Here is a 130809-nt window from a genome sequence, read left to right on the forward strand (position 1 = left end):
GTTTATTTCCTTATGATTAGGAAAGAATTTATTTTCTTATTATTACTTTTATCAAATGGTATGGCTATATTTATTAAGTATTTTGTTGAGATTTATTGATCTAGTTGCATTTCGTTAGAAGAATTTGATTATCTTTTCAGTATTGCTTTATTCTTCTGCCGAAAAATTTTATTGCAAGGGATATCTACTGATTTTTATTTATTCAAAGAGATTGGCATGATTTTATCATCGATCTTCTTGCGTCTTTCTTACGGTTACTCATAGATATAGTTATTGACAAGTGACTAAGAGTTTATTATGAATTATTACAGAAATGTGAGGTGCAAGATGCTCTGTTTATTAAACGATTTATTTTTATCATCAATAGACAATTGCCGCAACTTTTCGAAAGGAAGAAATCGTGCAGTCGCCAGGACATAACATGCATCTGGTTGTAAAAAAGAAAAAAAATTTATATCTCATCGAATACCGGTACTCTCCGTCCTTTGTCTAATTGTAAGCACACCTTGTCAGTACGCAAATATATCATAATGCAGGCTCTACATTTGTTTGCTGATTTGATTCATAATACCGGTTTGTTGCAGAAAATTCGTTCAGAGTATGTTCATCATCGCCTTAATTTGATTACTATTTGAATCACTGCTCGAAAACTCTAGTACGTCAGTTTTTGATCTCTTCAAAAACAAATTAGAGTAGCTGTACAGTTCAACTTACATCAATCTAAACTCGAATATATATAATACTTCTATACTCTCCACCGAGAGAATAACCGGATGAAAATTCGTCCGTTTCATGCAGGCCTCCGCCTAGAAAGCTTCCGAGCGTGCCGTATTTACAAATACGGTACCGTGTAGCGTGCCACGCTCTCCTCACTTTGCCCTGACTGGTTAATTTTTTTGCTGGACAAAGTATATATTACTAACGTCTTAATCTTCCCAATGATACAGATTGTTGCAAAAGGAGAGAGATAGATTCTAGAATGACACTTCTGCGCAAGCACTAGCGCAGTCGCAGTAAATTAGTAGTAGGAGATAGGGGCCGGTTCTAACCCAGGTCCTCTGAGAAAGATGCGAAGTGAGGGGAAACCGTGGGGGTATGATGTCATGCGGGGGGATCGCGATGCGACTGATTGGAAAGGGTTCCGCGGAAAGGGAGGGAGACCATGGCGCAACCGATAGGCGAGGGGTTAGCGGGGAACAGAGAGATAGCGCGAGGCGTTTGCATGCACGTGAGAGAGATAGCGCTAATGATCTCATGCATGTGGGAGAAGGATAGCGCGAGGCATTGGCAATGTGTTGGGAAAGGATAGCACTAATGATCTGCATGTGCGTGGATGATGCGACGGTCGCAAGACGAGAAGGATAGCGCACGGAAAAGGATGACGTTCGCATGCAAGTGGGAAAGAGAGAGAAAGATAGTGGAAAGTAGTACGTAAATAGTACGAAAAGGAAAAAAGGAGGCGCAGAAATAATTAACAATTTTAATATTAATAATAATAAAAATATTTATTCATATAAAAGTGTACGTGAGTAAAATCATATAAAATGTGTGTTAAAAAATAAAAATTAAAAATATATAAAAATAATAATAATAATAATAAGTATTATAATTATAGTAAATTGGCGCTCCATTTGAAACAGACAAAGAAATCAAATTTTATTATAATTATAATTATAAGTAAATTAAATATTATATAATTTTAAAAATAGATATTTACAATTAATTTTTCGACCTCTTGCTCGGAGGCTCGTCCCAAGGTTCTTCCACTTCGTTTTCTTCATAGAGTTCGAGACCAAACAAACGCCTCAAATTAAAATAGAAATCATCCGGACCGTTGTGCTCCCACATCCTCGCGCATGTCTCGTGCATGCCGCCGGCCTCTCCGAATATCTCGTCGGTATTCGATGTTAATAAAATCGGCAATCTTGATATTCCACGTATATTCATACTATAAATCAAATTATAATATGTATTATAAATAATTAATAAGAAATGATCAATATTCTCATGTTTAATAACACTCTTATTAGTCTCTGCACTAATTGTTCTGACCACCATGCTGCGTTCAACCGCCCGGGACACAAAACCAATTCTATTAGAGATGGCATGATTTTAATGTAGACGCACCACTTTAATTTGTCAGACTGTTGGGGCCGGTTCTAATTTAATTGTGTTCGCGATACCGTAAAGCGGTTAGTTGTTGCCGATACATCGTCGTGGTGATACGTGAAAAATCGACACTCTGTCGACATGGCTGTGAGCGAGGATATTCGCGAGCGTGAGAAAATTGCGAGGAAAATTGCGAAAACGAGCGAATCGATTCGCAAGAAACATCGCGCTTTAAAGACCGGTAAGATCGAGGATGATATCGTGTTAGACAGACATTTCAGACCTCTCATCGAACCGCTGCAAAAGATTGTCGACAACTCTAGTTCGATCGTGGTAATGAATGAGCCGGGCAGTAACGTCGCGGGGATAGAACTGTTATCCATCCAAGCGTGAGGAGGATGCGATCGAAAAAGAGAGAAAAACAATCTGACGTCTGGTCGAATTACTCAGCGACACCGCATAAATTGAAACGATTGGTCGCTTCACTGGGCGAACCGCCGATAACCTCTATACCGTCCGTAACAACGAGGTTATCAACGTTCTCGCGACAACGTTGTTCTTGACTCCTTTAATCTTTTTTGTATCTTTTTTATCATCTACTCACAACACGTACATTTTTGCTCTAAGTCCAACAAATTCGATTATGATCGCGCCATTATTTTTCCTCTTTCATTAAACTCGGCACTTTCTTGTTCTTGAGCAGTATACCGTACACATTGTTAGTCGGATAATCGCTCGTGTCGAATCTATCGATATCGCGTTTCATGTTTTCATATACATATTGTCGCATTTAATGTGATAAATTAAACTATCTATATCGATGTACATTATTTTACAATTTTTGTGATATAACGGTATCATGTATTCATGGTGAAATTCGTATAAACATTTTCGATATATCGAGTATACACATACCAACGTAAATTGATTTATTAAATTTCATTTCAAGTTTGCGTAATTCGATGGCGATCAAATTTTCCGAAAAGACGCTTCTACTATGGAAATTTCGTTTTGCGATCATTGCTTCTGCACCGTACCGTTCATTCCATTTTGTTAATAATTTTACATTAACATGATTGCGCACATTTTCCATCGTTTTGTCAAATACCGCGTTATTCATTAATTTATATAAATTTTTTTCGAAGTCATTTCTCGCGAGGAATTTTGTAATCGCGGAGCCATGGAGAAAATTGCAATACGCGATGAATCTTTGCGACGCGAAGACCGTGACGCGTACACTGCTGCAGTAGTGTTGCGGTAGTGTATCACATAACGCTTTTTATCGTATAATGTCGCGAGAAGCTTATCCTCCCGCTTACCGGGAGGTTTATCGCGTGTCGGGCAAATTCGGTCAGCGTGAGCATCGTGAAGATGTTGCGGATACTCGAGATCGACTTCGAGGATGTAGCCGATAGGCGAATCGAACGCGATCGATGATGTATCAAAACTGGATACATTGTCGACCCATCGAAAATCGGCATAAGGCAATGGTTGACACATTGCCCATCCGTACAAATTATTTACATCAAAGTACATTAGATACGATGAAGATTTCGATCGTATGACTGCATGTATTTGTTATTGATGCATGATGTATATGTATATTGAAAGACATCTTTTTGCGTTAATAACTCAAAATCATGATCAGATAATGCGGAAAATTTGGAACATAAAATTTTAAGTTTGTCCTTATTTAAAAAAGATGCCAATTTGTTGAGATTGGTTGAAAGAAATTTGTATGAATCGATGAAACACAATATAATATTGCTTCGCGAATCTGATCTTTCGGCGGTATCTTTAATGTGTTTCGTGAATGAAATATACTTTTCTTTTGTTATCGGTAGTACGTCGATTTTTCCTTCGAATGCGGTAGCTATTTCTTTTACAATAAAATGTGCGTCATAACCAGATAAATTATGAAAAACTATTGGAATGCAATAAGAGTCTTTATAATTTAAATTTGAATGCGTCGAACCTCTGCACCGCCCAGTCAGATGGCAATGATCGCGTACTCGTACGTCGTCCAGCGCGAACGATTTTTCGCAAATTTGGCATTGCGTCGCGCTGCGAAATGCCGCTCACTGTTCGTTCGAAAGAGTTAACATTCGTGGATATGATACCTTTTACGCGATGTGCTAAATTTTTAAGTTCTTCGACCATGGGATACAATCGGTATTACGGTGAGAATGATACGTGGACAATGTTTCGTCGTACGCGCAATATATATAATAAGCTATGCTAAATACTTGGTGATGTTGATAGTTCCTTTTTTCTTCTTCCATCTTCTTCAAAACGCACTCCAAGTCGGCGTATACAACAAAAGGAAGTCGCTCTTTCCTGTTGTAATTGCCAAAGTTGAGCTATTTATCGTTTTTGCTCGGTAAACAAATAGCGCACTCGTTCATTTGTCGACAATGAACCGTATGCAATTTATCTTTCAAAGTAGTGTAAACATCTGTAAAAGAAAAAAATAGAAATAATTAATTTTTCTTTCGTATATATTTAATAACAAGAAAATGCAATATAAAATATATAAAATAAACGTACTGATCGCAAATATATTTCCTGTGATCTTTCTTGCTCAATTGCAAGCTCACGAGGCGGGAAAGATTCTTAATCCATACAAAATGTCCGACTTGTAAATCTTGCATGTATAGCAAATTGACGTGTCTGTTTTTCTTTAACTCACTTAGTATTGGAACAATGTTTTTTTCCTCGATACTATATATATTTATTGAAATGTCATTACGAAGTTCAAATTTTTTAATTTGATTAAAGTCACTGGAAACTCAATGTCCTGAAGATTTAGCACTGTCGTGTAATGCGGGTACGAAGCTTCTCGATTCACTTTCAATTTAGCTGGATGACACAGCAGCGACCACTGACCAAAACACGCTTTGTCTTTAGACAAACATGTACATTAATTACCGCTCTTTTCATAATTATTTCTCGCGGTAATTTTATGTGACATCCCGCGCGCATTGGATTATATTTGTTTACATTTACAATCAAATCGAGTACAATTCGCGACAAAGCCCACCCGCTGTCACGTTCTTGAAATTCTTCAAGCGATGTAAGGGTGTTTATTATTTATATATTTAGGTTTTAAATAGACAATTAGGCGAGATAGAAGCCACAAAAGGATAAAATAAAATCGCGCGTCATTCTGCGAAATGCGAACGACCTTAGTGATTGATAGGAAATCACGGATAGCTCTGCGAAATGCGAAGAACCTTCGATGACTGATAGGAAATTACGGGTAGCTCTGCGAAATGTGAACGACCTTCGGTGAATGATAGGAAGTCACGGAAAGCTCTACGAAATGCGAACGACCCTCGGTGATTGATAGGAAGTCACGGGAAGCTCTGCGAAATGCGAACGATCCTCAGTGATGAATAGGAAGTCACGGGAAGCTCTGCGAAATGCGAACGATCCTCGGTGATGAATAGGAAGTCATGGGTAGCTCTGCGAAATGCGGACGATCCTCGGGAACTGATAGGAAGTCACGGGTAGCTCTGCAAAATGCAAACGACCTTCGGTGACTGATAGGAAGTCACGGGAAGTTCAGCGAAATGCAAACGATCCTCGATGACTGATAGGAAGTCACGGGTAGCTCTGCGAAATGCGAACGATCCTTAGTGATAAAGTAAAAGAAAGGAAAATTTGAAAGTAATATAGAATGTTATAGCCCAAATAGCTATAACCGAATTATTATTAATATTAAATAGCTTAAAAGGATATTTCTTAACACGAGTTAGCGAGATATTGTGAAAGGCGTATAACGTTACCAGCGCTACATGAAACGCTGACGAAGCAAGCCACGCGCCGAGGCTAAGCGATTGCGAAAAGGTTCGAACCACCCGGAAATGTAACGAATTTCGATCGAACGATCTCAATTTGCATTTCGACCTAACGATTCGAGCGACACAACCATATATGGTCATGTCGCCAAGGGATCTCCTTCAAAAATCAATCAAACAGGAGGCAATAAAAAGATACTATCGCGAATACGTGGCGGACAGTCATCACTATCAATGTATATCGGGCAGTCATTATCACCGATTGATATCGAACAGTTACCGAGATCAATTTAACTCAAGTCTAGCCGCGACACGAATTATTACGCGAAAGAAGCCACAACTGATTTTGCGACCGTGACGGCGATATCCGATTCGCGCCGACGTAACCCTATACCGTGATACGCACAACTGTGAAGAGGAACGATCAGCAAAAGAAAACGACTCAATATAGAAGAATAAAACTGATTTATTCAAACGAAAAAATATAGTTTTTTCAATAAACCGGCTCCTGACCCGGTCCTCGGCTCCTAAGCCTTTGGTGGCGAGATCCCAAAATTCCAGTGCCTCCCCGCGAGGCTCAACAAGTTGGTGGCAGCGGTGGGATCCCACAGGACCGTCAGGATCTGCCGAGAAGACCTGAAAAAAAACCCAAAGTAAAAGGGTAAAAACAGGCACATCAGTAAACAATAAATTAAAGCTGACGGACAACAGCGGAAGCAACATAAACGGACGATAAGCAGTCAGACGAAAGTCAAGCAGCTGAAACCCGAATAGGTCTCCAGCGTCCAAGGACCAGCGCAGATCCACGACACCTCAACAGACAACGCATCGTTCTCGAGCAACGACTCCATACAACGAGCTCCGAATCATCAGTCCTATCAGCCGCCGAGCGAAGGATATCAGTATCTGTGAGCGACCATGCGAGCCATCTTATTACTGTAAGTCCGTAAAACAATTATAATTGCGTGAATATCGGAAGGCTTTAACGTACCGAAGCGATCAATTGCGAAACGTGGTCGAAACCGATCGTGGTTACTTAGCGAACCGGCACGACGAGCAATTAATTTATGTTTATCGCCGCGAGACAATTTAGATAGCGAAAAAAATTTAGAAACACAATATTCGAACGAAAGCAAATCCGGACTAGCGGAAAACGTCGTCACCGAACGCGAATTTCCATTTAATAGTTTCGACGAAAGCGTATTCTCGAATAACACGACTGATCCCACTGACAATACTCAACGCGAGACTAGACGCATGAGACCATACATTAGCAGGACTCCGAGTAGAGTATCTTTACGACGCGAATTTTCGTTAACCTCATACGAAAGCGATCAATTTGATCCGGAAGAAATTTATAGTGCTCAGGCAAATAATATGGTCGATGCACGATTCCCGCAAGATCACACTCCCGCGAAAATATCGCAAGGCGCAGTAGACGCCGAGATCGAAAACATGCGTCGATCCATCCTACAGATGGGCCAAACTATAGCGGAGGCGGATAATTCACCTCCTGTAAATCGCGAAGAAAGAATGGAGTACGTGCACTTACTTGATATACTAAACGACCTACGCGCAAATATGAACTCTCTAAATCGGCGAATGACCGCGGTAGAAGACACAACGAGAGAAATACTCTGTCAAGATTATCGCAATAGAGAACGCGATAACCACACGTTTGATGAAACATACGGACGGACCAATCGCGACATTCGAAACAGGAGAAGCGTCGCAACGCATTACGTACCGCTAAAAAAAGCTAGAATGATGATTCCTGAATTTGAACGTCACGACATAAATTATAAGAATTTTTAAATGCCTGCACATACGCCATCCGTAAATCACGCAGACGAAGAATCATTAATGCAAGCAATTTTATATACCAAAAGGAAAAGCCATGCAGGATTTCGAGACGCGAGATATACAAACGTTCGAAGAATTAAAGCATCAACTCGAGACTTGTTATCAGATTAAAAAAAAGTACCACACATTTACAAATCGAATTTAATTTATTAAAGCAAAAATTAAATGAAACCGCGCACGCGTTTGGACAACGAGTTGATTTACTAGCAATGAAATTGTACGATTCTATGATCGAAGGAAAAGAACGTCACCCCGCACACTCAAAACGCACGATACATGAAATAATTAAGAAACAAGCGTTATTAAATATTCAAATCGGACTTCGTGACGAACTCAAGGTGCTCGTACGCGCTCAAAGATATACGACGCTTCAAGAGGCAATAACGGGCGCGAGCGCTGAAGAAAAATTACTTGGACCGACAAAACTTAACGGCTTTTAAGAATAAATTCGAATCAACCAATTCACGACAAACTCGAAGTTCGCCCCCTCAATGCTTCAAATGTGGAAAAAACGGACATTACGGACGCGACTGTCGAAGCCGATACGCGCTCCCAAAATCAGAGAGATCCTCACAAATAAACACAATAAATAAATATTGTAAATACTGCAAAAAATCCGGGCACAACTGTGAAGAATGTTGGAGCTTAAACGAACGACCGAGAAAACACGCGGATAAATCAAAGGAAAATAATAAAAAATCAAACGAAAACATTCCCGAGTCGAAAAGATTACCGCATCAATTTAAACGAAATTCGGAATCCGATGGTAGCAGCAGCGGAGAAGAAAAAAATAATTCTAGGAAGAAAACGCGACTCAGAATATCAGGTTACACACATAAAAGGAGCACCGCGTAATCGAGCAAAAAACGAATTATTATTAGTAACCATTACCATACGACAGATAAAAAATGAGAAAATACAAATGTTGTATGATTCAGGCTCTTCTATATCATTAATAAAATTAAAGCATTTGAAAGATGGCACACATCCAAGAAAAAATTACGCTCACCGGAGTAATCGGACACAAAATATACACATCGGAAAGATGTACGGTACAATTAAAATAAATAATCAAAAAGTAAAACATGCATTTTACGTGGTAAGAGACGATATTCCAATCGAATATGAAGGGATTTTAGGAATCGATTTCCTTCGTCAACATTCCGTAACCTGCGGCTATAAACACAACCAATTAAAAATAGGAAACGCCGTGCTAAACTTCCATTTAATAAATCCATTTAATAAAATAATTTTAAAGCCGCGCAGTGAAACGATAATAAAAGCAACAACGGATCAGAACCGAATAGGAATCGTTCGCGCAGAAGAAAAAGCACCCGGAGTATATATAGGGAACTGTATAGTAAACGCCGCGGATTACACGTACCCCGTTAGCCTCATTAATACTACAGACAGAGAAGTCAAGATGCAAACGCCTCTTATCGCACTCGAAGAAATAGAGAGCGACACGACGTCTGAAATGTATACGATACACACGAGAAAAAATTCAAAACCTAAAATCTCGCGAAACGTACATATCTGACAATTGTTGCGCACCCAGCAAATATCGAAGAAAAACAGGCACTCTTACGGATATGCGAAGATTTTTGTGATATATTTCATGTGGACGGAGAACCACTGACATGCACCGCGACGGTCGAGCACGAGATAAACATGCGCGCCGATACCTCGCCGGTGAACGTAAGACCGTATCGCCTTCCGGAGAAGCACAAGACGGAAGTAAACAAACAACTGCAATAAATGCTAAAGGATCGAATTATATGTTCCAGCACAAGTCAATGGAATGCACCATTATTAGTGGTACCTAAAAAGGCAGATCCATCGGGAAAACCTAAGCTCCGAGTAGTAATAGACTTCCGGAAGCTGAATGACCTGACAATAGGCGATTCATTCATTGCCCAACATTACGGATATATTGGACCAGTTAGGAAACGCTAAATATTTTACTATTCTAGATTTGGCATTAAGTTATCACCAGATACCGATGATCGAAAAAGATAAAAATAAAACTGTATTTTCAATACCCTACGGACATTATGAATAGAATGCCGTTTGGACTAAAAAATGCGCTAGCAACATTCCAACGTCTGATGAATTCAGTGCTAACAGAAATGCAAGGACTTAAATGTCTGGTTTATTTAGACGTGATTTGCGGATCAAGCCTAGAGGACCACAACAAACGATTCAAGGAAAAATTGCAGAGACTCCGAGAGAATAATTTAAAATTACAACTGGATAAATGCGAATTTTTGCGCAAAGAAGTAATTAGGTCATATTATTTCGGAGAACGGAATATCTCCGGACCCATCGAAGTTAACGGCAATAAAAGAATTTTCAACGCCCAAAAAAATAAAGGACGTACAATTATTCATAGGCTTAGCCGGATATTATAGGAAGTTTATTGAAGACTTTTCCAAAATAGCAAAACTGTTGACAAAACTACGAAGAAAATCGGAAAATTTGAATGAACAATGGAGCAACAAAACGCTTTTGAAATACTAAAAGAAAAATTAATGACGACGCCAATGCTAAGATCTCCAGATTTTAATCAAATATTTACAGTGACCAACGATGCATCCGACTATGCAATCGGAGCAGTGTTGTCACAAGGAAAAGTCGGCGATGACCGACCGATTGTTTACGCAAGCAGAGTATTATCTCGCGCGAAGCAAAACTATAATATGACAGAGAAAGAATTGCTAGCGATCGTATGGGCCGTAAAACATTTTAGGCCATATGTATACGGCACAAAATTTAAAATCGTAACCGACCATAAACCATTAATATGGCTTTTTAATGTCAATGATCCCGGATCAAGATTAATCCGCTGGAGACTTAAATTAGAAGAATATGATTATGAAATCATACATAAGGCCGGACGAGTGAACGCTAACGCCGATGCACTGAGTCGCAACATAATCTGAGATACGAATGAGGTAAAGGAGGAAGAACGAGAAATCCTAGCGATAGAAGAAGAGACACACTCCGACGAAGAAAAAACATATACGGAGGAAGAAAAGAAACAGATATCATACGAATATCATGATGCACCCACAGGAGAACATCAAGGAATCGAGCGAATTATACGAAGAATTCGCTTAATTCATAATTGGCCTGAATTAACAAAAGATGTTGAGAGATATATAGTCAAATGCGAATATTGCCAAAAAAATAAATTATCGCAAAAAAATAAAGTACCGTTAATAATTACGGATATGCCCATTAAACCGTTTGAAAAATGCGCCCTAGATATTGTAGGACCGTTAACCGTCACAACAAATGGAAATAAGTATTTATTAACCTTCCAAGATAATTTAACGAAATTTAGTAAAGCGATACCGATCCCTAACCTAGAAGCGAACACGATTAGCAAGAAATTTATTACAAAAATTGTATTAGAACACGGAATTCCGGAAAAAATCCGAACTGATCAAGACACAAACTTTTTAAGCGAAATATTTAAAAATATGTGCAAATTATTAAAAATAAATAAAATACAAACAACCGCCTATCACCCGGAAAGTAATGGCGCGTTAGAGAGATCGCATCAAACATTAGCCGAATATTTGCAACACTATATAAACGAAGATCAGACAGATTGGAACGAATGGATACCGTTCGTGATGTTTACATACAACACAACGCCACATACAGCCACAGGATACACTTTCGAACTAGTTTACGGACATCAAGCGGAGTTACCTACGTCACTAACGAGACCGCCGAAACCGACGTATAATTACGATGATTACGCGCAAAAACTAAAAGAACTATGAGCCACGAATCAGTTCGCAAAAGAATGTATAAAAGAAGAAAAAATAAAAGCCAAGAAACAGTATGATAAAAATACTAGAGAAATAAAATTTAAAGTAGGTGACAAGGTATTAATGTACGATGAAACACTCCGACGCGGACGATCCAAAAAACTCGAATCACTATGGACCGGACTGTATACAATAATTGAAAAGAATTCTGACGTAAATTATACGATAAAAAAGGGGAGAAAAACCATGCGCATGCATACCAATAGACTTAAACAATTTATTGAAAATTAGAACACTTACCTTAATTATTGCGGAAACGGCCAGGCGCTCGAAGCGGGATGCCGCTACTCCTCACCGGGTGATGCCCCCGGAAACCTTGGGACACACCACCTCGAGGCAGGGCCCAGTACTCCCGAAAACGGAGGCTATCCGAAGACATGGAAGATGAGAAAGAGGATGACACACACGCCGTATACATTTCGGCAAAACGCCGGACATCATACCAATTTTGCGCCCGCAACACGTCGTGCACACGTACCAAATCACACCGCGGATGTGGCACCACTTCCATCACTTCACGCGCACCTGTCACGCGATCGACAAAAACGCGAAGCGAAAAGGCTCCTGTACATGTTTTTCGGTTTTAATTAATTACTTTTAAATAGTTAGATATTTGTTCATATCTATTGTTTAATGTGGTTAGGTCCAATTTAATTACTAACTTCCATGTTTCCTTAATAAAATATAGTTCTCCGATTTTTTCAAAGTATCGGCCCGGATTGTGTTGGAATTCTTGAATTTCGCATGATGAATTTATTAGGCCGCACAGGCCCGCTCAAAGGAATCGAGCAACAGCGATGGGCCACCCAAAGGGTCGCTCCTGCAAGCCCGATACATAGCTAAGTTAGAGTTATCCAGTACCTCCGAACAACGCACACAATATGAAACCATGATTTATTAAAAAAAAAAAAAAATTTTTTTTTCGCTCAAAAAACCTAATTTGTCTTGAAAAAGCCAACTCTACGAGAAGACTGAGCGAAAACGTGACGACCCATCGGAAAGCGCACACGAGATCCATCCCGGAGAAGCGCGACTAACCGATAACAATGACACCATAGCGAAATATAATATTACAGGATACTCGTCAGTAGGTAATCTAGGCCGCTTCTAGTCCACTTCGCTCTTAAGAAACGCTGAAAGAGTAAGAGAGATAGGTATATAAAAAAGTAAGATAGAATGATATCTCGGAGGTGAGGAGACGGCACGGCGGTAGCAGAGGCGGGGTACGTATGGCGAGAGAGGCGTGGGGCGGGGGATTTCGCGCGCGCCGTCGTAAGCGAGGGGTGGAGGAGGGGCGAGGGGGGTTTGGTTTCGAAGGACGATTCGCGGTTTGCTTATCGGCGCGGCTTAGAGCGCGATGCATCTAATTAGAGGGGCGATGCGTCGATCGCGGTTTTACGGGCGCCGCTTCGAGCGCGCCGTTTATTAATAAGCGTAGAATGCTTTTTATATAATAATCTTTATTTAGGATAAAACGTGAGTCGAAGGACGATTCGCGGTTTGCTTATCGGCGCGGCTTAGAGCGCGATGCGTCTAATTAGAGGGGCGATGCGTCGATCGCGGTTTTACGGGCGCCGCTTCGAGCGCGCCGTTTATTAATAAGCGTAGAATGCTTTTTATATAATAATCTTTATTTAGGATAAAACGTGAGTCGAAGGACGATTCGCGGTTTGCTTATCGGCGCGGCTTAGAGCGCGATGCGTCTAATTAGAGGGCGATGCGTCGATCGCGGTTTTACGGGCGCCGCTTCGAGCGCGCCGTTTATTAGGCGTCGAATGCTTTTTATATAATAATCTTTATTTAGGATAAAACGCGAGTATAATATACAATGTGCGTTTGTGTACTATAGTGTAAATGTTACGGTTTAGTATATTAAACGATAAAGTATTATAAATATTTTTTAAATAAAATTTGAGCGAGGTGTGGCGCGGGACTAATTAGAGGAGGATAGATTATTCGCGGGAAAGGAAGAGAAGACGAGGGGAATTAAATAGCGTCGTTTCGAGTTATAAAAGATTTTATTTTGTATCATGATACATGTGCAATTTATGATAAACGTGCGTATAAGTATTTCGTAATATATTAATAATACAAAGGTGCGAATACGTAGATAGTGTTACGAATTTCCGAAGAACAGAGCCTGTAGCTCGCAGTCGATTAGTTCGTCGCGGTCGAAGCTCTCGCTGTCGCGTATCGTCGCGGGGATGAGCGCGGGGTCGCGAACACTCGCCGTGACGTCGAGGAAACGAGTCAGCTTGTTGTCGGTGTAGGCGGTTGAACAGTTCAAGAACGTAACGAGGAAGTTAACGCAATGTTCCAGATGTAATACGTATATGACGGTATTTCTCGATATAGTTAATCGAGTCTTGCGCGTTTCGAGACGGAGAATTCGAAGATTGTTTAGTCTACCGAATCGAAGCGTCAATTGCCCGATATATATCGGCGCCGGAGGGCGCGTCTCCTCGCGTTCGTCGGGATGAAAGTACGACGTGAGCGTGGATCGTAGATCGAGCAGCTTCTTCCACGTATCCGGCGTTAGCGAGATCTCTTTACCGTGGGTGTCTCCGAGAACGATTTCCACGAACGACGGTCGACTGACGTTGATGCAGACTTCCAGATGTTTGTATCCCGTTTTCGTTAATGGGTAGCGTCTTCCCAAGATTCTGAGAGGTCGCGCGATCGCGTCGCGTCTCTGCGTTCGGTCGCTGTTTTGTCTGAAAGAGGATAGAAGGCGGATAATTAGGGAGAGAGGAGATCGAAGTGATAAAAGATATTTATACGAGAGAAGTTTCTCGATGTTCTAACCCGTTATCTGTTCGAGCTATCTTGGAGTATCCCGCGTTATCCTCGCGGTTTCGTTCGGGGAATCTCGATCGATCCTTGAAGGAGTGTTGCTGTTGCGATGATCCCATTTCCGCGTACATCTTCGTTCGTTGTTTCGTTCGCGAGCTTTGCCGTTAATAATGAAGCGCTTAATGATAGGATGGTCTTTATATATCCGCGTCAAAATTGCCCCTTCTTCGCCCCTTCGTATTGTATTTTTAAAGATATTACGGGAAGTCGCTTTCGTCGTCCTCGTCGGCGTTCTCGATCGAGTCGTCGAGGCGATAGACGCGACTGAGGAGATCCCGTAATTTTTGTAATAGTCCGTCCATGGGGCACTCTATATCGAGAACGCGCAGGTCGAAGGGACCCGCCGAGGTAACGATGTTCTTAAATTCGTTAAACGCGTAAAATTGACGTTTAGCGAAGAAGTAAAGATTACCGTCGATGTATCGAAAGGCCGACGTTATCGCGGATGGTATTCCGGGAAATATATCTTTTAACGGAGCGTGTTTAACGACCAGCATGCGCCACTCGTCGATCTCCGCTACTTTGTCGTCGTCGTAGATAGCGTAGGTTCGTCCCGAGTGCGTGTTTATCGCGGCGTTAATTTTAGCGTTTCGAGGAAATCCGATACTGTGAAAGGATCTAGGCCAATTAGGTTTCAATTTAAAACTGGGATATTCCGCGAGATAGATCGCGTCGTTCGCGAATAGAGCGAGATCGCCCGAGTCTTTGATACGCGGCGGATAGACGCGTGAAGTTGTTCAGAAGAAACGTCGCGTATTCCGTTAGCGTCATGGGTCTACCGTAGCGTTTCTCGGTTAGGTCGATCGACCATACGTTGCGTCGATTAGATACGTATAAACGTCGATTCATTATTAAGGCCGCGTCTAGGCGCCGTAAAGCGCAAAGATCCGCGCGCGACGGATCGGTCGGCGCGACGCCGGTCGTCGGCGCTACGGTGGTAGCGGGTGTCGCGGTGGTCGCGGGAATCGCGGGCCGATCTCCGTCGTCGTGAGATCCGTACAAATTCTGTACAGCGAGGATATCCTCTACGCTTAGTTTAACCGGATATTGAAGCTCGTTTTCGGGTATATACGGAAACATCACCGGGTCCTTACGCATGCTGTGCTGTAGACCTAAGGTGTGGCCGATCTCGTGAGTTAGCGTTAGTAGCAGGTGATACTTGCCGGAGGGATTCTTGTTCAGAAGCACGTGCCACGGCTCCTCGTCGTCGACGTGTACCTCTGAAGCGAAGTCGACCGCTCCGGTGGGAAGGAACGCGTGAGCTAGGCTCCCGCCCGGACCTTCGAAGACCGCTGGGCAGACGTCGCCGTTTTCAACGTTCGCGTAGGTGTGAGCGCCCGTTCAATACGATATCAATATATCGGGACGTTGCGAGTCGCGCGCGAACCTCAACGACGAACTCGCCGCCCATAGCGCGAACGCCGCTTCGGTCGTCCGTAGGAGTTCCTCGCTAGCCACTTGAAAATTCCACGTGAGTCTCGTTTTCGACCATTTCTTCGCGAACGGGCTGTACGCGCGATCGGGAATGTCCGCTAGACCGCATCGCGATTTACACATGAGATTGAGCGTATCGGCGTTTAGCGCGCCATTACCAGGTAGTTGATAATATTCTTGAAACAGCGACAGCGCGCGACGCAGAGACGTCGCGTTATCGGATGATAGCGATCTTCCGCCGTCCCTCAGAAAACCGTACGTTCGCAGAAAGCGGAACGCCTCCGTCCTTTCCGGATCGACCGGCGTCGCGGACGTCGCAGCGACGAGCGTCGCCGCTAGAAAGAGAAGAGCGATTAAAACGCGATTGATTCGCGTTTTAAAGGACACGTCTATTTTTATCCTTTTCGAATTTGAATATGAGGTGGGGGGATATTAGAGCGAGAGAAAAGAGATAGACGCGAATGCGCCGATGATTCGATCGAGGAAGCGGGTTTTCCTCGACGGCGACGAAGATCGGTCGGGTATTCGAGATTTATGCGATAAATACGACTGGAATATATATCTAGTAAAAAAGTGTATATCTAATAAAAAATGTATATCTAGTAAAAAATGTATATCTAGTAAAAAATGTATATCTAGTAAAAAATGTATATTTATCTCGAAAATTCTTTTCTACGACGATTCGAATATTTAGAAGATTCTCGAGTTTTTCGCGATTTTCTATTTTCAGTATTATTATCTGCGGTTTGAGTCGTATCGCGATATCCGCATCAGCGTGCTCATCTTTATAAAATGCGCGACCGCTGTAGAGAACATCAATGTGTTATTGTTCGCGGAATAGTATAGTTCGCGAAATGGATTTGATAAATCGTATAGTAAAATCGTCGGAGTATGTAACTATTAACGGTGATTTTATAGCCATTAAGGCTAATATATTACAAGAAATCGTGACCGATTTGCAAGAAAGGGTAGCAAGAAATAGTTTTCAGCGCAAGGGGTGTTAGATGAGAGCCCCGAATTGTTTAAAATTGAGTTTAGAGTGGAGGGAAGCGACTAGATTTTGGAACTAATGTAAGTATTAAACGCGCGAGAACGTTTATCTTTTTATTCAATTTTTCCTATCTTTCTTTATATATTTATTTACTTTTTGTTCTTTTAGACGCAAAATAGAAGATTCGGTGAAGATCGCTCGAGAGACGCTATTTCAGCTTATAAATAAATCGAGAATAATCGCGGAGCAGGCTAAGAGAGTTTGCGAGGCGTTGCGCGACTCCCGGGATCGCGGCGACAAGGAGGGCGAACCGTCGGTGAGTCTCGAGGATATCAAGTCGTCCGCGAGCGAGAAGTAGCGCGGTGAGTATTTTGCGCGATCTTATAATTTAAATTATCTATAATGCAAAAAATGTATTTGTTAATAACGGTTGTTTTATTTGCAGATAAAATGGAGAGCTTCCCGCGCGTGTTCGCGCGTATTTTATATATAATTTTATATATAATTTTTATATAATTTTTTTACGCAATTTTTTATATAATATTTTATAAATTTTTATATATTTTATTATTACATTTATATTTTAATATTTATACACGTTTATTATACATTTTATTATAAATATATATTTTATTATGATGTAAAATAAAATCGTTTGTAATTATGAATGAACGATGTGATTTAACTCTTTCCGTTTTCGCTTCCTTTCTCTCATATAGCCTATCCTTTTCTAATTAGTCTCGCCTCGCGTCGCGCTTCGCTCTTATCGCGGTCGCGATATAATATTATGATATAGCGTAATAAGCATCGCGAAGATAGAGGATACGCGGTCAACAATTATCGTTGTATTAATATGTATATTTTTAAATAAAATATATAATTGAAAGATTTGTAATATATTATACAATTTATAATACATTATACAATTTATAATATTATGATATAATATTTAATATGATATAAAATATAATATACAATTTAATAGTATATTAATAATATGACATAAAATATAATATACAATTTAATTTATTAATAATATGATATAAAATATAATATACAATTTAATAGTATATTAATAATATATGTTAAAATTAAATATAATTCAAATCGTTATATAGCTTAAACTGTTATTTCGCTCCAACCACCAATCGCGCAATTTGCAAACATTCTCCAATGCGCAATTCTTCGCGTGATATCCGCAGCGAAGGGCCCGCGGAGCGTTCAGTATCTCTAGTCGACCGATGTCCTCGAAATCGGCGTCGATGGTCTCGACGGTTACGTCGCGATCCTCGACGCCTTCCAGGATCTCGGTGAGCCACTTCTTTTTTTCGTAGCCCTTGACGTATATGCGTACTGTAAAATCGGGACTAGTTCCACGACGAACGGCGTCTTGAACGAGTCTCTTCATCGACCCGTAATTAACGTGTCCGCTGTTCCACTTCAATTGATGATGATTGTTGATCAACCAACAAGCTTGCGTTTTCTCCGCTTTTGTTAATAAATTCCACGACATTGGCGAGCGAAAGATATGATGCGTTAATTCTTTGCCGTTTTTCAATATAGCTATCTCTTTCGCGACAAATTTTTCGTTAACGATAAAACCTTGAAGGTCGGCGAAGATCGGCATGTCCATCTTCGACGCGAGTCGAGGTTAGAATGCTCGCTTCTCTAAATTTCCTCTTTTTAAGCGTTTTATTCCCCCTTCATATTTTTATTTATCGCTACATTAGATTATTCTACACGATTCTGCGCACAACGTTAGTAAGCGGATTATACTCTACTACGCGATCGTGAATAATGAGGCAATAGGCTGTGGTGTTAGAGGGAAAGTTCTCCTTACAGTCGAACTCTATACGAACGTCCACGGTAGCGCTTTTAATGGATTCGTTCTGTCGAGAACAGTCGATAACTACTATCGGACCGAACGTTATAAATTTAGCTAAATTAAAGAGTGCTTCGTCTTTATCGCATCCGTAGTACGTTTTTCGAAATTTCGAGTACATGTCGTACAGCACCGCAATTTTATTTTTTTCGAAATTTAGATTCATATCGTCGTAGGGATAAAAATCCGAATTAAGATACAGTTTGACGTTAGTTAGTTTACAATCGTCAAACATAGAGGCATCTTGAAGCAGAACGTTCTTTCTTCCGGATTGCAGCGCGAAGATAACGTAACGCGGTTTCTCTAGTTGCGTTGCCGCTTTAACCGCCCACGAATGTTTGGTCGTGCTCTGCAGAAGCGGAAACTCGTAGAGATCCCACGAACGAAAAGCGACGCTCAGATATCTTCCGCTTTCCAATGTACGCAATAGCGCTAATTTATTAATATCATTTAACACTACGTGAGGCATTCGCGATTGTATCTTTAATAGAACGATCTTAGGTTCGTGCGATTCGCGCGATACGAGACAATTGTGATCGTTGCGCGCTCGTATCAAGATAAGTTCGTGTCGCGCGTTAATCACGACGCGCTTGTAATCTTCGCAGAAACCTAGCAACACGCTAAGAGGTACGCAGAAGTTAAAATCGTCGATAGCGTGACTCTTCACCGCGAAATCTCATCCGGCGTTTTGCAATATGCCGCTTTTCTCGACCATCAGCGACGCGTAATTTTTGATCGTGCTTGTTATCCCGACGTTTCTGCTTCGATCGATCTCTACCCCATCGAGCTCGTAGCGAATCTCCTCGAACATGAACGCGGCGCAATTGTTTACCAGTCTCGTCGAGCTTTCGCTCTCCGCGTCCGATGGTTTCTTCAACTCAAGTCTGCCCTCGATGTAGAGGAAACTCTCGCAGGGTAAGGTGTACAGATCTTGTTGTTGTATAGGAATTCGTATCTCGTCGCTATTTTCAAATGTGGTATTAGCGTAAGAATTGTACGTATGAGTCTCGATCTTGACGATGCGATCGTCGAAGATTGGTTCTCCGGTGATACTCAAGATGTCGCTCATTTCGCTCTTACGCGTAAGCAGTTTTCGGAACGACGAAACCCAAGGAGCGCAAAAAGGTCGCGTTGGCGACGGTTAATTTCCCGCTTCTCTTTCCTTTTCTTCTCTTCGCGTCTAGGGACGATGCTACGGTTACGATGGGCGCGCTTCTCGCGTTCGATTTGTTCACGACGAGCATCGCGCGCGTCCGTCTATCTTCTTCGTTGCTCGTGTAGACGAATCGTTATCTCCTCGCCTCGAAAGTCGATCGACTTTCCGTTCTGATCCACGACGCGCACGGTTATATCAGTTATGATTCGCGCGATGATCAGGAGGTAAATGATTCGCGCGGGAATCTCAGACAATTTATATCCGGGCGGAACGTTCGGCGCGAACTCGTGTATAGTGTGCGCGGATTTGTCGTTGTGATACGCTCCTGTCGTGACGTTGCACTCTACGCGAATAACGTTAACGGCCATAATATTTACCGGTTTATCGGAAGCGTACCATCTGTTCGGTTGTAGTACACGAGACGAGAAACCTAGTAACGAACCGATATTATCGGGTTTAGTAAAATTTACGCGATACGCGCACTTGATCTCGCTTCTCATGGTGTTATCGTTTCCGCGAAGCGCTATGGTGCGTTCGCTCCTCTCGCCGTTCTCGTCGTCGAAAACATCGTCGTCGTGGTCGTCGACGTTGTATATGTAATTGTCGTCCTCGCTTCTCGTTTTCGGTTCCTCGCTCTCGTCTCGCTTTCTAACCTCTTTTTTCGTCGGCCGTTTTCGACGAATCGCGGCTTTTAGATACGCGTTTATAGCGTCTAACTCGTAAGATCCGACGGGAATCGCGATAACCTCATCGTTATCGTCGAAGTAAAATGTATTGTTCGTGGAATTTACATTCGGTATCGTGTTGTAGGTTTCGAAAGTAGTGAGACCTAACTCGTAATCGCCATCGCTTAGATCCAGAGGCGGAAAATAACTCGCCGTGAGGTTGCTGCTTCGTCCGGATAGCGTGAGGGTCAGCGACATGATCGGCGAGCGAATTGTTCTCCGACGAACGATCCGATATTACGACCGAAAATTTTTCCAATCGATCTCACGAGGTTAGCTCAGCTCGAAAACGTTTTAAGCAAACGATTGAACGTCGCGGAGAGCTCCGTTTCGAAGATCCAGACGAGCGTCGACTCTTTGAAAAAACAGCGAAAATTCCGGCAAACGAAGCGACATCCTGAAAAATTCCGCGCAAATAAATAAGACCGAAAAATATTTAGACGCACGAGCAGATGCCGCGAGGGGAGACATTTCGAGAAATGAATCACATATTGACAAGATAAATGCAAAACTTAATAAAACGGTACAGGAACTAAACGAGAAAACACAGATCGCGACGAATTCCGCAGAGAAGATAAAAAGATTGGAGGAGTTAGCGTCGCGATTAACGAAAGAATCGAACGAGTTGGAAAAACGCATAAAAGATTTAGAGGAAACCGCGAGCTCAATCTCTAATAAAACGAGTCCGAATTCGCCAGTTTTGATAAAGGCTCCTTTGAGATCGTAAAAAGATGTCGCTTCGATAAGGATAGAATGAGCGTCGAAAAACGAAGACTGGTGGAGGAGTTGCACGCGCCCGCGAAAAGAAACTTCCCGCGTCGTCGCGTCGCGGATACGACGATCTGTGGCAGGCGGATGTGGTCGAGATGCGTCCTTACGCGAGACTCAACAAAGGCCACAACTACATACTCACCGTTATCGACGCGTTAAGCAAATACGCGTGGGTCGTACCGCTCAAGACCAAGAGCGCCGGCGAGGTCGCTCGAGCGTTATCTAAGATAACGCGAGAATCTAAATGGTGTCCGAAAAATCTGCAGACCGATAAAGGAAAAGAATTCTACAATGCCGAGATGCGAAAGTTCGCAGAGAAGCACGGGATGAATCATTACTCGACGTACTCGGAGATGAAGGCGTCGATCGTCGAGAGATTCAATCGCACGCTTAAGAACTCCATGTGGAAATATTTCACGTTAAACGGAACGTACAAGTGGATCGACGCGCTACCCCGTCTCGTGAAAGAGTACAACGCGCGAAAGCATCGCACTATCGATATGAGGCCCGTCGACATGACTCCCGCGATCGCCGATAAACTTTTAAACACGGTGTACAGCAATGTAAAGATAGCCGTTCCCGCTAAATTTAAGCTGAACGATCCGGTACGCGTTAGCAAATTTAAGACGATCTTCGAGAAAGGTTTCACGCCCAATTGGACCACCGAGATATTTCGAATAACCAAGGTGCAACGGACTAATCCCGTGACGTATCTATTGAAGGATTCGCGCGATGAGCCGATCGCCGGAAGATTCTATGAACACGAGTTGCTGCGCGTCTCCGATCCCGACGTTTATCTAATGGAGAAGGTGCTACGTCGAAGGGGTGACGAGGTTTACGTAAAATGGTTAGGAATGGACGAAACGCACAATTCATGGATAAACAAAGCGACTGTATTATAAAAATGTATTTATTTTAAATAGTTTATTAATAAAATAATTGTATTTTATTATACGTTATATATTTATTACATTGCAATAAAATTCTATTAACTAAAAATAAAGATTATTACAACGGTATTTTATAATGCCCCCACGGTAGAGTGTTCGTCGTTCCGGGTACGACGTACCGCTTGTCGTCGTACGGACTAAGCGCGATCTTCGACTCCGATATCGTGTATACCTCGTGTAACTTCGATCTTAAGCACGACTGTTCGCGCGTCATCTCGATATCTCGTCGCAGGCAACGCGTGTAATCGTCGAAGGTTATCGTTCTCGCGACAACGGCGCTCTTCACGCCTTTAATCTTCTTCGTTTCGTCTCTACCGTCTATTCGTAGCGCGTACATTTTCGCTTTAAGTCCGACAAATTCCGTCATAATTGCGCCATTATTTTCGTCTTTCATTAAACCCGGTACTTTCTTATTAACGAGAGGCATACCGTACGCATTGTCCGTCGCGTAATCGCTCGTGTCGAATCTATCGATATCGCGTTTCATATCCTCGTACACGTCTTCGCACTCGACGCGATAGATAAGACTGTCCGTGTCGGTGTACATTATTTCGCACTTATCTCGATACAACGATAACATATACTCGTAATGAAATTCGTACAAACGAATCTTCGATATATCGAGGATACACATTCCTACGTAAATCGGTTTGTAAAATTTAACTTCCAATTTGCGCAATTCTACGGCCATTAAATTCTCCGCGAAAACGCTTCTACTATGAAAGTTGGGTTTAGCCATCATCGCTTCCGCGCCGTATCGCCCGTCCCACCGAGTCACTAGTCGAACGTCCGAGTGATTACGCACGTTCTCCATAGTTTTACCGAACACGGCGTTGTTCATTAATTTGTACAGATTTTTCTCGAATTCATTTTTAGCGTTAATTCGCAATCGCGTATTCAGTTCGATGTATTCACGCAACCACGAAGATTGCGCGAATTGTAATATTCTATGTATTTTCGTAACTCGTAATCCGTGTTTAACGCATTGTTGCAAGTTACGATAGTGCGTTACGTAACGATGCTTATCGTACAGCGTGGCGAGAAGTTTGTCCTGCCGTTTTCCGGGCGGCTTATCGCGCGTCGGGCAAAACGGCAAGTCGGCGTGAGAGTCGTGAAGATTGGACGGATACGCGAGGTCGACTTCTATAATATAACCAGTAGGCGAATTGGCATTACGGACATTAAATCGATACTCGAAACGTCCTTGACCCATTGAAAATCCTCGTAAGGCAACGATTGACACATCGCCCATCCGTATAAATTATTCACGTCGAAGTACATAAGATACGACGATGGTTCCGAGGGATTATACGATTGTAAATATTTGTTATTAACGCGCGCGTATCTATTGGAACACTGACTCAGTCCGCCGCGTATTCCGCGTTCCACGAACATCACCATATCGATATCGGTTAAAAGCTCGAATCGAATTCCCGTATACTTTAACATAGCGTCCCACGTATATCCGGGTAACGTGTAATAATGCGCGGGATCTAAACCGTAGCTCTTCATACACGCGTCGCGAAAATTTTCGAAAATATCGGCTAATAGAAGAACGTCGGTTTTTAAATACAAATCGCTATATTCACCTAGCGTCCGAACGCGAAATCGCTCCCAGACTTTTATCGCGCGCTCATAATCGCTACCGGATACGGTATCGCCGGTTAGCGAACTACGAAACGCCTCGCGCGGCGGCAGACGAGTCTCGCGCAACTTATCGATATCGTTGACGTACTTGTACGGAAATACGCCTTTTCGCGTAAGAAGCTCGAAATCGGCGTCGTCGAGATCGGGAAATTCCGACCGCGCGATCTTCAATTCGCTCTTATCGAGATAAGACGCCAATTTTTCGAGACTTGCGCTAAGAAATTTAAAAGAATCCACGAAACGCAACTTCACGTGTTTTCCGCGCGCGAACTTTCCCTCTTCGTCTAACGCTTCGTCGACGCTCTTCGAAAAGGAGACGTACGTTTCCTTAGTTAACGGCAACAGCTCGACGCTTCCGGGAAAGGCGTTAGACACGTCTCTAATGATAAAATGCGCGTCGTAGCCCGATAAATTGTGAAAGAAAATAGGAATGATGTAAGTTTTCTTATAATTTAGATTGCAACTAAAATGCGCGAGACCTCTGTACCGTCCGGTCGAATGACAGTGATCGCGGACGCGAACGTCCTTCGACTCGAACGGTTTCTCGCACACGTGACAGCTCGTCGCGCTAAAGAATCTCTCCTGCTCGTTCGCCGTGAGAGGCGTCATAGGCGCGATGGTGTTCAGAAAGTCTCTTGCGCGAAACGCTAGATCTCGCAGTTCCCGAACGAACCACGATACGCAGTCGTCGCCGCGATACGATCTGTACATCGATCTAGCGTCATCGAACGCGCATCGCGCGTAATATCCCACGCTGTGAGCCTTATGATGCTGAACGATGGACGTGTTCGGCGTTTTCCTCTCCTCCTTCCTCTCCAGCACGCATTCCAGATCAGCGTATACCACGAACGGAACTCGCTCCTTCCTCACGTAATTGTTGAAATTTAACCACTTGTCCTCTTCGGTCGGAAGAAGGATAGCGCACTCGTTCATTTTCTCGCAAATTTCGCTGTGAGCCGATAACTTGTCGCTCGTTCGAAAATAGTGCATGCATCTGCGAAACGATATTTATTATATAGAACACGTTATTAAACAATTGTTCGTACTCATCGATCGCATATATGCGCCTTGTGTCGCCGAGCGCTCAATTGCGAGCCGACGAGACGGGACAGATTCGTGATCCACGCGAAATGCGTCGCTTTATCTTGCCGCTTCGCGTCGTTAAGATACAACAAATTAACGTGTCTCTCCCTCTTGCGATCGGCGAGGCGCAGAGGAACGATATCTCTCTTCTTATTCTTCTTATCTCGAATAGTATATACGTTGATAGATATATCGTTGAGACGCTCGAATCTAGCGATTCCGTTCAAATTCATAGGAAATTCGACATCCTCCAAATTTAACACCGCTGTATAGTGAGGATACCGCGAGCTTCTGTCCGCGTGCTTTTCGACCGGATATAAAGCGGCAACCACCGACCACGCGAGTAGATAGGATAGGCCGATTCTAACTCAGTTTGTTTTAAACGCGGTAGTAAGAGTGAGAGTGACAGCCATATAAAAAAGGGAGATAGAAAGATATCTCAGAAGGGAAGCGTCGGCACGGGGGAAAGCAGGGGGAGTAGGTAGGGTGAGACGGGTATGGGAGTGCGCGGGGTGGAGCGCGCTGGTGGGTTTGCCGCGCGGCTTCCCCTGGGCCCGCACCTCCCTGAGAGGATCTGGGTTAGAATTCTCGTATTATTGGAGCTGCGCGCGAGGACGCGCGTGGAGGACGAGTTCGCGGTTTCGGTATCGGCGCGGCTTAGAGCGCGCGATTTATTAGAGGAAACGTTACTTCCGGCGAGCGGGGAGCGGGAGAACGAGTTGGCGGGCGTCGCGGCGTCGGTTGAGTCGCGGTTGGAGAGTTACGGGGAGAATATGTTTCGCGAGGAGGTTGGTTGGAGAGGCGTCGGAGCGTTGACAGGGGCGATGGGGGAAACGGGGGAGAACGAGTTCGCGGTTAGAGCTCGCAAGGACGCGCGTGGAGGACGAGCTCGCGGTTTCGGTATCGGCGCGGCTTAGAGCGCGCGATTCGGAGAGAAGGTCGGGCGGAGGAACGGGACGACGCGTAGACAAGGGCGATCGAGAGATCGAGAGATCGAGAGATCGAATAAAGAGAGTCTTTATTTCTTCGCGATGCGTTAACGATACAGAGGCATGTTTGGTTTATGCGGTGTAATAATGGTACAAAGGCGTATTTAATTTTTGCGATATAATAATGGTACAAAGGCGTATTTAATTTTTGCGATATAATAATGGTACAAAGGCGTATTTAATTTTTGCGATATAATAATGGTACAAAGGCTTATTTAGTAACGAAGGTGCGAGCGCGTGGACAGACGTATCACGATTATCCGAAGAACAGAGTCTGTAGCTCGCAGTCTATCAGTTCGTCGCGGTCGAAGCTCTCGCTGTCGCGTATCGTCGCGGGAACGAGAGCGGGGTCGCGAACGCTCGCCGCGACATCGAGGAAACGAGCCAGCTTATTGTCGGTGTAGGTGGTCAAGCAGTTCAAGGACGTAACGAGGCAATTGACCCAATGTTCTAGATGCAATATGTATAGAACGGTGTTTCTCGACATAGCCAGTCGAGTCTTGGGCGTCTCGAGACGGAGAATTCGGAGATTGTTCAGTCTGCCGAATCGAAGCGTCAATTGACCGATGTATATCGGCGCCGGGGAACGAGTCTCGTCGCGCTCGTTGGATTGAAAGTACGACGCGAGCGTGGATCGTAGATCGAGCAGCTCCTTCCACGCGTTCGGCGTTAGCGAGATCTCCTTGCCGTGATTATCTCCGAGAACGATTTTCACGAACAAGGGTCGACTGACGTTAATGCAGATTTCCAGATGTTTATATCCTGTTTTCGTTAATGAGTAGCGTCTTCCCAAGATTCTGAGAGGTCGCGCGATCGCGTCGTTCGCGCAGTTTCTCGGTGTCCGATCGCGATCTAGCTTAAAAAGTAAACGCGAATAATTAGGGACGGAAGCGATAAGAGCGATAAAGGACGTTAGTTCGAGCGTTGTTACTTTCGATACCCTTACACGTTATCTGTTCGAGCTTTCTTAGAATATCCGGCGTTATCCTTGCGGTTTCGATCGGCGAGTCTCGATCGATCCTCGAAGGAGTGTTGCTGCGGCGGCGGTCCCATCGTCCCGTACATCTTCGTTCAATGTTTCGTTCGCGAACTTCGTCGTTGGTAATGAGACGCTTAACGGCGGAACGGCCTTTATATATTCGAGTCGAAATCGCCCCTTCTTTTTCGCGCCTTTGTACTCTATTCTTAAAGAGTTTGCGGGAAGTCGCTATCGTCGTCCTCGTCGGATCTATCGGTCGCGACGTCGAGGCGATAGACGCGGCTGAGAAGATCCCGCAATTGCCGCAGTAACCCGTTCGTGGGGCATTCGACGCCGAGAACGCGAAGGTCGAAGGGACCCGCCGAGGTCACGATGTTCGAGAATTCGTTGAACGCGTAGAATTGATGTTTAGCGAAGAAGTACAGATTACTGTCGGTGTATCGGAGGGCCGACTTTATCGTGGATGGTATTTCGGGAAATACGTCTTTTAACGGAACGTGCTTAACGACCGTCATGCGACATTCGTCGATCTCCGCTACTCTGTCGTCGTCGTAGATAGCGTAGGTTCGTCCCGAGTGCGTGTTTATCGCGGCGTTGATCTTAGCGTCTCGGGGAAATCCGATACTGTGAAGGGATTTAGGTCAACCCGGTTTCGATCTAAAACTGGGATATTCCGCGAGATAGATCTTATCGCCCGCGAATAGCGCGAGATCGCCCGAGGGTCTTCGATACGCGGCGAACAGACGCGTGAAGTTTTTCGGGAGAAACGTCGCGTTTTCCGTTATCGTCATGGGCCTACCGTAGCGTTTCTCGGTTAGATCGATTGACCTAACGTTGCGTCGGTCGGCTATGTACAAACGTCGATTCATTATTAAGGCCGCGTCTATGCGCCGCAAGGCGCAGAGATCGTCGCGCGACGGATCGGTCGGTGCGACGTCGGTCGTCGCGGGCGCTACGGTGGTGACGGGCGCCGCGGTGATCGCGGGAATCGCGGGGCGATCTCCGTCGTCGCGAGATCCGTACAAATTTTGTATAGCGAGGGTGTCCTCTACGCTTAATTTAACCGGATATTGAAGCTCGTTGTCGGGTATATACGGAAACATGACCGAGTCGTTGCGCATGCTGTGCTGCAGACCTAAGGCGTGGCCGATCTCGTGAGTTAGCGTTAGCAGCAGATGATACTTGTCGGAGGGATTCTTGTTCAGGCGCACATACCACGGCTCCTCGTCGTCGACGTGCACCTCCGAGGAGAAATCGGCCGCTCCGGTGGGGAAGAACGCGTGAGCGAGGGCCCCGCCTGGACCTTCGAAGACCGCCGGACAGACGTCGCCGTTTTCGACGTTCGCGTAGGTGTGAGCGCCCGTTCGATACGATATCAATATATCGGGACGTAGCGAGTCGCGCGCGAACCTTAACGACGAACTCGTCGCTCATAGCGCGAACGCCGCTTCGATCGTTCGTAAGAGTTCCTCGCTAGCCACTTGAAAATTCCACGTTAGGCGCATCTTCGGCCACTTTCTCGCGAACGGGCTGTACGCGCGATCGGGTATGTTCGCTAGACCACATCGCGGTTTGCGCATGAGATTGAGCGTATCGATGTTTAACGCTCCATTACCAGGTAATTGATAATATTCTTGAAACAGCGACAGCGCGCGACGCAGAGACGTCGCGTTCGCAGACGATAGCGATCCCCCGTTGTCCCTCAGAAAACCGTACGCTCGCAAAAAGCGGAGCGCCTCCATCTTCTCCGGGTCGACCGGCGTCGCGGCGACGAGCGTCGTCGCTAGAACGAGAAGAGCCGTCTTCGCGGCCATCGCGCGGATCGAGAGAGGCGCGAGGTATCGGACACGAGATACCGGACGCGAGATACCGGACGCGATTGATTCGCGCCTCGGAGGAAACGTCTATCTTTGTCCTCGTCGAATTTGATACGAGGTGGAAGGGGTATATTAGAGCGAGAAAGGAGAGAAGAACGGACGCGGATGCGTCGACGATTCGCTCGAGGGGGGGAAGTTTCCTCCGACGGCGGCGAAGGTCGGGGTATCCGGGATACGCCTTTTTCGAGGGATCCTCGAGTCTCTCCGTCCTCGCGATTTCTATTTTTATCCGCGAAAGAGGATATTGAGGGTTAAACGAGGAACGGTCGCAGTTAGCGATTATCCCGGAAGGAAGATGCGGCCGCGACGTCCGCGCGTCGATCTTTATAAGAAGAGCGATCGCTTCGAGAAACATCGAGAAGTGGTTTCGCGCGCGAGGTTAATAGATACTCGATATGGATCTGATCGAGCAGATGAGGAGGATCGAGGAGTCCGTGAAGGCCGCGCGGGAGGCGCTCGTGAGGCACTGTCGTTCGCCTAGGAGCGAACGAGACGACGAATCGTTCGACGCTAGTATGCTGAACAGACTGTTGGAGATGAACGTTGTCGTGGATAACGCCGAGAGACTGCTGTCGGATTACAATCGTTCGCTGGAGGAGAAGCGAGCGAGGGGACCGCTCGACGCGGAAGCGTTGAGGGAGATCGCGGAGATCGACGACTCCTTCAGATCCGCGAAGGCGACGTTCTCCAACTTCATGAGGAAGACGAGGATCGCGGTGACTCGAGCGGAACGCGCGAACGGAGTAGCCCGCGAATCGCCGAGGAGCGGCGAGGAGGAGTGACGTCGTGAGTATCGCGCGAGTCGCGCTTATATTTCATACGCGCGAAAATTAATTCTCTAATAACGATCGTCTTTCGATTTTCAGAGAGGCGGATCCTCGCGCTCGTCGAACGAGCACGTTCCGCGATACGAGCGAGATGTGTATCGAATCCGCAATAAATAAAATTGAAAATTATATCGAGTGCGATCTTTTTTATCGTTCGCTTTTAAAGCTTCCTCCTACGACGATTCGACGGATCTTTAGAGGATTCTCAAGTCTTCTTTGTCCCTTTATCTTCGCGCTGTTTTATTTTTAACGTCGTTATCCTAATAAAAAAAGGAAGATGCGGTTCGAGTCGTACCGCGATATCCGCGCGTTGATCCTTATAAGATGTGCGGTTGCCTTTGAGAGCGCCAAAGCGTCTCGATTCGCGAAGTAGCGCGAAACGATGGATCTCGTAAATCGTATGATTAAATCGTGCGAGTACGTCACGATTAACGGCGATTTAATAGCTCTTAAGGCGTGCGTTTTACAAGATGTGGCGACCGATTTAAAGGAGGAAACGGAGGGTATATTGAAAGAGTCCCGACTCCTTTCGGGTCGAGTTTCGAATAGAGGGAAGCGACGAGATCTTGAGGACGATGTGAGTGTTCGACGCGCGAAGACGCGTATCTTTTATTATTTTTAATTATTTCTAATTATTTTTTAGAAACAGGATAGAGGACTGTATGAAGAGCGCGCGAGAGGCGATCTTCGAACTCGTCGAAAAGACGAGAAAGATAACCGGGCATGCCACGAGGGTTCGCGCGGCGCTGCGCGATTGCAGCGATCGCGGCCACGAGGACGACGGACCCGCGCCGAAACGATCGCGGGACGAAGAAACCGGATCCCCGTCGAAACGATCGCGAGACGAGAGAACCGGATCGTCGAGCAGCGTCGAGAACGCGTAGAGCGGTGTAATTCGCGCGCTCGTATATTTTGTACATTTATATATTTTGCGCATCTATATATTCTATACTCTTATATTTTGTACATCTATATATTTTGCGCATCTATATATTTTGCGCATCTATATATTCTATACTCTTATATTTTAAATAAAATCGTTCGCTGTTTAAAGACTCGTCGATTCTCTCTCTCCTCTTCTCTTCCCACGACTATCCTTTCTTAATCGGTCTCGCCGTTATCGCGGTCGCGATAAGCGAGGAGAATTCGTTCGCGGAGCGTTTAAAGTATTTAGAGCACGCGGCGCGTCTAAAGTGTCCGCTCCGTCCTTCTCTCGCGCCTCGCTCCTATCGCGAGGTTGCGGTCGCGATAAGAGCGATGGGACTTCGTTCGCTCGACGGCGCGAATAAATCGTACCTCTCGCGAATATATCTTTATCGCGCGATGCGCGAAGAGTATAAGATATTTAATATATAAAAATATTTAGGATGTAAAATATTCGGGATATAAAGTACACGCTTCTCCTCGTCGAGAAAACCGTCTCGCTACGTGAGAATGGAGAGGGGATACGGAAATTGTCGTTATTATGTCATTGATACGTATATTTAAATATAACGAATACATTTTGACGTGACATATAAAATGTAGTTTATAATACGATTTATAATACGATGTAACGCAATATATAAAATGTGGTTTATAATACGATATAACGCAATATAAAATGTGGTTTATAATACGATATATTATATGGTTTATAATACGATATATTATATAAATGATTAATAATATAAATGATTAATAATATAAATGATTAATAATATAAATGATTAATAATATAAATGATTAATAATATAAATGATTAATAATATAAATGATTAATAATATAAATGATTAATAATATAAATGATTAATAATATAAATGATTAATAATATAAATGATTAATAATTATATATTACACATTGCTCAAATCATCGCGTCGCTGCAAACACCAATCGCGCAATTTACACACATTCTCCAACGCGCAATTCTTCGCGTGATATCCGCAGCGAAGAGCCCGCGAAACGTCCAGAGTTTCCAGTCGGCCGATATCCTCGTAATCGGCGTCGATGGTCTCCGCGGTGACGTCGCGATCCTCGGCGATGTTTCCCAGAATCTCGGCGAGCCACTTTTTCTTCTCATGTCCCTTAACGTATATACGAGTCGCGAAATCGGGACTAGTCCCGCGGCAGATAGCGTCTCGAACGAGTCTCCTCGCCGATCCGTAATCGATGTGTCCGTCGTTCCACTTTGGTTGATGGTGATTGGCGGTCAACCAACAAGCTCGCGTCTTCTCCGCCTTCGTTAACGAGTCCCACGACATCGGCGCGCGGAAAATGTGGTGCGTTAATTCCGCGCCGTTTCTTAGCACGGCTATCTCCTTCGCGACGAATTTTTCGCCGACGATAAAACCTTGAAGGTCGACGAAGATCGGCGAGTCCATCGTCGTCGCGAGTCGAGGTTAAAATGTTCGCTTCTTTAGATTTCCTTTTTTTAAGCGTTTCGTTCTCCCTCTATATTTTTTATTTATAGCTATAACTAGATTATTCTACACGATTCTGCGCACGACGTTGGTGAGCGGATTGTACTCGACCACACGATCGTGAATGATAAGACAGTAGGCTGTGGTATTAGAGGGAACGTTTTGTTTGCAATCGAACTCTATACAAACGTCCACGGTGGCGCTCTTGATCGATTCGTTCTGCCGAGAACAATCGATGACTACTATCGGACCGAACGTTTTAAATTTGACTAGATTGACTAGATTGACTAGATAGAAAGAGCGCCTCGTCTTTATCGCGTCCGTAGTACGTTTTTCGAAACTTCGAATATATGTCGTATAGCACGACAATTTTACTCTTCTCGAAATTCAGATTCATATCGTCGTAGGGATAAAAATCCGAATTAAGATACAGTTTGACGTTAGTTAGTTTGCAATCGTCGAATATAGAGGAATCCTGAGGCAGAACGTTCTTCCTTCCGGATTGCAGCGCGAAGATAACGTATCGTGGTTGCTCGAGCTGCGTAGCCGCTTTAACCGCCCATGAGTGATCGTGCTCTGCAAAAGCGGAAACTCGTAGAGATCCCACGAGCGAAAAGTGACGCTCAGGTATCTTCCGCTATCTAATGTACGCAATAGCGCTAATTTATTAATATCGTTTAACACTACATGAGGCATTCGCCATTGTATCTTCAGTAGAAGAATCTTAGGTTCGTACGATTCGAGCGATACGAGACAATTGTGATCGTTGCGCGCTCGTATTAAGATGAGTTCGTGTCGCGCGTTAATCACGACGCGCTTGTAATCTTCGCAGAAACCTAGCAACACGCTAAGAGGTACGCAGAAGTTAAAATCGTCGACCGAACGACTCCTCGCCGCGAAGTCCCATCCGGCGTTCTGCAATATGCTGCTTCTCTCGACCGTCAGCGATGCGTAATTTTTAATCGTGCTCGTTATCCCGACGTTTCTGTTTCGATCGATCTCCACTCCATCGAGCTCGTAGCGAATCTCCTCGAACATAAACGCGACGCAATTGTTCACTAGTCTCATCGAACTCTCCCCCTCCGCGTCCGACGATCCCTTCGACTCGAGTCTACCCTCGACGTAGAGGAAACTCTCGCACGGTAACGTGTACAAATCCTGCTGTTGTATGGGAATTCGTATCTCGTCGCTGTATTCAAACGTGGTATTGGCGTAAGGATTGTACGTGTGAGTTTCGATTTTGACGATGCGATCGTCGAAGATCGGTTCTCCGGCGATGCTCAAGATGTCGCTCATTTCGATTCTACACAGTCGCTCTCGGGACGACGAAACCCAAGGAGCGAAAAGGTCGCGTTAGCGACGGTTAATCTTCCGCCTTTCTTCTCCCTTTTTCTCTTCGCGTCTAGGGGCGACGCTACGGCGACGACGTTTCTCGCGTTCGACTCGTTCACGACGAGCATCGCGCGTCTCTCTCTCTATCTTCTTCGTCGAACGTGCAGACGAATAGTTATCTCCTCCCCTCGAAAATCGATCGACTTTCCGTCCTGGTCGACGACGCGCACGGTTATATCGGTAACGGTCCGCGCGATGATCGGGAGGTAAATGATTCGCGCGGGGATCTCCGACACTTTATATCCGGGCGGAACGTTCGGCGCGAACTCGTGTATGGTGTGCGCGGATTTGTCATTGTGATACGCCCCTGTCGTGACGTTGCATTCTACGCGAATAACGTTAACGGCCATAATATTTACCGGTTTATCGGAAGCGTACCATTTATTCGGTTGTAGTATGCGAGACGAGAAGCCTAAAAGCGAACCGATATTATCGGGTTTAGTAAAATTTATCCAATACGCGCATTTGATCTCGCTTCTCATAGTGTTATCGTTTCCGCGAAGCGTTATAATGCGTTCGCTCTTCTCGCCCTTCTCGTCGTCGAAGAGATCGTCATCGGGGTCGTCGACGTCGTACATATAATCGTCGTTCTCGTCTCTCGTCTCCGATTTCTCCTCGCTCCGTTTTCGCTCCGTCTCGCTCTCGTCTCGCTCCTTCTCGCTCTCGTCTCGCTCCCGCTTCCTCGTTTGCCGTTTGCGACGAATCGCCGCTCTCAGATACGCGTCTATAGCGTTTAACTCGTAAGATCCAACGGGAATCGCGATAACCTCGTCGTTATCGTCGAAGTAAAATTTATTGTTCGTGAAATTTACATTCGGTATCGTGTTGTAAGTCTCGAAATTAGTGAGACCTAACTCGTAATCGCCATCGTTCAGATCTAGAGGCGGAAAATAGCTCGCCGTGAGAACGCTGCTTCGTCCGGATAGCGTGAGAGTCAGCGACATGATTGGCGGACGGTTACGGCCGAAAATTTTTCCAGTCGACCTCTCGGAGAAATCTCAGGCACAATTGGCCGCAAATGCTCTGATCGCTCGTCTGTTGAGAGTTACGATTGTATCGAATAGACGCGTCGCGTCCGAGATAACGTTCGAGTTCGCGCGGCGGACGAAGATTGCCGAAACTGTCGTAATAGATCGCATCGTTGCCCCTCTTCGCGTACGCCACCCAATGAGTGCCCGGCGAGTCGTCCAAATTAACGATACCGCTCTCATTACGGCGCGCTCTCGTCGGAAGAGCGTCGCGCATAAACACGCCCCTGAAATGAGGCACGCGCGAGAATATCGCGGCGCGATTCAACTGTTCGTCCGTCGTCGCACCGACGGATGGGAGATTCCCTAGCGTTTCGCGCGAAGTTTTTTTTTAACGATTCTTCTTCTTCTCGTTGAGGACGCACCGCTTCCACGTTTGTAAGGCGCGAGGTACAAACCGCGACCTTCCATCGCGCGATTGTGGCGCTGCAGCTCCTCCAATCGCCGTCGCGTCGCCTTGCCATCGTTCACCGCTCTCGCGATTCCCGCCGCTCCTCCAGCCAAAGAACCGAGAACTCCCAGTAACGGCAACAGGGGTAAGAAGCCGCCGCGTTTCGCCGCGGGAAGCGTTCGTTTTCTCGCGGCGATCGTCCTCCTCCTCCCGCTCTTCTTTCTCTTGACTCTCGCACCCATTCCGAACTTCGTCTTCGTTCTCATAGTCGCCCATATGGCCGTCACGGCGGCTCTTTCGCTCAAGGTCGCGTCGCTCGCCGCGACGCGCTCGCGCGCTCTCTCGGCGAGCGCTCGATCGGCGACGTGTCGATCGGCGAGGTCGCCGCTTCGCGAGTACGCGATGTCGTGCTCGCGGCAGGCCGCATCCAACGGATTGACGCCTCGATCGCCTCGCGCGAGTCTCTTCGCGAGACGAGTGCCCGGCCCGCAAAATTGATAACCCGGTATGTGTAGCTCGAAGGGTAGCGCGTCTATCGCTCTGTTCAATAAACCCGCGCCACCGATATCGCCGGTTATATCGCCGTTCCGCCTCGAGAGTTGCATTCGCAGCAATCTTTAACGAGCGGCGCCGGTCCGTCGATGTGCGTTCGTTGCCAGGGACGATTGTAGTGTTCCAGGCATCTACGATAGCGCCGTATCTCCGGATCCGCTCTTATATGTTCGGGCAATCTCTCCCACACTCGATCCACGTAGCGACCGAAGTGTCGCAGCAGGATCGTCTTCGGGATAAACCGCAACTGCTCGGCGGTAAGTTCGAGGATATCGTCGCTGTCTAGTAATAGGATGAACATCCCGATCGACCGCGCGCGACTCGCTACTGCGCGATCCGCGACGATCGATTCGTATATAAATAGAAGAGCCCCGTCTCGCTTCGCGAGTGCATCGCGCACGCGCGACTATCGACGAAGATGCGCTTCGTGCGGCAGCCGATCGCGATAAAAGTGACGAATCTGGACGGTAGAGCGCGAACGGCGAACGACGCGGAGGCGCGCAGACACGGCCCTCTTCTGCCGAACGCTATTTGTTGCGTCATTTGCGGTCCCTCTAATTGCGGTAAGACGAACGCGTTGATAAGTCTGCTGGAAAGCTCTCCCGCTCGTCCGCCGTGAGAGGCGCCATAGGCGCGACCGTGTTCAGAATATCCCTCGCGCGAAAAACTAAATCTCGCAATTCTCGAACAAACCACGATACGCAACTCTCGCCATGATACATCCTGTACATAGATCTAGCGTCGTCGAACGCGCACCGCGCGTAATATCCCACGCTGTGAGCCTTATGACGCTGAACGATCGACGCGTTCGGCGTTCTCCTCTCCTTTTCCCTCTCCAGCACGCATTCTAAGTCGGCGCATACACCACAAATGGAACTCGCTCCTTTCTCTCGTAATTGCTAAAATTTAACGACTTGTCCTCCTCGGTCGGTAGAACGATAGCGCACTCGTTCATTCTCTTGCAGTCCTCGCTGTGAGCCGACAACTTGTCGCTCGTTCGAAAATAGTGCATGCATCTACGAAACGATGTTAATTATTACACAGAACGTATTATTAACGAATTAACAAATTTTTCTAGTTAGTACTCACCGATCGCATATATGCGCCTGTGTCCTCGGGCGCTCAATTGCGACCCGACGAGACGAGACAGATTCTTGATCCACGCGAAGTGCGTCGCGTTATCTCGTCGCGTCGTATCGCTAAGATACAACAGATTGACGTGTCTCTCTCTCTTGCTAACGGTGAGACGCAGAGGAACGATGTCCCCTCCCTTATCCCTCTTATCCCGAACGGTATACACGTTGATGGATATATCGTTGAGTCGCTCGAACTTAGCAATTCCGTTTAAACTCATGGGAAACTCGACATCCTCCAGATTCAACACAGTGGTATAATGAGGGTACCGCGAACTTCTCTCCGCGTTCCTTTCGACCGGGTACAGAGCGGCGACCACCGACCACGCGAAACACGCGTCGTCCGCAGATCTCACATTAATTACCGCTTTTTTCAGTTTAATCTTTCGCGGTATCTCGACGTAACATCCCGCGCGCATAGGATTATATCTGTTCACGTTCACCGTTAAATTCAGTATTCGCGACAGCGCCCATCCGCTATCGCGCTCCTGAAACTCCTCCAGCGAAGCTAGAATCGCGTCGATCACGTGATTCTCGTACCACTCTCGTAAATCGGACGTGGGTAGAAGCGGAGGATTCTTCGTAGCGACAGTCTTAACGGCGATCTTGTCGCCCGAGACAAACTCGCCATTGAACGCGGTATTGACCTTGACGCTGCCGCATCTGCCCATAGCGTCGCGCACTCGATCGAGCACCGTGTCTCCGGCGTCCTCAAGAAACCGCGAGGGTTCGATGTAATCGAGATTAACAACGGCGCCGGTTAAAACGCGCCTAGCGAAAGCCGTCTCGATCTCGGACCACGAGAATCCTCTCGCCGCCGCCTCCCGAACGCTCGAAACGCCGACGCAGATCGTCCCTCGCGCCCGTCAATCGGACGATTCGAGCGATCAGGGAATTGATCGTCCCGGTGGATCTTCCTCGACATCTCGCTCTCAGAGACTCGAGACGCTCGTCGCACCGTCGCGCCCACGCGAGATACTCGTCCGCCGTCGCGACGCTTTGCGCGCTATCGAGAATATCCTTTTCTTCCATTCCTCGATATAAAACTTTTACTAATAAATTGCGTATTATCGACATTTGTATACCCTCGATACTATTAATTCGAACATCGACCACTCTTTCGGCTAGTCTCGTTAAAGCGCTCGATACGTATTTCGTCTTTAAAAATATCTCGCACTCCTTCGTTATCTCTAGATTCGTTCTTCGTCGTTAACCCATTTGCATCATCGCTCTACTTAAGCCTCCGCATTGAAACATCAGCGACGTTCAACAAACGACTGACGCGTATCACCACGCGCGGTCGATCGTATGTGTAGTAACGGGCACCGAAATTATCGATGATAATTCATGATAAAAATTCATCGAATTTATTAAGAATATACTTTTTAAACGATTGATACACAGTGTTATATTACATTTTTTTACACAAAAGGAAAAACAAATATTTTTTATAAATAAAATAAACTTATTTTAATTAAAATAAATTAACGTTCGTGAAATTCTTTAAAATGGTCAATACATAATGCTCGCGGAATATTCCGCGCATGGTGATAGTCGACTGTCGCGACCCGCGGATTATTCCGCGCTTTGATGCAAATGGGTTAAATCTTTTTACTAATAAACCACGTATCCTCCTCGTCGTACTCCTCGATGTAAAACAAGGCTCTCGTATCGCAACCGCTGCACTAGTGACTCGACACGTTGAAAATCTCGTCGATGAGACAGCTCGACCGCACCACCTCGCTGATCGCTATCTCGCTCACGTGCGTCGATACGCTTCTGACGTAGCTCGGACGGCCCGCGCAATCCTCGCAATATCTCTCCTCCTCCTCGACGTATGTTCCATTGTCGAACAAACAACCGAATCGATAATAGCAATGCACGACGTGATTAATCTCCCGCACAAAATTCGGAACGCCGTAACGCGGCTTCCAGTTGCGATAAAGCAGATAGCGATCCGCTCCGACGTCCGCGAAGGGTTCGTCGAACCGCGCGTTACTCGCCTCTCGCACGAGCTTCTCCGTAAAGCCGATTTCTCTTCCACGGCTTAAACGATCCCTTTTGTAATTACCGTGCAATTCTTCGCTCAAATGGATCGGTACTCTCAACGTCCGTATATCCTCGATACTCTTAATTCGAGCGTTAATCGCTCTTCCGGCTAGCCTCGTCAAAGCGTTCGGCGTATACCTCGGCGTTTCGAGAGAATTTTTCGCGATTCCTCGATCCATCAATCATTTCTCAATGCGCGCAAAATCTTCCTACAGACGAACCACGTTTCCCCCTCCTCGAATTTCTCGATATAAAACAAAGCTCTCGTCTCGCAGCTGCATCAGTGTCTCGATACATCGAAAATCTCGTCAATGAGATAACTCCCTCGCACCACCTCACCGACCGTCACCTCCGTCACGTGCGTCGATACGCTTCTAACGTAACTCGGTCGGTGCGCGCAATCCGCGCAATATCTCTCCTCCTCCTCGATATATCACATTATCGAACAAGCAACCGAACTGATAATAACAATGCACGACGTGATTCCTCTCCCGCGAAAAATCCGGAACACCGTACCAACACTTCCACTTACGATAAAGCAGATAGAGATCGGCTCCGACGTCCGCGAAGAGTTCGTCGAACCGCGTCTCGTTCGCCTCTCGTACGAGTTCCTCCGCGAAATCGATCTCCTCCTCGCAATATAAACAGTCTTTGTAATGACCTGTGTCGTTACGAGAGCCTCGCGGACCGTCCACCCGTCCGCAGAAGAGGCCGGCGCTTAGCGCCCCACAAATTTTCATATAGCCGCGCCGTTGCGAGGCGGCGAGCCCATCGTATGAGTCGCCGCTGGGCCATGCGATCCCCCACTAGGGCGGCGCGAGCCTAAGTAAGGGAAGCCGGCCGGGTATATAAGCCGGCTCGACACGGCTCTCGGCACCAGTCCTGGTCCCGATCCTCGGGACACTCGAAGCCTCAGAGCGCTTTCTGAGACTCCAGTTGACCGATCCTTATCCCGTTCCTTCGACCTGGTCCAGGAGACGAGTGCTCTCGTCTTCGGCCGAGTGCTCTCGGCGTCCAGTCCTGTCGGTGCGAGGGAGTGCTCTCCCTCACACCAACTACCTCCGGTACGGGGGACGAGTGCTCTCGTACCCTGTCGAGTGCTCTCGACGACCGGCGTTGTCCGCGACGAAGAGTGCTCTCTTCGTCGCCTCCTCGCGATACCGACGTCTTCGCGCACCGTGCAACGACCATCGGTGGTCCGCGACCGGGAGCCTTAAGCTCCGTCCGATTGACTCCGCGCCCGCGTCTCTTGTATATACCACGCGTAGTCCCTAAGCCGTCTATATTAAGTAGAGAGCCGGTGCCCGCTCGTGACGCCAGGAACAGCATCTCCGGCGCTCAGTCCTTTTCAGGATAAGTCGCCTAGCGCGCCGGTGGGTCCCTAGTCCTTTTCAGGATAGACCGCCGAGCAGTGCAACTCCTCGGATCCGGACGTCACGTCCTGGCACGGGTTCGCCGTTAAGAGTACGGATTCGACGCGGCCGCCCCGATTTTTGTAGCCGATCCCATTCTCTTATTTCATGTGACGATTCCTCTTATATTAATTTTACCGTTTCTGTTAGTATAGGCCGATCTCGGTTGTTTACTCCCTCAGTTAAGTCCGCCATATTCTAGCATTAAAAACCCGGGCTGCGTGCCCAAATTGTATTCGCGCGTCCTAAGCGTAACGGCCAATTCTATTGTACCATATGTTTGCACGAATAAATCTTTATTATTTGTTGACCAAATCGAGTGTGTAATTTGCGAGCTCGAGTCTCTTCCTTCTCCCGAATCCTGGAACCGGCGAGCCGATCCGTGGCGTCGGGAAGGGTAAATCGTTACATCTTCTATATAATTTTTACGTAAATCCTCCTTCAAACAAATCGGAATTTCTAAAACGCGAATATCATCGATACTATTAATATGAGTATTAATCACTTTTCCGGCTAATCTCGTCAAAGCGCCAGGTACGCGTCTCATCGCAACGCTCCGGAAAAATATCTCGGAACGAACTAATATCTCGCGATAGCGACATCCTTTTATAACGACGAGAACAATGAAAAAAAGCGCATTTCGGTTAACCGGATAACTCCGTCGCCGGACGCTCTCCTTACCGCCGAACGACGAGAGAGATCGAACGAGACGATTATCTTCGCTTCTGCGCCCGTAAAACCGCGATCGACGCATCGCCCTCTAATTAGACGCATCGCGCTCTAAGCCGCGCCGATAAGCAAACCGCGAATCGTCCTTCGACTCACGTTTTATCCTAAATAAAGATTATTATATAAAAGCATTCGACGCCTATTAATAAACGACGCGCTCGAAGCGGCGCCGATAAGCAAACCGCGAATCGTCCTTCGAAACCAAACCCCCCTCGCCCCTCCTCCTCCCCTCGCCTGCAACGGCACGCGCAAAACCCCCCCCCGTCCCACGCCTCTCTCGCCATACGTACCCCGCCTCTGCTATCGCCGTGCCATCTCCTCATCTCCGAGATATTTTTCTATCTTACTTTTTTATATACCCATCTCTCTTACTCTTTCAGCGTTTCTTAAGAGCAAAGTGGGCTAGAAGCGGCCTAGATTACCTACTTTCGTCAGCTGGAATAACCAACAATCCAAAGATCTCACGGAGTCTGATGAAATAAATTCATCATGCGAAATTCAAGAATTCCAACACAATCCGGGCCTATACTTTGAAAAAATCGGAGAACTATATTTTATTAAGGAAACATGGAAGTTAGTAATTAAATTGAACCTAACCACATTAAACAATAGAATGAATGAACAAATATCTAACTATTTAAAAGAAACCGAAAAAATGTGCGACACCATGCGATTACAAAATCACTACCATCGGAATGCATGTAGTACGCTCGATATAATAGCAAAAAGGAAAGCCAGATATCTTAAAAATATAATGACACAAATTCAAACAATCTATAAACCATCGACTAACCGACGTAGAGGACTGATAGACGGAATAGGCTCGAAAACTCATTATTCGGAACGATGGACGCGAATGACGAAGAACGTATCAATGAACAATTAGATCTATTAGAAAATAGGCAACAAATAATACAACACGTAGCTAAAAACTAAATAAAAATATTAAATAATACTATAGCACACATTGAAAAGACAGAAGATATAATAAATCGGAACGAAAAACTTCTGCAACAACGGGTTACAGTATATACGGAACGCGCCGAAATAAACGAACATTTCATAATAATTACCGCAGTTATTACAGAACTCATACGCGACGCGAAAAATATAATTGAATATCTAACGTACACACGAAAAGGAACAATGCACCCGAAATTAATGCCAATAGAAGCAATTATTACAAGTCTAAAAGAAGCGACGCAACAATTGCAACAAGGGCTGTACTTCTCCTTTAAAATACACGCCGAAGATTGGTTAGCAATAGAAGAACAATAACTACAATAAGCGCGTTTTACGATAAAAGAAATGTTTATACTATACTAAAATTTCCGTTAATTACACAACCAAGTTACGACATTATAAAAGTAATTACACTTCCCGTATCTACACATAATAACACATTTTATAACACAAATAAATAATAATATAATTGCCGTAGATAAGGAAAAACTAACCTATCTTAGAGTAACGGAAAAAAACTTAAAAAATTGTATAAAACGAAACACTAAGTATACATGCGAAAATGCGATACCGATTTATCGCACGAGTCGGAACGCGCCGTGCGAGATACAATTGTATACACAGTCACAACAACACAATTGCAAAACAAAAACAATTAACTCAATAAACGCGATTTGGACTAGACTACAACAGCAACAACTTGGCTATACGCAACTAACGCAGACTAAATAAAAATACAATGCGATAAGCAAACCGAACGCAAAATTATTAAAAATACAAGAAAAATTTTATTAAGAGGAAAATGTAAATTGACAACGCCAGACATGACGATTCAATCGACAAAAATCGTGTACGAAGTAAATATAGAAACCTATTTACCAGAGTCAAATATTACGCTCCTACAAGACGAAAAAAGGACACATGACAACAATACTTTAAAAGACGTGACAGAACACCGAGCGGAATTAATAAAATTAAAAACTGAATTAGAAAAATTAAGCAATAATGCACAAGATAACGAACAAATTCTCTGCTCAAAAACAATTTGTTTATCCAATAGCAACGAGCGGACTAATAACAATAATTATAATAGCGATTGTAACATACACAATTATAAAAAACAAAAAAAAATAAAGCAACCATCGGTAAAGATATGCAAGGAAGAACCACGTATATCTTATGGATTTCCAAGACCGATATTAAAGCGTATCTAAGCACACGATTTTAGATAATAAGAAACGATTATATCAAACATTATAAACGGGAAATGATTGTAATCATTAGAATAAGAAAGGGTATAACAATTGTAAGAAAAACGTTATACCCCCGTTTTCCTTTTTCAACGGGGGAGGGATTTTATAGCCCAAATAGCTATAACCGAATTATTATTAATATTAAACAGCTTAAAGAGATATTTCTTAACACAAGTTAGCGAGATATTGCGAAAGGCGTATAACGTTTCCAGCGCTACACAAAATGCTGACAAAGCAAGCCACGCGCCGAGGCTAAGCGATTGCGAAAAGGATCGAACCACCCGGAAATGCAAGGAATTTCGATCGAACGGTCTCAATTTGCATTTCGACCTAACGATTCGAGCGACACAACCATATATGGTCATGTCGCTAAGAGATCCCCTCCAAAAATCAATCAAACATGAGACAATAAAAAGATACCACCGCGAATACGTGGCGGGCAGTCATCACTATCAATTATCGGGCAGTCATTATCACCGCTTGATATCGAACAGTTACCGCGATCAACTTAACTCAAGTCTAGTTGTGACATGAATTATAACACGAACGAAGCCATATCTGATCTTGCGACCGTGACCGCAATATCCGATTCGCGCCGACGTAACCCTATTCCATGATACGCACATCTGTGAAGGGGAACGATCGACAAAAGAAAGCGACTCAATATAGAAAAATAAAACTGATTTATTCAAACGTAAAAATATAGTTTTTCCAATAAACTGGCTCCCCGATCCGGTCCTCGGCTCCTAGGCCTTTGATGGCGAAATTCCAAAATTCCAGTGCCTTCCCGCGAGGCACAAGTAATTCGTTAATATTGTTAATGTAGTAATTCGAAAGTAATATGGGAAAAATAGCCAGATATAAGAGTAACTAAAATTGAAATACGAGTTGTTGAAATGAATTACCCAAGAATTATTTTGGAATAATTGATCGGAAAAATTTAATCACTTACTATTTGTAGAGTGCATTGAATTTGACCAACAGAATATGCTTTGGCGGTAGATCTTGGCTCGTCGGCTCGTTGGATGGAGGTTGCAGTCACTTAGCATAATCTTTATTATTAGATAGTTTCTTATAAAGTAAAGTTTTTATAAAAAAAAGCAAAGATGCTCTTGGATAAAAAATTTTAAAATTAAAACTCGAAATACACTGACTGTGAGATGCGATGGTAAAACTGGACTATCAAGAGATAGATAAACCTTTACGGAAAAAGAACGTCAGAGAATGTGTCGCGTTGACTTTGCTGACGCCTATTAAGTCCTTTGCTCCTTCTCTCTATTGATTTGTCAATATAATTTAACGAATTTCTATTCACGGCCTCCGATTTCCTAGGGCGTTCCTTTTAATTTTTAAGCCGTAGGTATTGGTGTAAACTTTTATTTATAAGACTGAGTTTCGACCAATGGAGAGTAGTTGCTGTCGAGTAAGGGTGAGGGCTTTTGTTTTACAAATCGCGTCGTATCCATTGGACAGTTCGCTATAATCAGCTAATTTGACATTTTATTACTTGCCTTAAAATTTATGTCAAACAGATAACATAAGAGGGTGGTCTGGCAAGCGAGCACGTGGTGTCAAATGTCGCGAGTTTTCGGCTGCTGATCATCTGTGGTTCATTACCTCGCTCTATTTTTTGTTTAGAGTTCTTGGGTCTGATATCCGGACTTGAGTTTGAATATCTCGCTGTCTGTTTGTCATTTGCATCCGTATGGTTTTAGATTTTTAGCGTTCGACTGTCTTTTATCTTTTGTTTTAAAATTTTCAAACCCTTCAGAGTGGATTGTAACGTTAAAATTTATGGATCCGCTGTATGATTGATTTTCTAATATTACTTCAGAGAATTAGTCTCGCTTGCCAGATTTCTCCTCCTTATTATTTCTGGCGAAAATTTTTTATATTATTAACGTATTTTCGGTGAAAGAAAATAATCGTGGAATCTGCGGGCGTAATAACTTATATATCAATAAAAGAAATTTTTAGTAAAAGTTCGTGAAGTCTACGGGACGTAACATTCAATTGTTGTGACATGCTAATAAATGAAAAAGAAATTATGTAGAAAAATGACCTATGAACGAGAAGAGAAAATTAAAAAATAGAATAAAAAGTAGATAAAGAAATGATAAATGATTTAATTAATAAATAAGAAAACCTCAGAGACTCAGCAGCAAACCATCAAGAAACTATAAATAACTAAATCTGTAAATAAATAAATAAGGAAATATTAATGACTCTTGATAGGCAAGTTTTATTATAAAGGAACGATGAATATAAATAGTTAAATAATCAATTATCAAGATACTAGAAAGGAATAAAGCGTAATTTCTTTTCAATTTTTTAAATAATGTTAATATAAATAACATGTTGCTAATTATGCATTGGACAAACATCGTTATACAAAGCTACGAAAATGAAAATGTTAACAATGACATATTATTGATGATTGAATAAAATAATTTTTGCCAATTTATTTCGAATATTTTTTTTTATTTAAACATTTTCTTTGTTTCGTAAAACAATTAAATGTTAATGTATAATTCCATTATGTATTTATATATTATATAAGAATAGTTTATTTAGTGCTGTGTAATTACGTAAATGTAAATACGTGCTAATCTATCGTTTTATTACAAAATGAATAGTTTATCTGGCTGAAAATTTCATTCATTAAGATATTTTTAATATTTGTAAAAGTTGATAGAAATATTTTATTTCATTGTTTTTTTCTGATATTTTGCAAATTGAGCATACATAATTTAGTATTAGATCCACGATTTTTAATAGCCGATAAAAAAGCCGGCATGTCATTACCGAGTAATTGATTTTTGCAAATTTCGAATTTGATAGTTTTAATATAAGTGTAAGTTATACCTGAAATATAATTAATTACAATTATGTATTAACAATATATGTATTCGAATAGATTTTTTGTATAATCATCGGAAGGTATAATTCATTTAATTTTTGTGGATCTCCTATGGAGCTTTTGAAATTCTTTGACTGAGATATGATGTGCAAAATTTCGATATTATTAAATAGGCAATTGTCGTTTTTAAATTCTTACTATTTATGGCGAATCAATAAATATCGATAGGCCTTTTTGAATTGTAGAATATTTGGATTATTGTTAAATATATTATATTGTTAAATCCCTTACACCATCTTTGTTAAATTTAGCGTTTCTCATTTTTAATTCACAAGATCGCCTCATGTTGGCATTGTGAATTGCTAAAGAGTCTTGCCATGATAGTTTTTTCCGTCATGACTGTCTTTCATCGATACTTTAATTAATAACAAGTTTCTCATCTAATCTTTTCTTACTCATGTATTTGCATTGTCTTTACCACTAACAATATTATTAAAAATAATAATATTATTAAAAGCCGTTAGGATAAATTTTCGTGACTCAAATGACTCCGATGGACTCGGAGATAATTGAAGAATTTGCCAACCGTTTTAAATCAAAGATAATTACACAAATTATTTAATTTCTACGATTGTTTTAGTTTATTACTTATTATTAAAAAACACCAACGAAATATCATTAAAAACTGATGGTTTTATCAGATTTAGCATATTGGAAAAAAACTTGCTACGCGCTGCTATAACTAGATAAATTTTTGTTTCGATAGTAAAAAAATAATTTTACAATAAAAAATTTATTTTATTGTTCTTGCGGCAGTTACATAAAAGATTTATATATTTTCGATAAAAGTGGATGAACTAAAATAACGCACAGCGACTTTTTTCTTTTAGCCACACTAAATTCCTTAAGATCACCGGTCTTTAATCTCATCTATTTTCTTAATTTATAATCACAATAAAAATTCTCAGGTTATGAGTTTAGCATGTAGTTGTTGATCAAGTAAATAATTGTGGATCAGATTATAATCGCGATAAATCTGAAAGCAATTAAATTGTAAATTGGATTTACGTGGAAAGAAACATGAATGTGGATCGCACAAGCAGGGCCTTGCCAAATCTCACTGAATTAAATTAATAGAAATGGAAATTCGATGTAGAATAAGTTCTCGAATCCTTGGAATTGTTAGATATTGCGCTCGGCATTGAGAAAAGGCCAACTGAAGCGGAGAACGCAAAAAAGTGGCGCAAGTTGGATGCTAAGACCCGCCATGTGTTGTTATTGAGATTTGATGATCAGATTTGAATGATGATTATTGGGCTTTATAAAGTTCGGAGATCTTGGGAAAAAAAAGAAGAGCCTCAAAAGATTCTAAAATTGCGCACAGACTTACCATCGCATCGAAAGGATTTTTTTTACTAAGTTCGATTTTTTTCATCATACAGTTGTAAGCCGTAGTTGTTGGCACTTTGCTCAAGTGCTTTGCAGCAACTTCTTGAGAGCGACTTATTGCAATGTGTCTCGAGCCATTGAGAAGGATGTCGATGTGATGGAGATGGGTAATAAAGCTTTGGTAAGTCATCATAATCAGAATCACGGACGTAATCAGAGGCATAGCAAGCGCGGTGATAAGAGCCGTAACAAGAAAAAGCAAAAGAAGACGCAAGCTTGTCATTTCTGTAAGGAAATTGAACATTTGTGCAATAATTTTTAAAGTGGAAAAACAAGCAAATCAGTGGTTAAGATGAACAAGGTCGACAAGACCAAGACAGTCAGAAAGAATAAATGAATGTCGTACTGACTTCGAGTATCCCGATGCGCCAATCTTACTAAAGTTAAATAATGCGCTTTACAGATTGTGCATAACCAGAGTATGTACAAGATTTACAAATTGCTGAAGACATCGTTCAAAATCACTATTGGTGATGACTTTGCCTTGTAAATTCTTAAAAAAAATAATCAAAGCTTCAGTAACGGATAGACTTGGGAACCAAGGATATTCAATAAAGTTTGACACATTTCTGATTTGGACGTTCTTAATTTGTTCTCGACTAGATATTTGATAGCGTCACAAGGCTTTGAAATAGTGTTCCGCGAAGAAAACATCAAAATCAAGATATGGTCACACTGTTCTTACGGGATATCTGGACAACAAGGGACTTTATTATTTGATGATTCGTCTTCGTGAACATGTCACCAAGAAGGCTGTCGGAAATGTCAAACTGTGACACGAATGTTTTGGACACATTAGTGTGGACATTGTGAAAGCAGGGCAAAATATATCGTCATCGAGTAGGACATCACGGCGAACGACACGGCGAACTTAAACTTTGTGATCTCGAGAAGTTGTCATTGACGTTCGAATCTATTCTGACTTGTGTTTAATAGAAATTGAATCAATTCCTAATAAAAAGTGTTTTGTTGTTTTAAAGATGAAGCAAGCACAAAATATACTTCATCGAGTAGAAGATAAAAGTGTTTGACAAATTGCGTGGTTTTGTCATTGAGTAGAAAGCCGAGCGCAGCAATTAAATGATTACATTGAGGATGAATAACGGCACATCAATGTGCGGTGCACCATTTATATTTAAAGCAAAATGAAATTGGACTAGAGAAAAATGTCGCCTTTATCTATGAGTAGAGTCTCGTTGAGTGGGACAGTAGGATGTGTCGAACTCGCACGCATGATGATTTATGGGCAAAGAAGTTGCTCAAAATCTTGTGGATCAAGATCGTCAACGCGCAATTTTCCTTATTAAATATGTCATTAAGCGCGATTTGAACAAAACGACTCATAATTGTGGACTGACGAAAAGCTAATGGATATTAAACATCTTTGAATTTTTGGAACACGGCTCATATTCCAAAAGCACAAGAAGCTGAGAAGCATGAGAAATATGATCTGAAGATATGATTTTAGTTGGATATGAGAAGACTGTCAAAAACTTTCGATTTTACAATGAGTCGATTCAAAAAATGACAATTCACAAAAATGTCGAGTTCGATTTAACAAGCAAATCGACAATAAATACTGGTCATCAAACTATTGTCAATGAAACAAAAAGTGACACGTGACTCAGCAAAAATGATGGATTGCAAGATGACAAAGTCGAAGAACTGCGAAAACGTGGACAGGCTGTCGCGAAAAATCTAATTTATGAAGAGATTAATTGCCTGATCAAATGTGCAAGTTTTAATCACATTTCACAAACCACAATCTTATGAAGAAACAATCATTCCGCAGAGGCATACTACGTTGGATTAAGTCTTTGGATTGTGAGATAGATTCAACAAGATTCGACTAAAACGAAACTTGGATTCTCGTTGACAAGCCAGAAGATGCATTTTAAAAAGCAAATTGATTTTAAAATTGAAAATTGAATATCGATGATTTAATTATGAGATACAAGTCACGTCTTGTGACTTAGAACTATTTGCAGAAGAAGGTTCGAAGAATCGATTACTTTGACACATGGGTTTCCTTCGTGATGCAAAATTGGGTTCAAATTATGTTGACTATCGTCCATAAACGAGGAATGCGAATTCATTTCGACGTGAAGATTGTATTTTTGAATAAACAAAATGTTATGATAAGGGCAACAAAGACTGTAAATTGAACAGGATAATTTATAGGACAAAGCAAGCTTTGTGTACCTTCAACAGATTATTGGACAAGTTTTTATTCAAGTTTGAAATGACACGCTTGAAATCTGCCTCGTGTATTTATATCTCAATTACGGAAACTTTGTCTACAATTCTTGAATTTTGGTCGAATGGAATTTATATCGATGATAGTTTATTGGCATTGACGGACAATTTGGTGATTGAGAAGATGATCAAGTTCTTGAAGGAATTTGAATTGCATGTTGTGGAATTGTCATGCTTTGTTGGAATGCAAGTGAACATCAAGTCGAGGATACGCTAAATTCATACATCATACATCACTCACATACCTGAGAAGTTTAAAATATCGCGATGAAGGGGCCTGATGTTCCTTCGATCACATTGTGAACTGCAACTAAAGACAACGAAGTCGAATTATTCATATCGCGAAACAATTGAAAGTTTGATGTATGCCATAATGAACACTCGGCTGGACATTCTTGTATGCGCAAATTGCAAATTGGTGCACTTTATGAAGAAGCCAAGTGCACATACAGTAGTGAAAATATTCCGACATTTAAAAGGAATTCGCGCGGAATTATCTATAAGACGATTACAAAAAGTTCAAATTACCAACGTTAATTACGCCAACAATTTGGGCGAATGTTGGACAATACGAGTGGACATGTTTGATTGTTGGAGTTGTTGCGTGGGCATCCTGGCTATAAAGGATTCAAGCTCAATTGATATATGAAGCCAAATATGTTACCGCTATCGAGTTATCAAAAATATGCTTTGGATGCACCAATTGCTGAAGAATATCGGTTTGCAAGTAAAAGGGCCTTTAGCCTTGCGACAATCAGAATGCAATCATAATTATGCAAAATCCCAAAGGTAATGATTGTAATACATTGATGTCCGTCATAAAGTAATTCGAAAATATCAGCAAGAAAGACGCATCAATGTCGAGTATGTTCCGAGTATGACAGAAGAGCAATCCACCAGATTAACGAAAAGATTTTATGGATTAAATTTCTAAAAGTTTATTCGCACGATTTATATGAAGTAATTATGCGAGCAGTCTCAAATTATAGTTTTTTTAATAAGTTTGATTGAATTAACAGTTGATTACGAGAGGGACTGTTAAATTTAGCAATTGTCATTTATAAGATCATCGCATGTTGGCACTGCTAGCGAGTTATAATGTTTCCGCCATGACAGTTTCTCCGCTTTGATTGTTTCTCTTTGATATTCTAATTAATAACAGGTTTGTCATCTCAAACTCTTACTATACACATGTATGTGCATTATATCTACTTACTTAATTTATAATCACAATAAAATCTCTCATTTTTATTGCACTGGAGGAAGTTTTCAATTATTTAAATCTTGAGACAATTTATATGTTAATAAGTATGTCAGCTCTAAAGTCTTCAGTCTGTCAAAAATGAAAACATATTTTTAAACATATAAATATTTCCAAAAAACCAATTTTTCAATTTGTATTTAAAATAAGCGTTTTCCTCGTTTTTGCATAAAAAAAAGAATATATTTTTCGAACTGTTCAGCTTGTAAACTTATAAAGATTAATAATTGCTGTTAAATTCTAAGCAAAAATTAGCCATATTGAGGCTGTCTTTAAACTGAAAATTGATATTTTTATCAGATAACTGCAGCAAAAATATGAATGATTTGTTAATTCTTATTAAGATTTTGTAATGCTAATCTCACATTCATTATTTTTAAAATATATATGTTTATTAATTAATTTGTTTGTTGCTTTTAAACCTTCTCTGCTCTGAAAATAGTACAATTTAACAATATCAATCTCACCGAATCGAATTTTTCCATCTAGAATTCTCAATATTTTTTTATTTCTTTATGTATTTTTCACCAATTTTATCATATTTAGACAAAAATTGAAAAAAATAAAACGATTCATTATAGGATGCATAAAATAAGGCTAAAATTAGGAGTGCCATATCGAAAATTAGCACTCAAAGAAGTATACATGTTTCAATTAGTTACAATTCCACTTAAAGTTATTGAATAAGCATAGCACATACAATTGTGTAATTGTTTTGAAGCTTCTTTTAATAAATTAGCCTGTGTATTGCTAGTCAAACACCGAATCTTTTTAAAGCATTTATTTGTCTTTTTTTACATCAATTGATTCATTTCATTATTCCATACATAAAAATGTTACAATAAGATTATTGAAAACTAAAAATTTACGAGATATTTTATTTCAAAATATATCAGATTAAGATATAAAATAACTCGAAGAAACTTAATGAAAAAATACTTTATTATAGTGTTTTGAAAAGATTTAAAAAAGAACTATAAAAGTGTGCGATAAAAAATGAAGGTTATTATTAAAAAAAATAAAGTTGACCTTGAAACAATCTTGAAAACCATCAGCTATAAATATTTTTATAACATCAACTTATATCCCTTTCTGCATTACTGCACTTATATCCCTTATGCAAACTTATATCCCTTTCTGCATTACTACTTGCGAATTAATGCAACTTTTATTTGAAAATTTTTTTTTGAAAAAGATAACATAAAGTTTCTGAGATATAGTTGAGCGCGAAAGATATAGTGAGCGTGCGAGCGAGCGTGCTCCAAAAGAGACAAGCGCGAAATGAGACGGCCGACGGACAACGACACCCGCGAGTATCGAGACGCGCTCGATTCTAAGATGAATAGAATCTTAACACTTTGCTATATTAATCATACGCGAGGTACGATTATAATTCGCACGCGGCGGATAAACAGCGATAAATCGTCTGTCTCGGAGTTGCTCCGGTAGTCACACAACGGCACTGAAATATGTCTATTTCAATAAACGAGACCGAATCTTTATCTCGCTTGAATAGCGTACACGCGTCACAGTACTCTGAGCGGAATGCGCCGCGCTCGGTTGGCGGCTTACTTTTATACTGTCGTCGCCTTCTCGAAGGATCCAGAAGGTCCCCGAAATTTAGTCATTTCCGCCGACAGTTTTTAGGAGACTTGTTTGTCGCAATTTTACCTTAGATCCTTCGAGAAGGGCGACGATGTTTGTTGTTGCCGCACGTTTTCGCTCGGTCGCAGAAAACGCTACCTCGCATCGCGCGCGCGGCGATGACGCGGTCGCGCGGCAACAAAAATGCGAAGTTCGAGATCGTTGCAATCTCGAACAATAGTGGACTGATTAAAATGGCCCATTCTGTATGATTATATAATATATATATATATATATATATATATATATATATATATATATAATTAATAAAATATATTAAATAAAATTATAAATATTTTATAATAAAATTTGAGGAGAACGATATACATATTAATCAAAAGCTATAAATAATAAAAATATAATAATAGTGTTACGTGCAGACTCTTTAAATTCTGAGCCAACGGGAGGGCGTAACCTAACTCCAGATAAACGCTAGACAACGTGTGTCTTGTAGGCGAACGAATTGACCAGAGGTCTAAGACAAGTCAACAGACAGTTTACTCGGTCAGTAGGCCGTTCGTTCCCTGGGGGTGGTCCCCTTTTTGGTAAAGGAACTGAATCCCTATTACCCTATTACCCAGGACGGGACCTTGTGTGATATCAGGGTATGGGAAAGAGAACGGCTTAATAAGCTACGCGAATTTTAAAGTTAAAATTTTGCATTTATTCAAAAAGAGAAAGAAAGGAAAAGAATCGTTAAATATGATTGCAGGTACATTTAAATATTTAATTATTAAAATATATGTATATATTTAATTACAATGAAGTAATCCTATTATGAATTATAAAAAGTTACATTTATATGTGTGAGTATGAGTGTGTGTGCGTGTGCGGGAAATTGTTTGTTCGCGGGTGTTATATGAGTGCGGAGGTCATCAACCGGAATCGAAAAGGACAAACTAAAATTTACACTCCGGTTAGGTTTTATAATGTAGAAATATAATTAAATAAATAAAAAGTGTAAAATGAAGAAATAAAGAGAAGGATTATGAAGGGTCTTCGAATTCGATTGTAGAGGGGGGGAGGGAACCTCATCCAGAAAACTTCGATACGGACGGCAACAGGGAACGGGGCACCTGGGACAATGAAAGGGATGATAGAACCAGGTGGGGCAGTATGGAGGATTTCATAAAACTGATGGAGGTCGACTATGTCGGGACTGACGCAATAGTCGTTGTCTTTGAGAGGGATAGGGAAAGGGGGAAATTGATTAATTAAATAGCGATACCAGCTCTCGCGATCCAAGTTTTCGAAGAGGGGCTCTGACACTTCTTCGCAGGACTTGAAATCCGACTTGAAATCCCGCGGTTCATCCTTAAAGTCAGGTAGCTCCTCCAAGAATTCCCGGACTTTCCCGAAAACGTTCGACTCTTCTGGGAGATCTGACGATTCGAGAGGCGAGGAGCGAGGGGATGTTGAGATTTGCGGAGGTTAATAAGGAGGAGAATTTTTGAAAGGGGAGGAAGAGTTGATAACGGTGGTCGACTGTTGATAATTGAGGGGAGGTGAATATTCAAACGGAGGAGAGGAAATCCTCGAACACTGAGGTTCTTCAAAGATTATAAGAGAACAACTAGAAGGGGGCGGAGGAGTACAAGGTTGCGAAAATTCCGGGAAGGAAACAGGTATGGATTCCGATGGGGAAGAGATGGGTGAATACGAGGGAAGAAGATTGCCTGTTGTGTGTGTTGGTGGATTAATTATTAATTGTCGTGCCTTTGAGTCGAATGAATCCTTATCTAAATTAAGTTTACTATAATCTATTTTAAAATTAGGATCCGCGGACGCTCGAGTCAGGAGTTTCCGGATTGTCCTATTTTTCCTATTTTCCTATTTTTCCTATTTCGGGCGTTCTTTGTCCAGCGCCGTTACTGTGCCGGGGTAGGTTTAGTTTTTCGTGTCATATCCACTGAAGCAGCACACGTAATCTTTAGGTAAAGGGTAATTAGTTTTAATTATTAGTTTTAAGAGACAGTTCGATAATCATTTCTCTTTCTCTCTTACGTTTTAAAGACGAGATAACGAGATAAAAAGGAAGAATGAAGTGCATGAAAGAAATAATAAATCTTAACTAAAGGGATCCAAAGAATTTTGTTAACAAAGATACGTTGTAAATAATTATCGTGAATCTTATCGTGAATGAAGCTAAGTGCGAAGACTGATCCTTTTCGTTACATAAGAACCTTTAGGTTATTCGCATCTGACGATTCATAAAGAAAGAAGGTAGACTGAACCTAAAGCTGAGTGTAAACACTGATCCGAAACGTTACGTTCGAATCTTTAAGTTATTCACACCTGCCGATCCATAAAGGAAGACGGTATGGTAATGGATAAAATTTTTGGTATGCGATATCAAGAAATATTAATAGAAAATACATGTATCTTTGGGTGCATATTTAGAGAAAAAAAACAATAAAAATAATAAAAAAAAAATGATTATCTTATAACTGTTTTCCTTGAAGAAAAGAAAAGAAGAAGTATGTAAGAAACAGGTATATAAAAAATAAAAATAATAATAAAAAAGAATTAGTAAACTCACTATTTATAGAGTGTGATGAGATTTTGTTATTAAATTTATAATGACGGGGCCTCGGGTACAGAACAGCTGGCTCGGAGATCCGGTGGTCGATGCTGGTGTACCTTTGGTGTGCGATCGTGGTTCGCTTGTCACGCAGATGCACTTATAGAGTTATTACTCTTTACACTGTGCAAGTGAACACTATAACTTTACTTAAGAGAGCCGCACTGCATGTAATTGAAAAAAAAATTCCCTCAAATACCGTTGCCAGAAAGAGCGAATGATATGCAAATACTAACTGATAGAAAATGTAACGCTGATATATAAGAACTGTCGCACGACTGTTAGAAAAATACTAATGACGCTGGCGACGAATATTCCGGCGCTTATTAAGCCCTTTGCTCCTCCTCTCCATTGGTTTATTAATCTAGTTTAACGAATAGTTTTTCTAATCACGCCCTCCAGTTTTTCTTAGAGCCTTTTAAATTTTTAAATCGTAGGTATTGGCAAAGACATTTGTTTATAAAACTGAGTTTCGACCAATGGAAACTAGTTGCTATCGAGTAAGGATGAGAGCGTTTTATTATCTACTCGAGTTTATCGCACAAGTAAGACTGTCAAGCGAGCACGCATAATATCATTTTACCGTTTCGTTTTTCATCCGAATTCCTGATATCGATCTATTTATTGTGAGAACTGTTAGTCATAGTTTATAATTTGTAAAAAGAGTTTGTCACCCAATGCTTTAGTACTTGATTTTTATTATTTTATCTGTTTATCGTCTTAAATTATAGCTTAGTTTCTGTTTATATCGTATAACCTCTCAGGTTTTTTGTGATCAAATGTTTATCTCGCCTGTCGGTTCTTACTTTCCTTTGTTTATTTACTTAAACGCAACGGATTCTTAAGCTATCGTTCTTAAGTCTATTTATTTAAAAAAAAAAACAATCGTGGCGTCCGCTGGACGTAGTAATTTATATATCAGTAAAAGAAATTTTTAGTGAAACAAAAGTTCGTGAAGTCTACCTGACGTAACATTGGAGACTCGTGCGATTAGATATATTCCAGCGCTGACATTGCTGAAAAACTGGAACTTATACCAGAATTTTTCCAAGTTGAAGCGGCTATTCTTTTCATTGATGCTTCGTCCAATAAATTGGAAATGGAATTCTCTGTAAAGAAGTAGATTTTCCCATAATTCCTCTTGCTATGGTATTGTGTATCGAAGGTCGTTCGGCAGGAAATATGTGATCTCTGAGATCTTTTAATTCTTCTTCCGAATATATGACGCTGATCGCGAATGATCTTGGGTCAATGTATTTCCATGTGGGCTTGGTTAATGGTTTCATGATGGTTGGTGACAAGTCTCTCTATCAGATTAGATATAAATTTGTACCACGAATCCCCTAAAAGGTACATGGCAGGTGCAAATTAATTGCAAGTAATTGCAAGTATTTGCCTTCCTTGTAATAATATATGAGTTTGAGGCGTTAAAAAGTGCATTCAATTTCTTCTGGTTACTGATAATTGATCTGGTAATTGAGCATAACATTCTGTTGTTCTTGCGTTTTACATGTTCTTGCGTTTTTGAGTTTTACATTACTGGTACACATTTGACATGTAGATTACTTCTTCTACTAAAAGAGCTATATATCCAAATCGAGAGCCAGTTCCACGTAAGATGTGATTCCAACGCTCAATTCAATGTCCAAATATTTGTATTGGATGTTGTAGATAAAGCGTATTTTCTTCCTTTACGACACACGATGAATTAAAGCGCTACAAAATTGATTTTTATTTAAAAATTATTATTTAACAATAAAGTATAAAATTTTAAATTATAAATTGAAACTTACTTGTTATTTCCTTCTTATACGGCGGAACTTTAACGTCAATTGGAACATAGTAATTCATACTGTTTCCTTAAGCGGAGTACATTTCTCTAACAAGGGAAGGGCGCGATCTTGGGGTCACCGAATTTAAAAAGGTTTTTATATAATGTAGTATTCTACTAGAAGAGTACTTGAGCAAAGCGACAGGCCGCAACGCTCAGCCATTTTCAAGAAGAATTTATTTAAAAAATATAGAGTTCCTTATATTTGGCTCCGTTAGATTATCGAGAAGTCGGCTCCGTTAGATTATCGAGAAGTCGGCGCAGCTCGGGTGCTAAGCGCGTGGCTATCACGCAGCAGACTCGGGTTCCAATTCCTATCTCTCGCATTTTTTTCTCATATATTTTTATACAATCCAGCACGAATGTTTATTTATATAAAATAAAGTTAATTTAACTAACAATTTTTCCTTTTAAATTTGCATTTTCCAAGGGCAACTTTTTTTTTAATTTACTCCGAAAGTGGGCATAATTTTTTCTCAATTTACAAACTTATTATTTTATACATTATAAATATAATACGAACGGTGTCCAAATGAACGGTGGACAAATGAACGGTGTCCAAACGAATGGTGGGTAAATGAACGATGTTCAAACGAACGGTGGGCAAATAACGGTGTCCAAACGAACGGTGGGCAAATGAATGTTGCCCAAATGAACGGTGTCCAAATGAACAGTGTCCAAGTGAGCAGTATCCAAGTATACGATGTGTATTTTCTTACGTGTCCAAATACACTGTGTCCAATTGGACCGTGTGCTAAATCTTGTGTCCATTTGTAACGTGTCCATTTGCACCGTGTCCAATTGTACTGTGTCCAAGTGCGCCGCTCCCGAATAATATATATCACCTTCCTTCCACCCACCTCTTCCTGCGAAGAAAGAAGAAAAATTAAAAAATAGAATATGGAATAACTAACTATCTAACTGTTTATAAAGGTGTTAGCAAATACGTGCGTACATGACTGAGCACCTAAAGTAGTCGTGCTACGCGAGCGCAGGTAGTCGTACAGTCATCGTTGGAGATAATAGAAAGAGTCTTATAGATAAATACAGAGTAGTTTTGACTGTCAGAGACTTAGAATAATACTAAGTGACGTCACAGAGCCGAGGGTAAAAAAAGATAGGCAAAAATATTTTCGTATAACATTTAAAATACAAAATAGTTTTTTATTTATTAATTATTTTTTACATATAAGAATATACACGCGATATTTTGTACGATAAAATTATTTTATTTACATTTAAATGATATAAGTATAATATTCACAAAATATTTACAAAAAGATATTATTAGCGTAGCGAGAGAGATCTTCCAGGTCCGGGAGTTCGTTGCAGAACTCAATCGATCGCTTCTAAAAATTCTTCCTCGGAAAATTGGTGAGACGGAAGAGAGGGTGAGGCGTATCGTCAAGAACGATGGTGGTTATCGACGAGAATGATTGCAGGATGACGATAGTTCGGGAGAAAAGTATTTTTGTATATATGGGGGAGTAATTAGGAGAAGGATAAGCCGGCGAAGACAGAGGCTTGTTCGGAATGTGTGTGCGAGTTTCCGTGGAATAGCAGCCAATAAAAATAACAACGAGCGAGTCGCTGTTGGGTCGAATTTTCGATTTCTCGCTCCTGCGACGACCACGTTGGTGGAAACAAAATAGTGCTCCTTGCATGATCTGGTTTTCACTACACAAAGCGATGCAAAAATATTATAAATGTTATTAAAATAGAAGCAAAGTATATGAATAAAATTTATTAATAATCAGTTACTATTTATAATCAAACTGTAATACTTCAAACTTTCAATTCACGAATTTTTCACGATAGCTGCTAAGCTGTTAGGAAACGCTGTTGCAAGAAAAACACTGGTATAATGCAATCTTAGAATAACTAAAATGCTGGTAAGTAAAGTTTGAAAAAAATTGTCTTTAAATCCTAAAGGTTCTCTTTTTTACAGTTTTTTTCGAGGGCGTATTCTGATTTTTGGAAGCAGAAATTTTCCAAAATTTTAACGAATTAGAATTGTGCAGAAATGGGGAACTAGCAGTTTTAGCGAATTAGAAAAGTAAACGCCTAGCGACGTTATAGTCAGTGACAATAGAGGATTCTTGAAAAATACGTGTGCATCTGAGCGTGATGGAGGTACAGACGTTATGACGTCATAACAAAGAGATGATCTCACATTTATTTATATTGGCTTTATATACAATTAAAATATTACACAAGAGTATAAATTTTTATAACATTCATCAAAACATCAATGTAACATCGCGTATTTTTATGCGTAAAATAACGCCACATCCGTTCTTTGAGTGTTCTATTAAAATGTTCCATTATAGCTGTTTTAATATCGGGATTACGAATTACGCAAAAACAAATATCTTTTTCTTTTAGAAAAAAAATTTTGTACGTGGCGAGCAATAAATTCTTTACCTTTGTTAGTCTGCAAGTATATGGGTAAACGATCTCTGTTTCTCGAGAATATGCGTTGAAAGGTTTTTACCATACAAGTACCTGTTTTATCGTGTAAAGGTTCTACCCAAACAAATTTACTAAGTTCGTCAATAAACCGTTAATAGATATGAATAGCTCTTGAGGTTACGAAGATTGATAAAATCAGCCTCCCAAGTCGATATTTGTCATATTATAATGTAAACGCGGAAATTTTCGGCGTACCGGACGATGCAGCGTGTATGCATCTTATGATTTAAGTCAGTCGATGACTTCATTACGCGTGAAACTCAATTTAGCAGCGCGTGACAAATTGGCCGCCGCTGAATATCCAGCATAATTCTCGGGATTGTAATAGAATTTTTCGAGTTCCATAATTCAAGTTTGTTCCAGTTGAGTAAATCTTTACTTTTCTTTGTCGTCGACAGTTCTACATAACCCGTTAATGTTTTATCGGCGGATATAAACTTCGTATCTTTTTCGATTCCGTTCGTTTCGTGCATCTTATGGCTGTACGACTTTGAGCATACGGATGAGGTTTTTGGTGCGAAACTTCCGCGCGGTAATACGATTTTAATACGAAAATCGCGATTTCCTGAGATTGAAAGGTGTGCCTATGTCATGCAATAAACGAGCAAACTGAATTCTTCCGGTTTTTATTGTTTTTCTCTCGCGTATCGCATTGTTTATAAGATCCGCGATATTGGAATCCACTATGGTGCCATGTATAGTTACGAGTTCTCGTCTACCCCAGCTAATCTTAGATGGCGGAATATCGATCAAGTTCTAATAGGGAGCATGCTTTGTCACGATAAATTTTTGGTACGTTGTTGAATATTTCTAATCATTTCGACCGATTGAGCGCGTTTTTTTTTCGAAACTACTATTACTACTGCTACTGTCACCACGCCCGCGATTATAATTAGCGAAGATTATTAAAGTCGACGTTTCCATAAATTCGTTATCGACGTCATCTAAATTCGTTTCTTCGTTCTGCTTGTCGTTACCCTGTATATCATCGCGTAAACGCTTTTCCGCCTCCCGAACAAAGTGAAGATAACATTGGAATACTTCTTTATACAATTTCCATTTCCTTTTGTCTCCATCGACAAGAGATTCAAAATACGCCACATCTCCGCATCGAATTGCGATAAAGGTGTTCCCGGTGTCCGTAAATTATTATTAACATTTTCCGCGCTTGATATTTCTGTATTTTTCTTTGTCGGATTATCAGATAGCATAACGGACGATATTTCCGGTTGCTGCTGCATTCATTGCATTCTCTCGAGATTTTCCATAGAAATCAAAACCATTCTTTTCTCTCTCCATTATTCTAATGTTAATATTTTTCTTTTTTATTATTTTTTTTTCCCGGAAAAGACATGCAGGGTGTATCGAAACAAGTATAGTGTCCTTAAAGGGTCGTATTCCTGGATAAATTCTAAGACGATTTTTCCTTTACGAAAATTTGATTTGAAGCTTAGTTTTTTAATTATAAAAGGAAATAGTGAGCGAATTACGGGATGAGTACGCTGTAGCGCTCGAATCAGCTGAGCGAGCACCTCGCGTAAGCGCTTGCATCGAATAGTAATTTGCGCCGCCCCTACCTATCATATGTACCCGTCCCGTAATTCGCTCACTATTTCCTTTTATAATTTAAAAACTAAGCTTCAGATCAAATTTTCGTAAAGGAAAAATCATCTTAGAATTCATTTAGGAATACGATCCTTTAAGGACACTATACTTGTTTTGATACATCCTGTATATACAGGATTGTTTTTTTTTAGTCACCGATAATCCGGGATAATACAGCACCTAGTATAAAACCAATAAGATAGAGTAAAAAGCTGCCTTGCTACATTAACAGTTTTCTTGTAGCTTTCCAATTACCTTGTTTTACTGCGACACGGCGTAAAATCGTTTTATGTTTGGCTAAGTACTTTTTATCGTTACACCGAAGCGATTCGTTAATTTTGAACGTACTGAAAATGCACTCTTGAATACACCTTAAGCTTATTATCGGCGCGTTCTTTGATTTTTTTTCAAATGGCACAAAGTTTTCAAAAGACATATGTTTTTCTCGATGATAGAACGTTTAGCATTCTTTATCGCTTTATCCGATGTTGAAGACATTAAATTTTTATTACTTTTACTTTTTTTTACCATTGCATTGCAATCACATGACTGACAAGTTGCGAACGCGAATATTGTCCTTTATACATCCTCGCTTCTATTGTTTGATCTACGCGGTATGTAAGCGTAATGCAGAGTATCGTCGGGAAAGATACATGTGCGAAAGCGATGTTCTTCTGGAGTCAATTGTTTCAAATTGAGCAATAAATACCCGTCAGGTCTGATGTAGCGTTGCTTCTTCCATAAATTTTGAATCATCGGGATATATCTGTCGCGCTAGATGCCGAATTTGCACACGATCACGAAGATTTTTGAAAACTACTATGTAATTCGCGTTGAGAGATATGCCGCGTTGTCCGTGTCCTTGATGAAAGAGATTTTGCGAGATGAGTAACGCTGAGATTCTTATGATGACTTCCTTTAGTAAACAGATCTACGATAGCGTCGCACGACAATGATTCCCTTATAAGATCGTCAATTATTACTAATTTTGACGAGAACGGGTCGTTGGAATAATCTTTCGGACACGCTAACTCTTCGCGAAATTCAATTATATTTTTCTTCGATTTTATCAAAACATTATTAACGTAATCTGGTTTTCGTGCTCTTTTCTCTTCTTTTTCACTCGCATTGTAAACGCTGATACGCATCTTACCACTTGGCTTACTAAAATAAACTTTTCTCGAATCGAACATCCATGACGGATAAATATCGACGAAACATTTTTACGAAAATTGTTTTTCCGCATCTGTAGACGATCGTCATCCATGGATGTTTTTATGGATGTCCATTTTGCGAAATAAACGATTTGGCATTTACGCATGCTTTCATAAATATAAGTAACTAACGATACTTAATAACATAAAAAATTCACACATTCGAATATCTTTAATATTGCTCGTGTATGTTAGGAATAAGCTTATCCACGCTCTGGAGACCCCACCGCGGCGGCCGCATGCTCGCGCTAGTGTTTCCCGATCCGCGTACAAGCGGAAAGTACCGCGGCCAATTAGCTGATATGTAGTCACGAAAACGACGCGAATAAGTGTATTCGCGGAGGTGAGCTCGCGCTAGCGTTTTTTGAGCACTGCGGCTTACGAGTTTATATACGGTGCTTATACTAAAAATAAGATGTTCGTTTAATTCGCCGCTATCGTACGATATTAATTTACAATGAAATGTTTTATGTAAGTAAAGAAGTGAAAGTGATATGAGAAAGGGGTAAAATAAAAAATACTCTGGGCTTTTTGAGGTGGAAAAACTTTATATTTAGTGAAAATAATTTTTTTATTTTCTTTTTTTATAAAATTAACAATTACGTTTTTAGTAAAATTATACGCACAATTTCATTAAAGTCAAGCGAAAGTAATTCTTCAAAAACAATGTTAAAATGTACTTCTAAAAATGTTAAATTATCAATTTGTGTTTGCACATTACGTTCAATTTCTTGATAATTGCCTTTAATTGTAAGTCTTATAATTTCGCAATCTATAGTAAGATATGGAAAGTTTCAATTCTATATATTTCATTGATTAAATATTTGGCACACACGTTGACGGTGTCGATGAACTAGCTGAGACAAATGCGCGTTCACGCATTTTATAATATTTTCCAGTCCCTGGAAAGTAGTTTTCTGCATCAGCGACACCATAGGTTTTGCGTTTCTTCGTCGGTGATTGCGACTGCTCCTTCGTCTCGCTTTTATCCGCATGTTCAACATACTCCTTGTACAGCACTATTATACCTCGCGCTCCATAAGCGATGGTGAAGCCGATTGAAATATTATTAATAACAATCGGAATTGGTTTGATTTTTGGATTTTCGTTCAAATACAAACTCACGTGTTCCATACAGGCTTGAAATTGCTCTCACGTGTCGATGTCGAGACAAATTCCGTTAACATAATTGCCTATTAATTTTACAATCGGCGCGAAGCAGCTCTCGTTTATCGCTTGCAAGTCCACATATATCTTCTTAGTGTTGAATGAATTCAGACCATACGTTGTTGATAGCAATGAATAACGCTGCTCGTTTCTTCTACCGTTGCCGCCGATCACGATGTTCATTGTTTCGTTAATATCATATGTAAATGTATGTAGATTTTACAAAAACTGGATACTTCTTTCGCGGCAGCCATTTTTATTTTCTTTTGGAGTGTATGAACATTGATCACAATGACGAATTCTTACAGCAAAGCCAAAATGAAGATTTTGTACGGGCAAACTCAAATGAATAATGATTCGCGTTTTTCTTGCGCTGCTTATATACCAAAATATAAAGAAAAGTGGATATAAAGATTGCTTATGCAACTAAATAATACAAAAATAGTGATTTTCAAACTTGTTCAGCGTGTTAAAAATTACACGAAAAAAAATTTAGAAACATCTAGAAGTTAGATTCATTACAAGGAAAAATTTTTCTAAATGTTAAAAATACACTAAAAATATTCTTAAAAAAATAAGAAATTTATCATCCGCGTAATAAATTCTTATAAATTATATTGTAAAAAGAAAATATTTTATGAATTTTTAATACAAATAACTTTGTCTCTTATATAAAAATTTAAAAAAAGTTTTCACGACAAAGTCTTTACTTTGACACGCTGTAACAAAAACATCTGAGCAATAAAACTAAAACGTCTGCGAATAACGCAATAAAAATAAAAAATATCTTTGTTCACTTTTTTTCGGAAAACGCGATTTTTCGGCGCTTCTTTGATTTTTTCCTAAAAGCTATTTTATAGAAATGTTACATTCAGACTCTCGAAAGGATGAGTCACAAGGAAGGACGCAACAATTATTTTAATTATCCCGAAATCAAACGCCTTGCGACATAAGAATCGAGTCGAGCAAAGTTGAAAGTCTGAAAATCAGGTAAACGACTGTATGAATCGCTATTACGCTGTTTATTCAGATATTCATTCGGTGGTCCTTTTTAGTCAAAGAATTTAATCCTTATTACTCGGGACTAAGTGTTCTTTTATTGGGAACGAGAGAGAGATCAAGAAATATTTAAATTAATTAAACAAAAATATACTAGACGTATCGAAGATACTAGACGTCAGAGTACTAAGCTCAGCAAATACGGGCACTAACCACAATCTGGTACTGGCAAAAATAAGGAAAAACACGTTTAACATCAAAACGAAACCGAGAAAAATAACAGAAAAGCTAAACATGGAATCCATAAGCCTTGAAACAACAAAAAATCTATATCGAAGAAGACTGGAACAAAAAATTGATGGAAACAAAATCCTAGAAATGGATGACGTCATGGGAGAAAATCAGAATAAACATCATGGAAGCAGCTAAGGAAGCCCTCGGCAAAAGGAAGTGCAGCTCGAATGGAAGGTGTAGCAACACGCCCTGGTTCAGAAATTCTGGGAAGAGGTTAGAACTCTGGCGGAAGAGAAGAGGTATCGCTTATCTACAATACCGAAGTAAAACAATCACATATAGGGAATATAAAGAGGACAGAAACAGGGTGAGCAAAGCGATAATACGACAAATCGAACGCGATTTCTGGCAAAAATTCTCAGCAGATATGGAATATAACCTATACAGAACATAGAAAAGAGTATGGAACATGCTAGTATGAGTATGGAGAAATCGAAGGAAACGTTAACGAACTCGTACGAACCACCAGAATTACGGACGAATGGGAGAAACACTTCATGGAACTGTACAAGGATGAGACTAGAAAGGAGGAGACTGACAACGCACGCGAGGAAGAAGAAGAAGAAGCAAGGACACCGCATGACTACACTATTGACACCGAAAAAATACAAAGGACAATAGGTAAATTGAAAAACCGTAAGAATACCCCAGGAATAGATGGGATAACAAACGAACTGATTAAATATGGAGGAAGCTTACTGACGAAGGAATTAAGCATCCTCTTCAATAAAATATTGAGCGCTAAGAAAGTGCCAGCACAGAGGAAGCAGAGCACAATAATACCCATATTAAAAAAGGAACAAAAACAGACACAAAGAATTATCAGTCTCCTAAGTACAATGCAAAAGCTAATGACAAAAATTGTGGCGAGGGAAATAGCACGAACAGGAATAAGCAAAGAACAACAAGGTTTCAAATAAAATAGATTAACAGTGGACACAATATTTATACTACGCTAAGTATCCGAAAAAGCTATAGAGTTCAATAAATCAGTGTTCATGTGCTTTGTGGACCTCAAGCAAGCGTTTGATAGAATAAGACTACAGGATGTGTTACAGCTACTGGGAGCCAGAGGAATAAAATAGTCGCAACGAACAAAGAACTTGACACAAAACGATAAAAACGGGCGTATCTCTTCGCGCATCATACCATGATGATGAAAAAGATTCTATTGGCAAGCGGAATCAGACCGATAGTCTCAGCCTGATCCTATATAATTTGATCATGGACGAAATAATCAAGGAGGTGAAAACAGCTGGAGAAGGAGTCAAGTTAGGCAGAAAAGGAATAAAAATAGTATGTCACGCCGACGATGCAATCATCACATCAGAAGACGAAGACGATCTACAAAGAATGTTATATAAATTTGAGACAACTGCAAAGAAGTTTAACATGATAATTTTGGTGCAAAGGACCGAATCATTTACTATCTCCAAGGGAGACCAGACGATGCGAGTTGGCAGTATACAATCAAAGCGTCAACCAAGTGATGAGATTCAAATATTTAGGAGTAAACATCACAAGTAACAGAAACCTAAGAGAAAAGGTAAAAGACCAAACAACTAAAGCCTCCATAATCTCCGGGTATCTGAGGGATATCATCTGGAGAAATAAATATATCAGCACCAAAAGTAAGATAAGGATATACAAAACTTGTATTAGACCGATAATGACTTATGCGGCGGAGACCAAGGCTGATACCACAACAACCAAACGCATCATGAGAATAACAGAAGTGAAGACGCTACAAGCTATAACAGGAAATACGCTAAAGGATAGGAGAAGGAACGAGGATATAAGACGAGACTGCGAGACTCACAATATGGTGAGGTGGATAAGGACGAGAAGAAGAGAATGGCGAGATCACGTAGATAGAATGGACGATGACAGACTCCCGAAAGTGGTTAAGAGAGGAAGACCAGAAACAGCACGGCGGCCATCAAAACGGTGGTACGAAAGCTGGACATCGACATCACAGGAACAAGTGCTCTGATAAGAGCTACGAGATTAGGAAGAACAGGAAAAAATCCTAGGGGAAGAAGAAGAAAAAACAAAAATATACATTTATTAAATAAGTTGTAACGATCAGTGTCGTTACTAAGGCCTCGCGGACCGTCCACTCGTCCGCAAAAGAGGCCGGCGCTAGGCGTCCCATTAATTCATTATATTGGCGCCGCTGCGGGACGGCGTGCCCATCAGGCGAGCCGCCGCTGGGCGACGCGATCCCCCACTAAGGCGGTGCGAGCCTAAGTAAGGGGAGCCGGCCGGGTATATAAGCCGGCTCGGCACAGCTCGCGGTACCATTCCTGATCTCGATCCTCGGGACGCTTGAAGTCTCAGAACGCTTTCTGACTCTTTGGCTGACCGATCCTGATACAGCTCCTTTTAACCTGGTTTAGGGGACGAGTGCTGTCGTCTTCGGCTGAGTGCTCTTGGCGTCCAGTCCTATCGGTGCAAGGGAGTGCTCTCCTTTACGCCAATCACTTTCGGTCCGGTGGACGAGTGCTCCGTGCCCTGTTGAGTGCTCTATTCGTGATGAAGAGTGCACTCTTGGTCGCCTCCTCGCGATACTGGCGACTTCGACTGTGCGACGACCACGAGTAGCACCCGTTTGATCACGTTAATATTGACCACCGTCCCGTTTGACCACGTTGCGGATAGCCACGTTGATATTGACCACGGACCACGTGCATGGACAGGAAACGCGCGCGCGCACGCGCGCACACACATACACACACAAATACATGGGGTAGGAGTGAAAGGGGGAGGGGGGCTTTGGCCCCCCTTCCGCACCCACCCAGCCGGTAGGCTGAGTGGACCTCGCTTTACAACAACGTGGTCAATCGAGACCGTGATCAATTGTAACGTTGTCAATCGAAACCGTGGTCAATATCAACGTGGTCAATCGGGACCGTGGTCAATGGGGACCGTGGTCAATTGTTATGTGATCAATCGGGACCGTGGTCAATCGGGACCGTGGTCAATCGGGACTGTGGTCAATTGCAACCGCGGTCAATCGGGACCGTGGTCAACCGGGACCGTGGTCAATCGGGATCGTGTTTAATTGCAATGTGGTCAATATCGACGTCGCTATTCGCAACGTGGTCAATCGGGACCGTGGTTAAGCGGGATGCTCCCGATGATCACCGGTGGTCCGCGACTGGGAGCCTTAGGCTCCATCCGATGTATATTCCGCGCCTTTTGTAAATATCCCGCATAGTTCGTAAGTCTGTTATTCCAAGCAGAGAGTCTCGTGCCCGCTCGTGACGCCAGGAACAGCACGCTCTCCGGCGCCTAGTCCTTTTCAGGATAAGTCACAAAGCACGCCGGCTAGTCCCTAGTCTTTTTCAGGATAGGCCGCCGAGCAGTGCAAATCCTCGGCTCCGGACATCACGTCCTGGCACTGTTTTCCGTAAGCGTATTAAGTGTACGGATTTGATTCGGCAACTCCGATTTTGTTATTAATCGATTCCGTTCCCTTACTTATATTTCTCCGATACCGTTAGCACTAGGCGATTCCGTTCTTTTGTTCTTTAGTTTAAATTCCGCGATTCTAATGTTACAAACCCGGATTCCGTTTTTACAAATTGTATTCGCGAGTTTCGAGAACCTTCTGTTCATTGGCAGATTTTATTTTCATCGTTGTATGATATATTCACAGAAATAAACTATTGTTATTTGTTGGCCAAATCGAGTGTGTTTGCGTGAATTTGCGAGCCTGAGTCTCTTCCTTCTCCCGAATCCTGAAACCGACGAGCCGATCCGTGGCGTCGAATAAACTAGTTCGTTATATGGCGCCCGAAAAGGGACTCGACTGTTGTAGAATGCGCTCGCAGGTCGCACCTTGTTGTCTTGGATTTACGACGTAAGGTTCAAATAATCGCGCAATTAACTGATCGCGGTCTCAACCCTGCCGGAACCCTAGACGTATTATGCCGAAAGCTGCGGGACCACATTGTTAGCCGAGATGGCTACAAAGGAAGTACTGAAGGTCAGCGAGGACCGATTTACCAGCGCTAGCACTACGCCTGAACTTCCAGAAGAGAGCCCTTTCAAGGGGCTCAATCAGATTAGCCCATCTGATTTTATCTGAAGATTAGCACATCTTGCCATTTCGATGGCAAAGATCCCTTGGCTTTCCTCGAACGACTAGAGGAGTTGAGCACGTCATATGAGATAGAGGAAATATATCTATTATTGGGATTACCCGAGTTTCTAAGAGGGGACGTCCTGCTATGGTATCGGAATGGCCGAGGTGATTGGGCTGCCTGTGCAGATTTTTGCCGGGATTTCAGAGCCTATTGCTACGCGGCTACCAGCTGCAAATGCGGCAGGAGATTCATGGCCGCCGCCAGAAATCTGGAGAGACGATTGATAAGTATGCCACGTCCGTGCTTAAGATGATGCGGCGCGCCGGGGGGTACACTACCCAAGAAAAGATAAATCAGTTGTACATTAACACGGACCCGGAAATCCAGTTACACGTTCGCTACGAAGACGTTGTAAGCATGGGCGATCTCTGCAGTCGTATTGCCGTTTTCGAGGATATAGAACAAAGGCGAGACCATGGCCATCGGTCAACCGAAACGACGACTTTGGTAGCCGCCACTACGACCGCGTCACCTGTTGCTGGAGCTGCAAACAACGAGGGCACACGCGCCTCGAATGTAAACGACCCGCCAGGAAATTCTGTTCTCGCTGTGGGAAAGGCGGGGTGTCGACCCGAGATTGCCACCCGCCGTCGGGAAACGGCGAACGTGTCGGAAATCGGCCATCGACTGACCCGCCGCTTTAAGTTAATTTATACTCCCCGGCCACACATGCAGATAGACACTTTGGGGCGGACCCTCTGGGCTTTTCTCGATTCAGAGTCCGAGGTGTCCTTTATTAATACCGACATGGCTGAGCTAGCCAGTAGAGTTGACCGATCATCCCGACCGACCAATGGACATATTCGCTTTGCTAACGGCATTCGAACACCAGTCACCGAGGAGTTGTAATTACCATTGGGGGAGGAGGGGAGGGGCGTGAAACACATCTTCCAGGTTCTGCCGGATCTTGGCAGCCCGGTTCTGATCAAAATTGCAGATCACGATGTCGCCGCCACCTCGTGTCGCCGTATCAATTAAATGGAACCGAACAGCCACCATAGAGGGCGATATATCTCTAGGAATCAGTCCCCGATCATTGGAAGAAGACCAGAGGCTCCAGGAATTTTTACGCGATGAACTGCAATAATTCGACGCAGTGCGCGAGCCGACCAATCGGATTACGCACCAGATCCGATTAAAACCAGGGAGCCCGATTAAGCAGAGGTATCGGTCGCGGAATTCCGCGATGCAGGCAGTGATTAACTCCGAGGTGGATCGTATGCTCGAAGCCGGAGTAATCGAGCCGTCGGCAAATGCGTGGAACGCAGTGGTGTTGGTGAAAAAGAAAGACGGCACTTACCGGTTTTGCATAGATTACTGAAAGCTAAAACAGGTCTCGGAAAAGAACGCATATCCTCTGCCGCACATAATCGTCACCCTCGATAAGTTTCGAGGAGCCCGATACCTGTCTACATTAGACCTGAAGGAAAGCTATTGGCAAATGTCGCTTGACCTGGGTAGCTGCCTTGCCATCGCCTTTACCATACCGGGCAGGGAACTCTTACAATTTCGAATCATGCCGTTTGGGTTCCACTCCGCCCCAGCCATCTTTCAGCGGCTACTATATAGTATACTGGGGCCTGAGTAAGAACCCCACGTGTTGGTATACTTAGACGACATTATCGTCGTCAACTGGACGTTCGAAGACAACCTCGCACACTTAACAGAAGTGTTCCGTCGCTTACGAGAGGCGGTATAATCGAGTCAGCCGAGTTTTGAGGGTTACGAGGTCGACCTACCAATTTTCTGGACTACCGGATACAGCAAAGAAAGCTGTTTCACCACGTTTAAGTTTTATAGAAAGTGTATCTATATGGTGTACGTTTCGAACGTGTACGTGTATTCGAAATCACTTCAACAGCCGAAATATCGATATCTGAAGAATTTGTTGACATCGATCGACGAAATTGGTTATTTTACATTTTCCAACAATAGTGATGTCATTCCGCAGAACGAGGCCAATCCAAACTCGATCTTTGTGTTCGACGTGGTATGTGATAAGCAAGATTTTTCAGTGGGTCGGTACTCGAGCGTCGACTGCTTTTATCTCTGTCAGACGTACGCGAGAATATCTAAACATCTGATACGCGACAACGCGAATCTGCTGATCTTGTTCGAACAAAATGGCACCAACCTGAAATACGTGTACAACGATCACGTGAGTACCAATATGTCGTACGATAACTTTTGCAACGTTGTGTCGCGGTTGTTGGCAGCACAAGTACGGATTCATAGTATTAGACAAAGACAGCTCGCTTAACAAAGGTAGATACAGAAAAGGATTTAATGTGTTCGCGATACCGCAAAGCGGTTAGCCGATACATCGTCGTGATGAAACGTGAAAAATCGATGCTCCGTCGACATGGCTAGGAGCAAGGATATTCGCGAGCGTGAGAAGAATTGCGAGAACGAGCGAATCGATTCGCAAGAAACCTCGCGCTTTAAAAACCAGTAAGATCGAGGAGGATATCGTGTTGGACAGACACTTTAGACCTCTCATCGAACCGTTAAAAAAGATTGTCGACAACTCTAGTTCGATCGTGGTAAAGAATGAGCCGCAGAGTAACGTCGACGCGGTGATAGAACCGTTATCCATCCAAAAGCGTGAGGAGGATGCGACACCGAAAAAGAGAGAAAAATACTATCTGACGTCTGGTCGATTTACCGCATAAATCGAAACGATTGGACGCTCCACGGAGTGAACCACCGATAACCTCTACACCGTCCGCAACAACGAGAATCGTACAACCTATGATGCCCGAATTACTCGCGAGCGAAGATGTTTTCGAAACCACGAACGACTCGCTGGTGACGTCCTTTCAAAATCAGTTACAAACGCTGGAAAGTCAAGAAATGTTGCGAAATCAGTTAGGTTCACTGGGTCAAAAATCTGGCCTATCTTGAGCGGTGATCAAAATAGCGGTATAAACAACGTGTTTGGTGTTTATCTCGGTCAAGATGGAATGATGTTCAGTAATAAACCTTTTGATGTGGACAAGGAGGATTGCATAATTATTGACAGCGTTCGATACATCGGCACACCTGGTCTTTATGAGTTGATCCTCAAGAGAACCCCCGATGACGTCATCTATACGGAAGATGATAAGCAAACGTACAAGAGCATGCTGTTGACAACAAGTGCGCATAAAGACAATCACGATGCGCACGGTCGCATACGGGGCAACAGGGGATACAAGTATAAAGAAATAATCGCACCGTTGATGTCGATCGAATCAAAAAAGAAAAAATCTGGAAAAGGAATTTATTTGTCCAAGTGAGCGGTATTTAAGTAAACGATGCGTATTTTCTTACATGTTCAAGAGCTACTGTGTCCGAAATTATTGTGTCCAAATGCACTGTGTCCAATTGAACCGTGTACAAAATCTCGTGTCCATTTGCACCGTGTCTAATTGTGCCGCTCCCGTGAAAAGTTACATGCGCGAAAACGCTTAATGCATTGCTATGGATTATGACGCGAGGTCGCGCAAGATTTGTCGTGTAGCGCAACCTAAAGTTGATACCGACGCCGTCAACAAATATGTGGATCAGTGAGTTAAATGTGAGTTAAAAGTTGAGGAATCAACAGAAAGAGTCAGACGAGAAGTTTACTGCGTACGAGTAGGACATGCGAGCGTTACAAATTGTGATAAACGAGCTTCAGCCTGCGAATATCGTTAGAGTAGAAAACGAGTAACGAACGCTAACAACGTCAACGAAACGTCAACAAACAACAATGGACAGCAACAAACGGTCCAAGATTGGCTACAACGGACGGCAACGAACGTCAACGAACGGCTCAGGAACGGCTGTCGGATCGTTATCGAACGACTCAAGAACGGCTCAGGAATAGCTACCAAACTGCTCAAGAACGGTTCAGGAACGGCTAACGGATCGCTATCGCCATACGGAGGATAAAGAACCGTTATTGAACGATGATAAACGGAAATAAACGGTTATTCTATTTTCGATGGTTAAAAAAAGTTTGGGATATAAATCATAATGTAATTTCTTTTCACATATTACGCGTCGACCAGTCGCATCGCTAAAAACATGACATCATTAAAATCTAATAAAAATATCGAGAAGCTACGACTCGTCAAAGAACTGCATGCTCCAGCAAGAAGAAATTTTCCCCGAAGATGTTTCGTAGTGCGGGGTTACGATGACCTATTGCAGGCTGACATCGTCGAGATGCGCCCGTACTCGCGTTTTAACAGAGGCCATCACTATATACTTATCGTCATCGATATGCTGAGCAAGTACGCGTATCCGTGCCGCTCAAGAGTAAAGGTGGAAGCGAGACGGCTGATGCTATCGCTAAGATAATTCGAGATAGCAAGAGGTGCCCGAGAAATATGCAAACTGATATGGGGAAAGAATTTTACAAATTGACGTGCAACGCCTCATGAAGAAACATGACATCTATCATTATTCCACGTATTCGGTGTTGAAGGCATCAGTCGTCGAACAATTTAATCGCACGCTGAAAAACGATATGTGGAAGATGTTTACGCTCAACGGAACTTACAAGTGGGTGAATGAGTTGCCGCGATCCGTGTCGGATTACAATGCGCGCAAACATCGAACAATCGGTATGCGCCCCGTCAACATTACCCTCGCGCTAACCGAAAGACTTTTGGCTACGGTGTACTGCGCGATAAAAATCGCGGGTCTGGTAAAATTCAAAGTAGGTGACTCGGTTCGCGTTAGCAAATATAAAACGATTTTCGAGAAAGGTTATACACCGAATTGGATCACCGAGGTGTTTAAAATCGTTAAAGTGCAGCGTACGAATCCCGTAACATATCTACTCGGGGACAATCGCGGAAAATCTATTGCTGGAGCGTTCTACGAGAATGAGTTGCGTCGCGCGAATTATCAGAACGTGTATCTCGTGGAGAAAGTACTGCGCAGGAAGGGTGACGAGATTTACGTGAAATGGATGGGATTTGATGGATCGCATAATTCTTACATACACAAGGACAATGTCGTTTAATTAATACAAACTGTATTTATTTCAACATATGAAAAATATGTAATACATATAAAATATCTAAAGTATATAAAAATATAATATATATTTTATATATTTTATATATTAAAATATATTAAGATATAAAATATAAAAGAGAAAAAAGATAGATATTTATTTTTCTTATTTTCCTATTGATAAGTTGATACATACATACATGCATTACATTATGCTACATTATATTATATTTTATAAAGGTAGATAATGTCTCCCTGGTAACGTGTCGGTCGTTTCGGATACAATATATTGCTCATCATATCATCGGATTTAGAGTAATTTTTGTCTCGCGGATGGTATATACTTCGTGTAATTTTGACCTGATGTACGATTGTTGACTCGTCATTTCAATCTCTTCGTTCAAACAGCGCGCGTAATCGTTAAACGTTAATCTTGCAACGACATTATTCTTGACGGCTTTAACCTTTTTCGTATCCTATTTACCATCTACTCGCAACGTGTATTTTTTCTCTAAGTCCAATGAATTCGATCATGATCGCGTCATTATTTTCGTCTTTCATTAAATCCGATGCTTTTTTATTTACAAGCGGTATATCGTACGCGTTGTTAGCCGGATGTCTTCCCGCTTACCGGGAGGTTTATCGCGTGTCGGGCAAAACAGTAGGTCAGCGTGTGCATCGTGAAGATGTTGTGGATACTCGATATCGACTTCGAGAATGTAGCCGGTAAGCGAATTGATGATGATCAAAACTTGATACGTCGTCGACCCATTGAAAATCGGCATAGGGCAATAGTTGACACATTGCTCATCCGTACAAATTATTGAGTCAAAGTACATTAAATATGGTAAAGGTTTCGATGGATCGTACGACTGCATGTACTTATTATTAGCATGCGCGTATCTGCCGGAACTCAAACCGCCGCATATTCCCCGTTCGATAAACATAACCATGTCGATAGCAGTAAGTAATTCGAACGTAATATTTGTATGTTTCAACATGGCATTCCACGTGTATCCGGGAAGAATAAAATAATACGCGGGGTCGAGGCCATAATTTTTAATGCAACTTTCGCTGAAATTTTCAAAAATATCTGCTAATAACCAGACATCTGTTTTTAAATACAGATCGCTGTATTCGCCTAGCGTTCAAATGGAGAACAGCTTCCAGACAGTCTCGGCGTGGACGTAATCGCTCTTGGACAGTGTCACCGGTCAAAGAACTGTGAAATGAGTCGCGCGATGGTAAACACGTATCTTCCAGCCTGTCGACGCAGTCAATATATTTGTACGGAAAGATGTCCTTCCGTGTTAATAAATTGAAATTGTCTTCTTGTACATTTTAAAATTTCAATTTTAAAATTTTGAGTTTGTCTTTATTTAAAAAAGATGCCAATTTGTCAAGACTAGCTGAAAGAAATTTATATAAATCTGTAAAATTTAATATAATTTTTTTCTTCTGCAAGTTTAACATTTTTTGTAAAAGCTATATATTTTTCTTTCGTTATCGGCAGTAACTCGAATCTCCCTTTGAACACTGTAGCTATTTCTTTGATAATGAAATGTAAATCATAACCGGATAAATTATGAAAAAACTATTGGAATGTAAAAAGAGTTCTTATAATTTAAATTGCAATTTGAATGCGCGGGACCTCGGTACCGTCCGGTCAGATGGCAATGATCGCGTAATCGTCCGGCGCGAATGGTTTCTCGCAAATGTGACAATGCGTTGCGCTGTTAAATTTTTCCCATTTTTTTCGCATTTACCATGGGAACATTCGTAGTTAAAATAATCTTTACGCTATGCGCTAAATTTTTAAGTTGTTCGACAAACCATGAAACGCAATCGGTATTATGGCGAGAATGATACGCGGATAATGTGTCATCGTACGCGCAGTGTATATAATAAGCTAAATACGTGATGATGTTGGTAGTTCTTTCTTCCTCCGTCTTCTTCAAAACGCACTCCATGTCGGTATATACAAAAGGAAGCCGCTCTTTTCTGTTGTAATTGTTGAACTCGAGCCACTTGTCGTTTTCGTTCGGTAAACGGATGGCACACTTATTCATTTCTTGGCAGTCCACCGTATGCGATTGTAATTTATTCTCCGATTCAAAGTAGTGTAAACATCTGTAAAAAAGGAATAATTAATTTTTCATTTGTATACATTTAATAAAAATGTAATATATAAAATATATAAAATATACGTACCGATCGCAAATGTATTGTCTTCGTTTGCCACAACTCAATTGCGAGCTCATGAGCCGGGATAAATTCTTGATCCACGCAAAATGTCCGATGTTGTTGTCCTGTGAATCCTGCACGTATAGCAAATTGACATGTTTATCTCTCTAACTCACTTAAGCCTGTTCTACAATACGTCGTAATCGCAGTCGGATGTTGCTAGTTGCTAGTTGTATGTTGTATGTCGGATATAATTATGATATGCTATTCTACAATTGAGTCGCAAATCGGAACAAGTATTTAAGGTTATATAACAATGGAAATTAAAATGTTGGAAGTTTATTTAAATTTGTTATCAGTTTGGACGCAAATTACAAAAATTAGATTACGTTTAAGAAAAAGACATAAATTAATAAGAAGGTGGTGAGTAAAACCACATATTTCTGTAAATATGAGACAAAATTTTGGTGCTCATCAAATATTATTTATATATTTTCGAGTGAATGATCATGAGGAATTCTTTAAACTTGTAAGAATATCAGTTCAACAATTTGCATGATCTTCTAAAACCAAATTTACGAAAAAGAAGTCAAAGGAAGCCTTTACCAACAGAGAACATATTGCGGTAACATTGAGGTTAGTCTATTGATTACATTCTATTGCAAATATTATTAATAGTTTACATATATTTTATTTCTTAAAAAATTTTATCACAAATTTAAATTTATTTCAGCTTTCTTGCTCATGGAAATAGTGTTACTACTACTTCTTTATTTTTTCGGATTGGAAGATCAACTCTGTATAGTATTATTCCTGCAGTATGTAATGCTATATGGAAAGTGTTGCAACCTACATATCTCCAATGTCCACAAGAAGAGAATAAATGGATAAAAATCGCAGATAATTTCAATAATATGTGGTATTTTCCAAATTGTATTGCGGCAATTGATGAAAAACATTGTTGCATACAAGCTCCACCAAATTCACACAGTGCTTTTCATAACTATAAGAGTCATTTTAGTCTTGTATTAATGACTATTGTGAATTCTTATTATCATTTTATTTGGGTTGACATTGGAGATTATGGTAAATTTAATTCACATAATCATCATGAGTAAAATATGTTTTAAAGAAAAAAGAATTGTGAAAAATATATACGTGTTTATATTATAGGTTCTCTGAATGATGCCGGAATCTGGTCAAATACTGCAATGAAACAAGCATTTGAAAACAATACAATATCTGTGCCACAAGCACGTTGTTTACCTAATACAAATTGTCCATTGCCGTTTTCTATTGTTGGGGATGAAGGTTTTCCACTCAAAACGTATATAATGCGTTCATATGCAAAAAGAAATTTACAAAGTAATGATCAAAAAGTGTTTAATTATCGATTATCAAGATCACGCTGAGTTGTCAAAAATACTTTGTAACGACCTGTGTCGTTACGAGAGCCTCGCGGACCGTCCACCCGTCCGCAGAAGAGGCCGGCGCTTAGCGCCCCACAAATTTTCATATAGCCGCGCCGTTGCGAGGCGGCGAGCCCATCGTATGAGTCGCCGCTGGGCCATGCGATCCCCCACTAGGGCGGCGCGAGCCTAAGTAAGGGAAGCCGGCCGGGTATATAAGCCGGCTCGACACGACTCTCGGCACCAGTCCTGGTCCCGATCCTCGGGACACTCGAAGCCTCAGAGCGCTCTCTGAGACTCCAGTTGACCGATCCTTATCCCGTTCCTTCGACCTGGTCCAGGAGACGAGTGCTCTCGTCTTCGGCCGAGTGCTCTCGGCGTCCAGTCCTGTTGGTGCGAGGGAGTGCTCTCCCTCACACCAACTACCTCCGGTCCGGGGGACGAGTGCTCTCGTACCCTGTCGAGTGCTCTCGACGACCGGCGTTGTCCGCGACGAAGAGTGCTCTCTTCGTCGCCTCCTCGCGATACCGACGTCTTCGCGCACCGTGCAACGACCACCGGTGGTCCGCGACCGGGAGCCTTAAGCTCCGTCCGATTGACTCCGCGCCCGCGTCTCTTGTATATACCACGCGTAGTCCCTAAGCCGTCTATATTAAGTAGAGAGCCGGTGCCCGCTCGTGACGCCAGGAACAGCATCTCCGGCGCTCAGTCCTTTTCAGGATAAGTCGCCTAGCGCGCCGGTGGGTCCCTAGTCCTTTTCAGGATAGACCGCCGAGCAGTGCAACTCCTCGGATCCGGACGTCACGTCCTGGCACGGGTTCGCCGTTAAGAGTACGGATTCGACGCGGCCGCCACGATTTTTGTAGCCGATCCCATTCTCTTATTTCATGTGACGATTCCTCTTATATTAATTTTACCGTTTCTGTTAGTATAGGCCGATCTCGGTTGTTTACTCCCTCAGTTAAGTCCGCCATATTCTAGCATTAGAAACCCGGGCTGCGTGCCCAAATTGTATTCGCGCGTCCTAAGCGTAACGGCCAATTCTATTGTACCATATGTTTGCACGAATAAATCTTTATTATTTGTTGGCCAAATCGAGTGTGTAATTTGCGAGCCCGAGTCTCTTCCTTCTCCCGAATCCTGGAACCGGCGAGCCGATCCGTGGCGTCGGGAAGGGTAGATCGTTACAACTTTTGGCATTCTTGGCACGATGGCGAATATTACAAAAATCTTTAGCTCTGAAATTAAATATTGCAGAGAAAATTGTGCAAGTTATAACTTGTTTGCATAATTATATTATGAGTACCAACTTACAAAATAATTCTTATTTCAATGAAAGAATGATAGATCGAGAAATAGCTGATGGTGAGATAATAGCAGGAAGTTGGCGAAATGAAATTGAAGAAAATGGTTTTATGAATCCTGTAGGACGAGTTGGTGCTAATATTGGTACGGCTGCTGCTATGAGACAACGCGAAACTCTCGCTCGATATTTTGTTTCAGAGGAAGGCAGCATTCCATATCAATGGCAATATATATGATGTATAAATTATATAAGTTAATATAAGTTAATATAAGTTAATATAATATATAAATTATATATATGATGTATATAATATAATATAAGAAATGTATATAATATAGAGAGATTCAATTTTTTATTTATAATAAATCTAGTTTTTTAAATACAAGTTTTGTCTTTACTTACGACGTTAAATGTCTTCTTGTAAAAATAATAAAAATTGCATTTAAAGTTATTGTAATTCTTTTATTAATAATAATTAATTGTATGTCTTATCAATACGTATAAAAATATTTAATAAAATAATAATAATATTGTTTGGAAAATATATTTTTAAGTAATATATATTTTTTAAGTAATATACATATCACAAGTAATATTTATACTATTTGATTGAAACTTAAAATATAAAATAAAATATAAAGTATAAAAAAATTTTGGATAATATATATAATATCACACATCATTATTATATATAATATCACATATACATATAAGCATAGCTTCTAATTATCTAACTTATAAAATATCATAGTTAATAGTAGAAAACATTAAAAGTAATAAATAATACTCAAAATATTATTAATTTGTTACAAACTAAGTCTACGATATTATAAAAATACTTTGATAAAAAATATTAACACAATGTTTTTAATAATATAAAATATTAAAATGAAAAATATAATATAATACAAAATATAATATAAGAAATATATTAATATAGCATAAAATATAGCATAAAGTAATATATCATAATATAGCATAATATATATAAAAATATATAAAATAATATAGCATAAAATAACATAACATAAAAATATAGCATAAAATATAGCATAAAAATCTCATCATGTTGCTAAAGAAATTAAAGTTATTGCTTTCTTTTGAAACGTAAAAAATACCGTAGTTATATATATCGAAAACTATTTCTATTTTAATTATTGTCTCTTTTTTCTTTTGAATTATTTGAAGAACTTCTATAAGGCATTGTGTTTTATTTCTAGGAGGAACATATTGTAATCCTTCTTTTATGGCGGACATATAATGTTCCATTTTTAGTGTCTTTTTTATTATAGATATGAAATAATACTGCCATAGCCGCAGATATTTCTTTACTTGCCGCTGCCAAATTGTCATCAATTTGATCGGCTTTGTTCTTCCGTTTTGCAAATTTATCCATTTCCGGTGTTATTTTTTTAAAACGTTTTGATGTAAGTGGATTTTTAAAATTTATCAAATTGAAACTCGTGCTTGATTCCGAAAATTGGATACTGCTAGTACTACTACAGCTAGAAAGTCTAGCAGACTTATTTAAAATCTCGCTATCAGTTATAATAGGTTCTTCATTTTCAATATTTAATGATAATCTGTTCTCTAAAAATATAATATTTATGTATAATATATATCAACAATAATATTAAATGTAATAATACTTTTTTTCTTTAATGTATTATCTTCTATTGATTGTCCACTAGACAGAGCAGCGACCCTGATCACGCAAAACACACATTGTCATTAGACTGCACGTTTATCATCGCTCTTTTCAACATTATTTCTCGCGGTAATTTTACATGACATTGTAAAATTACAAAATTGACACGCACGTATTGGATTATACTTGTTTATGTTTATAGTTAAATCAAATATTCGCGACAAAGTCCAGCTGCTGTCGCGTTTTTGAAATATTTCGATGCTAGAATGGACTCGATAACGCACTGCTCGTACCATTCGCATAAATCAGACGTGCGAAATATTCGTATTTCTGCTTTTATTTACGCGCTTCTCACCTGTCACAAACTCGCCGTTGAACACAGTATTCTGTTTCACATTAAAATGTTTTTTCATCACGTTTTGCACATGCTCGAGCACAATGTCTTTGATGTCCTCGAGAAATTGACGCGGTTCGATATAATTTATGTTAATCACTGCACCGGTCAATACGCAGTTTTTGAACGCGGTATTGATCTCTCGCCAAACGAGTCTTTCCGCATTATTGTTACCACTATAATCATTACCACTAGGTATAAACTGTCTTTGTAATCGTCTTTACAAACCCTCAAGTCGTGCGATTCTGGCCACCAAAGATTGTCAAACTTTGATCGACAGTCGCAGACGCTTGATGCGATTGCTTTCTTCGAGCTGTTTGATAAATTCTTTGCATCGCTGTGCCTACGCGAAATATTCGCCCAAGGTAATGATTTGATGCGATAACTTCAACAGGTCGCGTTCAGTTTGCTCAGGATGTTCCATGTCTATATTGAACACTTAGCACACAACACAGTATCCGCTGTACCTCTTTCAATCAATATACCGATTGTAAGCTTTCAAATCGTATACTGCGGTTTTAGCATCTTTTGTTCTTCATTATATATTTCATTCGGCTACGGATCATGTGTGAATTAATGTGTCGTTCTTCTCCTTATCTTTTGTTTAGAAATCCTAGGCTTTCTATGCAGCCTCAGAGTTTGAATATCTGATTTGTCCGTTTATCATTCGCGTCCACGCGGTTTTAAGTTTCTAATGTTCGAGAGTTTTCTATCACCGCGGTATCTATTTTGTTTATATTATTTATAACTTATAGCAGCCAGGACATCGGCGCTCGCTTCTTACAGAGGTAGATTAAATATCACAATCGCGCCATACCCCCTCCCCCTAATACTGCACAAAAATTCCCAACATTCAGATCGCACGCGCAATATACGCTATTTGTTTATAATAAATATAAATTATAATAGTCGAACATTGGCGCTCGTCTTTGTATATATGCACCGGTCATAAATATGTCCGCTCCCGCGATACGCATCCCCTGCCTGCGCGACGTCAGACCCCCGCGCCGACAAATTCCCCGCGCGGTTTCCCCTCGACCCGCGACCGTCAGACGACCTGCGTTAGAACCCGCATATATACTCTACTAATTGTCTAGTGTCAATTGATTTGATATATATTTATGCCCAATGTGAAAAAAGAATTTGCAAGATTATTATCATCAATATATCAATATAATATGCATTATTATCATTATCAATATATTAATATGACATATAATGCGACCTGGGCACGTCAAGTATTTGTATGTCGCTTTTATCCTTTTCGTTTCTATTTAATGTTATAGCCCAAAATTAGCTATAACTATTATTATCGTTAATCTTAAATATTTAATAATCTTAAATATTAGTAGATAAGATAGGTCGATTCTAACTCAGTTTGTTTTAAGACCCGGTAGTAAGAGTGAGAGTGACAGCCGTATAAAGAAGGGAGATAAAAGGATATCACAGCAGGGAAGTGTCGGCACGGGGGAACAACAGGGGGAGTACGTAGGGCGAGACAGGTATGGGGGTGCACGGGGTGGAGCGCGCAGGTCGGAGGACGATGGCGCGGTTTCGTTATCGGCGCGGCTTAGAGCGCGTGATTTGGAGGCGGGGAGCGGGGGATGAGTTGGCGGGCGCCGCGGCGTCGGTTGAGTCGATTGGGGAGTTATGGGAAGAATATGTTTTGCGAGGAGGTTGGTTGGAGAGGCGTCGGGGCGAGGACGGGGGAGATGGGCGAGAACGAGCTCGCGGTTAGAGCGCGCGATGACGCGGCACGCGCGTCGAGGAAACGAGCCATCTTGTTGTCGGTGTAGGCGGTCAAACAGTTCAAGGACGTAACGAGGCAGTTGACGCAATGTTCTAGGTGCAATATGTATAGAACGATGTTTCTCGATATAGCCAGTCGAGTCTTGGGCGTCTCGAGACAAAGAATTCGGAGATTGTTCAGTCTGCCGAATCGAAGCGTCAATTGACCGATGTATATCGGCGCCGGGGAACGAGTCTCGACGCGCTCGTCGGATTGAAAGTACGACGCAAGCGTGGATCGTAGATCGAGCAGCTCTTTCCACGTATTCGATGTTAGCGAGATCTCCTTGCCGTGATTATCTCCGAGAACGATTTCCAGGAACGAGGGTCGACTGACATTAATGCAGATTTCCAGATGATAATATCCTGTTTTCGTTAATGAGTAGCGTCTTCCCAAGATTCTGAGAGGTCGCGCGATCGCGTCGTTCTCGCAGTTTCTCGGTGTCCGATCGCGATCTAGCCTAAAAAAGTAAACGCGAATAATTAGGGAGAGAAGCGATAAGAACGATAAAAGATATTAGTTCGAGCGCTGTTACTTTCGATATCCTTACCCGTTATCCTCGCGATTTCGATCGACGAGTCACGATCGATCCTCGAAGGAGTGCTGCTGCGGCAGCAGTCCCATCGTCCCGTACATCTCCATTCGTTGTTACGTTCGCGAGCTTCGTCGTTGGTAATGAGACGCTTAACGGTGAAACGGCCTTTATATATTCGAGTCGAAATCACCCTTTCTTTTTCGCGCCTTTGTATTCTATTCTTAAATAGTTTACGGGAAGTCGCTTTCATCGTCCTCGTCGGATCTATCGCGACGTTGAGGCGATAGACGCGGCTGAGAAGATCCCGCAATTGCCGCAGTAACCCGTTCGTGGGGCATTCGATACCGAGAACACGAAGGTCGAAGGGACCCGCCGAGGTCACGATGTTCGAGAATTCGTTGAATGCGTAGAATTGACGTTTAGCGAAGAAGTACAGATTACCGTCGATGTATCGGAAGGCCGACGTTATCGCGGATAGTATTCCGGGAAATATATCTTTTAACGGAGCGTGTTTAACGACCGTCATGCGGCATTCGTCGATCTCTGCTACTTTGTCGTCGTCGTAGATAGCGTAGGTTCGTCCCGAGTGCGTGTTTATCGCGGCGTTGATCTTAGCGTCTCGGGAAATCCGATACTGTGAAGGGATTTAGGCTAACCTGGTTTCGATCTAAAACTGGGATATTCCGCGAGATAGATCTTATCGCCCGCGAATAGCGCGAGATCGCCCGAGGGTCTTCGATATGCGGCGAATAGACGCGTGAATTTTTTCGGGAGAAACGTCGCGTATTCCGTTATCGTCATGGGCCTACCGTAGCGTTTCTCAGTTAGATCGATCGACCATACGTTGCGTCGGTCGGCTATGTACAAACGTCGATTCATTATTAAGGCCGCGTTTATGCGCCGCAAGGCGCAGAGATCGTCGCGCGACGGATCGGTACCGAGTCGCGCGCGAACCTTAACGACGAACTCGTCGCCCATAGCGCGAACGCCGCTTCAGTCATTCGTAAGAGTTCCTCGCTAACCACTTGAAAATTCCACGTTAGGCGCGTTTTCGGCCACTTTCTCGCGAACGGGCTGTACGCGCGATCAGGTATGTCCACTAGACCGCATCGCGGTTTGCGCATGAGATTGAGCGTATCGATGTTTAACGCTCCATTACCAGGTAATTGATAATATTCTTGAAACAGCGACAGCGCGCGACGCAGAGACGTCACGTTCGCGGACGACAGCGATCCCCCGTCGTCCCTCAGAAAACCGTACGCTCGCAGAAAACGGAACACCTCCGCCTTCTCCGGGTCGACCGGCGTCGCGGCGACGAGCGTCGTTGCTAAAAGAGCCGTCTTTGTGGCCATCGCGTGGATCGAGAGAGACGCGAGAGACGATCGATCGCGAGATATCGGACGCGAGATACCGGACGCGATTGATTCGCGCCTCGGAGGAAACGTCTATTTTTGTCCTCGTCGAATTTGATACGAGGTGGAAGGGGTATATTAGAGCGAGAAAGGAGAGAAGAACGGACGCGGATGCGTCAACGATTCGCTCGAGGGGGGGAAGTTTCCTCCGACGGCGGCGAAAGTCAGGGTATCGGGGATACGCCTTTTTCAAGAGATCCTCGAGTCTTTCCGTCCTCGCGATTTCTATTTTTATCCGCGAAAGAGGATATTGAGGGTTAAACAAGGAACGGTCGCAGTTAGCGATTATCCCGGAAAGAAGATGCGGCCGCGACGTCCGCGTGTCAATCTTTATAAGAAGCGCGATCGCTTCGAGAAACGTCGAGAAGTGTTTTTGCGCGCGAGGTTAATAGATGTTCGATATGGATCTGTTCGAGCAAATGAGGAGGATCGAGGAGTCCGTAAAGGCCGCGCGGAACGTGCTCGCGTGAGGCATTGTCGTTCGCCTAGGAGCGAACGAGACGACCAATCGTTCGACGCTAATATGTTGAACAGACTGATAGAAATGAACGTTGCCGTGGATAACGCTGAGAGACTGCTGTCGGATTACAATCATTCGCTGGAGGAGAAGCGAGCGAGGGGACCGCTCGACGCAGAAGTGATGAGGGAGATCGCCGAGATCGACGAGTCTTTCAGATCCGCGAAGGCGACGTTCTCCGACTTTATGAAGAAGACGAGGAACTCGAGCGGAACGTGCGAACGGAGTGGCCTGCGAATCGCCGAGGAGCGACGAGGAGGAGTGACGTCGTGAGTATCGCGCGTGTTGCGCTTATATATTTTATACGCGCGAAGATTAATTCGCAAATAACGATCGTTTTTCAATTTTCAGAGAGGCGGATCTTCGCGCTCATCGAACGAGCGCGTTTCGCGATGCGAGCGAGATGTGTATCGAATCCGCAATAAATACAATTGAAAATTATATCGAATGCGATCTTTTTTATCATTTACTTTTAAAACTTCCTCCTGCGACGATTCGACGGATCTTTAGAGGATTCTCGAGTCTTCTTTGTCCGTTTATCTTTACGCTGTTTTATTTTTGACATCATTATCTTAATAAAGAAAGGAAGATGCGGTTCGAGTTGTACCGCGATATCTGCGCGTTAATCCTTATAAGATGCGCGGTTGTCTTTGAAAGCGTCAAAGTGTCTCGATTCGCGAAGTAGCGAGAAACGATGGATCTAATAAATCGTATGAATAAATCGTGCGAGTACGTCACGATTAACGGAGATTTAATAGCTCTTAAGGCGTGCGTGCAAGATGTGGCGACCGATCTAAAGGAGGAGGCGGAGGGTATATTGAAGGAGAGTCCCGACTTCTTTCGGGTCGAATTTTGAATAGAGGGAAGCGATGAGATCGCGAAGACGATGTGAGTGTTCGAAATAATAAAAAAAGATACGCGCGAAAACGCGTATCTTTTTTTATTATTTATAATTATTTCTAATTATTTTTTAGAAACAAGATAGAGGACTGTATGAAGGGCGCGCGAGAGGCGCTCTTCGAACTCGCCGAAAAGACGAGAACGATCACCGGGCAAGCCACGAGGGTTCGCGCGGCGCTGCGCGATTGCCGCGATCGCGGCGACGAGGACGACGGACCCGCGCCGAAACGATCGCGGGACGAGAGAACCGGATCTCCGTCGAAACGATCACGGGACGAAAGGACCGGACCATCGAGCGGCAACGAGAACGCGTAGAGCGGTGTAATTTATACGCTTGTATATTTTGTACATTTATATATTTAAAAACACTATATATTTTATACGCTTATATTTTATACACTTATATTTTAAATAAAATCGTTCGCTATTTAAAAGCTCGTCGATTTTCTCTCCTCTTCTTTTCCCACGGCTATCCTTCTTTAATCGGTCTCGCCGTTATCGCGGTCGCGATTAACGAGGAGGATCCGTTCGCGAAGTGTTTAAAATATTTAAAGTATGCAGAACATTTAAAGTATCCGCTCGTCTCGCTCCTTCTCTCGCGTCGTGCCTCGCTCTTATCGCGGAGGTTGCGGTCGCAATAACAGCGAGGAGAGTTCATTCGCTCGACGGTGCGAATAAATTTTATCTCTTAAAAATATATTTTTATCGCGCGATGCGCAAAGAATATAAAATATTTAAGATATAAAATAACGCGAAAGTGTTCTAACGTACTTAAATATACGCTTCTCCTCGTCGCGAGGCTCAAGTTCGAACGTTGAGAAAACCGTCGAACGTCTCGCGACGAGTCGTTCGAGCGAAGCGTTATGCGAATAGAGGAGAGATATGGAAATTATCATTATTATGTCATTAATACGTATATTTAAAAATATAACGAATACATTTTGAAAAATATAATATTTTATCTTAAATATTTTATATTCTTTGCGCATCGCGCGATAAAAATATATCACATCTTCCTTCCAGGATAATCGCTAACTGCGACCGTTCCTTGTTTAACCCTCAATATCCTCTTTCGCGGATAAAAATAGAAATCGCGAGGACGGAAAGACTCGAGGATCTCTTGAAAAAGGCGTATCCCCGATACCCTGACTTTCGCCGCCGTCGGAGGAAACTTCCCCCCCTCGAGCGAATCGTTGACGCATCCGCGTCCGTTCTTCTCTCCTTTCTCGCTCTAATATACCCCTTCCACCTCGTATCAAATTCGACGAGGACAAAAATAGACGTTTCCTCCGAGGCGCGAATCAATCGCGTCCGGTATCGCGCGTCCGATACCTCGCGATCAATCATCTCTCGCGTCTCTCTCGATCCACGCGATGGCCACAAAGACGGCTCTTTTAGCAACGACGCTCGTCGCCGCGACGCCGGTCGACCCGGAGAAGGCGGAGGTGTTCCGTTTTCTGCGAGCGTACGGTTTTCTGAGGGACGACGGGGGATCGCTGTCGTCCGCGAACGTGACGTCTCTGCGTCGCGCGCTGTCGCTGTTTCAAGAATATTATCAATTACCTGGTAATGGAGCGTTAAACATCGATACGCTCAATCTCATGCGCAAACCGCGATGCGGTCTAGTGGACATACCTGATCGCGCGTACAGCCCGTTCGCGAGAAAGTGGCCGAAAACGCGCCTAACGTGGAATTTTCAAGTGGTTAGCGAGGAACTCTTACGAATGACTGAAGCGGCGTTCGCGCTATGGGCGACGAGTTCGTCGTTAAGGTTCGCGCGCGACTCGGTACCGATCCGTCGCGCGACGATCTCTGCGCCTTGCGGCGCATAAACGCGGCCTTAATAATGAATCGACGTTTGTACATAGCCGACCGACGCAACGTATGGTCGATCGATCTAACTGAGAAACGCTACGGTAGGCCCATGACGATAACGGAATACGCGACGTTTCTCCCGAAAAAATTCACGCGTCTATTCGCCGCATATCGAAGACCCTCGGGCGATCTCGCGCTATTCGCGGGCGATAAGATCTATCTCGCGGAATATCCCAGTTTTAGATCGAAACCGGGTTAGCCTAAATCCCTTCACAGTATCGGATTTCCCCGAGACGCTAAGATCAACGCCGCGATAAACACGCACTCGGGACGAACCTACGCTATCTACGACGACGACAAAGTAGCAGAGATCGACGAATGCCGCATGACGGTCGTTAAACACGCTCCGTTAAAAGATATATTTCCCGGAATACCATCCGCGATAACGTCGGCCTTCCGATACATCGACGGTAATCTGTACTTCTTCGCTAAACGTCAATTCTACGCATTCAACGAATTCTCGAACATCGTGACCTCGGCGGGTCCCTTCGACCTTCGCGTTCTCGGTATCGAATGCCCCACGAACGGGTTACTGCGGCAATTGCGGGATCTTCTCAGCCGCGTCTATCGCCTCAACGTCGCGATAGATCCGACGAGGACGACGAAAGCGACTTCCCGTAAACTATTTAAGAATAGAATACAAAGGCGCGAAAAAGAAAGGGTGATTTCGACTCGAATATATAAAGGCCGTTTCACCGTTAAGCGTCTCATTACCAACGACGAAGCTCGCGAACGTAACAACGAATGGAGATGTACGGGACGATGGGACTGCTGCCGCAGCAGCACTCCTTCGAGGATCGATCGTGACTCGTCGATCGAAATCGCGAGGATAACGGGTAAGGATATCGAAAGTAACAGCGCTCGAACTAATATCTTTTATCGTTCTTATCGCTTCTCTCCCTAATTATTCGCGTTTACTTTTTTAGGCTAGATCGCGATCGGACACCGAGAAACTGCGAGAACGACGCGATCGCGCGACCTCTCAGAATCTTGGGAAGACGCTACTCATTAACGAAAACAGGATATTATCATCTGGAAATCTGCATTAATGTCAGTCGACCCTCGTTCCTGGAAATCGTTCTCGGAGATAATCACGGCAAGGAGATCTCGCTAACATCGAATACGTGGAAAGAGCTGCTCGATCTACGATCCACGCTTGCGTCGTACTTTCAATCCGACGAGCGCGTCGAGACTCGTTCCCCGGCGCCGATATACATCGGTCAATTGACGCTTCGATTCGGCAGACTGAACAATCTCCGAATTCTTTGTCTCGAGACGCCCAAGACTCGACTGGCTATATCGAGAAACATCGTTCTATACATATTGCACCTAGAACATTGCGTCAACTGCCTCGTTACGTCCTTGAACTGTTTGACCGCCTACACCGACAACAAGATGGCTCGTTTCCTCGACGCGCGTGCCGCGTCATCGCGCGCTCTAACCGCGAGCTCGTTCTCGCCCATCTCCCCCGTCCTCGCTCCGACGCCTCTCCAACCAACCTCCTCGCGAAAAATATTCTCCCCATAATTCCCCAACCACAACTCAACCGACGCCGCGGCGCCCGCCAACTATCCTTCTATCTCCCTTTTTTATACGGCTGTCAGTCTCACTCTTACTACCGGGTCTTAAAACAAACTGAGTTAGAATCGATCTATCCTATCTATTATTATTAATTTAAAATATTTTTTAATACGCCTTCCGACTATAGCGAGATATCGCGAAAGGCGTATAATGTTATGAGCGCGAAACGCTGATGAACCGAGCCACGCGCCGAGGCTATGCGAGCGAGAAGAAGATCGAACCACGGAAATGCAAGGAATTTCAATCGAACCATATCTTAGCTTGCATTTTGGCCTAACCATTCGAAATGAGCGACACAACCATATATGGTCATGTCGCTAAGAGATCCCCTCCAAAAAGTCAATCGAAAAGGAGTTAATAAAAGAGACCTTCGCGAATACGCGGCGGGCAGTCATCACTATCAATTTATATCGGGCAATTACTAACGTTAACCTTTATTCAATCTTAAACAGTTATTGTATAGTGAACAGTGAAAATATATACTTTTGTATAAAATAACTAAAGGGAAACTACATTCATTATAACAAACCAGCTGGACATCCTGACCATCCTTGAACTTCCTAATTCTCAATCGGCTAACGATTTCAAAATTACCCGTGCCTTTTCAAAGGACACAACATTATATATTATATAATATATTACATTATATATTATATAATATATATATATATATATATATATATATATATATATATATAATATATTATACAAAATATTTATTTGAGGGAGGGAGAATATAATAATGTAATTTCTTGATAGAAATAAAATGCATTTTAATTTTCTCCAGAGAATCTATAATATTTCTATAATTGCAAGATTGATTTTATGACAAATATTATTTCAAATTACAACTCTTTACAAACTAACTTTCTACTGAATTAGTTTCTATGTATTTGGCTAGTTAATTATTGATTTCATATTTAGTTTTAATTTTTATTTTTTAAGCACGATTTATAATTTTAATAAGATATAATTTTATTTTCATAGATACAATTTTAACAGAAGTTAAACTGTATAGGTATTTTATGGATATAATTGTAATGAAGAAGTTAAACTGTTTACAAACTGTATTACCAATAATAGTATCAATATCAATAATAATATCAACAATAATAAAATAAATCACGTAAATGAATAAATATTAAAATATAGAAAGTAATAGAAAGAAAATTCTTTTTATTACAAATCAGATAGACTTGTTTCATATATTTAATATGAATATGGAACAAGTTCATTCTATTGAATAAACGCATACACATACACAATATATAATTTCTTCTAAAAAGAATTATAATAGGAGGCATAAACAGAAAAAATCAAAAATTGTTTGCATTTATTAATTTTTTAAATTTGCTTATATATCGCGAAATAGTGCAACACAAGAAGAACAAAGGGACAAAGTGATTCACGATTATTAAGATTATCGTGAAATAATTACAGATAAAGAAATGATTTCTTCTAATCAAAGTCATATTAAACAAAATTAGATTAAATTAGCAAAACTGAGCAAATGCTTACACTTGAGTGAGTACATTACCAATTAACATATTTATGATAAATACACTTACAAATTTATAAATACATATATGTATATTCTACATTTGCAGTAAAAATAATCTACGACTATTCATCATAATTTACAAATATTCATTAATTTACGAACCGAAAAAATGTTTGGTAGATATTATATTGGTTTATTAACAAATACGCATGTTGGCAGAATAACTAAATTATTTTGACATATAATGTAAAAATAAAATTTATAATTATTGCTCTAAAATAATCTGCTTTTTTATAAATATAGACAAGCTTATTGTTACGTCCTACCGACTCCACGATTTCTTCCTTCCGCAAAATTGCAACAACGATTATCGATTAGCAAAATAAAATAAGATTTCCGATTAATAGAACATCTTGCACCACATAACGCTTTAAATATTTCGACACCCATGAGTAATCGAGAGAAAAAAAAGAAACTACGCCAATTTTCTTTAAGTAAGTATCAATAGATATCTCATACAATAACATCTTACAGTAAAAGAACAAAGAAACAGCGGAACGACGAAAACACTTTATGAAATATCTTTAATGATAATCATAGACCTTTGCCATCCACCTCAGAATCATGCATGCAAAAGTCTGTCGGAAAAGTCAAACCTTTGACCAATCGACTAGCAATAAAAAGGGAGCTTGCAGCTTCCGCAGAGGTCCGCGGCAGCAGTGATCAGTTAGTAATCCGCGTCATCAGTAGCGCAACTATTATTCGAAATCGATCGTGATTCGTCACCAGTGTCTTCACTTGGCATCATCTCCGGAACAACCAACTTGCAACCACGAATCGAGCTACTAATATAAGACAGAGCGAAACACCGCACTAATTCGTCATCCCTCCGACTCTGAATCGCTATTATTAAAAAGTAAGTCTAATTAAATAATTCTCCCTTTTCTTCTATCTTATTTTTTTTAAATCAAAACAATTCCGTAAGATGTTTTATTTTTTATTAAATCAATAACTCATTTCGTAATAACCGAAATAAGCTTTAAAAAATTTTAAAAACCTAATTTAATTCATATGTGAGCGACCAATTTTATACTCCTGACACGATGACATACTGACACATATTTTTTGTTTAACCATTTATTTTTTCCGATAACGATATATTGTATTTACTAGCCAGAGATATAATTTTAAAGATAAAGCCTGTCCATAATCTCCCTGATGTTTCCTGAATCTATGTATTATCCGCGAGTAAAACATACACACACACACACACACACACACACACACATACACACACATATACACTGTTAAAGATTACTTTTTCTCTATTATAAAAACATATAATAAATATTATATAAAAAAACTATTATAAAAACATGTATAGAATTTTCTTCCTATTTTAATGATTAAATTTATATGTTTATTTAATTAATCAAATTATTTCTTGATCCCTCTCTCGTTTCCAATCCAAAGATCGCACTAGGTTCCATCCTGTGTAAAAGAGATTAAATTCTCTTACCGAAAAGGGACCATCGAATGTTTGAATAACCAGAGTAATAAATGACCAAATCGTTTACCCTTTTTTTTTCAAACCTTCAAATTCGTTCGACCCGAATCTTACGTCGCGAGGCGTCTGATATTGGGATAATTAAGATAGTTGTTGTGCCCTTATGACTCATCCTTTTGAGAGTCTGGATGTAACCTTATAAATATATACATTTATCGTCTGAAGGTCAAAACGAAATATTTTATTTGTATTACTTTATATAAGTTTGATGATATAAATATAATAAAATATATCAAATCTTTTTTTTTATTCATAAATTAATAATTAGCTATAAATAATAATTAATTGTCATAAAGATTATTTTTATAGCAAATATGACAAACATATATAGAATATATTATATAGATGTATTCAGAATAGCAAAATAGAGAAAGAGAAAATAATTTTATTGCGTATTTCATGTGTGTTCTATAAAATCAAAATACATAAAGTAATTTATTTTTATGTTGGGAGACAAGAAAACAGAATAAATAAAAGTTATACGAATAAAAGAATATAATAATGCGAATGAAAACACAAATACTAATTTTCATAAACATTATTCTTTCAAATTAACCTTCTAATTTCAATTTTGACAACTACATATTGCTATTTTGTTATAGTCTAATTGGTGGGATTGTTTTATTTTATACATATAACTTATAGAAAATTTATAATAATGAATAATGAAATGAAAGTCGATAAAAAAACTATAATTTTCAAATTTTTGTTTTATTTTGGCATGAAATCGATTGTCCTACCAAACATTGATGTGTGTACTTTAATTATGTAAAAGCATTTGTTATAGCTCAAATAGCTATAACCGAATTATTATTAATATTAAATAGCTTAAAGAGATATTTCTTAACACGAGTAGCGAGATATTGCGAAAGGTGTGTAAGGTTACCAGCGCTGTATGAAACGCTGACGAAGCGAGCCACGCGCCGAGGCTAAGCGATTGCGAAAGGATCGAACTACCGGAAATGCAAGGAATTTTGATCGAACGATCTTAGCTTGCATTTCGGCCTAACGATTCGAAACGAGCGACACAACCATATATGGTCATGTCGCTAAGGGATCCTCTCCAAAAAATCAACCAAACAGGAGGCAATAAAAGATACCACCGCGAATACGCGGGGGGTAGTCATTAACGATTGATCATTATTAACGATTGATATCAGACAGTTACCGCGATCAATCCAACTCGAGGAATCGCTAGTCTAGCCGCGATACGAATTGTTATTCGAAGTCATAGCTGATCTCGCGACCGTGACCGTGATATCAGACTCGTGCCGACGTAACCCTATACTGTGATACGCACAGCTGTGAAGGGGAATGACAGGCAAAAGGAAGCGACTTAATATTGAGAAATAAAAATAGTTTATTCAAAAAAACATATCGTGTCCCAATTAGACGGCTCCCAACCCGGTCCTCGGGTTCCAAGCCTTAGTGTTGAATCCCGAAAAATTCAGTGCCTCCCCGCGAGGCACAACATACTTGCATAATTTTATTTAAAAATTACTTTATCTACGTAGTTTTAAGTCACTTATATCCTTTGCGTTTACTCACACTTCTCGTTTATTACTTATAAATCAATCTTAAGATACTTAACATCTGAAATCAATCACAAATTAATCACTTATACGTACACACATTTACACTTTATTCACAAACTTCCCTACTATCCATTGTATATATAGAAACACAAAAGATCATTAATATTACTAATAGCAATAATAATAATGAAAATATATTATTTCCAAAAAAAAACATTAAAATCAAACATATCTTAATAAACCTTAATCGATATATATACAGAGAGATTCGAAACAAGTATAATATCCTTGAAAAGATGTATTCCTGAATAAATTCTAAGACGATTTTCTTTTACGAAAATTTCGTCTGAAACTTAGTTTTTAAATTATAAAAGGAAGTAGTGAGCAAATTACGGGATGTTTACAGAAGTTAGGCAGGGGCGGCGCAACTTACCGTTCGATGCATGCGTTTACGCGAGGCACTCGCTATAACTGATCGAGCGCTATAGCATACTCCGTAATTCGCTCACTATTTCCTTTTATAATTTAAAAACTAAGTTTCAGACGAAATTTTCGTAAAGAGAAAATCGTCTTAAAAATCATTCAGAAATATGATCTGCTAAGGACGAATGGTTGTTCTGATTCACCCCGCTACAGCGCTCAATCAGCTGTTTGCTGACACATATTCGCAGTTTGCGATCGGCAATCGGCAGCGCTAGTACCGATATAATCTGCTTGTTGTCGTCGCACGATCTCCGCGACCTCAGTAACGTACGTTGTATGTTTAACGCGTTTCTTTAAGCAATTAAGTAAATAATCGGTAATGATCCATTATGAATCACTATTAATTGGTGATCGATAGTGATATTTTGTGATCATTATAATCGTTAATAATTGTTTAATTCATCGATTAAGTGCCTGAGTGTAAAAGTGTAAAAATGTCGATTTAAAAAAACCTTACAAAGGTAAAAAGATACGCCAACTACATAAAAAGAATTCTAACTAATACGCAAAAAATTACAAAATTTTTAATTTTTTTCTCTAAAAAATAACTTTTAAAAAAATTTTTGCTTGGAAAATAATTTTCACTTAAAATCTGTTAAATGATTGACAATAAGAGATTGAGCATATAAATACGTTGTGATTGTGTCCGTTCAAATTCAATATGTTATATATATATATATATATATATATATATATATATATATATATATATATACAGGGTGTCCGATAATTCGCGGATTTCCCTTTAAGGGAAGGTAGAGGGTGTTATTCTGAATAGAAAAGTCCTGTACCATTTTGTGATTTTCTCAATATTTAAGAAAATATTAATTTTAAAAGATCAGCCAACGAAGTGCCGCGAAAAGCTCGCGGCGCGAAGATGCCTCCACTGTCGATTGATACCCGGTCCGCGGCGAAGCAATGGGAGGAGCGGTTTGCGAGCGTGCTTCGCTATGGCAACCGAAATAATTATACACATAATGTGTGCTCCGTTTTATGTATGTGATCTTTTCAGTATGTACGAGCGGCGTAGAAATTTTAAAATAAATAATAAATATTAAATAAAAATAAAATAATGAATATGACATAGAGAGAATTTTCTCTTAGAATTTATCGTGAAAAATATGATAATCATGAGACAATATGATATAAAACATGAGATAAAAAAATTTTTCTGATTGGTATTTATCTCAATAAAAATAATATCTATTACAATTAAAATATAAAATATGTTTGATTAATATATTACTGTGCAGTTTAAGTATAAATAATAGTATAAATAATCAAACATATTTTATATTTTATTTTAATAGATATTATTATTTTTATAGAGATAAATACCAAATAGAAAAATTCTCATAAAATTTTTTTCATATCATATTGTCTCATGATTATCATGATTTTTCAGAGTAAATTCTAAGAGAAAATTCTCTCAGCGTAGAAGCAGAAATAATCTTAAAATGATAAAACCGAAAGAATCGTGATATACAAATTTTAATTCGATTATAAGGGGCTCTTAATAAGAGTACAAGAGTTTAAGAGCCCTTTATATTTAAATTTGTATATCAGGATCCTTTCGATTTTATTGTTATAAAATAATTAATTTTTATTCCTAGCACTCAATATTTATTACCAGTTTTTTCTATCGTTCTCTAAATCTAAGAGTAAGTTGCTGAATCTTGTGCATCAATTATTATTCTCTCTCTCTCTCTCTCTCTCTCTCTCTCTCTCTCTCTCTCTTTTTCTCACACACACACACACACACACACACACACACACACACACACACAAAACAGAAAATGTGCTATCGTTTCCGCACCACCTTGCGGTAGATAGCATGGCGCATTTTTTTTAAAGTGGTATCCCCAATAGGTCTAATCCACTCTCATATTTTAATGCAAAAATTGTTCAAAGTGCCTTCCTCGTTCTTGTAGACAGAGTTCGGCCCTTCGAATAATATTGCGCGTCGCGCGATACGCCATTTCCGGCGTGATGGTATTGAAAGCTGCGAGAATTGCTTCTCGCATTTCCGCTTCTGTACCATCACGCCTCTGTTCTATTAAATTTTTTATGTGCCCCCATACAAAATAATCCAAAACATTAAGGTCCGGTGATCGCGCCGGCCAGATGATTGGACCACCTCGACCCATCCACTTGTCCGGATAATGCGTGTTTAAAATGTTGCGAGCTTGTCGCGAAAAATGTGCAGGCGCCCCGTCATGTTGAAAAATCAATTGTTGTCTTTCGCGGAGGGGAATATCTTCCAACAATTCTGGTAACTGGTGTTCCAAAAAATTTGTATAAACTTCACCAGTTAAACGGGGCGGTAGAAAATAAGGACCGATCTGAAAATTGCCGAAATAAGAGATTATCGAAACTGCAAAAGAAAATTATTTAAATTATTTACAATTAGTAAATTTATTACTTACAATTCTGTTCGCAGTTATTCCTGCCCATACATTTATCGTCCAACGATATTGGAAAGTGTGTTGCCGAATAGCGCGCGGATTTTCTTCGGCCCATAATAAATAATTGTGGCTATTAAAAATACCGTTGGGCGTAAACGTTGCTTCGTCGGTCCATAATATGCGGTCGGGAAAAGAATCATCCCGCCGACATTGTGCAAGAAATCCTGTGCATGTTTCGCCAATTATTAATATTTATTAAAAATAACACAAAAATATATTAAATAAATGAATAAAAATACCTGCGCAAAAATTAATGCGTGGTTCCTGGTCTCTCGGCAAAAGTTGCTGGACACGTTGGAAATAATATGGATGCAATCCATTTTGGCGCAAAGTACGATGCACCAAGTGTCGCGAGAAACCAAGTGTCTCAGCTAAATGGCGCACACTATTTTGCGGATTCTCCTCTATCGCTGCAAGAATTCTTTCTTCATTGTCAACATTATTTTGCACGGGTGCACCAGCAGTATGGCGATTTGGAATTAAAACTCCTGATTCTCTCGCCCGTTGAACGCATCTTAATATTACATTGGGATTAGGATGTCGTTCACGCTCAGGAAATTGCTCCGCGTACAAATCAGCCGCAGCACATGCATTTTTCCTGGCTATTCTGTACATAATAATCATATCCGTATATTCGCATGCCGTATAACTCATTTTTTTATAAAATTTCTTACGAAACGTACACATAGGAGACTACGCAACTACTAAAGTGAAGAAATAATTAAGAAAATTGAACGTTGAATTTTGCTTTTCATTTGTTCCGACGTTTGTGCGGCTTTTCTTTACATAAAACGATTCCGCATATGTAACAGAAAAGACATCTCAGCGATATTGATGATGATAATTTTATACCCTTGCATTCGGTAACGATCACATGCCGGTATACTTTGATGCTACAAAACATCTAATCGACGAATACTAATACAAATTCTTAAAATTTTCTTTTTAATTTCTTTCTCAGATTTATTTTTTAATACACTATAATAAAAATTAATTGTATATTGCTGTTATTTCTCAATTTTCTGATCAATTATGCAGAAATAAAGTATATTGCAGTGGACTATACGGAAATAATTATTGCGTACGGAATAGCCAAGAAAAAGCTTGTGCCGCTGCTCGTTTGTACACGGAGCAATTCTCCGAGCGTGAACGACATCCTAATCCCAATGTAATATTAAGATGCGTTCAACGGGCGAGAGAATCAGGAGTTTTAATTCCAAATCGCCATACTGCTGGTGCACCCGTGCAAAATAATGTTGACAATGAAGAAAGAATTCTTGCAGCGATAGAGGAGAATCCGCAAAATAATGTGCGCCATTTAGCTGAGACACTTGGTTTCTCGCGACACTTGGTGCATCGTACTTTGCGCAAAAATGGATTGCATCCATATCATTTCCAACGTGTCCAGCAACTTTTGCCGAGAGACCAGGAACCACGCATTAATTTTTGCGCAGGTATTTTTATTCATTTATTTAATATATTTTTGTGTTATTTTTAATAAATATTAATAATTGGCGAAACATGCACAGGATTTCTTGCACAATGTCGGCGGGATGATTCTTTTCCCGACCGCATATTATGGACCGACGAAGCAACGTTTACGCCCAACGGTATTTTTAATAGCCACAATTATTTATTATGGGCCGAAGAAAATCCGCGCGCTATTCGGCAACACACTTTCCAATATCGTTGGACGATAAATGTATGGGCAGGAATAACTGCGAACAGAATTGTAAGTAATAAATTTACTAATTGTAAATAATTTAAATAATTTTCTTTTGCAGTTTCGATAATCTCTTATTTCGGCAATTTTCAGATCGGTCCTTATTTTCTACCGCCCCCGCTTAACTGGTGAAGTTTATACAAATTTTTTGGAACACCAGTTACCAGAATTGTTGGAAGATATTCCCCTCCGCGAAAGACAACAATTGATTCTTCAACATGACGGGGCGCCTGCACATTTTCGCGACAAGCTCGCAACATTTTAAACACGCATTATCCAGACAAGTGGATGGGTCGAGGTGGCCCAATCATCTGGCCGGCGCGATCACCGGACCTTAATGTTTTGGATTATTTTGTATGGGGGCACATAAAAAATTTAATAGAACAGAGGCGTGATGGTACAGAAGCGGAAATGCGAGAAGCAATTCTCGCAGCTTTCAATACTATCACGCCGGAAATGGCGTATCGCGCGACGCGCAATATTATTCGAAGGGCCGAACTCTGTCTACAAGAACGAGGAAGGCACTTTGAACAATTTTTGCATTAAACTATGAGAGTGGATTAGACCTATTGAGGATACCACTTTAAAAAAAATGCGCCATGCTATCTACCGCAAGGTGGTGCGGAAACGATAGCACATTTTCTGTTTTGTGTGTGTGTGTGTGTGTGTGTGTGTGTGTGTGTGTGTGTGTGTGTGTGTGTGTGTAGAGAGAGAGAGAGAGAGAGAGAGAGAGAGAGAGAATAATAATTGATGCACAAGATTCAGCAACTTACTCTTAGATTTAGAAAACGATAGAAAAAACTGGTAATAAATATTGAGTGCTAAGAATAAAAATTAATTATTTTATAACAATAAAATCGAAAGGATTCTGATATACAAATTTAAATATAAAGGGCTCTTAAACTCTTGTACTCTTATTAAGAGCCCCTTATAATCGAATTAAAATTTGTATATCACGATTCTTTTGGTTTTATTATTTTAAGATTATTTCTGCTTCTACGCTGAGAGAATTTTTTCTTAGAATTAACTCTGAAAAATCATGATAATCATGAGACAATATGATATGAAAAAAATTTTATGAGAATTTTTCTGTTTGGTATTTATCTCTATAAAAATAATAATATCTATTAAAATAAAATATAAAATATGTTTGATTATTTATACTAAACTGCATAGTAATATATTAAACAAACATATTTTATATTTTAATTGTAATAGATATTATTTTTATTGAGATAAATACCAATCAGAAAAATTTTTTTATCTCATGTTTTATATCATATTGTCTCATGATTATCATATTTTTCACGATAAATTCTAAGAGAAAATTCTCTCTATGTCATATTCATTATTTTATTTTTATTTAATATTTATTATTTTTTTTAAAATTTCTCTACGCCGCTCGTACATACTGAAAAGATCACATACATAAAACGGAGCACACATTATGTGTATAATTATTTCGGTTGCCATAGCGAAGCACGCTCGCAAACCGCTCCTCCCATTGCTTCGCCGCGGACCGGGTATCAATCGACAGTGGGAGGCATCTTCGCGCCGCGAGCTTTTCGCGGCACTTCGTTGGCTGATCTTTTAAAATTAATATTTTCTTAAATATTGAGAAAATCACAAAATGGTACAGGACTTTTCTATTCAGAATAACACTCTCTACCTTCCCTTAAAGGGAAATCCGCGAATTATCGGACACCTTGTATATATAATCCTTGCAAATATATATACTGTTTATATAACTCCTACAAAAAATTTCTTTCTATTGAATTAATCTTTAAAAAAATCACATCCATGTATAATATTTTATATTTTCCACAAAAAATATAAATTTTTATAAAAAGCAGTGATATCCCACTAAAAAAAACCTCACAAAAATAAAAAAAAGTAGGCCAAGTATATAAAAAATATCCCGTGTACGCAATAAAAAGTTGAAAAATTATTTATCTTTAAAAAATAATAAATAAAAAAATTTTCTCCTAAAAAATAAAAACTAAATGAAATCAATAATTAGCCAAGTATTTAGAAATAATTCAGTTTACGAAAATTTGTAATTTGAAATAGTATTGGTCATAAAAACGATCTTGCATTTATAAAAATATAATAAAGACTTTTGAAAAAATTAAAATGTATTTTATTTTTATTTAACAATTACACTATTACATTTCAAATAAATATTTTGTATAAAGTAGCAATTATATTGCGGATTTTATTATAAAATAAATTATAAAATTACTTTTTTTTACTGCAATACACCATCAATTACCAATTTCAAATTTGAAAGTGCCCAACTGATCGACTTGTTTTGAAATTATTCATAAACTTTATCAGAGGCCTGGAACAAAATGAATTAAAATTAAAGTGATGTACAAAAAGTGACATACAAAAACTTGGCGTGCCCGATCTAAAATAAAAATTTACAAAAGATTATACAAAATCATTATCAATATATAAAAATGTATGACTTATAATGCGATCTGGGTACGCCAAGTTTTTGTATGTCACTTTAATTGGGCACTTTTAAATTTGAAATTGGTAATCGATGTTATTGCAGTAAAAAAAAGTAATTTTATAAATTTATTATTTTATAATAAAATCCACAATATAATAGTGCTATTTTATATATTTATTTGAAATATAATAGTGTAATTGTTAAATAAAAATGAAATACATTTTAATTTTTTTAAGAGCATTTATTATATTTTTATAAATGCAAGATCGTTTTTATGACAAATACTATTTCAAATTACGAATTTTCGCAAACTGAATTACTTTTAAACACTTGGCTAGTTAATTATTGATTTTATTTAGAGTTTTTATATTTCAGAGGAAAATTTATTTGTCGGTTATTTTTTAGAGCTAAATAATTTTTCAACTTTTTGCTGCATACATCGAATATTTTTTTATATACTTGGCGTACCTTTTTTATCTTTGTGAGGTTTTTTTAAGTGGGATTATATCATTATATTATATATATATAAACATATATTTTTTAATATAGAATAACAAAACAGAAAAAGTTGCATATTTTATATAAAATCATAAAATAAATATTTGTAAAATTTAAAAAAAAGAAGCATCACTGCTCTGGCGGCTGCTTTTGTTTGCAAATAAAAATTTAATAAATGGATTTTACAAATAAATGGCGCGGATTTAATAAATAAGTGTGTTTGTGATAGGCAATATCTCTCTTTGTCACTTATATAGAAGAATATGATTCCTCCTAACAATAACATTTTATTTCTCCAGCGAGCATAGGATTTTCTTATTATGTATTGCTTTTCTCATCTAACAGTTAAAGCTTGTCCATAGAACATTAAAATTTTTATATTTTATCTCTTTAAAAATAATTGTAATGGATTAATGAAATTTTTGCGATTAAAATGACGATCAAACGCGAATAATTTAAATAATTTTTAATGAAATACGTAAAAATTTTTATTATATATTTAGTTAAAAATGATCTTAATAATGTCATGTATTACGTTCAGACTTTTTAAACTCAGAGCCAGCGGGAGGGCGTAACCTATCTAACTCCGCTAGACAAACGCTAGACAAACGCCGTGTCTCGGAGATGAACGAATTGGCCAGGACCTAAAACAGGTCAACAACCGGAACGGTCGCTTTTACTCTGTCAGTAGGCCGTTCGTTCGGTGGTCCGTTTTTCGGTAAAGGAACTAAATCCCTATTACCCAGGACAGGACCTTGTGCAATATCAGGGTACGGGAAAGAGAACGGGTTAATAAGCTACGCAAATTATAAGGTTAACATTTTATTCAAATTATTTGGTATTTATTCAAAAGAGAAAGAAGAAAAAACCGTTAATTATGATTGTAGATACATTTACGTATATTATAAAGAATTTACACTTAGAGATATGAGTGTGAATGTGTGTGTGGGAAATTGTTTGATCGCGGGTGTTACATGAGTGCGGAGGTTATCAACCGGAATGAGAAGGACAAACTAAAATTTATATTCCGGTTGGGTTTTACAATGCAGAAGTATAATTAAATAAAAAAAGTGTAAAATGAAGTGATGAGGGGAAGAATTATGTAAGGTCTTCGAATTCCACTGCAGAAGGGGGAGGGAACTTCATCCAGAAGACCTCGATAGGGACAGCAAGAAGCAAAGAGACACCTGGGACAACGAAAAGGATAATAAAACCAGGAGAAGTATTGAAGATTTTATAAAATTGATGGAAGTCGACTATGCCGGGACCGACGCGATAATCTTTTTTTTAGGGGAATAGGGAAAAGGGGAAATAGGTTAATTAAGTAGCGATATCAATTCTCGCGATCCAGGTCTTCGAAGAGAGGCTCCGACCACTCTTCGGGGTTGCAGAATTCCAGGTTGAAATTCCGCGGTTGCTCTTTGAAGTCAGGTAGCCCTTCCAAGAATTCCCGGAATTTCCCGGAATCGTTGTTGACTCTCCTAGGAGGTCCGACGATTCGAGAAGCGAGGAACGAGAGGGAATTGAGGATTGTGATGGTTGAATAAAAGGAGGATTTTCAAAAGGGGAAGGGGGAGTTGAGGTTTGCGGTGTTTGATAGGGAGGAGGATTTTCAAGAGGGGGAGGGGGAGTTGAGGGTTACGGTGGTTGATAGGGAGGAGGATTTTCGAAAGAGGGAGGTGAAGTTGAGGTTTGCGGTGTTTGATAGGAAAGAGGATTTTCGAGAGGGGAGGGGGCGTTAAGGGTTGCGGTGGTTGATAGGAAGGAGGATTTTCGAAAGAGGGAGGGACAGTTGTGGAGATTGATAGGGGAAAGGATTTGACGGTTGACAATTGAAGGGAGGTGAATATTCAAACGGGGGAGGAGAAGTCCTTGAACACTGAGATTCTTCAAAAATTATAGGGGAACAATTAGAGGGGGGCAAAGGGGAACAAGGTTGCGCAAATTCCCGGAAGTCATCAGGTATGGATTCTAATAGGGAAGAGATGGGTGAATATGAAAGGAGAAGATTGTTTGTTGTGTGTGTCGGTTGATTAATTATTAGTCGTCGTGCTTTTGCTTCGAATGTGTCCTTATCTAACTTAAGTCTGTAATCAATTTTAAAGCTAGGATCAGCGGACGCCCGAACCAGGAGTTTCCGGATTGTTCTGTTTTTCCTATTATGCGCGTTTTTTCCTCATCGCCGTAACTGTTCCGGGGTAGGTTTGGTTTTTCGTGTTGTGTCCACTGAAGGAGGACATATAATGTTTAGTAAAGTAGAGGTTATTAGTTTTAGGAAATAGTTTGACAATTATTTCTCTTTCTCTCTTATCCCTTTTTCTTTTGAAAGACAAGATAACGAGATAAAAGGGAAGAATAGAGTGGGTGAAAGAAATAATATATTTTAATTGAAAGGACCCAAAGAATAAAATTTATTAATAAGGATGCGTTGAAAATAATTATTGTGAATCTAAAGCTAAGTGCGAAGACTGATCCTTTCGTTAAGGATCTTTAGGTTATTCGCACCTGCCGGTTCACGAGAGGAAAGATGGATTTGGACCTAAAGCTGAGTGTGAACACTGATCCGGAACGTTACGTTCGGATCTTTAAGTTGTTTACACCTGCCGATCCACAAAGGAAAAAGATAGATTGGACCTGAAGCTGAGAGTGAACACTGATCCGAAACGTTACGTTCGAATCTTTAAGTTATTCACTCTGGCCGATCCACCAAGGAAAAAGATAATGGATGAAATTTGTGGTATGCGATATCAGGAAATATTAATATTAAAAATACATGTATCTTTGAGTGGATATTCAGAGGAAGAGAAAATATTAAAATAATAGAAGAAGAAATAATTGTCTTATAACTGTTAATCTTGGACTAAAGGAGAGAAGGAGAGCGTAAGAAACAGGTGGAAAAAAAAATAAATAAAAAAAATGGAATTAATAAACTCATTATTTATAGAGTGCGATGAGATTTGTGATGACGGAGCTCGGGTACAAAACTGCTGCCTCAGAGATCCAGTGGTCGATGCTGATGTACTTCAGATGTGCGCTCGTGGTACACTATTCGCCGATTGCACTGATAGAGTTATTAATATTCACGCTGTGCAAGTGAACACTTTGGTTTGGAGAGAATGGAGAGAAAAGCCGCACTGGATGTAATAAAAAAACAAACCACTAATACCGTTTGCTAACAGGAGCGAATATAATGCTGATACACACGACGTGTGGCACGACTGTTGGAAAAATTTCTAATGACGCTCGCGACGAATATTCCGATGCTTATTAACCCCTTTGCTCCTCCTCTCCATTGGTTCGTGAATCTAGTTTAACGAATAGTTTTTTTTTTAATCATGCCCTCCGGTTTTTCCTAGGGCGTTCCATTAAATTTTTAAATCGTAGGTATTAGTGAAGACCTTTATTTATCAATTTGAGTTTCGACTAATGGAGAATAGTTGATATCGAGTAAGTGTGAGGCTTTCGTTTACGAATTGAGTCATGCCCAGTTCGTTATAATCAGCTAAGTTGATTTCACTTAAAATTTATGTTAAACAGATAACATAAGAGGGTGGTCTGGCAACCGAGCACGCGGTGTCAAATGTTGCGAGTTTCAACTCCGGATTATCAGTGGATCATTGTTTTTGTGTTCTGTTTATTTTTTAGTTTAAAATTCTTAGGTCTGATATCCGAACTTGAGCTCGAGTATCTCGCTGTCTGTTTGTCATGGTTTAAAATTTCTAGTGCTTAACTGTCTGTTATCTTCTGTTTAAAAATTCTCGAGCCTTCAGAGTGAGTTGTAACGTTTAAATTTATCGATCTGTTTTTATACTTGACTTTCGACAGCGAGATTACACAGTCTCGCTTCCTAGACTTCGCCTGCTTATTGTTTCTGTCAGACTATTTCTTAGAACATAAATTTATGTCACTAACGACATTTCGGTGAAAGAAAACAATCGTGCAGTCTGCCGGACGCAATAATTTATATATTAGTAAAAGAAACACAAAAAATATTCGTGAAGTCTATCGGACGTAACACCCCCCACCTTAGACAAATGTTGGGGGTACACAACATTTGAAAATTTGTTGTTTTCTTTCATTAACTTAAATGTATCTGGCGAGAATCCATATTTAATTGTATTATGAAATATGTTTGTATATTTAATGTATGTCAATGAATCTTTGCAAGAGTATAGAACATTTTCCTTGCTTTTTCTTTCTTTTTGTTTATGTTTGTTTTTTTTTCTTTTTTTTTCTTACCATCGCCTTGGAAGGAAAAAAAGATATAGGCTAAAATAAAAGGTTAGGTAATAAATGTCGGGTCCATTGGGTATACATAAAAGGAAGGTCTTTTATGTATACTCTTCAGGCCATCGAACACCGGAGTTCCCCACCCTTCGTCCAAATACGTCTTCGGTGTGATCAGGTAGATTACAATGCAGGTCCTGCACTCGCTTGCTGGTTTTATTCTTATTATTAGTTTGCGGCAACGAGTACAACTCGTTTGCGTTTCAGTTGAGACTCTATGTACTAAATTAGCGGTGGCACCAATGAATAACAGTTTTTTAATTCATCGGCTATTTTGTGGTAGCAAGAATAGCAGACCTTGTTGCTATCGTTAATGTTCTGGAAAAGCAAGTTCTCCAGCAACTTAACGCTTCGCAAGTTTGCCAGTTCTCCATAGGTTTCAGAGTGGTCTTGCGGCCTTACCCCGACAAATAATTCGCGGTGTTCTTCCTCTTGAATTTTGGGAGTCGGCGTGAGGCAATGATACGGTGACATTTTTTCCTCTTTACTGTAATCGATGATGCAATCGATTATGCAAATAATATGAAAGGAAAATGATTCTATTTTTGGTTGTAATTAACGCTCATCTAATGAATAATATTAATATGTTAGACTTATAATATATGTTAGACTTATAATAATAATAGTAGAAGAGTATGGAAATCTGGTATGAGTGAGATGTTATGTAAATTCATGTACATCAGGGGATTTTTCTCTCCCCTTTTTTCGTCCTCTTTTTTTGTTCCCTTTTTAAATGCAGGGGAATACATGATTTTTCTGGTGCTTTGTCGGGCAATACCAAACCGAATCAATGCCTTTTTGAAGTCATATGATTCATGAAAATTTTCTGTTCGTATTTGTAGATTAACAAGGGCTGCGCCTTCCCAAAAAGGTTGTTTTATTTCTATCCCTTGTACTCTTCTGCCATTAGTCGGCAAAATTTTATTATGTCATTGGACCATATTCAGGTAACGGTTACTGGGTTTGTACAGGGCAGGCCACATGCTATTGCTTGTCACGGCAATTTTTTGAATTTATTTTCCAGTTTATAAATTTCGTTCTTTGGTAGAATGATCGCCCTGCCGATATCTTTAAGTAAGACCTTGACCATATCTCCTGTTCCCTTGGTTCTAATTAGTAATCCCCTATGCCAGAACCTATCGTCTTTTACAGCAATGGCTATACCCTTCTGTATTTCTTGTGATACGAGGTGTATCGCGATTCGTCCTGTCATTCAAAAATTAAGGTCTTTTTCTAATTTCTCGAGGTACCTTTCATTATTTGTAAGTCGGACCCAGAACAGTAGCGGAGATTCCAAGTATGTAATCAGGACTGGGAGGCGTTCCCGGCACAATTGTCTAGTGTCAATCGATTCGATTTCCATAGTCTATAATGAGTAATAGATATTTTTCTATTTCGCAATAATTAAGAATTTGTATATATATATATATATATATATATATATAAATATAAATATTGATTAAGGTTCATAAAGATAAATCGCCAGATTTTAGAATATCTTTTCATTACTATTATTGCTATCCCTTTTTTATTAATGGACAAAAGGGGGAAGTTCGTGTATGTAAATAAAGTGTAAATGTGTATAAGTATAATAAATAATTTATTCGTGATTGGTTTCAGATCTTAAGTATTTCGATATTGCTTTACAAGCAGTGTAAGAAAGTGTAAGTGACTTAAAGCTACGTAAAAAAACAGTTTCTAAATAAAACTCGCAAATAGTATATAATATATATGTATGTCTATATAGATGCATATAAAATAAGAATGAATATTTAATATTTGAGAATAGTCCTACGCATATATTTATACTACTATTATTATTATTTATATTTTTTTCTCCCTTTTTTTAAATAATATATAATATACAATAATGATAATGTTAGTACTATAACAGTGATAGTATATGGCTTAATTTATTGTGTATATAATTATGTCGGGGCTAGAGTGAGTGTGAGATTTGCTCATACAAGAATTCTCCTCCTTTTTTATTTAGACAGCAGGAAATACATCCACCGTCACTTTTCGGCTGACTCGCGCGTGACCCAACTGGGCTAAGACGTCCCGCAGATTGTATGACCCACATTTTCGCCTTGTACGGTCAGTTTTACTAAGGCGGCTCCCCTTCGGATGGGCTGCATGATGTTAATCCATCCTTTGTATCCTTCAGCAAAGATCCGGCATAGCTCATTAGTTTTGTCAGGCCACATCTGGGCGCGACCTTTCAATCCGGTGTAGGCAAAGCCGCAGGCAACAATCTGCCACGGTAATTCCTTGAACCTATCCTCCAAGTAGTAGATCTCACTCTTCGGACACCAAATCTCTCTGCTATAATCTCCTAGGCAGATCTTGACCATGTTGCTGTCTGAATTTACACTGTCGATCCAGCCTCTTCGCCAGGTGTTATCCTCCACTACTACGTCCTCATCTTCTTTAATATCCTCCGGCCAACAATGCAGATACTTAGCCTTCCTACTCATGCGGAATTTCAACTCTTTCTCCAAATCTTCAAGATTCTTCTTGCTGTTGTGATGTGTACTAAGAAGAGTAGGGGGGATATCATCTTAATTATGGTGACCTCGAGCCGAAAGCTGGTTAACCGTGCCGTATCGATAGGTTTGACTTCCATTTTCTATAAAAGAATTAGTTTGTTTTAATAATGGGGAATTCTTGCTTATGTATATACTATTTTCCTCTCTTAAAGGGGCAGGAAAACGAAGAAAATGAAAAAGAGTGGAGGGAGAGAGTGTGATCTTCTTTCTTCGTTCCCCCTTTTTCTCAACTCCTTTTATTCTCTGAGTTGCAATGTATAAGTGGTGGCTTCTTTAGTGGGAAGAGAAGAGTAAGTGCCTTCTGATTCTTTCCTAATTTTAGTATAAATCGCTTAATTGTGACATCTAGGAATCGAAGCTGTAGGCTCTAGAGTTGACGGCGGGCGTCTCTATCTTAAATGCAATAATAATTGAGTAAGAGAATCCCATATGGCTCCCACTAAATGGCCCCCACCAGTATAGTGTATGTAGGACATAACCATGCACTATGGTGTCCAGGATTAATTTAAAAATTCTTATGCCTAAATATATTCCCATTATTCCGGCACTGACATTACCGAAAATCAAGAATTTATTCCAGAATTTTTGTCATAGATACAGCTATCTTTTCTATTGCGTTTTTATCTAAAAGATTTAAATTGAGCCCTCCTGTAAAGATGTGGATCGTCCCATTACGTCTCTCGCTACTGTATTTAGTACGGCGGGTCTCAGCGGGGAACATTATATGATCCCTCAGTTCTTCCAAGTCAGTTTCTGTGTATATTCCACTAGTAGCCAGTGATCCAGGGCTAACATATTTCCATGTAGGTTTTGTTAAAGGTTTCATTATTGTCGGTGGTAAGGTATCTATTGCTTTTGGCGTTAACTTATACCAAGAGTCACCTAAAAGATACATCGAAGGAGCGAATGTATTGCATGCGATTTGTGTCCCTTGACGCAATAAAATACAGGTTTGGGAGGTGTTAAAAAGTTTGTTTTGTTTCCTCTTAATACCGGCAGTTGATCGTAACAGTCCTCTACATGTGCGAGTCTCACTCCAACCGGTACGCATTTTACTATGTGAATTACTTCTCCTGCTCGTAATGCCATGTATCTTGGTTCTTTCATTAAGTAATATACAAAGATGTCTGGTGATTGAGTGGCTATAGCCAGTGCGTTTTGCAGCATTTGTTGCTCCAGATTACATTGTTGTAATAAAATATTCCGATATAACTGGTTTATTTGCGTGCGAATATGTTTTTCGACATATACGAATTTAGAATTCAAATAAGTGAAAATATCGAGATTAGCTACGCGGGTTTGATTATTAAAGATAGCAATACCAGGTGATATCTCAAATATTATTAATTTTGGATGCTCTGTACGTGTAAGAGTGTATCCACAGGTTAAATATTTTTCTCTGCTAGTTAACGCAAATATAGTATTTTACGTGGTCAAGGAATAAACTTGTAACGATGCATCCCCCCATCGTTCCCGACACGTCACCCGTCGGAAGTCTGTCGCCCGGCGAACACCAGCCGGCAGAGGCAGAGGCGCTTAGCGCCCATTTTTAAACATGCGTACACGATGTTTATGACAAACACAACCGTTAGTGTTTGTCATAAACAAAGCGAGCGCCGAACGGCACCGAACGTTTCCGGCGAATGCCGATCGCCGAAACGCGCGCTATCGGAGGCCCGCGTCGTCTCCCCCACCCCGAGGGGGATGCGAACGGCGCGGGTGTCACGCTCGCTTCGGTAGGGTATAAAAAGCCCTACCGAACACCAGACGCCACAAGACCGGCACCTGAATCCGCTCGAGCGGTACGCTCCGAGATATTACCAGAAACCGATCCAAAGCCGTCGAAAGACAGTACACCGGAGGTTGACGTGTTCGCAGCCTCCGCCGAGTATTCTCGGCTATCTGCTCTCGAGACGAATCCAGTTTTAACACATCCGTATAAGAAAGAGAGTGGACGAGTTCGCCGCTTTCCTCGAGAATTCTCGAGCCGTACGGTCCTACCACCTGACCATCCAATCTTTCGTACAGGACAGAGAGTGGACGAGTTCGCCGCTTTCCTTGAGTATTCTCGAGACCTGACGCTCCGACTATCCGAACGTCCGAACTGCACTCCCGCGATTATCGCTGGGAACGTGCACCGCGTCATCGACGCATCTACCCGACTGCAGGCCTGACACCTTGCAGTCCGCGCCGAACACCGCGTCACCAACGCATACACCCGACTGCAGGCCTGGCACCCTGCAGTCCGCGCCGAACACCATACGCATATTACTCGACATATATCGCACGACTATAAACTGCGAGATATCGCAATACCGACACGCGTGACAACACGCGCCGTCTCACCGCGCGCACCTCGCGCCAACAAACCGCGAAGCCGACAACACGAGCCCGTCTCACCGCGCGCACCCCGCGCCACGAGCCGGGCCCTTTAACTAGACGCGCAAAAACACCGTCTCGACCCGCGTCATAACACACGCCCGTAGTATTATTATAGTAACACAATTTATTGTAATCACGCATCGATTGTAAAGCTGACCATTGCCTAGAGTGACAAATAAACGACGTACCTAACAACTCACGTCCGTTGCGTTTCAACCCACTTCACGAATCCTGATCCCGATTGCGCTGTCCGCGCGCGTATTCGAAACCGCTCGTGAAGCGGCCCGTTACAAACTACCTGAGCTTCTTGATTTATATTATCAATAATTTTGTCGGCATAGCCCTCGTAAAGTATTCCATAATTAGAGAATTTGCATGTATCTGTAGGTACGGGATCCTAGAAGGTATTTCCTTCTTCGATATCTGAACAATAAGTGACACTGAGTTCGCAGGCCACCCCGGATCTAAGTTGTACGCGATTAGTGTTTATTCTCACATCGGCTGTATAATCCTGCAATGTGATTTTAATGCTGCCTATTACAACGGCGTCAGCCCATGTTCCGTAAGGATCGAAATATGTTCCTCCAGAGCACGATCCGTCTGTATCTACGTGACCGGCAAGTGTTACGGGACGAGTTGTGGATTGGTTTGATGTAAGTCCGATTATAAAAGGTTTGGCTAGTTGAAAGCTCCCGTAGGTATGCATGGGTCGGCATGCTTCGCGGGAAACTTCTTGCACATATGCATATTTTCCATTAAATACATCCATGCTGTGGGAAAACATTCCACATTTTCGAATTAATCGATCGATTTCAACTTTGCATTGTATAACTTTTACAGATTCGAATTCGTTAATTTGCAATAGTTGTATGTAGGTTCTGAAGGAGTTCACATTTTGTTGAGGAATATCGCATTCCTTTATATTTAATAACGGTAAAATAGTAAGATTAGCGGATGCTGAACCGCAGTCGTATCCTATTATTCCGTACACTGAAGGCAAGCCCAATAGTAAGACTATTATAGCTATTTTCCTGGTTTCTTGATCCATCTGAAATTTTTAATTGTGGATATTATTTATTGTTTATATATATATATATATATATATACATAATTTTTTCTTTTTTTTAATCTTTTCTTTGTTAATTTCTGATTTGATTGTTATTAGTTGCTATTTGTTTTAATGTCGGAAATTCGCAGTCGATTAGGATGTATGATTCGACTATTTTGGCTAGGGCTAGGGTATCATGGATTGTTTTGTTTTAACTCGAACTAATTTTTTCAGGCATTGCAGACATTGTTGTATTTACTTTTGAACATCTAATTTTAAATTTTCCCAGTAATAATTATGTTTTATTCTATTATGTTTTTGTAACTCCGCGATGTCCTCCTGTTGGTAAACAATGTGTTTCACCAATTATAATAGTCGTAAATCTTTTGGCGGGTATTTAATCTGTCCGTGACAAACAATTAATTTGATTGAGGCATCGATAAATATTAGTTGTAGTTGTGATTTAATACTACTCCAGAAAACATTGTTAATGAATTCGGTTTTTGTAATACTTATCGTTTCTAACTTTAAGTTTTCTGCAATATGTCGTAATTTCTTTAAGGCTTCAATGCTATGGTTAAGTGTTACTGTAGAGCCCTCCCGTTGCGCTTCGCTGATGGATAAGGCCATGTGGTAATAATTTTTGTATTTTATGGCTTTAGTGTCGCCTAACATGAAAGATCTCAGATTCGGGAGTCCGTTTCGTTCGAATAATTTCTGTGAACCAGAATCTAAAGGTTTTCCTTGAGTATCGATAAAATGTGCTACGTTGTCCTTCCACAAAAATAACATTCACAAGAATCTATTATATTACTTTTAATTGTTCTATTTTCAATTATTATAGGTTTTACTTTCCTTGCCTTTAAATTTTGGTTTATAATGTCTTCTTCGTTTTCTTTTTCGTCTTCTGAAATTTTATCAGGCGGATCATTTCCTTCTATAATTTCCTGAATTTCTTCTCCATTATCATGCGGTTCATTAACTATTTTATTTTGTTCCAAATTCTCTCGTTTTGTTTGACTTCGCGTTTGAATTGTATCAGGTTTGTAAGGATTATGAATTAAAGCTTTTTCGGCAATTGTTAAATAATCTGGTTCGTCTAATTCTGCTGATGTAAATGGAAGGGTGTCGTTATTATTATTTAATAAATTGCTTTCTGATGCTACTTCCTCGGCGTCTTCAATATCTGAAAGATATAAATGAAAGTCATCGTCTTCTTCTTCTTCTTCCTCTTCTTCTTCGCTATCAGATTTTTCTAAGATTTCGGCAATTAATTGTGCATCCTCAGGATCATTTGGATCTAAGGTTTGTTTTTTTATTATTTTACAGTCGATTTCCTCAAAATTTATAGGATTTCTTGAAAGAGCGTCTGCATTTACATTAGTTTTTCCGGCTTTATATACGACTTCGTAATCATATTCCGCTAATTTTAATCTCCAACGAAGTATTCGCATATTTGCGTCTTGTGCGTTTTTAAACCACAAGGATTTGTGATCTGGAACAAGCATAAATTTTCTCCCATATAGATACGGTCGAAAATGTTTAACGCAATATATTATTGCTAATGCTTCTTTTTCATATGTGTCGTATTTTAATTCATTATCGGTTAGGGTTCGTGAAGCATATGCTACTAGTCGATCTTTGTTTATTTCTTCTTGAGATAATATTCCTCCTACTGCTATTCCGGAAGCGTCAGTGGTTAAAATAAAAGGTTTTGAAAAATCTGGGTATTGTAAAACTGGCTCTTCGCACAATTTTTGTTTTAAAAATTCGAACGAGTCTTCCTGTGCAGATATCCACTCAAAACGAGTATCATTTTTTAATAAATTTATTAATGGTTTCGCTAATTTGGAAAAGTTAGGTATAAATCGCCTATAATATCCGGCAAGTTCTAAAAATTATTTGATATTCTTCGGTGTTTTTGGTCGTGGAAATTGTCGTACTGCTAATCGTACTTCTAATTTTTTTGGGTCTGGTTTTACTCCGTCTCTGCCGATTAAATGTCCCAGATATGTTACTTCGGTTTTTAAGAATTCACATTTATCAGGTTGTAATTTTAAATTAGCCTTACGGAGTCTGATTGCAACAATCTCGAACTTCACATGTTGTTGCCGCGCGACCGCGTCATCGCCGCGCGCGCGATGCGTGGCAGCGTTTCTGCGACCGAGCGAAAATGCGCAGCATCAATAAACATCGTCGCCCTTTTCGAAGGATCTAAAACGAAATTGTGACAAACAAGTAACATAAAAATTGTCGGCGGAAGTGAACAAATTTCGGAAACTTTCTGGATCCTTCGAGAAGGCGACGACCGTATAAAAGTAAGCCGACAACCGAGCTCGGCGCATTCCGCTCAGAGTAATCGACGCGTGTACGCTGTTCAGGTGATATTAGAAACTCGATCTCGTTTTAAGAAATAGTCGTATATTTCAGTGCCGTGTGTGCCTACCGGAGTTATTCCAAGACAGACGATTTATCGCTGTTCATCCGCTGCGTGCGAACTACAGTCGTATGACACGTAGAATTAATATTGTAAAAAGTGTACATATTCTATTCGTCTCAGAATCAGGCGCGTCTCGATACTCGCGGGTGCGTTTGTCCGTCGGCCGTCTCATTTCGCGCTTGTCTTTTTGGAGCATGCTCGCTCGCACGCTTACTTATAACTTTCGCGCACAGAGTCGCTCTATTAATGCATTGTATTTTTTTTTCATGTTCCTCTAATGAAGTGGCGTAAATAACGATATCGTCCATGTAAACAAATAATTCTTCCCCTTGTAATCCTGTTAACACTAAGTCCATTAAACGTTGAAAAGTAGCTGAAGCGTTTTTTAGTTCGAAAGGCATTTGGTCAAATTCATAATGTCCAAATGGAGTGGTGAAAGCAGTTTTATGACTGTCGGCAGGTGCCATTTTTATTTGACGAAATCCGGATACAAGGTCGCATACTAAGAAATATTGCGCTCCATCTAATTGGTCCAATATATCTATAATATTTGGTAGCGGATACGCATCTCCAATAGTCTTATCATTTAGCGCTCAAAAATCGAGAATCATTGTCCAGCGTTTATTTCCTTTTGAATCTTCCTTTTTTGGCACGATCTATATGGGCGTATTGTATGGCGATTGTGAATGTTTTACAACGTTGCCTTCTAAAAGTTCTTCTACCTGCCTATTTATCTCTTCCTTATGTACTTGTGGAAATCTGTATTGGCGAATATTAAGTAGTTGATCATCTATAGTAAGTAGATAGATAGATAGAGATAGATATAAATTTTATTGAATCCCCTTGGGGTTACAATCTCTTACACTGTATACAACTATCTTAACTCTAGCTTACAACTATTTATCTCTAACTTATCTTAGCTTAACCTCTATCAATTCCTAACCTACCTATACACACACACACAACACTATTATCCTACTCTAATTTGGAACCTCCGCTTCCGGTTCATATCGCGTTTCCTTTCCTTTCATACATCTCATTCATCTCATTCACACATCCCACATCATCTACTTCTCTCGATTCTCTCGATCTGTCTCCTTCGATCATTCTATCTTCTATCCTTCTATCTCATTCTTCCGATCCTTTCTCTCCCACATATCCTCTTCTCACATTCTCTCATGTTCCTCGCTCCCTTCCATAATCTACATTTTTTACTCTCTTCATCCTTCCAGTACCAGTTCCCCCTCATTCCATTTCCCAACCTGTACCTTGCTATCCTTTGCCATCTACTTTCCCCCAATCACTCTTCAGGTACTCTGGCATCCCACTCCCCTTGATTTTTCCGTAGCATCTGTTGTATTTTGACCCTTCTATCCTTACCCAACGTTCCTTCTTATCCATCTCTATGTCCTTTTTCACAAAATAGCCGAAGTTTGATTCTGCGGCACCAATCCTTTTTTCTCCACCTCATCGCTCAATCTACCAGTCAGTACCGGAGGCGTACACCTTATAAAGCGTCGGAGTCAGCGACCTCCCTGCTCTACTCCCTCTCCTTCTTTAATATCGGCACCCACCTCATTCCATCATCTATCCATCCCTCTTCCATTCCATTCCTCCATTCCATTCCTCCATTCCTCCCTTCCACATCTCGCCATTCCATCCATCCCTATCTGTTATCCTTCTGTCTATCCATCCATTCCACTGTCCATCCTCCATCCATCCATCCACTACCATCCACCCCCCATTCATTCCATCCACTCCATTCCATTCCATTCCTTCCACCCTCCTTCTTCCCTATTCTCTTCCCTGTCCATTCCATTCCTCATGTCCTCATCTTTCCCTCTTCCTTCTTTCCCTCTCTTCCATTTCCATCCCTTCTTCTTTCCTTCATTTCCATCCCCTCCTTCTCTCCACCTCTTCCACTTTCTTCTTACTATATCTTCTCCTCCTTCACACTCCTATCCATCATTCTCTCTCATCTTCCTTACACCTTCGCTTCCATCCATTATTTTGTCCTGTATTTCCTTCCTCCATCCACCTTCCACCCATTCCATCTCCTTCCTTTCTTATCCCCCTTTATCCAGTTGATCTGGTCGATCCGTCCATCTCCATCTCATCCATCCATCTTCATTCCTTCCATTCCCTCCATTCTTCCATTCCACATCTTCCTTCATTCATCCATTGAATATTATCCACCACTTTCTATCCATCTCCTTTCCTTTCCTTCCTTAATTCTTTGTCCTTCAACCTTCTTCCCTCCCTCCTCCTCTTCCTTCCTTTTCTTATTACTCCCCTCCTCCACTGTTCTTTCTTCATGTCCTCCACCATCGATTCTATTCTTTCCTTCCTCTCCACTCCACTTCCATTCCTCCATCTTCCATTCCCTTCCATTCCTTCCATTCCTTCCATTCATTTCCATTCCTCCATTCCCTCCTTCATTCCTCCTCTCCATCTTCCATTCCATTCCTTTCCATTCCTCTCAGCTATCCATCCTTTCTGTCCATCATTTCCTCCATCCATCCATCCACTTCTCCATTTCCTCCATGTCTCTTCCTTATTTCTTATCCACTTCATTCCACTCCATCCTTTCTCTTCCTCATCTTATTCCATTCCATCCTTTCTTCTTCCATTCCACCATTCTCATCCATTCTTATCTTCCATCCCTATTCAACCTTCCTTCCCTTCTTCTCCTCCTCCTTACTATTCCTTCTAGACTCCATCCATTCTCCTTTCCTTCCACGTCCAATCCTCCATCCTTTCCTTCCTACCTTTCAAGTTTCTTCTTATTCCAGACCTTCTTCTTCGGTCCTCATTTTCCATTCCTTCCATTCTTCCTTCCTCCCTCCTCTTCCATCTCCATCTCTTCCACTCCTCCCTTCTCCATTCCATTTCCATCCATTTCCTTCCCTTTCCTTCACTCCTTTCCTATCTACTCCTTCCTTCCCTTCCTCCCTCCATTCCTATCTTTCTTCTCCCTATTCCATTCTTTCATTCCTCCTTCCCTCTTCCTTCCATCTCCTTCCTTCCTTCCTTCCCTCTCTTCCTTCCAACCCTTTCCCTGATTCTCTCCTTAACTTCCTCTTTCATTTTTTTCATTTCTTCCCTCCACCACCCCTTCATGCCTCTCGCCATTTCGTTCATTACCTCCTCAACTTCCAACTTCCAGCTCTTCATCATATGTTGTAACTCCCCTTCTCCCTCCACCCGTCCTAACTCCGCATCCTTCCCTAAACCGGATTTTTTCCTGCTTCTTAATACCTCCTCTTCTCCCTTCCCCAACTCCGGCTCCTCTCTTTTCCTTTTCAGTAGCTCCTCTACATTTCCATAGCTACCTCTTCTTTCCTTCCCTTCCTTCATGGCGAACTGCGCCATCTTGTTCTCCCGCGCCCTCTACGAAGATTCCTATCTCTATCCACTAACCGGTCCTACGCTCTCTGTTCTCTATGCTCTGTGGCCTAACTGCCACTATCCTACACATCCCTATATTTGCCCTTACACCTTCCTCAACTTTTACCCTTCACCTCTCCACACTCTCACACCCACGCTTCCACACTATTACATTCACTCTTCCACTCCTCACTTTATCACCTAGTAACTATCAAAACACACACGTCAATCCACCTCGAAGCACCCTAGTCGACACCGGAAACGGAAGTCCCTCTATTTAATTTTAATATGTTGGTATAATTTATTCTTATATTTTTAGGTATAAGATTTTCCTTAATTATGTTTGGACCAGATCCAGTATCTAACATGAAAGTTATTTGGGTGGTTATCTCGTTAATTTTTACCCAAATGGTAAGCACGCGACTATGTTTGTCGAGGTTTACTATTACGGGTCGTATTTCTATTGCATCGCGCTCTACTTGTCTTCTCGAGACATAGACGGATGCGCTACCTACTCAGTCCCCCGTTGCGCACCCGATGTCGAGGGACCCGTGAAGTTTCCCTGATCTTTTTCTTTTCGTCGATTATTACTTGTGAGTCTTAATTGACAATCTTCAAGCAGATGGCCTTTTTCTTTACAATATCGACAGAATATATTATTCTTAGATACTGAATTTGAATTTGCCTTCGAGCGACAATCTTTAGCAACGTGTCCAATTTTGTCGCATATTTGTCAAACAATCTTTTGTTTATTGTCAGAATTACGCTCTTCATTTTGTTTTTTCCAACAATTATTAGCCGTATGGCCGGGTTTGTCGCATCACTGGCAGATTAAGGAAGTTTTGTTAATTGGATTATGATTATTATTCTGTCGGCATGTTTTTGCGTTATGACCCGATTTAGAGCATAATTGACAAGTAATACTTTTTTCTTGCATCAGATTTACTGGTTGACGAGATTAAGAATCACGGAAACGGCATTGATCGGCGCTATGACCACGTTTTTTACAGATTTGCCATATTAAAATTTCTGTTTCCAATCTCGATTTATTATACTTTTGTAATTGAGGTTGTGTAAGTTTCCGGCAATTACTCGCCGTATGCCCGTCTTTCAAACAGTATTGATACGTTTCTCATGTTCGGATAGTGCAAGTTATTTTTGCCTGAATCGGTCCTCGGTCCCTGTCGTAAATCTGTCATCTCGCGAAGCTCTCTTTCTATTCTTAGAGCATCGGTGGCATTCTGTATATCTAAATTTCTCGCAATTCTTTGCTCAATCTCGGGTTTTGACAAACCGCGTATGAAACATTTATTCATGTCCTTCTCTAGTGATGCTTTAATATTTTGATCGGGCAAGGTATTTACGGCCCCCTTATATCCCTTTAAAATTTGTTTTCCGAGCATTTTAACTCGATTTGCGTACGTACATCTTCTCCATTTTTCTGATAGATGCAACCTAATTCTCCTTGCAATTGGTAAACGTTTTTGGAAGGTCCATAAATTTGCTTTAAATAAGAAGTTAATTGCGACAAACTGTCAAAATTTTCGTCGTTCTTGTATAGTCCGGCAGGCCTCCCCAACGATTCTAGTTCTGATAATTTTAATGAATTGCGATTCGGCTTCTCTAAGTAACATAGATTTAGCTTCCTCGCATCCTTCGATAAAATAATTTAACGGAATGTTGTTCCCATCGAAGAAGGGAACTGCTTCAACCACATATTTTAAGATCGCGAAAGGATTATTAGCCATTATTTCAGGTTCGTCGGAGTCGCTTTCTGATTTTTCGGTCGTAATGTTTTCTAATGAACAAACTTGTTTAGTGATGGTAGTGTTTTGCGAAATATCGGAATCTGGCTTGGACGTATTGGCGATTAATGTTTTGTCTAGAGTTTCGTCCAAATCAAAGTCAATGTGTCTACTAGTGGATTTAGAGGGTAGTGTCGGTGTAGATGTGTGAGGTAAATTAGAAATGAGAGATTTAATTTTTTGTTTGGTTTTAATTCCTTCTGACCCGAGTTTATAAAAGTTTTCAATCTCTTCTTTATCACCTCTTCCTCGCGTTCCTGATTCGTAGCTGATTCCTGTTTTTTAGAGATCGCACATTTCAATCCCGGACGAGCCCCCAAAATTTACTTATGTTATGTCCAGACTCTTTAAACTCAGAGCCAGAGGGAGGGCGTAACCTATCTAACTCCGCTAGACAAACGCTAGATAACGAGTGTCTCGAAGACGAATGAATTGGCTAGGGCCTAAAACAGGTCAACGACCGGAACGGTCGCTTTTACTCTGTCAGTAGGCCGATCGTTCGGTGGTCCCCTTTTCGGTAAAGGAACTAAATCCTTTTAACCAGGACCTTGTGCGATCTCAGGATAGAGAACGGATTATGCGAAGGAAAAAAAATTATTTAGAATTTTAAAAACATCAAATCTTCACATTTATTTAATAAAAGAAATAACATTTAAAAAAATCGAATTTAATGTATTATCTAGGTTAACATTATAATTATTAATTACAAATTTACTTAGTATATTTTACTTATATTTATTCCTTATCTTTTGAGTGTGTGTGAGTGTGTGGTGTTTGAATGAAGAGGCGAGAGAGAGAGAGAGAGAGAGAGAGAGAGAGAGAGATAGCGCGAAGCATGCACGCGAGATACGACTTTCATCGGTGAATATGAGGGAGATAGCGTGAGGCGTTTAGGAAAAGGATAGCGTCCACATTGGCGTGGGAAAGAGAGAGAGATAGCACGCGGGTATGAAAAGGAAAGAAAGAGGCGCAGATATAATTGACACTTTTATATATAATTCTACAAATATTTATTTCGAAAATTGTGTGTGCGTGTGTGTGTGTGTGTGTGTGTGTGTGTGTAAAATATAAAAAATTATAATATAAAAATTTATAAAATAAAAATATATAAATAATATATAAATAATAAGCGCTATTTGAAACAGATAACAACAGATTTTATTAGTTAATAATAATAATAATATTAATGTATTACAAATTTGGAAAAATAAATACTTACATTATCCTCCTGGAGCCACAAGCTCTTCCTTCCAATCTTCCTCACATACCTCCTCCCAATTTTCATCCTCCTCCTTCCAATTCTCTTCTTTCTCCTCTTCCTAATTTTTCTCTTCTTCATACGGCTCCAGGCTGAGAAACGGTCTCAAAAAGAATCATCATATTAATATGGGTGAACGCATGCACATTTGCGGGCTTCGCGAGTGTCGCCCCACAAATTCGCATGCGACCACTGTTTATTGCCGCCAGCGCATGTATTGGCAGTGGATGATATCAATTTGTACAAACTGAAATATATTATTAATTAACAAATATTACACATAATATTTATTAATACGAAAATACTGGACACTGCTATCAGATTGTGGAGAAACATTTTTGTACACTAAACGTTATGTATTATATATGTCGACTTTGTGACGGACACAATGGTATAGACACGGTTTCGATTAAAACATTTTTAAGGTAGGGGATGTATCACTTATAAAGAACGCCTTTCACACGCGATAATAAAACGAAAGCTAGCTTGTTTCCACAGTCAACTTTCTACAGTTAAAGTCTTTTAAATAATATATGATAAATGTAAAGCACTATAGAACAGCTTTGAACGACTATTGAACGGCTTTGAACAGCTATTGAACGATTATGGAACCACTTTGAAACATTATTGAACCACATTGAATGACTATCGAACAATTATTGAATCACTTTGAATGACTATCGAACCATTATCGAACCACTTTGAACGACTATTGAACCAGTTTGAACGACTATCGAACCAATATTAAATAACTATTGAACCACTTTGAACGAGTATCCAACCACTTTAAATGGCTATTGAATGACTAATAATCCACAATCAACTGTATGCAAGGATAATCAAACGATAAATTATTTATACAACATTCAATACAACATTAAATAAATATTTAAAGTTTGCAACCATGAAATGTAACATCTATATTCTGGTACGATTGACGCTGTTGCCACGCACTGAAATTTAATACTCACATACTGAGATAAGAAAGAGGAAAAGGAGAGAATGAAAGAGAGAATATATTTTAAATAGTTTTTTCTAAATAATGTTTAGGTGAATTATGATGATTCACCCACCAATTGAATATTTTAAATATATTTTGTAAAGCGCAATTCTTTAAATGTTTTTCACAACGCATAGTATTGGTAACATCTAATTTATTTAATGAAGCGATATCTTCATAGTCAGCATCCAAAGTCTCAATAATAACATTGTTTCTCGCAACATCGCCAAGTATATCGGCCAGTCATTCTCGTTTCTCGCGTCCTTTGACGTACACGATTGGAAAATCTTCATCTTCCGTCGCACCCATCACAGCCATCGTAATTAAACATTTAGCCATACTGTATGGAACGTTTCTATCTTCCCATTGAGGTCCATTATGATGTCCAATTACCCATGAAGCTTGAGATCTCTCAAATTTCCTAAGCACACGCCATAGTACGGGACTTGCAAAAATGTAGTGTGAGAGAACATATCCCTTTCTCAGTATCGATACTTCCTTCACGATAAAGTTTCTTCCGATAATAAATCCTTTCATAACCAGATTCACAAACATCGACGCGACCATGATGAAAATATTATTGTACGATTGCAAGAATGATGTACGACTGCTATCAATCGTCAAGAATCTCAATCTTTATATGTTTTTAACAGTGAAGGGGATATTTACTAATCTAGATAATTTTATCATGTTGGTTAATGGGCAATATTCAGCAACGCGATCCTGCAGGATGAGACAATAGATTGTAGTATTTAGTGATATATCTTCTTTATACTCAAATTCTATTCTCACGTCCACGGTGGAAATTTTAATAGACTTGTTTTATCGCGAGCAATCAATAACCGCGAGAGGACCGTAATGTAGAAATTTTATGGCGGATAACAACACATTATCAACATCGCATCCATAATAAGATTTGCGAAAACGCGATTACATATCGAACAAGAGGGCGAATCTATTTTTATCAAAATCCAAATTTAAATTATCGGATGGATAAAATTCCGAATTTAGATAGAGTTTAACGTTGGTCAATTTGCAGTCATCGAATGTGGTAATATCTTTTGACACAGCACTTTTTTTGCCAGTCTGCAGCGCAAAGATCACGTATCGCGACTTTTCCAGCTGTGATTTAGCGGCATTTACGTTTCACGAATGCTTGGTTGTGTTATGCAACAAAAGAAATTCGTATAGATTCCATGAGCGAAAACTCATTTTCAAGTATCGGTGGCTTTCCAACGATCGTAACAAGGATAATTTATTGATCTCTTTCAATATTACATGGGCCATACGCCTTGTATTTTAAATAATTCAATCTCAGCTTTCGTCGAAGCAGGTCCAAATATGCAATTGTTATCGTTGCGCGAACGTTTCAGAATTAATTCGTGACGCGCATTAATTACAATTTGCTTATAATCTTCGCAAAATCCCAATAGTATGTTTAGCCGCACGCAAAAGTTAAAGTTAGCTCTGACAGCATTATGTGACAAATTCCACGCTACATTTTCCAAAATTTTACCTCTCTCGTAAGAGAGACATTGTTTTGAATCGTGGAAGTTATTCTAACGTTTCTGTTGCGGTCAATCTCTATACCATCCAGTTCATATCGAAGTTCATCAAACATAAAGGCGACGCAATTGTTTCCCATTATCACCCTTGCCTCTTCATCCATTTTACATATGGTTAACTTTCCCTCGACATATAGAAAACTTTCACATGTTAACGTGTACAAATCTTGTTGTTGTATCAGTATCCGTATCAAGTCGCTATATCCAAGTGTTGCGTTGGCATATGGATTGTACGTATGAGTTTCAATCTTCATGATGCGATCGTCAAAGATCGGATCGCTTCCGATATTCAATATGTCAATCATTTTGTTATTAAGTATTTTGTACAATGAATCCCAATGATTTTAAAAATTCGCAATTCAACGCACTGAGCTTCTTTTTAGCGGATATCAGATTATTGTCACCTGATACGCAGTCACTCGCCTTCTCGCAAATATTATCCCTCGTAAAGGTATTGTCTCTCGTTTGCTCCGTGCTTTCGTTCAACACGAGCATTTTATTTATCATGCGCTATTATTTTTATCGTCGCCGTATATGCAATCTTTCGGTAATTCCCTCTTCTTGAAAATCGAGTAATCGTCCTTCTTGATCAACAATACGTATCATTAAATCAGTAATGCTCCGTGGTAGATAAATAATCTGTACTGGCGATTCCGATATCTTATATTCTGGTGGCACGCTCGGTGAAAATTCATGTATCGCGTTTGTTGTTGCTGTATGCGCCCGCGGTCACGTAACACTCTATGCGAATAATGTTTACGTTGGTGATATTAATCGATATGTCCGATTGGTGCCACTGTCTCGGCTGCAGTATACGATTAGAAAATCCCAGAAGCGATCCAATGTTGTTGGATTTGTTAAAGTTTATTCTACAGATACATTTGATTTCGCTCTTTAGAGTATTATGATTAGCGTGAAGCATGATTGAATATTCACCATGTACTTCGACATCATCTTTATTCTGCAAAATATCTGCGTCATTAATAATATTGTTAGAACCAACTATGTCGATATTGTAAAGTTTCACGTAAGAGAGATTCATTTATAGCGTGTAATTCGTACAATCCTTCGGGAATCGTAATTTCTTTGTCATCATTATCAAAGTAAAATTTATTATTCCAAGAATTCACGTTCAGAATCGTATGATAAGTTTCAAAGTTTGTTAAATTAAGCTCATAATCATCATAGTTTAAATCTATAGCCGGAAAATAGCTTACAGTAAGAACTCTTGCCAGTCAATAGTAAGTATCAGTGACATGTCGGATGAATACTGAGTCGCGGCGGTGAATTGCCAGGCTTTAAATTCAAATCTATTGTTTGAAGAAATCGTAGACACTATTGTCCACAAATACTTTGATTATAATTTTGATAGGACGTATGATTGTATTCTATATTCATCACATTCTGTCCAAAATATCGCACTAATTTTATGGGCGGTCGAAGATTTCCAAAACTATCGAAATATATAGCGCGATTTCCCTTTTTTGTATGCCATCAAATAAATACCGGGATCATCGATGCCATTCAAATTGAAAATACCGCTCTCGTTTTGTCGTACATCGGTTTTGTCGTATCGGTAAATTATTGCGTATGAAAACGCCTCTAAAGAACGATATACGCATACATCTTGCAAGTTGCTGCAATTGCACATTGGTTGTTACACCGGCGGACATTTTCACATTATTTTTGAAGTTTTTTTTTAACCGTTGTTAAGAACCCTCGTCCATGCTTGTATGAAGCGAGATAAAGTCCGTGACCTTCCTCAATTATGACGTTGCATTTCTTCGAGCTAACTTTGTGCCACCTTGCTATTATTTACCGCCTTTGCGATTCCCGCTGCTCCGCCAGCCAAAGAACCGAAAACTCCCAATAATGGTAAAATAGATACCACCGTGCTTTGCTACAGGAAGTATTCATTTTTTCACAGTCTTTTTCTTCATGATTTTTTTGTTTTCATTCCCATACCGAATTTTGTCTTTGCTTTCATAACCGCCCAAACAGCCGTAGCGGCTGCTCTTTCGCCAAAAGTCGAGTCTCTCGCGGTAATACGCGTTCGCACTTTCTCAGCAAGTATATTATCCGCAACGTGTTGTTCGCCGAGATCGTTGCTTCGAGAATAAGTTATATCGTGATCGCGACACGCGGCATCCAATGGATTGATACCTCGATCGCCTCTAGCCAATCGTGTTTCTAAATGAGTTCCCGGTCCACAAAACTGATAGCCGGGAATATGTAATTCGGTAGAAAGTGCGTTTATCGCACGATTTAACAGGCCGCTACCTCTTATAGTTTTCGTTGGCATTCGCCACAATCTTTTATTTGAATGATGCTGGACTGTCGATATACGTTGATTTGCTACCACGATTGATTATAATGTCTCATGCATCTACGATATCGTCGAAACTCTGAACCTTCATATGTTCGGGAAGCTTATTCCACAATTGTTCCACGTAGCTACCAAAGTCTCGTAATAAAACAATCTTGGAAATAAATTGTAAATGCTCGGCGGTAAAGTCAAGAATATCGCTATTAATCGGCAAGTAAAGAAACATTTTCGATATTGAGTGGTTTCGACGCGATATACTTCTATAAATAGGATTCTACTTCCCCCATAGGATTTTCATTTTCCAGAATTTGTACTTTGCGAGAGTAAACATGTGGTTTGTGCGACAAGCGACGATAATCAAAGTGACAAATTTTGACGATAAAACATGACTAATGTTCGAGAAAGAAATACGCAAGCATGAAAATATGCTATCGATTACTATACGCGGTATCATTTGCAGTCTTTCGAACTGCGATAAGACTAACGTGTTGTTAAGTTGATAGAGACTCCGCGGTGTACGTTTCGAAAACGTGTACTCAAAATCGCATCAACAACCGAAATATTGATACTTGGAAGATTTGCTATCATCGATCGATGAAATTTTATTTTGCTATTTTACATTCTCTAATAATAGCGATGTTATTCCGCTGAACGAGATGCCACCAAATTCCATTTTTATCTTTGATGACGTGGCGTGCGACAATCAAGATACGATAAGGGAGTAATTTGCAATGGGTCGACATTCGAGCGTCGACTGTTTCTATCTTTGTCAAACGTATGCCAAGATACCCAAGCATCTTATACGCGACAATGCAAATTTATTAATTTTATTTAAACAAGATGGTACAAACTTGAAGCATGTATATAACGATCACGTAAATATTGACATATCTTACGATGATTTTCGCGCTTTCTATCACAAGGCAACACAAGTATGGATTCGTAGTGATTGACAAAGACAGTTTATAGACTAATGAACGATATAGAAGAGGATTTAACGATTTTGCAATACCGTAAAGCGGTTAGTCGCTAGTGACACATCGATCGAGTAACTTCTAAAAATTTTCGTCCGAACATGACAAGTGACGATCGCGAAAAGATTGCAAGAGAGATTGCGAAAACGAGCGAATCAATCCGCAAAAAATATCATTCTTTGAAAACTGGTAAAATGGAGGAAGACGTCGTATTGGAGAGATACTTTAAACCAATTACCGAGCCTCTAAAACAGCTTGTCGAAAATACAATCAATGGAATTTAATAAAGCGAAAATTGAGCCAATGAGTATGTCCGAAGAAAAGTATGAGAAAAAAGAGTCAAAGTATGGAACAAAGCGAACACGATCAAATATATCATTGAATGATTCGTTAATAACTTGTACTCCGACTCAATCGAAGCATAAGTGAATGAAACAATTATCGAATGTTACGTCTACTCCGATAAAAGAAGTAGTCCAACCAAGTCAAATATTGCACGAAAGACCATTTTCATCTGCGGATGAAATTTTTGAATTGACGCACCTTGAATTGACCACATCTGAAACGCTTGTGACATTGGTTCAACATTTATTATAAACGTCCCAGGGTCAAATTACATTGCGCGATCACTTTGGTCCACTTGGGCAAAAATATGTAAGAGCTGTTTTGAGTCAAGATAAAAATATCAAAATGGATTATGTATACGGTGTTAAATTTTGCAACGAAGAAATGATGATTGGTAATAAATTTTTCGATGTGGATAAAGATAACAATATAATTATTGGCGGAATAAAATATGCGGGAACATCAGGTCTCTAGTTGATTTTTATGAGAATGCTCGATGATGCCACATACACTGAAGATGATATGTGTAAATATAAAAGTATATTATTGGCGACAAATGCGCATAAACGCGATGGTGATAAGTATATGCCAGTATTAAATAATAAGGGATACAAGAATAAATTTATAATTGCGCCATTAATCTCTGGGAAAAAAGCTGGAAGAGGTATAAATATACCGAACATTATGACGCTAAACGATAATAAAATTGATTACGTGCATTGGAATGATCCCAACGTATTAATAGATTGTGCGAGTGCTGAAAGCTTCACGTCAAGCGGGCAACAATGCTCACGACAATGAAATATTGTCAATTATCGAAGAACTTCGCGAAGCTGTCTTATAAATTAAACAATGTATCTGTGAAACGAGTCAGTCTGTCGTTTATAGTTGATATCGAAATGTCGATTAATAAATTTGTATTATAGATGGGAACACCAAATAACTCATACTATCAATGGAACGCATTTCTAAAAAATTACGTGCGCGATAACGCTCTATGGCAGATAGCCTCCGGCTTTGACGCAAGGTCGCGCAAGATACGACGCGTAGCGCAACCGGAAAATGATACTGATGCCGTAAATAAACAATACGTGGAAATAAGTATCAAGATTTTAGAAGATCGCCTGGAAAAATTTGAGAAAAAAATAATTATGCTCGAGACGAATATGCAGACGCTACGAGTAATGGTAAATTAGATGCACGCATTGTCTTTAGATTGTACGTTGATCACCTCTCTTCATCATTACCTCTCGCGGTAATTTTATGTGACATCCCGCACGCATAGGATTATACTTGTTTATATTTACAGTTAAATCGAGTATCCGCGCCAATGCCCACCCGCTGTCGCGTTCCTGAAATTCTTCAAGCGATGCTAGAGTGGGCTCGAAAACTCGCCACTCGTACCACTCGTGTAAATCGGACGTGCGGAAATGTTCAGTTTTTCGTATTGATACTCTTATTTGCACGCTTATCACCCGTCACAAATTCAATGTTGAACGCAGTATTAATTTTCACATTAAAGTGTTTTTTCATTACATTTTGCACATGTTCCAGCACAATGTCTTTGGCATCCTCGAAAAATTTACGAGGCTCGATGTGATTATGATTTATAATCGCGCCAGTCAATATGCAACTCTCGAACGTATCGATTTCTCGCTAAATCAATCCATTTTGTTGCATATTGCATCCTACAACCGCGTGTACGTCTGCGAGTTCTTCAATCCCTCGAGTCGTGCGATTCGGGCGATAAGCGATTATCGAATCCCGATCGATAATCCTGGACACTTGATACGGCTTTGCTCTTCTATTGATTCGATATATGCGTCGCATCGTTGCTCCCACGCAATGTACTCCTCTATGGAATTCACCCATACAGATTGCTCACGCAGATTTTGTTCTACACTGTTTTCCGCCATATTTCCAAGCTTATGAATGTTGTCTCAAAATCTTTGGCAAAAATACTGACAGGCTGTGCCTCTTTACCATTATTTTATATTCTATCTTGATATCTCTTTCCATCATGTGTATCATATTTCTACTAAATCTGTATTTCGCGATTTGTCACGTACATTTTGAATAGTGTTGATTATTACATTTTTGTAGTCTTCAACCTTGACGAATATTCTTACGTTTCATGGTTTGTCACGTACATTTTGACGAATATTACATTTTTTATATTACCTTTTCCAACATGTCTCGCGCTATCTCTTTCCCACGTCCATGCAACACCTCACGCTATCTCCCTCACACTCACCGTCTTACGAACATCGTATCTCACGTGCATGCCTCGCTCTCTCTCTCCCCTTCTCCCTCTCCCTCACCCTCTCCCTCTCCCTCTCCCCTCTCTCTCTCTCTTTCTCTCTCTTTTTTTTGTGAGACGGTGAGTTTGGATTAAAACGTGTTTCTTTTTCTCTGTCTTGTGTATCGATTTTTTTTGCTATTTCTTGCCCTTCAGGGCCTTTCTTTTCCAGCACTACTTGTCAGGGCTGTCTTGCTTGACCGTTGGTACATGCGTTGCCTCGGTTATCGGCCGGGGGCCTTCATAGGATATTTCTCTGCGGACTCTGCTTCCGAGAATTCTTGTAAGGCTGGATGCAACAGATTTTTGACGCGACCTAGACTTTGTTTACAAGGCATCTGTAAACAATCATGTAATGGATACCGGCGTAGGCGCTGGTGGGCTTTGTGGCAGTGGCGTGGGCAGGAGGGGGCTTTCGAGACAGTCTTCCAGCGCGTCTTTGGATTCTTCGGGTATTTTGGAGAGGTCTAATGATGCGATGAATGCCTCGAGGATTAATGCGCTCAGGGCCACGGTTCAAAGACACAGCGATGCGGTGTCCAAGCTGCTTCTGTCCAGCAAGGAAACGCTGGACAAGAGAACGACGATCGAGCTTGCTTTCAGGGCTTGTAGAGACGCCTTTTTAGAGGTGTCTACAATTTTGATGACTCTGATGGATAAGCGTACTTCGTCCAATAATTTCTCAATGGTGAACATCAAGAAAGTTGTTGTCGAGGCGCTTGGGGACATTGAGGGACGAAATTTGAACCTTATAGGGAGTGGTGACTGTCGTGTGGAAACAAAAGGAGGGAGAAGCAAATCCTACGCTTCTGTTGCAGGTTCTTCTGGTTCGGAGATCCGGGTAACGGTGAAGCTGCCTAATACCACCAGTTTCCTGGTGATTCCGAAGAATGACAGTGCAAATAAATTCACCTCGTCTCAACCCACCAAGCAGACCTTGTGCAGGATGTTTAAACCGGCCGATTGCGGTCTTAAGGTCAGAAGATTGACTCATGCACGTGACAGTGGCATCAGAATCGAGATTTTTTCTCCGGACATCGAGAAAATCAAGGCGCATCCTGGGCTCGCTAAGGCTGGTCTCACAATATGTGAGAATGTAAAGTTTTATCCGAGGCTCATCGTGCATGGGGTGCCGGCTGAGATGTCTGCTGAGGAGATCAGAAATGAACTTGCTGCGCAGAATTTGTGCATAGATGCTGCGAGGGATTTGAAGACTGTCTTCATTTTCACGCCCAAGCAAAACAAAAGCACAACTAGCTGCGTCTTGGAGGTATCTCCTGCGGTACGCAGGAAATTATGAAAAGCGGACGGATCTATCTGCGCTATGCGGCCTGCTCTTTCTCTGATCATGTCAGAATCGTCCAATGCTTTAAATGCCTCTCGTTCGGACACATCCAAGGACTAGGAAGGATCCTTCCTGTGGACATTGTGCTGGGGCCCACGAGATGAGGGATTGCAAGTGCAAAGATTCACAGCCTAAATGCTCTAATTGCGTGCGTCACCACGGAT

General features: G+C 40.6%; 7 protein-coding genes across 7 annotated transcripts; 2 read left to right on the forward strand and 5 right to left on the reverse strand.

Moving 5' to 3' along the window:
* Window positions 1–14664: 14664 nt before the first annotated feature.
* On the reverse strand, window positions 14665–16024 carry LOC126852466 (neutrophil collagenase-like). The gene is made up of 3 exons (XM_050597305.1): window positions 15868–16024; window positions 15180–15759; window positions 14665–15073 (listed from the first exon to the last, which is right to left on the reverse strand). The coding sequence occupies exons 1-3, from the start codon at window positions 16022–16024 to the stop codon at window positions 14665–14667; spliced, it is 1146 nt and encodes a 381-aa protein (XP_050453262.1).
* Window positions 16025–18628: 2604 nt separating this feature from the next.
* On the reverse strand, window positions 18629–19243 carry LOC126852467 (uncharacterized). The gene has a single exon (XM_050597306.1). It carries the CDS (start codon window positions 19241–19243, stop codon window positions 18629–18631), a length of 615 nt encoding a protein of 204 aa, XP_050453263.1.
* A 3191-nt stretch (window positions 19244–22434) lies between these two features.
* Window positions 22435–24956, reverse strand: LOC126852468 (uncharacterized). Its single transcript, XM_050597308.1, has 2 exons — window positions 23570–24956; window positions 22435–23519 (listed from the first exon to the last, which is right to left on the reverse strand). The coding sequence occupies exons 1-2, from the start codon at window positions 24954–24956 to the stop codon at window positions 22435–22437; spliced, it is 2472 nt and encodes an 823-aa protein (XP_050453265.1).
* A 1052-nt stretch (window positions 24957–26008) lies between these two features.
* On the reverse strand, window positions 26009–27041 carry LOC126852469 (uncharacterized; the record flags this gene model as incomplete). Its single annotated transcript, XM_050597309.1, has 1 exon — window positions 26009–27041. A coding segment is annotated over one exon (690 nt), but the record flags the coding sequence as incomplete, so codon positions are not given.
* Window positions 27035–84472, reverse strand: LOC126852472 (matrilysin-like). The gene is made up of 2 exons (XM_050597312.1): window positions 84075–84472; window positions 27035–28484 (listed from the first exon to the last, which is right to left on the reverse strand). Exons 1-2 carry the CDS (start codon window positions 84470–84472, stop codon window positions 27716–27718), a joined length of 1167 nt encoding a protein of 388 aa, XP_050453269.1. The 3' UTR covers window positions 27035–27715.
* LOC126852300 (uncharacterized) lies at window positions 29128–29882 on the forward strand. Its single transcript, XM_050596964.1, has 2 exons — window positions 29128–29737; window positions 29818–29882. Exon 1 carries the CDS (start codon window positions 29347–29349, stop codon window positions 29731–29733), a length of 387 nt encoding a protein of 128 aa, XP_050452921.1. The 5' UTR covers window positions 29128–29346; the 3' UTR covers window positions 29734–29737; window positions 29818–29882.
* LOC126852299 (uncharacterized) lies at window positions 76954–77451 on the forward strand. Its single transcript, XM_050596963.1, has 2 exons — window positions 76954–77125; window positions 77213–77451. The coding sequence occupies exons 1-2, from the start codon at window positions 76954–76956 to the stop codon at window positions 77449–77451; spliced, it is 411 nt and encodes a 136-aa protein (XP_050452920.1).
* Window positions 84473–130809: the final 46337 nt, after the last annotated feature.

This window comes from Cataglyphis hispanica, chromosome 10 (genome assembly GCF_021464435.1).
Source record: "Cataglyphis hispanica isolate Lineage 1 chromosome 10, ULB_Chis1_1.0, whole genome shotgun sequence".
In the NCBI taxonomy this organism is placed as follows: domain Eukaryota; kingdom Metazoa; phylum Arthropoda; class Insecta; order Hymenoptera; family Formicidae; genus Cataglyphis; species Cataglyphis hispanica.

Coding starts and splice junctions, on each gene's coding strand:
- LOC126852466 (XM_050597305.1), bottom strand. CDS start 16,024: ATGTGTAAATCGCGATGCGGTCTAGCGGACATTCCCGATCGCGCGTAC. Junction 15,760..15,867: donor GTTCGCGCTATGGGCGGCGA/GTTCGTCGTTGA, acceptor ACGTCTGCCCAG/CGGTCTTCGAAGGTCCGGGC. Junction 15,074..15,179: donor TTCACGCGTCTATCCGCCGC/GTATCAAAGACT, acceptor ATCCTTTCACAG/TATCGGATTTCCTCGAAACG.
- LOC126852467 (XM_050597306.1), bottom strand. CDS start 19,243: ATGCCTCACGTAGTGTTAAATGATATTAATAAATTAGCGCTATTGCGT.
- LOC126852468 (XM_050597308.1), bottom strand. CDS start 24,956: ATGAACGAGTGCGCTATCCTTCTTCCGACCGAAGAGGACAAGTGGTTA. Junction 23,520..23,569: donor ATGGGTCAAGGACGTTTCGA/GTATCGATTTAA, acceptor GTTATATTATAG/AAGTCGACCTCGCGTATCCG.
- LOC126852300 (XM_050596964.1), top strand. CDS start 29,347: ATGGATCTGATCGAGCAGATGAGGAGGATCGAGGAGTCCGTGAAGGCC.
- LOC126852299 (XM_050596963.1), top strand. CDS start 76,954: ATGTGGTATTTTCCAAATTGTATTGCGGCAATTGATGAAAAACATTGT. Junction 77,126..77,212: donor GGTTGACATTGGAGATTATG/GTAAATTTAATT, acceptor TTTATATTATAG/GTTCTCTGAATGATGCCGGA.
- LOC126852472 (XM_050597312.1), bottom strand. CDS start 84,472: ATGGCCACAAAGACGGCTCTTTTAGCAACGACGCTCGTCGCCGCGACG. Junction 28,485..84,074: donor GCGACGAGTTCGTCGTTAAG/GTTCGCGCGCGA, acceptor TTCGTCGTTAAG/GTTCGCGCGCGACTCGCTAC.